This window comes from Tiliqua scincoides, chromosome 2 (genome assembly GCF_035046505.1).
Source record: "Tiliqua scincoides isolate rTilSci1 chromosome 2, rTilSci1.hap2, whole genome shotgun sequence".
Classification (NCBI taxonomy): Eukaryota; Metazoa; Chordata; class Lepidosauria; order Squamata; family Scincidae; genus Tiliqua; species Tiliqua scincoides.
The window spans coordinates 112325485-112431810 of NC_089822.1; the positions used below are offsets into that span (position 1 = coordinate 112325485).

A 106326-nucleotide genomic window follows, 5' to 3' on the forward strand; every position below is an offset into this window, starting at 1 on the left:
CTTACACTGAAGGTTCTCACAATCCATCAGCATAAGGCCAGTTCCACCATCACTACTGACAGCACAGAAACTGGCAAATCCCCTGCTGGCAATGGAGGGAAGCCAGATAACTTCCAGAGCAGGTAGGTCAACAGAAGGGGCAGTTCTGGGAAAGATCAGTGTGGGGATTGGCTGGGAGCAGTTCTTGGGGGGCAGTAGTCTGCAAAATCCTGTGTCCCCAGCCCAGGCCTGACATGCCCCCTTGGGCCTACTAGATTGATATCAGTACAGATCCAAGTAGGCCTGTTTGGACTCAGGGAGTGGAAGAGTCGGTAAGTAAAAAATGTCTTTACTTATGTCTCCCCTGCTGCCTGAGCCACAGTCACCCTGTAGGATGCAGCAGAGGCTGTTTCAGTGCCACTGCATTGCACAGGCTGGCCCTGGATAGAACTGGGCCATAATTTCCTTTTGGGCCACAACTTCCTTTTTAATAAAAAGGCCAACTGTTTGCCCATTGATGAGCCTCCCTTATGAACAGTGTGCTTCTTTCCACTTGAAAGATATCAGAGGCTGGCACATCTTCAGGTAAGAGGGGGGCAACATTTGGCAGCTAGATCTGGGCCTTTCGAGCACACTTTTTCCAAATTTCCTGATCAGGATTGCAGAACACTTCTTATACAAAGTTCTAAAAATCAGGTGATTAGAAACAAATACAAAATGAGCAGCATTTCCAAGAGCCGAATCCTAACTCACTCTCTGCACGGCCTCTGCTGTATCTCGCGGCTGAGTTTCGGCGTGTTTTGCCATGGTGGATCACGCCCTGGAAAGGTGCTAGGTTTCAGAGGGTAGCTCTGCAGCTGAACCCACTCACCTCCTTGTCTGATCCAGCAAGTCTCTTCTTATGGGATCTCCTGGCTTTCCTTGTCTTTTAATTAAAAGCAACCTGTATTGTTCCTGTCTTTCCCCCATCCCCAGCAAGGCTAGTAGAAACGTAACAGGTGACTTTAACTGACACCTTCCCCCAGTACCTCAGCTCCAAAAAACATTGGACCCATATGGATACATCCATCCCGTGACTGCTCTTAGGTTTGGGTTTCTTTGTCTATAGTCCAGAGTCGTACATTCCAGATACAAGACATGCTACCATGGTGTGAGGCACTGTAAGCATACATTGCACTCTACTGGTGCCTGCGTACCAGGAACAGTCCTGGTACCTATGTTCTGGGTAAATCATCATTGCCCTTGTTTTGTTCGTAGTCTGACTTTTTGGGGGATGCCTTTCTTTAAAATTATTACCGTGAGCAGTTAGAGTGTTCAGCCCGCTTCTACACTCACCTCCATTGGAATCTTTAAGTGAGAGTGGAGTGGGGCAGCTGTATCTAGTGTGCAAGGGCACAAAGGAGAGTGTACTGTACTGTGTGACTCATAGCCAGCCATCTTAGATGCTGTGACTGGGGACAGTCATTTCCAGCTCTTGGCACAATAGGTTATATTTACCATATCTGTTTCAGTGGAGTAACTGAGGTGGGGCTAGGGGGTATATTGCTCCCCCTGCAGTGGAGTTGTGGTTTTCTACCATCTCCATTGAGGGGGATGACTGAGCTTACCTTGCATGCATGCTAAATGTTGTGAAATCAGCCCTCCTAGCTGTACTTTGTCTTCCTATGACTCCAAATGGTGCCATTTCCAAGGTGAAGACCGCACATGCGCTGGGGACAGGGGGACAACACAGGCACATGGGGTGTTCCATAATGTTACCCAGCCCCAGGAGCCACCAGGTCTGGCAATGTAACTGATTTGTTAAAAAAAATTAGAACCTGTTTTCAGTTTTAAAAGCTTTCAGAGCAAAGCACAACAAAAACATCATAAACATGTACAGCATGTATCCAATAACTCAGTTATAGGACAGATTGTTTTTAGTTAAAGAAATGTAGAAAAACATTACAAATTCCCTGTTTGCTTCTGTAATTCATATAGCACTGGCTATAGCAAGTCAATTAACTGAGTGAGCAACAGGGCAGAAAACAGTCTTCAGTGATGTGTAATGGTGGAGAGGCCAAGTAGGCAGTGGTTCTTGATGTGAGAATGAGGAGGTGTTACAAGTACAGGAATAGGGTCTGTTTTCACTTGTGAAATGTTGGAGAGTACACAGAAGTTATCCAAGCAGGAACCAGCACAGTTGTATTTGCGGGTCTGCAGGCTTCTTTTGGACATATTTGAAAATCAACTTAAGGGGGAAAATTGCTTCACTTCAGTATAATGTGATAATCTTCTGGTCTGCCTCATAATTTACACTGGTTTTCAGACATAAATAACACATGTCAGCCCTGCTGGAAGCTACGTCCTGCTGTGGGACAGGGGAACAGGGAAGGGGGGAACTTTTGGGAAGACGTTGAATTATTTATGGTCAGTTCTTCCTCTCTTCAGAAATATCCCAGCGGCCCAGTAAAAGGCCATTGTGTTTAAAAAAAGAATAATCTTTTTCTTTATATGACGTCCCTGCAGCACAATGAGTCTATGTTAGTTTGTCCCCTGTGATATTTCAGGGCTCCACTGTGAGGCATTCAACAGTTTACACTGTCTCAGCTACAGTGGTAGCTGATTCGCTTGTTGGTTGTTTTTGCAAATGCAGTGTTGACAGCTCCAGAAACCCAAGTCTGGCTTACAGATTTGTGGGAGTCATGCAAACAGGAAAGGGATTCCAGCAGAAGACTCTCTGCAGCTGCCTTGAGGCCTGGTCGCCTGTGGTGCACAATGGGCTGAAAGCAGCGCATTGCTAGATGTGCAGGTCCAAGGCTGCAAGCAGGGGTAGGGAAGGCTCTTGGAAGCCACCTGCTGCATGGTTGTTCGCTACAACATGCCAATTTGGGCATCAATAAGCAGGGTAGTGGGTGAGAGGGATTGCACAGGGAGAACAACGTTCACAACCAAGGTTGGGCTTGCTCTTGGATCAATTCAAATCAAAAGCCTTTTTTATACCTCATAATAAATACTGAAAGGAGAGCAACACAGGTCAGTCACCCTGTTCGCTCTTAAATGGGGGGAATGTTGAATAAGAACAAATTTAGTGCAAAGGGATATTGGCAAGAAATATGGATGGTCTTGAAGAATATTCACATGGTGCCCAAAATATGCGGGTGGGAAATCTGCCCCAATATTTGGCTATTGGATTTAAGTATTAAAGGTACCACATGGGATAAGCATGGGGATAGTGCTTTCTGTGCAACCTATTTCACATGCATTCTTGCAACAGTATTTCTAGCAACAGACTTGTAATTTAGTATTATGATCTTGCTATTGCAAACTGGGGACAGGGGCTGAGAGAGAATAGCTTATATAAAATTACGGAGGCAAGCTTTGGATGGAGCATCTTGGCTCACAGCTCAGTTGGAGCCCAATTCTATCCAATTTTCCAGGGCCAGTGCAACTATATCTATGGGGCTTGCGCTGCATCCTGCGGTGGGGGGGACAGTCACATAGGCCTCCTCAAGCTATGGGAGCATTTGTTCCCTTACCTCGGGGCTGCATTGCGGCTGCACCGGAGTTGGAAAGCTGGATAGGATTGGGCCCTTACTTAGCTACAGTAGCTCTTGGGCTGGCAGCTCCCGTTTGGAGGGCTTCAGTGCTGTGATTGCAGATAGGCTCTGTGCCTTTAACTTTTAATTAAAGTGTCTTTTAGTAGATGAAGCTTTTCCTGGGAAAGAGATGAAGTGATGAGGAAAAGCCTTACTACATGTATACAATCAGTTAAAGGCACAGGAAGAAGCCAGGAAAAAAAATGTGGGTGCAGTGCCCGTTAACACAGGAGCCAAAAAGACATACAGGCCTAGAGGGAGTAATCTCAGTAATCAATGGCAACCACTGGCAGCAACAGAGCCCAGAATAGTTGCAATGTTCGGTGCTAGGCACCATGAGTGTATGTGAATGGGCACACACACGTACACTTCTTGAACTTGTCCATATATGGTCATCTGCAAGTGGAAGTTTTGTCTGAGAAAGCCCTTTTGCTCAGGGAAAGCACAAGCATTCAAATAATTAGAGGCTTGGGGACAAAAGAAGTACTCCTTATGTTAGGTGGTTAAACAGAAGTGCTTAATAGCTGGTGAACATGTATAAGCAGGTTCAGATGATGCAACTTTTTTGTTATGAATGTGGGTGCTTTCTGTGGGGCTCTTCAGGGCAAGGGACAGCTTTATAGTTTCCAAGCATCTCTGAGTAATCAGTGGTCCTAAGTACGTGGGCAATAAAACCAAATGAAAGAAAACCCAAATGCTCAGTGCTTTATAGCCAGTTGTCTGATCAGGGGCTTTCAGAAGTCTACCTGTTATAGGTACAAAGGCAGGATACTTCTGAATTTTAGGTACTGTAGACAACAGACAGGGGGCAGCTCTCGACTTCATGCCCTTCTTGTGGGCTTCCCAGAGGCACATAGCTGCCAGCTGCTGAGTACTAGGCTTTGGTCAGATCCAGTAGGGCAGGGCTCGTGTGCTGTGATCATCTCACAAAAATCCTCCTCTGCTTAGAAGTGAAGGCATACAAGGTGTGAGCACAATCGCTTTGTAATCCTCACCCTTTCCTTGTAAATTTCATCTTGGCTGCAGTACAGTTTCTTAGTGTCCGCACCCATATTAATTTACTAGTTGGTTGGGCATTAACAGACAACTGGTCTGCACCACACTGAAAGGCAGGTGCACATCATTCATGCACTGATGCTCCCTAACTGTGCACTGATGCTCAATTGAGCTAGAGCCATATTGGAATTCACATTCAAAACCAGAAAAGGGACTCTGCATATGCAAGGGCTTCCCTTGGCAGAACCCAAGATTGGCTGAAGTCTGAGGATATCCATAGGCATGTGTCTTGAGGCTGTTATCAGAGCTAGAACTGTCTTCCTAGGTTAGCTCAGGTTGAATTGCATGACTTGTTGTCATCCACAGCAGTGAAGCAGTGACCAAAATACATGTTACATACAAAATGTGTGAAAAACAAACATCAAATGACCTTCAGGGAAAGCATCTCTGGAAGGGGGTGATTTGAAGTGGGAATGCGATAGGGAGGGATGGTACTTAATCCTTCCTCTAGTCACCACTTTACCACTGCACCACTCCCTTCAAACTTCTTTCATGCACACACACCCCCCCCCCCAAGAAAAGGATGCAAGGAAAAATCATGCATTTGAAACTCTGTGAGTGGGAAAGCAATTTGAGGTGTGGCACTGTAGCAGAAAATCAGCAGCCAGGGAAAGGATTGAGCATTCCTTTGCAACTTTGAAACTGCTTTGCCAAGAAGGAACCATGTTAGTGTGTAACAGGTAGCTTTGCCCTAAAACGGCAGTTTCTGAACACCCATTAGAGTCATCAGAATGGGAGGATAGTCAGATCAGATCCATGGGATGCAATCCACCAGATTTCTTAGTACAGCTCCTGCTCATTTCAGTGGAGTTTGCTCAAGATAACTTCCAGGCAGACTCCTGTCAATGACCATGTTCAGTAGCTTGTTGGAGGAGTGGCTATCAAGGCTGGGCATACAAAGTGGGGGGGGGGGAGAACACTGGGAAAGGATTGTGTAGGCTGGGTTTTGTAACCCTTTCTGGACTCTGAGCCCCATTTCTTGAGCTCAAATGCCGCAGGGTTTCTGATTCAGGTTGGCTCAAAGTAAGCAAGTGTTGTATCCCTTAGGAAGAGCCTGTAGCCTCCTTCGTCAGCCACACCTGGATTCCCCCACTCCAACCCAACCATGGTCATCTGCCTACTGTTTAATCCCCACTCCTTTACTACTCCAGGTCAGCCCCTCTGCCAGACTGACAGATGGTCCTCAGTCCTGCTGCCCCCCAAATTGAGGCAGTGTGGTGGAGCCAGAAGGCCGCTTTCCATCCCAGGTGTGCCCAGACCTGGCTTGAGGCTACAGGAGAACAATTTGTACAGAATGAATTAGCAGCAGCAGCAGCAGCAGCAGGCCTGGAGGGAAGAGTGAAGCTGGTGAATGTGCTGAGCCTTGTGGGCCCCACCCAGCTGGGAAGCGAGTTTCCGGAGCTGCCACATAATCTTGGTGCTTTTGAATGCTCTATTTTTAGGGCTGCTTTTAACTGATTCAGGAACAGGCTGCTTGCCCTTGGCCTGCTGTCCTGGTAGACAGGAGGGGTGGGCAAAGTGTGGCAGGCCCACCTCCCCAATGCTTCCAGTGCGAAGTTCTCAAGTCCCACAGTGTCTGATGCAAATTTCGGCCTGGCAAATGGGGCTGATCGCTCTCTCTCTCTCTCTTTTTCCCTGTTTTTCTACAGAAAGACTCCAGAGCTAGCAGGCTACCACAAACTCCTGGACTTGTCTGCTTCTGGTGAGTTGTTTCATTTCTTTGTCTCTTTTGGCTATAATCTTCAACACACCTATTAGAAAGCAAGTGCCACTGAATTCACCAGCTCTAACATTAAGTAATAATACTAGAGAGGAGAGAAAGAGAGGCAGAGCTTCTTTGGTCATTCAAAATTTAATGGACATTACTTTTGCCATCCTTACAACAATGATTTCCAAATTGTGTGCTGGGACATACTAGCATTCCACAAAATGTGCATTCCATAAATTAAGCTGCTGTACTGCCCATCATTTTATGCCCATTAGAGCTGGGAGGTCTCATGGAGCACAGATACACCCCCACCAACACATGGACAATGACATCATCTGGAGTGAGAGAAAGAATGACCCAGGATTCCCTGAGGCAGCTCCTGCTACAGCTCACAGACCCAAGAGAAGCCCAGAAGGAATCCCATGGTCCAGAGAGCAACTTTCCATCCCTGACTGACTAGGGAAAGGGAGGGGAGGAGCCAATATCATCAGTTGGGCTAACTGTCTCACAGCAGCAAGGAAGATGCCTAACCATTGTTACTAGGGGTGATTGAGAAAGTACAGGTGTAACAGGGTATCAAAGGTTTGGAAACATTTTCATTGCATAACCCTCCATGGTCAGTAATTATAATCATGCCCATATTGTAGAGGGGCAGCTAAGTGAGTTCCTGGTAGTGGTGAGATTTAAACAAGGGACCTCTTGGTTCAAATCTGCTGTCCCATATCAAGCTTTCTTTTTTCATTGCTAGGCAAGCAATGAGGTCCTGGTTGCACAGAACAGTCCTTGTATGAATGTGTCTCCTCCATACTCTTGGTCCATCTAGCCTCAGAATGGTCCGTGCTAAATAGCATTTTCTAGGCAGGGATCTTTCCTGGAGATGCTAGGGATTAAAACTGGGGACTTCAGCATTCAAAGTACATGCTCAACCACTGAACTACTGTGCTCCATTGACATTTCAGCCAATGGGAATGGAATCCATAGAGGTCAATATCTGTCCCTGCCATCAAAGCAGCTTTGTCTGAGCACTAAGCTAGTAAGGTGGCTCCAGCTGTATCTCCAAGGATCAGTTCACACATGCATGTACCTCTCTCAGTATTTGCTTACTCAACACCAGATGACTCCCTGCTGAATGTGTGAACTATCTCCATTGAAATGTTTTTGGAGTTGACATCAGGGAATTCAAAAGCTGTCTGTGCTGCTTCATTCCCAGTGCAAGTCAATGGCTGATGGTTCAAGTCAACAAATGAACATGGCTGTAAGAACCAGTCCTAACATCACAGAAGGATTTCAGCTTCACTTGGGAGGAAGCAGTTTGGATGAAAGTGGAAGTTGGCCCTAGAAATGTTGGGTTTTTTATTGACCAGAGGAAATGGGGATTATCCATCAATTTTTCATTGCAAGCAGAATGTCCTACTAGTATTTGGCCCAGTTTGCACCAAGTTCTACCCACAGGGAGAGAACCTGCTGCCTCCACAACACTCCCTTTGCCCCTGCCCTGTTGCCCAATCTGCTCTCGGTTTCAGCCCAGCAAGCTCAAAACCGCTTCTTCAGCCCTGTCTCAACGACTTTGAGGCAGATCAGACAATACTGTATTTATCCACTTGCATGCACAAGTGAGCATCACTTCCAAGGAGGGCTTGTTTTACATTCAGGGTACCTTCCAGATATTTCAGACATTTGGTTTTTCAGGAGTTTACCGAAACATGTTTAAATGGACACCTAAAAGTGTCAGCTGTGACAAATATGCATTTGCAAAGATGGGTATCATACAGTCACTGGCAAACGTGGGCTTGATCATGTGCAATTTGTGAAATGACCCAATTTGCCAATGTGTCAGCTTGGTTGTTCCCCATGGACTAACACATTCCACCAAGTCAGAGAGAGGTGGGGCAGGCAAATTCTCCATTTGGAACAGATTTTTAAAAACCAGTTTTTATAGTTGAGCATTTCTCTGCTTCTGTCCCCTTCTTTCTGTGCAAGTCTTGGGGATGAGATGTACAAGAAGCAAACTTTCACCCTGCTGATGTTGGCCCAACAGACATTTGTCACATGTTCCTGCCTTAACATTGCTTTCTTTTTTTTTCTAGCCAGTCACCAAAAGGATTTCTCTAAATAATTCTCCTCTCTGCTGCTGCTGCCAGCTGGGGTTCCTGGTGATGTGATTTTATCTTGATGCTCAGAATCACATTGCCAGGGATTTCCAACAGTCAGTGAGCTGCCACACCTGGATGGAGGCCTTATGAGCTGTCAAGTGGCTCAGGAGCTTACCTGTGGTGGAAAGCCCGTCCAGAGGATGGCAAGGAGACACTAGTGAAGGACACAATTGCTGCACTGGGGGGGGGAGGGGTTCAAGCAGCCATGGGAAGCTGGGAAGAGACCTGATTCAGATGACAAGAGTTAGGGCTTAGCTCACCTGTGAACAGTGTTTGGTCCAGCCATGTTCACAGTGGCTAAGTTCCGCCTCTTGGAGTCCATTCCCCCCTCCCCTACAACTCTTGTCCTCGCACAAAGGGGAATTGCAAGAGAAGAGCAAGAAAAGAGGTGGTCCCCAGGACCTAGAAGGAAGGCACAGAGGTCTTGTTTGTACTACGGTGGAGAGAGAAGGTGTGGGCCACTCTCCCAGCATCTTCTTCAGAGGCTGTGGGGCCAAACAATGCTGTTTCCGGGCTTCGCCTCCCGTGCCTACTGAGCTGATACTCAGTTGCTTTGGATAAACTGGCTCAGTTCAGCAGGAACAGGAGTCCTGCCCAGGCCTCCCAGAGGCTCAGCTGTTGACAAGCATCCCTGAGGACACAGGTATTGGACACCGACAAATGTTATTTCCCCCACCATGGTGGGGCACTGGCCAGGCTACATGTGTGCAGCTGAAAACACTGTGACTGACAGGGCCCCTCCACAATGAAACAGCTACTTGGACAATGGGGGTTTTGCCAAGTCCCAACCATTCCCTGCCAGACTCTTCCTGTTGCACTACTCACTGGGATGCCTTTTGGGGGCTTTTGCGCTGTCTACTTGGGATGCCTTTTGGGTAGTACTTCTTGAAGGGAGTAACAATGTACCTCATCCAAGACATGAATAAAGGATGCTTAGATGTTTATCCTTAAACAGTGTCAGCTCCTGGTTTTGATTTGCATCTGAGGGATGAAAGAGGTGGATCAAAAGTGGGGTGTCCAGGAGGCAGGATTCCTGGCTTCCGATTGGTAGGGCTTGGTACATTAGGTTTGTGACTGTGCCACAGGAGCAGAGTCAGAGATTCTCACCTCTAGTAGCGGAACTGAGTGAGCTTCCTTAGAATCTCACTGGGGGGGGCACATTTTTAGTCCTGATGATTGCAGAAAGAAACCTACATGCGCAGAGTGCATTGGGAGGGAGATGGATACAACTCCCAGTAGTCCAGACAGGGTCCTTGAAAGAGAAACTGGAAATCTTGGGACGATTATTCTAATGGGGTGCTACCTACTTATTAAAGTCACTGGAGTAAAGTAAGAAAAAAAAAGTAGGCCGCTCCATCAGGGGTACAACTGCCAACTTTTCAGTTAACACCTGTGCCTTGTCCGCAGTCTGATTCACAGACATTAGCTGGGGGTGGTGATGATGCTCTGTCTACTATAAAAAGCAACTCTAATGAGTACCTGTAATTCTGGTAAAGAGTAGCAGAGCCCTTAGCTGCTTGCAGAAAGATGAGGGGTGTTTAGCGCCACCCCACCCTATGACATTATGAGTTAAGACAAGGTTCCAATGAATACACCTTCACCCTGTGATCACCTGAAGTGAACCTCCCTTTTCATCTCCCCAGGCAGGGCACAACATGAATCCTACATGCATATCGCCCCATGCACTTTGTCAGCAAGTCCAGGTTTCATGAGCAATTAAAGGATTAAGAGCAAGGAGTGGTGCCAATGATCCCACCCGCTCTGAGTCATGCAAAAGCCAGCACTCACCTGAAAGGCCCACACTCCTCCCTGTAGGTATACAGGTAGAGATAGTAGAGCAGGAATGTTAAGGCATGAAGTTATAAATATTCAAGGGAGGGAGGGGACACACACACACACACAGAAGGGCAAGCTGCTGAAGGGTGGGCCCTTATAGGGTAGAATGCAGGGCGTTGAATTTCATAGTGGTTGCTTCACAAAGGGGGAAGAAATGTCCCTTCCACTGGGATAAAAACATTAGTACCAAGTTTCAGCCCTGTAGGGGACTCTAAGTCATCAGTTGCCCAGCTCCTGCCAGCCCCACTGTTTCATATGAAGAGTTATCTATTGGGGAATGAGTAATAAGCTGCCATACAGAGGCCAGCAGACAATCAAGCACATAGTCTTGGGCTATGGCAAAGGTTCCCAATCTATGCACTACAACGTCCTGGGACACCATGAGGCACCTCCCCGGAGGCTTCACAGGAAACCTGCTGTCGGGCGATGAGATTGCAGCAAGAGCCTTGGCATGAGGCTCGTGCCATGGGCTTGGCGTAGTGGGCAGAGCTGTTGCTCATGAAAACCATGTGCCTGAAAAGCCCTCCCACCTGTCGTTGCCTTCTTACCACTATTTTTAGGCTCCATTCGGACTTGCAACCCAGAAGTAAGTGGCTGGTGCCATAATTATGTGATATGTTTAGTGTCTCTACCAATTACTTCTGGGTTCCAGCACTGGGGTGTTGCTTGGCCAGGTGAGTTTGGGCAGTGCTGGGCTATGGAATAAAAACTCAAGGCCCAGAGAGCTGGGAAAGGAGTTGCCCTAGGCTGCACAAAGGAAACTTCCAAGGCTCCCATCTCCACCGCTAGTTCATTCATTCCCTTTCCTCCCACAGGTGGTATTCAAATCCAAGGCTGCATGTTCTGGGTCACATAAGATGGATAAATTTGCTGCTCATGCTCTTCAACCACCTTCATAATACTCATCCAGGATGGATAAAGTAAGAGATTTCCACCTGCCCCTATAATACTTTCAGTATAAAGTAGTTTTATTGCAAATAAGCTCCATTCTCAAAACAAGGGAGTCTCTGGATTTTTGCTGCAGTTCTTCAAATAGGGCTGCAATCCTTTACACATGTATCTGGAAGTACATCTGTACTCATTACAGCTTATCTCTAAGTAGGTATTTATAAGATTGCACTACCCAAGATCTTCAATCTAAGGCCCGACATTTTGACACCCAACGTGGAAGATCCAAATGAAAGTATTCCCTTCTGCACAATAATCAAGGTGGGGTGCAATTCCTTAGGAAGTCCAGGTCCTGTTCATTTCAATGGGACACAGATAGGAAAATTTTGTGGTGGAACATGCCCCTCTGGTCAGATCAGGCCATCTCTCACAGCTTCCCTTGATGGTGTTCAAAATTTACCAGCAGAGGGAGCCACCTCATTTTGGGGCTGTCTTGTTCACCCAGCTATCCACTTTCATCCCAATTTACGTAAATAACTCATACAGTGAAACTTTGATTTAATAAACTAAGAGGGAGCAGGGGTGTCTGTTAATGCAGAAAGTCCATTAAATCCAAATGTCTTTATCAACAGACACATGACTAGTTCTTAATGAAGCAGAAAACATCCAAAGCCTGTTAAATCAAGGTCTGTTAAATCCAGGGTTCACTGTACAGCCATTCCAATCCTAATGTTCATATAAGGCTGAAAACAAATGATGCCTTTGTTTTCAGAGAAGTATCCAGTATTGCCTGGATGTGCTTGTTATTATAGTATTGCCACATCCAGTACTGCTTGAATGTGCTTGCTCATGTCACTTTCATCTCTGGCCAAATAGATTCTGCAGGTTTTTGGACTACCCAAAAACCTGCAAAAACTGTTTATCCAGAGGCACAAGTTGGATGAGCGGGCACACCCAGGACAACAATGCTTCTGTCACACTACCTTCAACTCTGGGGTGGGGGTGGGGGAATCTGCCAATTGTCAATCTCCAGAAATATAGAAATTTACTGAAAATCCCTGTGATCCTAACAGACAAGTGCTGCTGCAGTGGAAGGCCCAGCACCGTCTGGCCCAGCAGGGCCTGGAAGGCAGTCATAACAGTATCGGGGTGGGGGAAGGGGAGGGTGACGTGAGGGCGCCTAGCAGCTGATACAACCCCCGCCAGGAAGTTCTCGTCTATCCAGGGCCTTTTGATGTACACTCAGCTATAAATAGGGCAGGAGGAAATGGAGCTATCCTGGAAACAGAGCCTCCTCCTCCTCTCCCCACTCAGAGCTTAGCCACCCTTATTGCAGCCTGAGCAAACAAAAGGGAAATGTCTGAAAGAAGGGGGAAAGCGGCCCTTTCAAGAGGAGGGCCTGGTGATCAGAGCATGGCCATTTGTGATCTGAGATGTGTGGGAGGATGGAAAATCTCATAGCTAACGGCTGTCAAGAGAGGGGTGCAGAATGTTGAACTGCCTCAAAGTCGCATGCCAAACTCCAGAATGCGTGAGGGCCAATTTTTGCCACTGAGGTGAAACAAAACTAGATGCTCCTGATCGCATTCTTTGCATAGATAAAACAGAACCAAGCTGAGCCCTAGAACTGAAAACAAGCTGCAAGATTAAGCTGTGATGGACTCTGATGCAAAATAAGTCCCCCACCCCATCCCATGTATACAACTCAACAATTCTCCTGCCCTAATTTGAGCAACTCAAGTACACAGGAATAGACACACACTGAATTATACAGCACTCCAGTGTTGTTATGATGGCTGGTTATGTACGTATGAGGCCTTAGGCAGAGCCACATGGCAGAGCACATTTTACTGAGAACCAGCTGACAGAACTGGTAGAGAACAAAAAAGACCTGAAGAGTCTTTCAATGCTTCAGGGAAGGCTTGACCACCTACACACTGTGCCTGGAACATGTCATCATTTCCAGTTATTGACTGCAATGATATCCTAGTGCCATCAAATACCATCCTCTGGTCCTGCCCACCATGTGTTTAAAAATGAGGGTGTGCATGTTCCTTCCCTGCTCCACCTGGTACGCTGTTCTGCTTTCCAAACTTGGGGACAGCATATCCCAATGGGGACAACATATCCCTATTATATCCCATTAATATGTACATAGAATACGATACTGCATGGATAAAGAGAACAGGTGCACCTTTATTTTTTATTGCATGATCGGCAAGGCCAGCAGACAGCATTTTTCACACTGATTCAGAGTCTTCCTTCACGGACCTCTCAGGATGGCACATGTATGGCTCTCACTTGACCCTAACCATAGCCCTACATTGATTTACTCAGAGAGAAGCTGACTTGTCCAAAGCCGCAAAGTGAGCTCCATGGCGAATCCAGGTCTCTCCCCAACTACATCCATCATCTTATTCTAATGTACCACAGTAGCTCTAAAAGGTTCATTTTCTGTTGGTAAATTTACACTGACTAAAGGCAAACTACACATTTCACTACCGCAGAATGTTAGGTGAGCCTCACAGTCCTGTTGACCCAACAGCCCCTTTCTCAGTTGCGAAGCATCCTTTAGCAGTAGGCACTCTGAAGCAGAGAAAGGAGGGAGGGTGCTTAACCTATCAGCAGAATCAACCCAACATCTCTTAGTGCATAAGGGTGCATGCCAAATGTTACCCCCCCACCTGGTGATGTGCCAGCCTCTGCTCCTCCCACTCCTTGTATTGGGGGGAAAAAAGAGGACAGTGTGGTAGAGAGAAGGAAAGGAGAATGGTGGACTACAGAGTCTCTAACGTACCACTCTCCTCTCCTCCATATTTCCTGTCCTACCCCCTCTTTTCCAATCCAGGGAGTGGGAGGAGCAGAATGGAGGCAAGATATGATCACCCCCTGCTGATCTGCTCCCTGTGGTGACTGCCTCAGCTGGCCTCATGGATGGGCTGGCCCTGCCTGTCAGCCATTTTCTGCAAGAACTCCTCCCAGTTTCCTTCAAATCCAAGTCCGGATTTGCAAGGGGAAGTGGCTCGGAAGGTGAAAAACACTTCTGCTTTATCTGTTGCAAAGGGCCCCCAGCTAAATGTGGCATCTAAGCATTCCCTGTGTCTTCTGCCACAGCTCCGGAAATTAAAAAAAAAAGGATCTTTCCACCTGCCACCAATACACTTGCAGGAGCCATGAGAAACAAAGCACTCTCTTTTCAATTATGCGGGGCACTGCGTTGTGAGCCACTACCCTGCAAAGAAACGTTCTTGCTTCCTAAGCGCAGCCGTGTGGCAAGTCTTGATCAGGCAGGAAATCTGTGCCACAGCCATGAAATCTACTATTTGAAGCCGCCTGAAGCCAAAGTACTGTATCTGCTACTGCCCGTGGACTGGCCCCTACTCAGACCTAACTCCACTCCAGGTTCCCATGACCTGAGAAGGGCTTTTCTGCCCGGCAGATCCACAGTTGAAGACTAAGCACTGACTAGAGGACCCCGAGCCCAAGCCTATGCACGTCTACTCAGAAGCAAGCCCCATTAGAGTCAATGAGGCTTACTCCCAGGTAAGTGTGGAGAGGATCGCAGCCCCAGGCGTTCTGCTCTCCCCCCCCCCCACTCCTGCCATCCACAACAACCCGAGGACTCCTCCATCTCTCTCGACGCAGCCGAAGCGCTGCAGCAGCCAGAACGACAAGCACCACCCTTGCGTGCAACGCCGGCTCCCCCGCCCCAGCGGCGGATGAGACGAGCACAAGCGTGGGTTGCGGAAGGCTGGCGAGCAAAGCGGCTGCTCGGGAACAGCCCCGGGCAAGAGCAGCGCCAGGCGCACGTAGCGCACGGGCTGGGAATGCGTGGGGGCGCGGCGCCCTCTAGCGAGCAGCCCGCCACACCGCAGGCCAGCCTTGCCCGCAGAACAGCGAGCGGCGCGGTCCTTACCTGGCGGGAAGAGAGCCGGCCAACTGCAGCTGCAGAAGCGGAGGGCGGGAAAAGCTGCGCAGGGGCTTGCGCAGAAGGCGCCCCAAGAGCGTCTGTATCTCGCGCACGGGGCAAGCAAGGCGCACAGCAGCGCCTCCTCACAACCTCGCCTTGTCCCCACCTGCAGGCAAAAGCCGCACTGGCCAGAGTGCCCATTTGCATGACAAACGCCCCTGGTCCTCTTTCGCACACTTTCGTGGCTGAGAACGCCTGCGCTCCAAGGCTGTGGGCCAAACCCTGTCCCATGCCAAGGAGGCATGCACTGCATCCTGCAGTAGGGGAACAGTCAGGCAGGCCTCCTCCAGGTCAGGGAACATTTGTTCCCTTTCCTCAGGGCTGCACCGCTGTGGCAGTAGCTCTGGAAAGTTGGATAGGATTGGACTCCATGTTGGCTTCGAGCTTTTGTGGTGGGGAACAGAGAGAGGCAGAGGAGGAAGGAAAGGTGCCTCCAGAGCCATCCATTCTCTGCGGGACCAGTTACCATGTACGACACTAAAAAGCCTCTCTCTTTGTTTGACATGTGAACGTGGAGACTGAGGGCACAATCCTACCTAAACCCTTATCCTTATCCTAAATCCTAAACCCTTATCCTTATCCTGACTCCTTATCCTAACCCCTTTATCCTGACCCCTTATCCTTATCCCCTTATCCTTATCCTAACCCCTTTATCCTGACCCCTTATCCTTATCCTAACCCCTTATCCTTATCCTTATCCCCTTATCCTAACCCCTTATCATCCTTATCCCCTTATCCTTATCCTAACCCCTTTATCCTGACCCCTTATCATTATCCTAACCCCTTATCCTGACCCCTTATCCTTATCCCCTTATCCTTATCCCCTTACCCTTATACTAACCCTTATCCCCTTACCCTTATCCCCTTATCCTTATCCCCTTATCCTTATCCCCTTCCCCTTATCTCAGTGCTTTCCAGCACTGACATAAGGGCAATGCAGCACTGAAGTAAGGGAATAAATATTCCCTTACTTTGAGGAGGTCTCCTGAGGATGCATCACATGTTGCATTGGCACCGCTATGCCAATGCTGGAAAGCACTGACGTAAGGGGTTAGGATTGCGCCCTGAGTGTGTTGCAGTACATGAACAAAGAAATCAGTGGAGCAGTAAACATGCAAATACACACCACCGGATGGCAGAGCCTGGCAATTTCCCGGTTTTGCCCGTAGCTCCCCTCCGTCCCTGTTCAAAGCACTATTAGATTTGCTAATGAATTTCAGGTTCTTTTGAAGCACTTCTGTTTAGATACTGGCCTGGTCTACAAAGAACATGAGTTGGCAAATTCCTGAGGTGGCAACAGACTGTACCCACTAAAGGTGGGAAGGAGAAAGGATCCACATTTTTTTAATTCTTCCCCATGTAAGAAAATCCTTTGTGGGTAAAAACAACAAGCAAGGAGCTCACCCATGTAAGCCCAGACTGTGTCCTGCTTGGCTAGATTTCTGTTTGCAAGAGTTTTTTTTTTGTTAAACACATTCAAGAACATGTGACCCTCCACCTAGAGTCTGATGTGGCACCACCATCCATTCCACCAAGTCAGGTCTACAATTCTAGGCTTTGCCTACAGATGAACCAGATTGGAGTGAGAAAGTTCTGACTGAGAAGATAGGATGAACCAGGGTTGGCATCATCAGGAATCAGGTCAGGTACTTGCAAAAGGCCCAAATTCATTAAAGGGCCCACTTGGCTAGGCTAGGCCCAAACCCCGGTACCAGTGACAATGGTAGCAGCCAATGAGGGCTGCCAGGCAGTCCTCAAAAGAGCTGTGCTGCTTCAGGTGGTAATAACTTCCAGAGGGGTAGCTGTGTTTGTTTGTACCAGAAAAGCAAAAAAGATGCATCTGCTGACATGGGCTGTGGTCCACAAAAGCCTGTGCTGAAAGAAATGTGAGTCTTTAAGATGCCACAAGACCACAATGTTGCACAGTTTTTACTTCAGGTAGGACATTATGGTTTTGATTGCTCCCCTGAGTGAAGAAGAAGAAGGAAGGAAGGAGGGAGGAAGGAAGGAAGAAGGACCCTCCAAGAAGGAAACTAACACAACAGGAATGAACTGAACTAGAACTGTTCTCCCAGATGTACTAATGTGTGTGTTTTGGGTTTTTCCCCCCAACCACCTCAACTCAAACTGTTGCATGGTAGAGCAGGCCTTCAAGGTCAGAAATGTCCAAAGACGTTGGTATTTTGCATGTTCCCATTTTAAACCTCCTAATCATGTACTGCCCAGTCCTATACAGATTCTGTGCTAGCAACACAGCAACAGTGGTGGAATGACTGCTGTATCCGAAGCCTATCCAGAACAATGGGGGAAGAAGCACACCAGAGCACAGGCAACACCACAGTAATGCTGCCAGATTCCATGCTAACTCCAACACTCCATCCCTGGAGTGGCAGAAACACATCAGCAAGGAGCCAATCACATTTAACTGGCCCCAATTCCGATGGCCAAAGAAGCACTGGTCACCACTGGAATGACACCCTGCCAGTGGCCCCTGAGTATGAGTAGCACAGCAACAGTCACCCCTGCTGCTTCCTCAGGGGAAATGCTTCAATAACACACCAGACACCTACATAAAACACAAGAATAGCACCTCACCATCCAGCCTGAACAGAAGCCTTACCCAACAAGGCACTCACCTTTTTTCTGTCTCTGGCCAGAAGCACTCACAGCAGGGACAAAAGATAAGGTGGAGGCAGCTTTAAAACCCACACTAGCCATCCACAAAGGTGCTTTTAAACCCCTCAGACACACCAGGAGACAGGCAAAGAGCACCCCATGGAACATTTAGCATCCTGCATCATTGCAAACAGGTACACCGGGCTGGGGGGCACATGAACTTACATGGGCCAGTCACTGGGCTTGCATGTAATAGCGGGTGCCTGTTGCAGTGGCCTGCCCATCATGCCACACCCACACTCACATCTTTGTTGGCACCTGCTGGTAATTTTGTTAGTATGCTGCCCTCCCTGCCTTATACAGTGTGGCAGCAGAGAACTCATGACCACTGAGGAGCATCCCCCCAACCACTGGAGTCCAAGAACTCAAAGACTGAGAATGCTGCAGACCTCAGAGTCCTTGAGAGAAGAGAAGTCCCTACTCTGCCACCCTGAGGCCAGCTGAAGTAAGCAAGGCCAGACTCAGGAGCTGTGGGGCCCAGTTAAAAAAAAATATTGCAGTGCAAATCAGATTTGCTCCAACCACCAGCTGTTACCAGGATGCAGTTGGTGTGCCTGTATGTTCAGGCAGCTATGGTTCACAGTGTGAGGACGGAGAAAGATATTTTTCTCTTTTTCTTTTTAACCAATGAAAGCAGATACATTTAGATGCTAAGGTTAGAAGTTTTAAATAAAAATAATGAGGAAAAACAGAATTATGATGAATGAAAAAAAATCTCCCCTTTTATTCTTCTTTCTTTTTGCAACAAAATTAAGAAAAAATTTGAGCTAAAAAATCTTTTACTTTTTTTTTTTAACACTGACCCTGCTTTACATATGGCAGAGTTGTTCAACAGGAATAAATTAGCACTTACCTTTTTTTTCTTTTTAATTTTTTTTCTCTTTGGTAAGAACAAACAACTGCTAATACTAATAAAGTAAATAAAACTTATGTTAAAAATTCATTTTTCTGATGAACAAAGTGAGGGAGAGAAGGATATACTAGAAAGCGGTCCTTTAGTGCTGCTGCTAAGGCAGCAGTTGGAATGGAACTGTGGGGTTGAGCATTCTTCCCAGTAGGGATGGGAACTCAAGTCAGATGACTCGAGTGTGAGTCGAGAAAATCAGGATTTTTCGCTGACTCGTGGAGACCTGAGTCACCTGCACCAATAACTCGGGCATTGACTTGAGTCTGAGACCACTTGGTTCAGCACTGATTCCTCATGCATGCACACTGGAGCCTCAGACAGAGTCTGGGTGTGCTTGCTTACTTTTTTCATTGTGTGAAAGACCTCTTGGACCTGTCATTCAGACCGGGAGAGCAGCAGGAAAGTTCCAGCCAGAAGGCAGGGAAAGATTCATGTTTTGCTTTTGCATTGGGCAGGAGCGGGCTCTCTTGCCTGTCTCTAAAGGTCACTGGATGAAGGATGGGCAGTCTGGTGCTTTTCTTTGGATGAGGCTGAACTTAGGATTGGCTGGAGAAGCCCAGGGAGGGGGAGGAGGCAGGGAAGCTGGGGAGGAGGCAGTTTGTAGTGATCAAGCTTTTGAACACATGGCTTCTCATTGTTACTTGGGAGGAGAAAGCCTCATTGAATGACCGGTGCAAATGGGACTACTGAGTAGAACTGCAAAGGACTGGGTCATTCTGGTAAGTCTTGCAGCTGCTGTGCATGACCCTCCTCCCTCTTGCTGCTTCTGTCCCGCTCTCACACAGTCCATCCTGCCTTGTTTACAAACGGGATGGGAACAGCAGCATTTAAAGAGAACTCCGACACACATAGCAGCCTCATTTTTTTCCAGCAACAGCCCCATTTTTTTCCATGGCGGGCTTTTTAAAGGAAACAACTCAAGTCTTCGAGTTGCGAAAATGCTTCAGGCAACTCAGAAAATGCCCCAACTTGTTTTCGAGTTGAGTTGCAGGGGGTGGAGACTCATGACTCGACTTGAGTCAAGCCATACCTGACTTGCCCATCCCTGTTTCCCATCCTCAAGGCACATGGCACATATGGGGATTTCCATGTGCAGAACTCCACAATGTGTGACTGCACAGAGAACATGAAGAACACCTATCCTTCCAGGTGGTGGTACCATTGAATCTAATAGGTGCACACCAGGCCATGCCTCTTGCACTGTTGCAAAGGTTCCAGGGGCAGAATTCCCAGGTTGCTTCTCTGGCCACTCCTCTGGCCTCTTCCTTCCAATCAGTGTTCAGGCCTGATGTACCTGGTCTAACCCCAGGATTGCCAACTCTGAGGGCATTTGTGGACATGTTTTTTTTTTTTTCTTTCGACATGATGTAACATCATTAAAGCAGGGAGACTGTGTTAAAATTTCCAGGACTGCTTTTGTAGACACAATTCTGTTGATTCCTGGAGACTCCAAGAGGGCAATTCTGGAGGTTTGGCAACTCTATCTGAGCCACACCACCAAGCGCATTAATCCCTGCCTTTTTCACTGTGGGCATCATCTGTTGTAGTGACTCACCAAGCCCAAGTTTTGTGTGGGCTTTTTCTTTAATGGGAAAGGCCTGCAGGGATATTGCCTTCCTCCTCTCCTAACAGAGAACCACAGCTGTTCCTGCTCATGATCTGTTCCTACCTGGACAATCTTCTCTCCCACCTAGCCCTTATCATCCTCCCTTTGCTTCTTCCTCCCAAGTTAGCTGAATCTTGCCATGTGTGTCACTCAGTGCAACTGCCCCAGGGAAAGAAACTATGATGTAAAATGGAACTGTTGTGCCCAAGTTGGCCAATTTGAATATATGAGCCGTGTCAAGTACACTGGTGAATGTTCACTCACTCAGCACCTGGGTCATCTGGCTCACCCCATGCACTGCTTGAGGGACTATAAACATGAAATATCTATTTCAAACCATAAGCACACATGCCATCCAACTATTATGGCTACTGTACAGTGAAAAGCTGTACCTTCAGCCATATTCTTGCCCCTGTTCCTAACAGGTCTCCTGCAAATGTGCCTTTCTTCTACCCCATCCCTTATTTTTCCAACCCCAAATGTTATGTCAACCTAATCACCATTGTAACTCCAGTTTGGCAGCATTTAATGTGTGAATGTGTGTCACTCGATGATCTCTGCTCTTCTATGCAATTGTCAAGAAATAACTTTGCACTTAATTTGTCTCAGCATCCAGCAAAGGTATCTTGCATAAAAGTTGAAATAATTTCACTTATCAGAGTCCCTCAATTCTTTTCCGAACATAAGGAATCAGTTCACAGTTATTCTTCACATTCTTCTACTCTGTCACCAGAGCCCACAATTGCCATACTTGACACCAGGGATAGCCAACTGGCAGTCTTCACTCTGCAATTGATTATTGACTGGTGTTCTCAGGTCACTGTGAAGGTGAAGAAACTGCATCCCCATATTAGAAATGCCCACTGCTTCTGCACTGGCTGAAACCCTACACTAACTGAGAGCATGCAAGCGGGCTCTGGGACATGCTGCAACTTCACATAGGGGACAGCCTGACAGTGGCATCATAGCCAGGCATCCTCCAGCCTTCAAAGAGCTCGGCATACCACTTTCCTAAACTTGGATAATTGACTATCTGGGTTCTGTGCCCTATAGCCAGGTTGCTCAAAGAGGAGGCATTGCTCTGGAAGCATGATAAGCAGCTAGGGAAGGCAAAAGCTCCCCAGCTTTATGAACACGATTCAGGGCCCAATCCTATCCAACTTTCCAGCTCCGGTACAGCCGCAATGCAGCTCTGAGGTAAGGGAACAAATGTTCCCATGTCTTGAGGAGGCCTATGTGACTATCCCCCCACTGCAGGATGCTGCACACACCCCATTGGTATTGCTGCACCGGCCCTAGAAAATTGGATAGGATTGGGCTCTCAGTAAATTATCTTTTTCCTTCCCAATCAGGATGCTGTGCGCTCGCTCTCTCTCGCTCTCTCTCTCTCTCTCTGTGTGAGTGAGTGAGAGTGAGAGTTTCCTAGCTATCTGTGTATTATACATTTGTCTTTTGGCCCAGAGATCATCCCATCATCAGCTGAGACAGGAAGTAGGCCTTTCTTCTTTCTTTCTTCTTGAAATTCTCCACAATTTGGAACATGGTTAACATTTCTCTAGGAGATCAGCCTTCATATACGAAGAGGAAGGCACCCCAAAAATAAAAAAAGGAAGTGTACACATGGACAGACACATCCATTGTATTGCAGCAATGTAAAATGAAAACAGAAAGCAACACAACAACAAGAAAGAAAGAAAGAAAGAAAGAAAGAAAGAAAGAAAGAAAGAAAGAAAGAAAGAAAGAAAGAAAGAAAGAAAGAAAGAAAGAAAGAAAGAAAGAAAGAAAGAAAGCGCAATCCTAACCAACTTTCCAACACTGGCATAGCTGTGCCAGTGGGCCATGTGCTGCATCCTGCAGTTGGGGGGCAGTCATGGAGACCTTCTCAAGGTTAGGCAATGTTTGTTCCTTTACCTTGGAGTTGCATTGCCCTTATATTGTTGCTGGAAAGTGAGTTAGGATTGTGCCCTAAGTAAGTTACAACCTGACAGAACTAGTCATTAGCATAACTTTGCTTAGGAAATTGACTAAGCAAATATGAGAGACAGACAGTCATGACAGAAGTCTGAAAATGGCTTGAGAGAGCCATTGCTTCTCATGGCAGACACGTACATTTCCTTTATCCCATTGTCATATCAAGTCAAACTGGTTTAAAAAACAATGCAAAACCTGTCCATGGGATGAGTGACAGACCAGGAGCAGTGCCATTCCTCTTTCAAGCCCTCTGAAGCAAAGAACTATTGTTTGTCTCCATGCTAAACAGTCAGGCTCTGGATACTTTAAAAAGACAGCCTGGACATACAAATTAAGGACTTGTAGCCTTTGTCAGACAGATGGCTGCTTTAGCCTTTTGGAGCAAACACAATGAAGTGTTTTGTGATACATTAAAGGTGGCACAAATTTAGTGTGGCAGAAAAGTCCATGGAACCCACTTCATTAAGAATTATTGATGTATTAATAAATAAACTGTCTTTTCAGCCAAGATAGTTTCCCAACATGGCTTACTATTTAAACAATAATAAAAGTGCCATTTCTTGGGTGGAGGTATATATGAGAGTCAAGCTACAGAAGACTGGTGGGCTTGCCTGAAAGATGTCAGCCCACAAGAGCCAACCTTCTGTTGCTCTGCATGTCTAAATGTCTTTAAAAAAATTATACTCTTTTTCACCCTCAAAGAGGTACCCAAAGCAGCTTACAACAGATTTATAAATAATTTCAATAAAATGAAAACCTATCAAAACCATCATATAATGCAGCAATCCAGCAATTCCAGCAAAAACTGGAATATCACAAATATTCAGATGAGGTCTCCTGGAATTTGCATGTCTTCAGTTATTGCTGAAAGACTAACAAGGCAGTGGCTAATTCCACCTCCAGTTGGAGGGAGTTCCACTGGGTGATACCATGCCAGAGAAAGCCCTCTTGTGTGTCACTGTCAAATAACCCATAGGCAACAAAATACATAAGTGGGCCTACCTGGAGGATTGTCAGGGGGGACGGGGACAGGTTCATATGGGAAGACCTACATGCTCTTAAATAGACCCATGAATTGTTGTCCTATCAAATTGTGTTGTTCTTTCTGTTTTCCATTTTATGAATCTGAAGAAATGATGCTAGTGCAGTGGTTCTCAAACTTTTAGCACCAGGACCCACTTTTTAGAATGAGAATCTGTCAGGACCCACCAGAAGTGACATCATCAAGCAGGACAATTTTTAACAATCCTAGGCTGCAATCCTACCCACACTTACCCAGGAGTAAGTCCCATTTACTATCATTGTTAAAAGCATATACATAGTAACCTGTTAAAAGTGCAGGTGTGTCACATTTCCCCAAATGCAGTCACATACCATGGTAGCAGCAAGTCTACTATATTAAAATATTGAAATGAGTGGGGACCTACCTGAAATTGGCTTGCGACCCTCCTAATGGGTCCCAACCCACAGGTTGAGAAACACTGCCCTAGTGAATTTAAAAAAATCAGTGGATACCAAATCAGTGTTAAAATAGCTTAAAAGACCCACTTCCAGGTTTGTGGATCTGCTTACCATGAATTAGTGTATAGGAGCTCAGGGACACAACTGCAAAACTACCGCTGCTGCAGAAGTACATTTTGGTATGCACAGGACATTTTCCATTCTAGTGTGAGCCTAAATACAATGATACTAACTTTCTGCATGATTTTCTATATTTTAAAGATTTTAGAGAGACTTAGGGCACAGGTCTACTCAGAAGTAAGTCCTATTTTGTTCAATGGGTGTTAGGAAACTGTGGTTAGGATTGCAACCTGTGGCTCTGTGCTGTAGTCTTTCATTGTATGTCAGTGTTGATACAACCTGTACCAGCCAATATCCCACAGCCGGTGTGCAATACCATTTAGTCTATGTACAGCACAGTAGTGCTATACATAGTACAGCACAGTACTACTTTTTAGTAGTAGCACAGTACTACTTTTTGGACCATGGGTTCATTTAGCAATTAGGAAACACAACAAAAAACCCTCAGAAACATTTCAGATGGTGAGACCAGCTTTCAAAACAACCTTCCTGCACCCAAGAAACCTGCCACCATACATTCTCCTGCAAGACTTTCTTTCTCGGCTGCTCAGCACCAAATTGAGGCCTGGGGAACTGCCATTATCCACCTAATAATTAAACCTGATGCCAGTCCTTACTTGCTACAGAATTGTGACTCAGGACTTCGTAACCAAGAAGTAAATGCCCAAACTAGCATTGTTGGGTTTTGCTCAGGGCTTTTTTTCTAATGGAAGGGGGGGGGGAGGAGACGGAGTTCCGGCACCTTTTTGCAGGAGCCGTGCCAATCTGCAGCATGAGCCTAGGTGTGTCTACTCAGAAGTAAGTCTCATTGTGCTCAGTGGGGCTTGTTGCTGGGAAAGGGTGCATAGCCTTGCAGCCTGAGAGCCCAAGCCTAGGCATGTCTACTCAGAAGTAAGTTCCATTGTGTTCAATGGGGCTTACTCCCAGGAAAGTGTCATAGCCTTGCAGCCTGAGTAGACAGGCAGAGGAAGGGCTCTGAGGCTGCAGTCCTCTCCACACTTTCCTGGGAGGAAGCCCCATTGACTGTAATGGGACTGACTTCTGAGGAGACAGCCATAGGCTTTGGCTATGGGGCTGCAGTCCTCTCCACACCTTCCTGGGAGGAAGCCCCATTGACTCTAATGGGACTGACTTCTGAGTAGACAGCCACAGGATTGGGCCCTGAGGCTGCCATCCTATCCACAGTAAGCCCCATTCACTAAAGTGGACTTCTGAGTAGACATGCATAGGATTGGGCTCTTAGGCTGCAATCCTAGGCACTTTCCTGGGAGTAAGCTCCACTGACTAGAATGAGACTTACTTCAGAGTAGACATAGCTAGGATTGGGCTCTTAATCCTGGCAGAGATATATATCTGCACCTGTTTGCACATGCTAAAGGCAGGTGAAAAGGGATTCTACGTGTGTACAACGTGCTGTCCAGCCTTGCCAGAGATCCTCCTCATCCTTCCCCCACAAGCATGCCCTCCGCCAGCCAGCCAGCGTTTGCAGCTCCTCTCCAGCAATGCACAGCAGCTGCTCAGGGCAGCAGAGAACATACAATTGCATGCCAAGCACCTTCCCAAAGACACAGAGTATTCTGATACCTGAATTAAACCATATTTAATGGCTTGTTTGCAAACACAGCTGTTTCTATGTGCACCTAAGGACCCCTCTCGTGTAAGAATTCCTTTTTTGTTCTTACTCCCACAGTTGCTTAGAGTAATTTTACTACATGGAACTCATGTAAGCCATTTTCCGGAATCCATCCACTGCTTCCTCTCCACGAAGTAGTGCCACACTACATACTACACGCTACAAGTGCACCTGTACAGTATTTTTCCCCATGTGTAGAAAAAGTAGCTAGGGGGAAGGGGATGTGGAGATTGACAGCCCAATCCTATGCATGTCTACTCAGAAGTAAATTCATCTTTAGGGAGGAAGCACATAAAAAATATTTTATTTCTCCAATAAAAAATGCTTTATTAATTAATTAATTAAATAAAAGATTAACAAGTTATGAGTTCCTGCACCTTTTTATTTACAAAAAAAGCACTGGATGGGGTAAATGCCATCTACTTACTTGCTAAGAGATTTCCCAGTTTTCCAGGTTCCCCTCTTGCCATCAGTCCGGGACAAAGCGTTAAGATAGTCAATTGCTAGGGATGCTAGAGACATCAAGGCAGAAACATAAATAGGAGGCACAATATTCCATTTTTTCTCCCACTCCCTGCCCCAAGGGGAGGGGATGTGGAGATTAACAGCTCAATCCTATGCATGTCTACTCAGAAGTAAGTTCATCTTTAGGGGGAAGCACATAAAAAAATATTTTATTTCTCCAATAAAAAATGGTTTATAAATAAATAAATAAAAGATTAACAAGTTGTGAGTTCCTGCACCTTTTCTTTTTACAAAAAAAGCACTGGTTTTGCTCAAGATTTCTATTATAGCCATAGAGTTCTCGGTGCCACAACAGCCCGGGAGAGGTGCTGGAGACCTTATCCCAACCCTGGTTCATACATAAGCGCTTTGTAGCTGAATGGCTACTTAATAGCTGCAGGCTGATGGCAGGGGCCATCGGTTTAATCTAAGGGTCCAATCCCAATAAGCCACGATACTGTCACACCTTGTATTCCAGTGGCTCAGTGGCCTTTCTGTTGCTGCAAAACATGACGTGCTGTTGGGTGTAACTGGGCCACTGCTGGAAATGGTGGCAGCCACACAGCAGTGGTGATCCTGGGTCCTCCAGCACCAGGAAGTTGGTGTGAGGAGTGGGTAGAATGGGATGGGTAGGAGGAAGAGTAGGGTGGGGGAACCAGGGCAGAGAGGGTGTGTGTCAAAGATAGGAAGGGGGTGGTTATTGGCTCTGCCAATATCCTATCTCCCTTCCTGGACTTGATCCACCTTCTCCAGCTCACTCAGACTGCGCCAGCCAAAGAGCTGGCACAGTTCTAAGTTGGGGAACAACTATAGCTTAAGGAGGCCTCCAGGACTGCCTCCCCCTCTGCAGGATACAGCACATGCTCTGTTGGCATGGCTGCATTGGCAGGAAGGGGGTTTTAGTTAGGATTGGATGGTCTGTCTTTTAAGGAGAGGCTTGTAATTTTGCCCTCCCTGGGCAACCATTTGATGGCTGGAGATTGATATTGGGAACATAGCAAACTCTCTTTTACTGAGACAGACCACTAAGTTACAATCCAATATACACACTTCCCTGGGAGTAACTCTCCATGAATTTAACGGGGTTTACTCCTGAGTAGTCATGCCTAGGCTTGTGCTGTTAATTCAGTATTGTTGCTGCTGTCAGCAGCCCTTCAGAGGTTCAGGCAGGGGGTTTTCCCAGAGCTCCCTGGATATGTCAAGAAGTGAAACTGGGTCCTGCAGATGCAGGTGCTCTGTCATGGAGCTGCAGCTCCTCCCCTGCCGTCAATGGCAATGCCCTCAATTTACATGTAAGCCTCCTCCCAGCAGGGGTAGGGAACAGGTCCATACACAGACAGAAGTGCCTGTAGTAAAAATGTAGAGATCAGTGGATCTGTGAGGAAAACCTCGACAAGAGGTTTGCCTGCACACTCTCTTTCCCAGCCACCTCCTCTTCTTTCCCTTCCCCCAAAGCAGCCAGAAGAGACCAGAGCAGCTGAGGGGACTGGAAGGCACAGTGCTCCTGGTTGTCCCGATCCAGCTGCAGGCAGCTGCTGAAGGAAGAGTCTCTCTTGTTTGCGAGTGAAGCAGCCACGAGAGGCAAGGAGGTGACCTGCCTGGGCTTGAGAGAAGAAGTGCTTCATTAGGGCTTTTGCCTGGCCTTGCAGGTTCTTCAGCTTGCAGGGACGTCCCTCTCTGCTTCCAGCTTTCAGTTCTGCCTTGCTGTTTTGCTATCTCATTCCTTCAGTTTTCCCATTTTTCTCCTGCATTGCCTGTTTCTCTTCTAATGCCCTATCCTGCACCCTACTCTCACCCTTTTGATCCTTTTAGGGCCCAATCCTATGGTGACCACCACTGGCACTGCAACCCCAGCACCAGTGATGGGTGTCACAAAAGTGCTGTAAGGCACTTCACCAGTGGCAGGACGCATGTAGCACCGTCTGGCCTGTAACATTTGGCACTCAGCTATACCAACAGAACTTAGGAGTACTGGCCAGTAAGTGTCCCTGTCAGGCAGTGGGAAAGTCTTTCAGGGTGGGGGGCAGGGGAGCTAAAACTGGGCGGAGGGGGATGGGCTGGAGGGCAGATTGGGCCTGGAAGGGGGTGGGGACAGTGGTGAATCCTATCCCTCCCTAGTTGTTGAGCCCAACATGGGTTTCCTTGGTTCCGTACCAGCTCCCAAGCTGGCACAGATCCAAGAAGACCCATTGGAGCCAGCAGCATTCTACATGGGGTAAGGAAACCAACATTTCCTTACTTCCAACAGCTGCTCTGGTCCCACAGGATACAGCGGTGACCATTTCAGCGCCACTGTACTGCCTGGCACCAGGGCAGCATAGGATTGGGCTGCCAGTCTCCCACCCAACCTGCAGTCTCTTTTTGTCCGAGGGACTTCTGCTACCACTCATTCATCCAAATAAGAACATAAGAACAGCCCCACTGGATCAGGCCATAGGCCCATCTAGTCCAGCTTCCTGTATCTCACAGCGGCCCACCAAATGCCCCAGGGAGCACACCAGATAACAAGAGACCTCATCCTGGTGCCCTCCCCTACATCTGGCATTCTGACATAACCCATTTCTAAAATCAGGAGGTTGCGCAGACCGACCACACGCTGAGTAAAGAAATATTCTGAGTAAAGAAACCCGTCCAACACTCAATTTTAGTGGATGTCCCCTGGTTCTGGTGTTATGTGAGAGTGTAAAGAGCATCTCCCTATCCACTCTGTCCATCCCCTGCATAATTTTGTATGTCTCAATCATGTCCCCCCTCAGGCGTCTCTTTTCTAGGCTGAAGAGGACCAAATGCCCTAGCCTTTCCTCATAAGGAAAGTGCCCCAGCCCCGTAATCATCTTAGTCGCTCTTTTGCACCTTTTGCATTTCCACTATGTCTTTTTTGAGATGCGGCGACCAGAACTGGACACAATACTCCAGGTGTGGCCTTACCATAGATTTGTACAACAGCATTATAATATTAGCCATTTTGTTCTCAATACCCTTCCTAATGATCCCAAGCATAGAATTGGCCTTCTTCACTGCCGCCGCACATTGGGTCGACACTTTCATCGACCTGTCCACCACCACCCCAAGATCTCTCTCCTGATCTGTCACAGACAGCTCAGAACCCATCAGCCTATATGTGAAGTTTTGATTTTTTGCCCCAATGTGCATGACTTTACACTTACTGACATTGAAGCGCATCTGCCATTTTGCTGCCCATTCTGCCAGTCTGGAGAGATCCTTCTGGAGCTCCTCACAATCACTTCTGGTCTTCACCACTCGGAAAAGTTTGGTGTCGTCTGCAAACTTTGCAACCTCACTGCTCACCCCTGTCTCCAGGTCATTTATGAAGAGGTTGAAAAGCACTGAAGAGCTTTTCAGCACCTCTGAAAAGAGGTTGAAAAGAGGACAGGTCCTTGGAGCACAACACTTTTCACTTCTCTCCACTGTGAAAATTGCCCATTGACACCCATTCTCTGTTTCCTGGCCTTCAACCAGTTCTCAATCCATGAGAGGACCTGTCCTCTAATTCCCTGACTGTGGAGCTTTTTCAGTCAAAGATATGAAGGAAAAGCCACTGAGGCCCTGGCAGCCTCCAAACACATTTCAAAATTGCTAAGTGTGTCACTCATTTGATACCATTTTGCAAGGGGTCCTGAGCAATTCATTGGCCAGGGGAGATGAAGAGAAGGCAAAGTTCCTCATTAGGAGGCACTGTGTATTTATTAAAAGAAAAAGTGAAATATACTTTATAGTCACTCGAGAAGGAACTGGATGGCTCAGGACATGAAATTTTTCTGTAACAGTTGCAAGTAGGCACTTTTCGAAGTGGTGTCCTCTTATATTTAGCAAGGGAGAATCACTGTCCTTTTCTCCCCCGCATAGTGTCTTTTCCACAGCTGTTCCCAGTGTCACTTCCACATCTTTTTTTTTTTTTAGATTGTGAGTCCTTTGGGGCAGGGAACCATGTACTGATTTATTTTGCTAGGCACATTGCTTGTGAATTAGTTTATTGAAAAGTGGTATATAAAACAATTTTTAAAAAAAATGGAAGATAATTTTGGAATCTGGTACTATTTTTGTTCTTAGAATTTCTGGTGGCTAAGCTGTACATGGTGTTCATCTCTTCTGATCTGCCCCATAAACAAGGGAAGGTGGAGGAGCAGGTTGAAAGTAAAGACAGAATCAATACTGAACATATACTCTGTGTGTGTGTGTGTAGGTCTCCCCTGGGGGCTAGGGATAAGAATAGGCCCTCAGTTTGGCTGTACTTGTCATAAGAGGCGACTAAACAGCCACCGGGTAGATGGGACTCGTCAGCCTGGGAAGGCAGCTCATCTAAGAGAAGGAAAACTCTGATCCCAAACCTCCACTGCCTTGTGGTTAAATCCAGTGATGGAAAAGGCTTCAGGAGTCAACCTCGAGGCAAAATCCGGAGCCAGAGTCCCTGAGGCAGTTCATGACTGAACACAGTCACGTTCTGGCAACTCCTGCGACGCCGCTGGAACCAACCGTATTGGCCTCTGCCTTTCCATTGGACCATTTCAGCGACGTGGAGAGGGGGGATTTGCTGCATGGGTAACAGCCTATCCTCCATATGTACTTTACCCAGGCTTCACGCACTGGAGAGGACACTCTGTTCCAGAACCACCATTCAGAGCGTGACACCATAGTCTTCCGAGACTGAAGGATGCCAACAAGATGTATATAGGTGGAGAAGCAGGTTGAAAGTAAAGACAGAATCAATACTGAACATATACTCTGTGTGTGTGTGTGTATGTATCCTGTTCTCATGTGTTGTAAGCCACTTTGGGCAATCATTAAACACACACGTTCATGCACATACCAACATAACTGCATATAAAATAATCAATGAAATTTCATTGAATGAATGGACATAAGAAGAGCTCCACTGGATCAGGCCAAAGACCCATCTAGTCCAGATTCCTGTATCTCACAGCAGCCCACTAGATGCTTCAGGGAGCACACAACACGAGACCTGCATCCTTTTGCCACACCTAGCATTCTGAGGTGGCCTACTTCTAAAACCAAGAGGTTGCACTTATCCATCATGGCTTATAACCTGTGATGGACTTATTCTTCAGAACTTTGTCCAGTCCCCTTTTTAAAGGCATCTAGGCTAGATAGCAACACCACGTCCTGTGTCAAGGAGTTCCACAGACTAATAACACACTAGGTAAGGAAATGTTTTCTTTTGGCTGTTCTAACTCTCCCAACACTCAATTTTAGTGGATGCGCCCTGGTCCTGGTGTTGCATGAGCAAGAAAAGAACATCCCCCTATCCACCCCCAGCATAATTTAGTATATCTCAGTCATGTCCCCCATCAGGTGCCTTTTTCCTAGACTGAAGAATCCCAAATGAAGAATCCCAAATCCCCACCCAAATCCCAAATCCCAAATCCCCACCCCAATAATAATTTTGGTCACTCTCTTCTGCACCTTTTCCATTTCCCCTATATCTTGTTTGAGATGTGGCAATAGAACTCCAAGTGAGGCCTTACCATTGATTTGTACAATGGCATTATAGTATTGGCCATTTTATTCTCAATCCCTTTTTTTAATGATCCCAAGCATGGAGTTAGCCTTCTTCACTGCTGCTACATAGGGTCAACACTTTATCAAGCTGTCCTCCAGCACCCCAAGATCTCTCCCTTGTTTTGTCACAGACAACTTATAGGACAAGCTCTCACCCCCCCCCACTAGCGTCCATTACTAGGTCTGGTGATTTTGTCCTGTGTCTGTTGTGCAAGATGATGGTGCCCAACCATGCTCCTGGGGTTGTTTTCATAGTAGGTGAAATGATGGTGGAAGCAAAGAGAACAAGGCCAATAAGGCTTGGAGGCTGGGTTTTTCCACTCCATCATGAAACTATGAGATGGCTGCTTTCCTTGCTACCCGATGTGCATTTTTAGCACAAGCAGTTTAGATTAGAGTGTAAGCAGGCCTTTCACATTCCTTGAGGCTCACACCCCAAGAGCCAAATGATGTGAATGCAATTTGTTACTACTGTTAAAAATCAATTGCACAGGGCCAATTTAGATAGGGATGGCAGGCCAGCTGGAGACAGGCTTTAACCTTCCCTCCTTATTGATTTTTAACAAAAACACAAGCACTGAAGGGTCAAACTATGCATTCAATGTACCATGTAGTCAGGCCCTGGGAGGCAGGAGGTAGCACCTGACCCTGCTAGAGCTCATGGCGCTCAATAAAATAGGGCCTGGTGGGATAGAAGTGAAATCTAAGGCAGTGGTTCTCAAACTTCCTGGGAGCTTTACTCCCGGTTTTATTGCACTTGCAGCTTCCAGCAGTTAGAAGCCATGGAGAGCCCTGTAAGCGCTCCATGGGGCTCCCCACATCTCCAGGACCCTGAGAGCATGTATGTTTAGTTTTAAATAGCCTCCCTTCCCCCACAGGGGCACGATGCTGGGGATTGCTTCACTGCTTTCCCCCTGCCCCTACTCCTTATAGGGAACAGGATATCACTACACAAGTTGGTGGGTCACGACCCATCAGTTTGAGTACCTGTTCACTATGGCCAGTGCCTAAGAGTGAAACCCTATGTGCCACAATGTGGCAGCATCAAGCAGAAAACAGGTAACAGCCTGTTCCCTCAATCTTGAGACTGAACTCCTTCCTCAGAAAACCCTGAAAATGCCCCATCCTGACACTTCATTTCAAAGCTTGAGACCTGGCGATCTTCACTGTGAGCCCTTCTCCAACTTCCAATGCAAGCTGAAGGAATAGCATAAACCCAGAATTAGGGAACCTATCTAGATTAGGAGACACATTAAGCATTTTATATTTGTTTTAATTGACCTATCATTTAAACCCTCCTCTGTGTATCCCAACTGCCCTCTAGAAAGCCCTTTGCAACAAGTTGAGTTGAGGCAAACTTATAACCTAAGTCCTGCCATCTGAAGAACAGGCTCTTGCCTGACAAATGGCTCAGTCCACAGGACCTGTGCAAGCCTGCTAGCTATCTAGTAACATTTGGGTACATTCCTCCTTTTGGTAGCAACACGAAATATAGCTGCACTGGAGTATAGAAGGAGTACAGTTTTTCATTTTCACTCTTAAGCCACAAGGCAAGAAGGAGCAAGCAAACTGGGAGAGAGGACTGCATGACAGCAAGGTTTAAGAATGGCTATTGTAAAATATATCCTCGTTTATCCATTTCTTTCATGAAAGAGTTGCTTGGGCTAGTGCACTCAAATCGATTCTTTCAGGTCTTTGCAGGAAAAAAAAAACACAGAACTCACAAACACGTCCAAAAGAGAAACCAAAAAACATTGTGATTTTATGTTAAACCTTTTACAAAATAATACAATAAATGATTCAATAAATAGGAAAAAAAATTACAAAATTACAGGAATTTTCTTTAATACAGGAAAACAAAGAAATAAAACCAAAAAAACCTTTTAAACTGACTAGCTGGCTCCAAAGTGGAGCTGTGCAACACACCAACATCTCCACCAACACGAAGGGCCAAGAGGGGCTGAGCACAGGACACAGGCCCCTGTTGACCCCATGCGCACAAAAGGAGTCCCCTCTGGACCCTTTGCCTCTTCATATATATTAATTTTAAACAATATTTTGTCTTCACAATAATCTAATTAGTAGCATGAGCTTGTTGTGGTTTGTTCCTGAGTAGATTTTATCCAGCAGAAAAAAAGTGGAATTTTGGAGCAGGGTGTTTGTGGAACTATCACTGAGCACCCTACGAGTGGCCACAACTCCTTCCACCTAATTCCAGGGGAAACACCAGTCTCTCCTAGGAAGAGCTGGCCTGGCTGCACAAGCAGTCGCTTAGAGCAGCAATATCTGAGGGGTGCCACAGAAGCAGCATGCAATTCAAGAGCCACACCCCAAGATCCTCTGCAGCACACTTCTAGGGTTGCATGACATAGCCACCCTGGAGCTGCAAAAGGTCCCAGGCCAGGCCCTTCACCTAGAAGCACTGTCCTGGCCTGAATGAGGGAGGTTTGAGGTATGAGCTGTCAATCCATCAGCAGCTCCAGAATTCTATGCTGGAGGAGACAGAATGGGAATCCTTCAGTTGTAGGAGTCTGAGGGTGTTTAACTGGAAACTAAGTTAAAGAGGGGATAACTACAGAATAGGACACTGGCTCCCCTGGGTGCCCTTGGTTCCCAACCCCCATAAGCAGGGTCTGGAGTAAGTATGATCTGTGACCACAGCCAAGAGAAAGCTGAAATACTGACCAGTTTGGAGGGCTCTGGTAATGTGCATGCAGGGAGATATGCTTGGGAAAACAAAGGACTACAACATGGTCCCCAACTGCACGGCTGGAACAGAACAGGGGTGACTGAATGGGGAAACCATTTGCTTTTCCAGTTCTCTAGCAGAGAAAGGCTGCAGTTGGCATTATGTGGCTTAACATGGGGTGTAGGGGAAGGAAAGAGAAATGTGACCTGCGGATGAGCCCTCTCCAAGGCCAAAGATTGGGCAGGAAGCCCCTCTGAACTCTTCCAAAGGTAAAAGACTCTTGTGGGCTCTTGGCTCAGCAGATCCGGCTTGTCTACCCCCTTCACAGAATTGGCCAGACTGCCCCCAGCATGAATCCCATCTGCCACCTGTAGACTGATGTTAGCCCTACTGCCAATCACCCAGCAGAAAGTGGCTCCAGTTGTGTTTGAGAACATTTGTTCTGGCCAAGGCAGCCCTGGTAGTGAGGTGGGGGGTGTTTCTGCACCAGGTGCGTTCAACATCAAGGGACAGTAACTTGAATGCTATCAGCACAAAGAGACCATCAGAGCTTGTTGGGGCTCCATTCCTGTAACAACATCCCACTGTACCTCCAGTTAGGGAGACATCAGCACAGGTTTTATAGTCCAGAGGAATTTGGAATCACTGAAAAGAACAGGGGCAGAGGTGGCTTGTGTGAAAGAGGAGATGCAGCCAGGCATCCCACCCCAACTTGCAAAAATGAGGTCATATCTACCATCACTGGGTCCAAAATAGAAAATTGGAACAGCAGCTATGAAATTCCACAGAATAGGATCCCCACCATCAGTAAGACCCCCACCAGGGTTTAGGATCTCCAGTCAATGTGGGGAATTCCTCTTGTCATCCTGTGGCTTAATACTGAAATCGGCAACTCCTACAATCAGAGTACAGGCCCAGTGCTCCTTCCTATCCCGCTAAGCGGGGTGATGGAAGAGCTGGAGCTTCAACGTTTACCAAACAGTCTGTGCCCAGCCCAGTCCTGCAGAAACCCCCCCTCCCCACAACCAGAGGGCTCCAGCCTGACCTCCAACCAAAGTGCAGACCCTTCTGCTCAGTTCTACAGTCCTGGTGCATCTTCACTGAAGAGTAGGAGAGACCTTATTGTTCTCCCAACCCAGGCAAAGGGTTTCTGAATCCAGGCAGAAATCCAGATCTTGCCTGACCACATACCCAAAGCACTTGTGCCCCAAGGGAAACAGATCTTTCCAGCCAGCCCTCCAAGCCAGTGCTTCTGCTAAAGGGGGAGATATGTCCATCTGCCTGCCGCCTCCCACTAGCCAAAGCGCTCACGCACAAGCAACATCAATTTCTTCTTGCCCTTGTAGATCTGTTTGAGGTTGTCAAGGAATTGGCCAAAGCGCATGTGTCCTTCATGTGCCAACAGGAAGGTCTCACGGGCTTTCCCAAGGAACTCAATGAACTCGCCATAGTGCCGGGGACTGATGTGGGTGAGGCGTGAATGGGTGGTGCTAATGTAGGCAGCCATGGCTGCCTCCAGAAGCTGGCAGAGAGGGGCTTTGTCCACAGCAAAGAGCTTACCCCCAGCACCAGCACTGCCTGCCCCACGGCGCCCTGCACCTAGTGAAGTGAGGCCTGGAGGCGGTAGGCTCCAGCGGTGCAAGATGTCAGAGAGCATGGGGGCGCACTGCACACTCTTGATGATGAGTGGGACAATGGCAGCCAGCTCGCTCTTCCCCAGTGACTGGCTGAGAGAGCAGGCCCAGAGGACATCGTTGAGGGCGGGGTGGGTGTCCTGGTTGAAGGCGATGCTGAGGTGTGAAAAGGCCAGTGTAGCCAGCTTGTAGGCACGTGTAGGCAGCCCACGATGCTCCATGTACCGGGCAACAGTGAAGAGGTGTGAATGGCCCATGCCGGCAGAGGCTGCTGAGTCCAGCACAATCTGGTAGGCTGCCTCAAAGGCCGCATGATTCTTCTCACAGAGCGTCAGCGCAGGCAGCGCACAATTTTGTGGATCCTTCATGGCACACTGTAGTGCCAGTGTCCGGGCGCAGCTGCACAACTCATCCCGTTGCCCCGCACTCAGGCTCAGTCTCAGCAATGTGGCGTGTGTGGTGCCCGTCACGGCCACAATGGTTGTTGCTTCGATGGGTGTGAAGAGTGTGTACCAGTTCTGCATAATGTTCATTAGTGCCTGGACACCTGACAGAGGGGAGAAAGGGCAAGAGGGTCATTTGCAGGCCACAAAGCAGAATACCTCACTGGAATGGTGGAAGAATACAACCATCAGTAGGACTTATACATGAGAACTTCTGCTGGACTTTGCTCCTTGATGCTGTTCACCTTCAGCTGTTAGCACCTTTCATGAGGGTCAGAAATTTGCTGGCTGTACGCACGTGTACAAGGTCAGTTTTTAAGAAGGGCAATTCATTGCCAGGGAGTATGAGCATGAGAACATTGATTTAAAAACAGCCACGCAAAGGCACCTTGGACATTCATAAACAAGCCAACAAAAATACAAACCAGGAGCAGAAACAGGTTAATCTTGTTATAATGATCAGGGTGATTTTTCCCCCGTGCCAACATGTGCTGGGGTTCCTTCAAAACAGGAATGGCTTCAAAAAGTCTGAGAGCTAGTGGAGCTGCTCAAGTGCCAACAAATGCCTGCTTATACAACCACTGATTATGACCTCTAAAGCCCTACACCATTTAGGGCCGCAGTACCTCAACAGCAGACTCCTCCCGCACCACAAGTCTCTTCATCCTGCAAGCTCTCTTGGAGACACCCATACAGCTGATATGAGGGCTCTCTCTGTGGTGGCCCCCACTCACCATTCCACTGCCCGGTGAGGTGCAGCAGGTCCCCTTTGCTGCCAATCTTGCAACAGCTGATTAACACCTCTCTCTTTTAAAAGGTCTTTGTTGACCTGCTTGGATGCTACCCAGTGTCTGGTAAATGGCTGTTCGTTGCTACTTTGTGAGCAGGGAAGGCCGGCCACTGCCTGTTGTTTTTAGTATTTTGGTTTTCATGTTTTAATTGCTCTGTAAGCCATTCTAAATAAACACTTCTCATTAACCTGAAAGAACGGAAGTTAAACTGAGACTGCAATCTTATACACATACATGGAAGCAAGTCCCAATGAACTCCATGCTGTTTACTTCTGAGTTGACACGCACAGGACTGCACTGGATTTAGAGAAGTCTAAATCCAGGTGTGAATAATTCTCCACCACAGATAATACTTTTGAGTAGTTTGAAATAGTTTAATAATCCAGAAATATTTAGGTTTCACTGAAAATTATCTGCTTTGTTGTTCTTGGACTACCCCATCAAAAACAGCCCATCTATTTAAAAGGACAGAGAGAGGGGCAAAAGCAGTAACAATGCCCAGGACAGAACCCTGCCAAGCTCCGTGTGCTGGCGAAAAGCCCAGCAGCTTCAGCGAGCAGGTAAGAGACCTTCCATGTTGGCAGCAACACCTTCCCAGCATCCACAGCCACTCACCAATTTCAGTTGCACAGCTGACGAGCCAGCGAACCATTTCTCTGCGACGCCAGGTCATTGTGTTGAGCGTCATTCGCATGACCTATGGGAAGAGCAATGGGAAAAGTGAGCATTTCTTAAGAGACTTTGAATGCCCAAGGGAGCCACAATGTCACTCATCACATATTCCACTTCCCTCCTAGAGTGTGGCATGGATAGTGCACTGCTGCCGCCAGACACCTTGGAAATTAGTTGTGGCAGAAAGAATGGGGACATGGGCAACAAGGAACTTGGAATCCAATCCCTGGGTAGTCTTTGTGAAAATCATTCCCTCTTCATTCTCCAACTGTCAGATGGGACCACTGATTACTTATTCCAAAAAAAGCACTAAATGAGTAAACAGCAAAGTTCCTTGCACACTAAAAAGTGCTATAAATAGCTCCCTGGGAAAACAGTTGCATAAGGAACATAAAGCAGAAGCCCCTTTTACACAGCCTGCTGCTCTGAAGATAGGTTGGAGACCCAAACTTGGCCAGGAGCTTGGAACACCACAATTTGCCTTAAAGGCACCCAACACCTGCCTCATGGAAAGTGGGGCTGCTATGATATTAACTGCAGGCGTGTCTCAAGGGAAGACCAAACAGGGCACAGTCTCAAATATTAAGAATTCATATCATCCCCTTAAGCTTCAATTCCCACTAGAGGCAGCCCTGAGGCAGACAGCAGGTGCTCTTATGGATGGCAGAGTGCTAGATAGGCAGATTTAACACACACAGCACAAACTAAACAGGAGTTCACCTGCACATGATCTTGTTAATTTCAAAGGTGCTTGCACAAGAGAACTTCCTGGTGAATTGTGCCTCGTGCTAATTTGTAAAAGGTGCATAAGCATGCAACTGCCGTTTCAACTTTCTGCCTCACCAACTGCAGTTAAATTCCTATCTGAAATACGTAATTACAGTGAAATGCAAAGCACTAATGCTGGACATCTCTGCTATACAAACACTCTGATTATTAAAGAATTCTCTCAAATCCTTTTGTCCAAAACTTAGCAAGTACATAACCAGAAACCTCCAGCCAGCACCCAAGTTAAAAACGTTGACATTTGTCCAGCCTCCCAAAAGGCAGACAAATACAAAAATAGAATATAAAAATAGATAAGGTAGCAGCCAGACCTCTGCTAAGAAAGCATCAAATCTATCACATTCTGAAATCATTATGTGCAACAATCTGAACATAAACTCACACAAAACAATAGCATTCAGGAATACAGTACTCTCTCATTTATCCATGTAGGGCCTTGTTTACTGCATCTGGGGTACAAAATTAATGACTAGTGCAAAGAAAAAATATTCAGTCATGAGAAAGTCTTTTCTAAGTTCTCTGTGGTTGGCCAGTGAAGTAAACTGAGCACATTATGGGGATTCCATTGCTAAAGAAACCGGTCTCAAAGGTTTAACTGGAATGGGGTCTGCCCAAAGGCCATAGTCCAGGATCCTCAACTGGACAAAAACTGGACATGAAAATGCTTAAATCCCCAGAGGCTGGAATGACATCTACACACAGGCCTCACCTGCAGGCCAAGCTCTAGGGAGATGTTAAGCAAGGTGGTGTCTGGAGGAGTGTTGGCTGGAGTGGCCGTCTTGCAGGCATCTTGGGCCAGCTTGAAGAGCAAAGCTGGAGAATGAATGTTTTGCTGGATGGAGCCCAGGACCATGCGCAGCCAACTGGGGTCACCTAGAAGATGGCAAGAAACACACAACATCACACCTTTTTCAGACAGAATTCAAGCCTACACGTCACTGCTCTGACTTAGTTCCCTTCTTCGAGTGGGGAGACACATTGTCAAGACACATTGTTTCCCAAAGCTCTGACCCCTCTGCTCCACAGCTGGGCTACCTTTAGCAGCTGTAAGCATGGCTGATGCCAGCTCGCACTGCCGTGTTTCCAGGTGACCAAGGGTGAACCAGCGAGGGAAGCGATTGGCCATCATGGAGTCCAGAGGGTTCTGATGTAGGATGTCACTGGCAGGCAATACAGTCTCCAAAACAGGGAGCCTGCAGAAGTTAAGAAAGGGAATGGTTAGGTTGCTGCCACTTCAGAAAGAGATGTATCTCGCATGCCAGAGTTACTGGGGCCCAATGACTCCCAGGGTGCAGGACTGAGTTCAAGCAGATCTTTGGAAAAAACAAATTTTGTTTTTCAGTGTTTGAGGGAGGGGAAGTCAACATTACAAATGGGAGTCGATGATCTCCCTGAATGTCATGAACTACAGCATGTGGCAGCAAACAGAAGAGGGGATGGCCAGTGAAGAGAGGTGGGGGTATCAAAGAGTTAGGTATAGCAAAACGTTAGCTGGACTGGATGGTGGCCGTGAAGAACAACCGGAAAAGTTTTCATGCCAGAACTAGTGCAAAGAATAAGGCTGGTAAATTATTATTATTATTAGGAATGTTTATAATACCACTTTTCAATCAAGAGAAGTTTACAAAACAATTTAACAGTGGAGGTGATACATACCTCATGGCTCGCAGCGCCAAGCGATAGGCGAGCTCAGGATCATAGGGCAGCATGGCGGTGAAGAGATAACGGGCAAAAGTGTGCATGGGAACACTCTCACGGAACACAACCTCCCCAAATCCACTGAAAGGGCCCCCTGGAAGAAACAGGCAGGTGGCTGGTTAAGAGCATAATCACGCCCCTCTCCAAGCACTCTGATCTAGGAAGCTGCCATATACTCTCATCACATCGTTGTTCATCTAGCTCAGTGTCTGCAATTCCTGGCAGCAGCAGTTCTCCATGATCTTAGACAGGGCCCCTCTCAGCCCCATCTGGAGATCTAACCTGGGATCTTCTCATTTAAAGCAGGTGCTCTGCCACAAATCTGTACCTTTCCACTTTTACCCAAAATATTCTTCTCCCCCAAAGAACAGGGATAAAGGATGGTGAACCAAGGACCAACAACAAATCCCACCAGGCAGATGAACCAGGTAGGACTGGCCCCTGCCCATTTGTACAACCAAGCTTTATCCAAAATCCAAGGGTTAGGATGGGTCCAATATTCAACCCCACAGTAGCACCTATGGTGCTCGCCCTTTCACACAGGGCTCAGATCCCAGGGCATGCTGAATGCGGAACACTCAGTCCAGAGGTGTAATGCACTGCCCCAGTGCCCAGGGCAGTGATGTTCCAACATTATGTGACATCATGTCACATGATGTCATTTTCAAGTTGTTCCTGGAGCAGGGGCACTTGCTGCTGCAGCTTTGCACCCCCCCCTTCCTTCTCCTGTGGAGGCTCCCCTTGAAGGGAGGTGCAAAGTGGGTACAAAGCAGCTAGCATCTCCTCCATAAACAGGGCGGAGCCTGAGGGGCAATCATGAGACCCCCCCTTGGTGCAGCACCCTGGGCAGGTGCCCTTCAGCTTCTATCCTTCTTACAGCTCTGCCTCAATCAATTCCTCCTACTGCCAGCAACTCAGACCTGGGACTAGCAATGTCCCTTCTGCATTAAGATGTAGAATCATACTACATCTCTTTGCCTGCTTGCTATAACCAGCTTCACGCGGTCTCAGCCAAGTCCTTTACTAACCAAATCAGAGGCAACCTAATTGCAACAGTTGACATTGCACTTGGGTAGGTGAGACAACACTATCTTTGCCAGCCCTGCTGTCATTCTTCTCTGCTTCAGGTAATTCTGAAGCTTGCTTCTGGGGATTCAGTGAAGACAACTGGGAAAAAGCCCTCTTCAGTAAGAGTCCTCCTACACTGGGGCAGCCTTTTACATCCCCCTGCTCACGAGCATACCACATTCTCTCTCACCACCCATGCGGCTGGGTGCATCCCATCCTGGGTGCTTCTGGGTGCAGAAGCAGCCCATGCGGCTTCTCTCCAGGGCAAGGTGCTGAGTGCCTGACCTCCAGGGTAAACAAATCCCGACCCACTTACCATCCAGGAGGACAGCAGCTTGTTTTCGGAGCACGGGCACCAGGCGTTCATCCAGCTCCATCTCATCCAGGAGCCCAATCAGCTGTTCTTCACTGCGCACCACCTTGTCCTGAGCATAGAGCCCCTCTGGCATGGATCTCTGCTGCCCCAGTCCCAGCAGTGCCACCTCCAGGGCCAGCATGAAGTAGGACTCACCCGGACTCGAGGGCACCGGCACATGCTGGTACAGTGCCTTCTTGGGCTCTGCTGCCAAGTCTGGGGGAGGAGGAAAGGTTGGGCAGAGGGCAGAAATGGCACAAAGAATTCTCCCCTCCTCCACACACAAGCACACCGATCTTTAGAAAGAAACTAGGCCAGCACATCTGATGCCAATCTTGTAAGAAGTTCACCATCCCTATTTTACACAAATATAATAGAGACGGAATCTGCGCAGGACATTCGGTGCATCCAAACCTCACAAGCAACACAAATACATGGTTACAGTGGCCCTCTGACTATTGAATCTGCAGGTAGGAGCAACAGGGGGCAGAGAAGGGAAACAAGTCTATCACTTTAGCCCCAACAGCTAAAATGGAACCTCCACACACAGAGGAGAATAGTATATCTCAGAACACCAGATGATGGGACAAAGGACAGGAGAGGGACACCACCTTTATGCCTTCCTAAACTTTCAATTCATATGCTTCCAGATGGTCACCACTAGAAACAGAGTGACGTACTAGAGAGACCTTGGTCAGAGTCATAAAGACATTTCTTATGTTCTTTGGGCCTGCAACTGCCATGCCGTTTTACACCAAAGTGCAAGGTTCTGCAGCCACACTGTAGCCTTGCTGGGCAAGTGGAAAGTTCCTGCACAGACACAGCCACATGTTCAAAGTCCACTCCAGCATGGTCACACGAACCTAGTACCAGCAACTCTCCTCATTCTAGCATGGCCTGAGCTGTGTTCCCACAAGGGCAAATGGTCCCCAGATACCAAACTATGCTTGTCATCTACTAAATATTGGCTGGATAGACAGACTTTGCTGGAAGAGTAGTAAGGCAACTCTGAAGAAGGACTGGCAACCACAAACACTCCCCCCACCACCAATACCTGGGTACAGAGCCAGTCCTTCATCATCCATCCGGCAGGCCTCCAGAAAGGTGCGGCAGAGGCAACCAATGGGGTCCAGCGGGTGCCCCACCCAACCTTCCAAGTTGGTAATACTGGTTGTGCCTTTGTGCAGAAGCTCTGTGTGCAAGAGGGAAAGAGCAGTTAGAAACCAAGCCTTGTAACAAGGGGGATGCCCATGGATAGGGCAAGTATAAGTTGTAAGCAACCCCTGCAACAAACCAGGGAAGAAGGTGTGGCACCAAGACTGAACTCAGGAACCTACCAAGGAACCTCTGCTTCCCCTTCTGCTCTGTTCTTTAAACAGACAGGTCCAGAGCCACACTTGCCAGCTTGCAGCCAGTTAATCTGGCACAAGTCACCATGCTTCTCTGAAACATGACCTTGTGCAGAGCCTCAGATGTGCTTGAGAAGCACCAAGACATCATGTGCAAGGTCAGAGGGAGTCCTTGACCTTCTCCAGGCTCCAATGGCTCTTTTCCAGCCCTGCAATTCAAGATCCTTTTTCATGGAAGATGCCATGGATTGAACTTGGCAGGACTTGTGCATGGCTCAAGCAAGAAGGACCCCCTCCCCACCTGAACCCAGCTCCCTCCCACGCAGCTTTGCTGGGCACCCCTCACCTTTCTTCTGCTGCTTGTAGCTCTCGAGCTGATGACGGCGCTGCAAGCGCATGGCATTGACAACAGCCACAGCCAGGCGCAGAGCCTCCCGAGGATAGCCGTGGGAGCGCAAGGCATCCACGCGAGCACAGGCCATGGGGAAGGCATCACCCAGCCAAAGTGGGTGGCCCTGCGGGTCGAAGCCCAACTTGTCACTTCCACTCTTCAAGGAGACACCATAGCAGTCGCTGCTCAGAATCTTCTGCAGGTGGCAGTCTCCCCAGCGAAGCTCTGCAGCCTTGATGGCCCGGCCAAAGACTGTCTGCCTGACACCAGCTGCCAAGAAAGGAGACAGATCAGACCAGGACTTGTGAAAAGTGTGGAACTGCTTGGCTTTGAGAAATCAGGGTTATCATCATTCTCCTCTTCCTCCTCCAAGGAACACCCATTTGACTCTAGTAAGCCCTAAAGATCTCAACTGAACTTCACGTACACCTTACAAGAATCCTGTAAGACAGGCAGTGTTGTGTGCCCATAAGATAGGCAGTAGTAGACAGTAGCATGTGTGGTAAGGAAAGGGTATGCTTACCCAAGACCCACCAAGGGAGTTTGTGGCAGAGACAATTAAGTAGGTGCTCCTCCCTGGCTCACAGCTTAGTCTCAGACACCAAGCTGTACAGCTTCAAAAATCAGACACTTAAAATGAGGCTCAGACCCCTAACCTTGAGAGTGGTGCTCTTCTTGTAGTTAGTAAGGGAAGAGTAACTATCCCGCTTCATCCCAGCACAGTGCCTTTTCTAGTGACTGTTTGCTAGGGGTTTTATTTAGATGGTGAGCCCTTTTGGGACAGGGAACCATTTAGTTATTTGATTTTCTATGTAAGCTGCTTTGGAACTTTTGTTGGAAAGCGATATATGAATATATTTTAAAAAGAGAATTAAAGATCTCACACTATCAGATAAACTAAGTTTGCTCAGAGAGAAACAAAGACAAGACATGGGGGAGAAATGTTCTATTTCTAGAGCTGAGCTCTCCAGAAGGCAGCAAAAGTCTTCTTTTGCAAAAGTCTACCTGTGCCACGGTTTGGGTTAGATGGCAAGGTGCTGTTGATTCCAAGAGTGTCACAGGAGTAGTTGCCCTCCTCCAAGGGACAGATGTCCAGCTTGTTCCATTTCTTGAGGAGCTGCAGCCAGAGAGCCCGCTCTTCCAGCTTGCAGTGGGGGCTCAGGACCACACACACCCATAATGCCCCTATAAGCACAGACAAAATGAAAAGTAGGCATGTTAATATGGGAGGCATTGGTGCGGAGCAGAGAGGGTCTCCAACAAAGATATCTCAGTCATCACTGAGAGGCCAAAGCTACAATCTGGAGGCACATTTGCACAATACAGCAAATGAAGGTGAAGCTAAGCAGGTCTGCATTAATGAGAGGCTACCCAGGAACCTCCATATGCCACCTTGAGCACCAAGGTAGGTTGGGTACACAAAACAACATCATCCCCAGCCCACTCCACCTGGCAAATGGGGGTATGGGATGGTAAATGGTTTCACCAGGACTGAAAAGGATCACATTAGAACTGGAATATGGGAGGCAAGGAAGAGAGAAGTTTAAGTGCAGAGTATGAAAGTAATTCTTGGACAGAAGACTGATAAAGGAGCACAGGCATGAAACAAGCACACCTAAGAAACTACCCCTTGTTCCTCTAACACCATACACAATTGGGAAGGAAGGTGTGAAGCTTTATGGCACTGTGGCAGCAGAAGTAACTCCTTTTAAATTCGGCCATGTAATGTTGTGCCTGTCTCAATTTTTAACACCCAAGAAAGCAGCTGTTAATCATTTGTGGTGGGCAGCTGGTGTTCTCAGAGCACCCTGGTTTCAGCACTGTCTGCAGGCAGTACACATTTGTTTTTCAAATTTTTACACCACCCTTCCTCCAAGAAGTTCAGCATGGTACACATAGTTCTTCCCCTCCTAATGTCCTCACAACCATGCTGTGAGATAGGCAAGACTGAGAGATGGCGACTGGGCCAAGGTCATCCAGGAAGCTTCATGGCTGAGCAAGGATCTGAACTTAGACTCTTCCAGGTCTAAGTTCAGCTCCAGAACCACTCCACACTCTTGGCCCTTTGTCTCCAGTTTTCCATTTCAGCCAAGACACTCTCATATCAACCAAGCAGACATCAAGCACACTTACAGGGTGCACTGAGTGGCTTCCCCACAACTTTATAAATTTCTTCCCCCAGGGACCAACTGAATGGAGAGGGGCAATTTTCAGAGTTAAACTGATTGGGGGATTAGTGATTTTTGGTTGTTGCTTTTTCTTAATCTTGCTTTTTTAAATCTTGCTAACCACTCAGGGTCTTTGGAGGCTCAAGTGCGCTTTGCATAATTCATTTTTGCAGACTTAGAACATTCCACCTCTAGTATCTGGAATTTTCACCACACACTGAAAACACGTTTTCAAACTTCTCTCTGCAAATGTAAGAAAGTGTTTGTTTGTTTTAAAAGGAGACTGAAACCTGAAGTCTGTGGATATGTGGCACACAGCCCCTGGCCATGGGGTTCTTCTGAGCCCCTCCCTCCCTATATATTAGAGATACCCACCCAGTTCATCCCAGAGCTGTCGACACTTGTCAGTCATGCCAGCTCCTTGCTGCCTCCAGAGTGCCAGGCGTGGATCCTGCAAGAACTGCTCGGTCATCAGGATGAGCATTCGTGCCCCATTGGAATCTCTCATTCGCAGCATTTCCCGCACCTGGGGAAGGAGAGAAGAGAGTTGAGGACTCCAGACAATAACCCCCTCTCTTTATCTAGGAGTCATGGTGGGGTCCTTGCCACACTGCCAAGCCCACCCTCTAAGAGAGCCCAGCTTTAGCTTCTCTGGCCTTAGCTTAATTTCCCCTTCTGACTGCACTGAAGGCTAGATCCCTCAGCATCCAAGGGATGTGAACACTGCCGGCTGCTTTCACCCAGACTGATTCCAGTTCATCCTTCACCTCCCGACTGCCCTTAGACCTCCTTGGCTTCTGTGGTAGCATGTCAAATGCTGCATCCTATTTTAAATGCCAAGCAGTCTTGGGACAGCACTCACCCTTGACTGGTAATGTGTCAACCTCTGCTCCCACTCCCTGAGAAAGGGGGGGGGGGCAGAGCAGAGCAGGAAGTGTGAAGCAGAAGCTAGTAGTGAGTTAAAGCACTGGAGAAGCTCTCCTGCACACTGTCTCTTCTGCTCCACCTCTCTCTTCCTTTTCCAATACTGGGAGAAGGATGAAGTAGAGAAGCAGCAACGCAGACAGACAGTGCTCCCTGCCTATCCACTACTGGAGGCAATCACCTCCATTAACCTCAGGGAAGGGATGGGCCTAGGCTGCCTGCATCATCCTATCTCCCCAAATATCAGAAACCCAACATCTATTAACAAGAAGCAAAGGCATATTATCTACCTGAAGCAATGGTAGCTTTCCCCAATACACAGAATGGCCCCAATATAAAGAGAGACTACTGAGTTATTTCCACATTGACCAGGTTCTGCAAGAGCAACCTCTGGCTCCAGAGGAGGAGGGGAGAATTGTCAGGCAGGGGTGTGTGTGACAAGGTTTAGATCAGGGGTGTCCAAAGTTTTTGGCAGGAGGACCACATCATCTCTCTGACACTGTGTCAGGGGCCGGGAATAAAAAAAATTAATTTACATTAAAATTTGAATAAATTTACATACATTTACATAAATGAATATATTAAAGATGAACTTATATGAATGAATGAAGGTCTCGCAACAGCAAGGGCAGCCTTTTCTTCGCTGCCATTGCTGCATCACAGATGTGAAACAACAAGCAGTGGAGGGAGCCCTCATCTCACAGCTCACGCGAGAGGTCAAACAGTCATCCTCATGCTGAGAGCAGTTGCATCGGGCCAGTGCAACAAACCTCCTGAGGGCCAGAGACTGGGGGCTCTCTGAGGGCCACGTTGAGAGGCCTTGAGGGCTGCAAGTGGCCCCAGGGTCAGGGTTTGGGCACCTCTGGTTTAGATAATGCTCATAATCAAGAGCACATAGAGGAGCAGGGCTGCGTAAGACCAACACTAGCCTTTACCTTGTTGAACATGGACTGAAGCTGCTTGCTTGCCCCATAGTAACCTCCATTTGACAGTAGCTGCTTCACTTGCTCCTGGATCTGCTCCTCATCCAGGTGCCAACAGTTTGCATCCTCAATGCCAGCACCAGCTGTGGGGTCAGGAGCACCTGGGAGGAGAGAACCAAATGATCAGTTGCTGAATACATTGTAATGTTACCCAGCTGTGGATTGTACCTCAGAGTACATTGCAAAGTTGAACAGAAATTAACTAGGCTCAAACTCCCATCCAGTAAGTGCAGGGAAATAAGACTTGGCAAAATCAGATTCTTTGGTACAAAGGAGAAAAAGGGGGCAGATGAAAGCGTATGACTGTGATACCTTTAACTTCATTATTGAGAGGGGACACTTGCAATCCCTTCAAACGCTGGTATGTGAATTTATGAGAATATACATTTTTTAGAAGATCATTAATTCACTGAAGCTGAAACAGGTCAACAGTCCACTAACCTATACAGGTGAGTCAAGTTCAGAATCAGAACTGCAATTGTAAAAGCAACCATGACAAATAAACTATTTGTATTCATTTATTATGAATGGACACATTAACTTTTAAGACCATTTAGTACTTGGATGGGAGACCGCCTGGGAATACCGGGTGCTATAGTCTTATACCATAGTCTTTCGAGACTGAAGATTGCCAACCAACCATCAGGCTGAAGACTGGACGATTAGGAACTTTGATTGCTATTTGTGTCAGACTAGCATTAACAATATTTTACTATGATAGTATTACACTGAGGTATTTTAAAGTATTATCCTGTTGAACTATATAATTAATTTTTTAAAAATTTTCCCTTGAGACTGGTCACAATATACTTGTAAGCTTGCATTGTAATGTTATGGCTATGTTTGTAAATTTGTATTGTTACTTCTATGCTGGTCTGAGACCAGCATAAATAAACTACATTAAATAAACTACTACCACTACACTGATGTAGATTTAATTGTTGTACAATGACTTTACAATACTTTTTTAATATAAACAAGTTGTGTCCATTTAGTGCTTCTATAAACAGTGGTGAACAAGATTCTTGGCTTTAGCTCAACCACCAATGAAGAAATCAGGCAGTAAATTCTAGATTCCTTAGCAGCCAAAATAAAGACAATTTCCTCTTTCTTTAAACTTCACCCCATCACTATCATAATCCCTCTGATGACAATGAAGAAAAGAGCAAGCAGTGAACGTTGGCTACCAGAGCCCTGAAACCATATCTGCAGCCATTCTCTACCCTCCTGCAATCTCTTCTCCCAGGGATCCTACCGTGCACACGATTAATCTCGGAGCCAAGCAACAGAATCTCATCAGCAAGCCTCTGCGCAGTTGGAAGCACCTCAGTGTGGTGAGCACTGATCAGGTATTGCACAAATTTCTGTAGCTGGTCCCGGTTCATTTGAGACAACGTCTCAGAAATGGGCAGGCGCAGCTCCACTTGGCGGGCATGACGGATGCGGTGCAGGGACAAAGCCACCACATGGGCACAGTAGAAGATGTCTCTGTTGTCACACGCACAGCTCACTGATGTGATCTTGCAGCGGTCAAAGCTGATGGAGACGTGGTAACTGTGTTCAGGCTCGCTGGGGCCAGGTGGCTCAGTCACAATACCACTCAGGTGGAAACCTGTATGTTGGAAGAACACCACCAGCCAGTGAGCATGTGACGCAACTGTCCCAATCAAAGGGCCAGAAAGCCCAGAACCTCAAATGCTTAAAAGATCAAAATGAGGGTAGGTAACTCCATTTCACCAATGGAAGACACTAAGCATGTCCCTCTTGAGTTTTAAGCAGGTTAGTCGTGGATGAGACAGCAAGCTGGACCTGAGAGGTGGGTATGTGTCAGGATGCTAAAGGAGCACCATACCTCTAGGATGAACAAGGGAATGTTACCATGCTGTTGATACGGGCATCTTCAGAGGCATTATTGTATTATAAACCTATATAAAGCCACTTTTCTACAAAATTGTACCCATGCTGGTATGTGACAAAACAAACACCAAAATCCCAGAGAAATTCACAAACTAAAGACAAATTAGAGCAGGTTGAAAAGCAGTATTCTTCCAGGCCATAGGATTGGTGATACCAGACTAGATGGTCTCGACAAGAGCCCTAAAAATAGAGTATGAAGGGGCCAGGAAGCCTCAAGGAGAAGCAATAATGACCCATGGACATAAATCTTCACCCTAACCAAACCAAAATTAGGAGTTTTATTTATCAAAGAGACAAGCCAGAATCACTTGACCTCCAGTCCAGCAAGCAGCAGTGGATATTTAGACTAGAACTTACCAGTAATCTGATAAAAAGGAACTATCAGGATGTTGTGGAAGCTCAACCACAAAAAAATTCAAATTCAAAGTTGACTTCCACTTCTGACCAGAGGGACAAAGTTTACTGCAAACTCTAGCAAGCTGATATAGTTTTCACCTAGCTTCTACTGTCCAGGGAATAAGTTACTCAATCTTGATTAGAGGCATTAACACTTATTTCAAGCTGTTCCATTGATGAATGCCATATTATCATGGGTTATATTTAATTAAGTTTTAGTTATACTGTACAGTGTGTATTTAAATACTGGACACAGAAAATTAGCTTAACATATCAGAGACAAGCAACAAAAAGTAAAATTGTAGCCGCAGTTTTAATGCATGCAGTTGGACACAAAACACTTAGCATCATCTACCTTTGATTTTTGAACAAATTCAGTATACTAAAATATCTTATGACAAGTGCACAAATACTTTTGTTATGCTGCTCCTGCACCAAAACACTGGCAGCTGCAAAGTAATACTGGCAGCTCTCACATAATACCAGAACCAGGGGACATCCACTAAAATTGAGTGTTGGGCGGGTTAGGACAGACAAAAGAAAATATTTCTTTACTCAGCGCGTGGTCAGTCTGTGGAACTCCTTGCCACAGGATGTGGTGATGGCGTCTAGCCTAGACGCCTTTAAAAGGGGATTGGACGAGTTTCTGGAGGAAAAATCCATTATGGGGTACAAGCCATGATGTGTATGCGCAACCTCCTGATTTTAGGAATGGGTTAAGTCAGAATGCCAGATGTAGGGGAGAGCACCAGGACGAGGTCTCTTGTTATCTGGTGTGCTCCCTGGGGCATTTGGTGGGCCGCTGTGAGATACAGGAAGCTGGACTAGATGGGCCTATGGCCTGATCCAGTGGGGCTGTTCTTATGTTCTTATGTTCTTATAAAGTACTTGCTGGCACTTGTCAGCAAAGGAGAAGCTGCACAACTTCTGCCTGGCTCATGGCCAGTGGGGCTACTGTGGCACAGGAGTTAGAGCAGAGGCCACTGAGACAGGCTTGAGAAGCAGATGCCTGCTCAGTCCTGCTCTCAAGCTGCACTCTCAGCTCAGCCTCTCTGGCAAGGAAAGAAGTGCCTGCAGGCAGACAGCTGGCACACATCTGAGCGCAAGAGGTGGAGGAAGAGCCCTCAGCATGGGTCATGTGGGATGGGCTGCTCTGTTGCGTAGACCGAGGCAGGTGAGTTACACATGACGAAAGTGGGTATCCTGACAAAACCGGTCGGACTCAAGGCCACACCCACACCCCTACTGCGTCACAGCCTGGCACAAAGAAAGCATACTCTGCCGGTACTGCCAGACCCATGGATGACTCACTTCAACTGCCAGGTTCGCGACCCACACCCAGCAGCCTCCCTTCACCTCTCAAGCAGAGAAAGCTGCCGGCTACATATGCAGCAATTGCTATAAATAGAAAGAGGAACTTCTGGAGGAAAACACGTCAAAAGCAGCCAGGCATAATCCTCTCCCAAACCAGAAGGTTGGGTAAAGCAGCATTGGAGCCCGATTAAATCACCAGGACTTCATGCACAGAGTTGAACAATCAGGCACAGCGTTGAACATTCAAAGACTAGGAGAAGGGACACGCCAAATGCTTTTCGGTAGCTTTGGGGTCAATAAGGGCACCTTTAAGATCATCTGCTGACTTCATTTTAGTGTTCCCAATCCTGTCCTCAACCCTGACAGGACAGTATCATAAACCCGCAAGCGTCATGATACAAGTACAGTGGGCCCTCGGTATCTAAGGGGAATTCGTTCCAGGACCCCCAGTGGATACAAAAATCTGCAGATATTGGAGTCTTGGATAAAGGGGAGGGGGCAGGGCTTCAGTACCTTGTTTTGAGGTTGCACCGGGCAGGCAGCCATTGGCCTCCCAGCGCCTCAGAATGCCTCCAGTAAGCAAATTCTGGTTTGCACCCACAACGTCCCGTTGCACTCAGGAGGTGTTCTGAGGCCAAGCAGTCCGCGGCCCACTCCACTGGCCTACCCACAGCCCTCTCCATTGGCTGCTTCCTGGAGGCATGCTGGGACACAAGGAGGCATCCGCAGTGGTTCAAATCCATGGATGCCATGCCCACAGATAAGGAGAGCCCGCTGTTCAGAGATATGTGGTGTGTTGTATTTAGAATGCTATGTGAAGTTCTGGTTGCCACCTACCTCAAAAAAGTATAAAAATAGAGCTGAAAAAGGTGATCAGGAAAACTTAAATGAAATTATCAGGTGGTAGCAGCTTTCCCTAACAGAAAAGAGCACTGATGGCACTGTAGGTCAGAAGAAGAAAATCAGGCATACGACTCAAAGAACACATGATGGAGGAAATGCACCAAGATTTTTTCCCCCTCCATCTCATAAAGCTACAACTCAGCTTAATCCCGTAGAACTGCCTGGCAATAGGTTCAAGACAGATAAAAGTTAAGTACTGTACAGCACTTCTTCATATGAGGTATAACTAACTTCTACAACTTGCTGCCACAAGTTGCAATGAGAGCCACTAGATTAATATGGCTTTAGAAGAAGGAATAGACAAGTTTATGGAAAAAAAGAGGTGGTATTTCAACAGCTAACTGGCCATGATCTCTAAGTGAACCCTCTGTGCACAGAGACTGTACATCTCCACAAACCAGATGCCTAGAACAAACTGAATGAGACAGCCACCTCCACTATGCCCACATTTCAAACTTCCCAGAGGTGTCTGTCCAGCCACTGTGGTACAGAGTGCACCAGACTAGATGAGCATTAGTCTGAGATGCCAATTAAAAACAAACAAACAAACAAAAAAACAGTCTCCACCTTGGTCACTGCCTTACCATTGACAAGGTGAGGCTTGCTCTCGGCTGGCTTCTCACACAGAGTGCAGAAGTGCCTCAGGGAAAAGGGGCACCTAGGCCTCCTGGGCTCCCAATTGGACACTTGAGCACTTGGTTAAAAGCATGGGAGAAGGCTCCCAGTTGAGCTCCCTTAAGTCACCACAGTTTGCTAGTTTACCACTTTATATTTTATTGTTGTATTATTTTGCTAGCTGCCTTGAGGCCAGAACAAAAGGCAGGATATACAACTCTAACATGAAACAAATATACATACATACCTTGGGGCCAATTCTCCAAAGGCAATAGGTAACCTATCCACTGACCAGACTCACTGCTGAAAAGGAAGCCTGGCTGTTGATCTTTTATTAATTTGAGACCCATAACAAAACTTACTGCAAAACACCACAGAACTCAATCCAGCACATTTGCACCCTATCCTTCCTTCTGCGCAATATGCAAGACTTTCCCATTTTAGCCTCACAACTCTGTGAGGTAGGTGAGGTCAAGTGACGATACAGTGAACTTTATGGAAGAGGGTGGGATTTAAATGCAGGTTTCTTCATACTAAGTCCAACACTTCAGCCATTGTACCACACTGGCTCAGCCCTGCATAGGACATAAATAGAATAGATAACTAGCAAAGATATGTACTGAAAACAATAATTAATTAGGGAATGGGGGAAGAGGAAAAATGTTATCAGATGAGTAGATAACAATGTACCCATATTTCAAAAGGGTAGTACGAATGTCACAGCTAACTTCAGAACTATTTAATTCAACTTCAATGACAGACGAGGATGAGACACATAAAGGAAAGGACAATTAAAATATAAAAGGTGTAGAAGAAAATATGAAATCAGATGTAAGCATGGATGCTCAGTGCAGTATCTTTGCTTCCCCTATATCCCCACCCCCCCGATAGTTGGTTTTCTTGACTACGGAAATGCAGTATACCTCATCTATTCAGATTTTAGCAAAACATGTAGTAACTTATTTAAAGAGGGAAGTGTTAATGGACAAGATGAGACTCAAAACTACAAAGGACTTCCATGAAAGCTATCTGAACATACTGAGTTGGTTCTGAAATGCAAGAATAGGCAAACATTTTAGAACACAAAAAACACTTTTACACTAAGAAGGCTTTGAATGCAGAACGCTGTATTGCATATACTGGTTTTCACCTAGAAAAGCTACTTGCTATTGTGTACATCACTGCCTTCTTCAGTGGACAGAAACATCTACAATTAGAGGGGTAAGGAGAAGCTTAAAGGGAAACAAATGGTTGTGCTGGAATGAAAGCGTCTGAGCTAGAGAAATGTAACCAGCCCCTCCGGAGTCAGTCTTGGAGCCTATTTTAATCAATGTTTCTATTCAGTAGGAGTGCATTGACAGGAAATATGCGGATGACAGGAAATTAGGAGTCACTATAAAAACAGAAAAGCATCAGGAAGAGAAACTGAATGACTTCATGGAGCAGAGCAACATAAATGGAATGAAATTCTATAGCACAAAATGTTATGGGAACTACAACTTTTCATAATTGCAGCCAAGGATTCATCTGCTGAAAATAACCAATGAGGAAAGAATTGGGCAGATCTTGCTCAGTCACACAATTACTATGAGGCCTGCAATGCAGTTGCAAATCAGGCAAATGCAATTCCTGGCCTTATGAGGTGGAGCACTGTCAGTAGGTATCGGGAAGCATCAACATGTCAGTACAAGGCACTGGGCAAGATCTCCACTAAAGTGCAGTTTTGGTCATACATGTCAAGGAGATAGCACTCCAGCTAGTACAAGTGCAAAGAGCAGCCCAGCAGCCTAATTACAGGAAGGAGAAAATGGACAAATACAGATTTTTTTTAAAAGAGCTGAAATGAGATTGGCTACAATTCTAAAACCTGTCATCAATAACTTCAATTGGAAACTTAGATATGGGATGGCAGCTGCTTTGTCAGAGGGAAGTGAAACCTTCTACAGGAACATTTCTTTGGTCCCGCTTGCCCAAGTCACCTAAAGTTAGTTGTGGTGATTGTGAAACATATCTGACATTCATACCATGATGAAGCAATAAAAGGGTCATCCTGGTATGCACTGGTGGGAGGGGGGAGAGTTTCAGTGACTTCTTGGTCCTTCCCAGGCTAGGACTGTAGGGAAACATTCAAATCTAATAGATGTGAACTAGAGAGTCCTAAACTATGGGCTATAGTCCTGATCTTGCCAGGTCCCCCAGACTAACACCCCAAGGTTTGCAGTAGAGAGTATGGGAGTGGGAAAAGGAAATAACCTGGAAACAGGAAGGGGACAGAGCCTAGTGGGGTAAAGGGAACATTTAGTGGGCAGCAGAAGGCAAGAGGATGACAACTGACTGGTCAGGGGAAGAGCCTGGCTGTGCAAAATAGCTTCCAAGACTTAACATGATCAACATGGTGATGGAGACTGTAGTAAAAGCCAAGCAAAAAATAGCCCCATCCCCCAATTTTGGCTCCTCAGCCTGGATATCCCTATGAAGGCAGTTAAAACCCACTTCAAGTCAAACCCTTGAGACCTGGAAACTGGGCATAGGAATGAAGTGAGGATTGAGGCAGGTTGGCCTGGTTTGTTAGTTGCATCAGCCACCACAGCTGAGCTTCTCAAAGGGTCAAAGCTTCTACAGCCAAGGCACAAGGGAGGTAGAGCCAAACCAGTGGCAATGCTGCCACCCACCAGTTCAACTGCTCATGTCTCAGCAGGAGGACCCACCCTTATGGTGTACTTGCTCACTCTTCTGGCTGTGGGGTACAAAATCTGACCTAGTCTGTGTGGAGTATTGCAGGACAGAAAATTCTTCTATACTGTATTATAAAAGGAGAGGAAAGTGACTGCTGAAAATGGTACTCAGTGTACTTTAACCTTAGGTCTACCAGGCCCAGACAATGAATGTGAGCTCTCAGACCTGGTTATCTTGCCTTGAATAGATATTGCATTCATTGCATTCTGCTATTAGGCTAGACACCCACCTAGAAAAGGTCAACTCTAGTCTCTCATGGTGGATATTCTTTCGTTTCTGCCTGTATATGACTAAAGGATTTCCTGCTGATGCATGGACCTGCCCTGGTAAGGCCCTTCCCTGGTTGACCTGGGCAGGTGGTGGAACCTGGAAAACAGGCCTCCTCTGTGGTAACTTCCCATTTATGAGGTGCCCTCGCTTGTTCAGCACACCTGGCACCTCTACATGTGGCCTTCTAGCACCAGGTAAAAGTGCTTTCATTCACCCAGGCATTTTAATTCAGTATGTGTGGGGTTTTTTTTGCTTTTTTTAAACTATTTGTTAAAAGTCAAATAAAAAGGATACTATTTTTGATTCGCAACATAGGTAGTAGATTTAAGACCATAAAAAGTATAGTCTGCCCATAGAGTAGTGTTGCAATAAATGGTCACTAATAAATGGTTTTTAAAAGATGATTAGCCCTCAATACAAGAGCAGTAGCAAGTCTAGCAGTAGTAGTCTAGCAGTAGCAAAAAGCTGTAACAGCTAAAGAGCTGCTGCAGTAGCCGCTCGCAGTACTCCCTCTCACTTACTGGGGATTAATACAGAAGAGGTACCAAAAGAATCTTTGACAGCACTGTCTGACTACCATATCTGCAGCAAAACAGTATTTGCTAAAAACTGGCTAGGTACCATTAGGAGGCGGTTTCACCATTCCTCTCGATGTGTACTTTGACTCTGTTGTTCAAGTGATCCAGAACTTCTTTCTTTCATAGAATATTCTCAGATGATGGTATAGTACCATCTGGGTTGTCTGTGCTTAAGGCTAGTGAGAAGATGATCTTGCCTTGAGCATCAGGAAGGGCTAAGCAGAAGGGAACATATGCCAAGTGCCACAAAGCTAGAATGTGGAATTAGGCAGGCCACCAGACTCACTTGGCATGTCCTGGCCTCAAATTGCCAGTTCAACTAGCATGAGTTAGGTGCTATGGCTATGACAGTCATCATTGCCAACCCTCTCTTCCACACTGTACAGCGTTGCCCAACCCAACAGAAAATCCAACTGCCCTGTCCTTTGGCATGCACAGCTGTAAACAACAGATATACCAGCACTAGCAAATTTCATAACTTTATCAAATCATGGAACGTAGGTGCTTATTTACATTACATGCATATCCTGACTTCTATCAACCAATTTGGTTACAGGGGATCTGAAGTTCTATTTCTATTTGGGGGGGTAGGGGTGATATACCAGCCCCTGGCCATCATAATGGCTCTTTCCTGTACTCTCACACCAATATCCTTTTTGAGATTTTGTCCCATTTACCTTAACAGGGCCATACTCAGCTTGAAACTTTTTTGCTGGATCCAGTGGTAAGGCAGCGGCTCTTGTGCTAGAGACTCTTTGTGGGCCATTGCCAAGGAAGCAGACCAAACATTACCATACAGTTACTTCATCTTCCTTCCTTTCATACAACCAAGAGCTCCACTGCCATGGTTTGGAAGAAGCCAGCAAAAGGAAGGAAAGAAGGTCTAAAGCCCTTCCCAGCTTCAGGACTTAATATAGGAACCAGAGCTAAGTTCTAGAATGTATTTCCATGGTTTAGCCTTGGAAGCACATCTCACATCTGAATGCACGATGGGCTTTTCAGGTTCAAGATTATGAGCATATGTGAATCTATTTTAAGAACACAAAACAAAACATAACCCCTAATTAATTCTTATGCAATTGTCATACACCAATACAATACTCCAGGCAAGACATAGCACATTTAGAACACATTCAAGTATGCAGAGTGCTACATATACATTACCCAATAATCCTGCAAGGTAGACCATCTTCATCAAATTGCAGGAGAGCTGGGAGTAAAGGGCTTGCTTAAGACCACATGGCAAATGCATAGCTGAGGTAGAAGTTGAACTGGGGGTGTCCTGGCACATGGCTCCCACTCTGAGCCTCTTCCAGCAGCTCCACACCAAAGTGCTGATTGTCTAACAGTTTTGTAACATTTGCAGCAGTTGTGAGAAATGGCTCCAGAGGCTTAATAGCACATGGCAATTTGTTGGGCTCATGCAGCTTCCAACATCCCCTGAACAGATTGCAGGGAGTTGCAAGGAGGAACTAACAGCGTTGGCCTTTTTTTAGCACCAGCAGCCTTACTGCTAGCACCAGAAAAAGGAATGTAGAATTTGGAACCAGCACCTGAAATGAGACGCACAGGTTTCTTTTCAGACAGAGCCTGTTAGCAGCTAATCTGGAGCACTCTCGTTCCCATTTTGTACTGCCTGTAAATACTTATCTAAAATAGTCCATGCCCACTGAAAGCTAGGTTATGGCTGACAATGAGGGCATTTTCAGCATGAGGGGAGGGAGAAGAGAACCTGTTTAAGGCAACACCTCAATCTTTGACCTTCAGGTCTCAACAACTGAACAACTGTTAAGGCCTCAACAACTGAAATAAAAGTACCAAGTGCTAACGTAAAAAATCTGTGAAGGTATCTTAAGCTCAGTGGCTCAATTCAGTAAGACAATTTGCCAAACCATGGTTTGGTGGTACAGGGTCATGTTGTGGGCTCAGACACTCCCTTTCCCCCCTCTTGGGATTTCCTAACAAACCCATAGTTTGTTGCGACCAGATTGAATGACTATGGTTAGTTTTACTAAAACTACAAGCCAGTTTGCTCAGTCTGCCACAGGAGAGGGGATGAGGACATGCACAAACCCGCAGCATGTTCCCAGTCCTCCAAGCCATGATTTGGAGGACAGGAATGCAATATGTAAGCAGGCTGAACAGCTCAGCTAGTGTATCATACTAAAATCTGCAGGTCTAGCCATCTATAGTACATTTAATAATCCACCTGTTTTTTCATATAGCTAAAAAGGTAGCAAGTTACCTGCTTAAACTATAAAAGGATAACTGCAGGCTAAAGTTAGGCACTGAAAGTGTGGAAGTGTGTACTGTATACTTTTTTTTTTTTTAAACACATCATTGCCAAAGAACTCACCCTGAATACAGCTGCTGTTAATGAAATATAGATACAATTAATATTAATTCTGTTTATACTCAAAGATATTGGAAGCAACACTCAGGGGTCATTCATCTAGCACAGGGGAGGGCAAACATTTTGGCAGGAGGGCCACATCATCTCTCTGATACTGTAGGGGTCCGGGGGGGGGGGAAAGAATTAAGTTTCAAATTTAAATAAATTTACATGAATGAAAACATTAGAGATGGAACTTATATGAATGAATGAATTTTACTGAGCTTATTTATAATACACATGAGAACTATAATACAGGCATGTAGAACCATGTGAGAACTACGAACTGCTTGCCATACACCTCTTAAAGAGTGGAAACATACAGAACTTGTCAGAAACACATGGAGACACAAGTTGTTCAGAGGCAATGGGGGTGTGTGTAAAATAATACCCAGGGTAAAGCAGAAAATACATAGAGAACAGGCCTTGCTGTGACTTTGCTCGCATTTCACATCTGGCAGTCGCGACCAGCAGGTGTGGGCCAGCACGGGCTCCAACAGGCTCCTAGGGGTCAGAGGCTCATTGGAGACTGGGGGCTCCACACAGGCTGGATTGGGAAACCCCGAGGGCCTCAAATGGCTCCTGGGCCGGGGTTTGCCCACCCCCTGACCTAGAACATGAGTATTAAAATGTACACAACTGTTCTCAAAAGAGTTGTGAGCATACCACCCACTATTTGACACAAACATTCTCTCATTTTTTTTTCTATTGGAACATCAAAGTCAAGCATATGCAGGAGTCCATTACCGGCCTCTAATTACCCTTCTCATAAAACAGCAGCTTTTTGTATCAGAGTAACTTGCCCCACAATTTTGCTCAGAGGGTCTCTTCCAACCAACGCCTGTGATGCCACATGGAAGCATTTCAAACGCACACACACCTCACTGATAATGAGCAAACATGTAGGATAAGCCTGAAAAGGAGAATTCCAGAGCCTAGATTCAGACATACTGCAGACCAGACCCCATAAGGCAAGAGGTCACGGAGTCAATCCAGAAGGAGCTACAAATTGACAACAGCAACCAATGCACACAAAGAGATTTGTTCCATATTCCCAACTGACAATATGGACAAAATAGGCAGACACCAATCCAGATCACAAACATGATCCATTCAAATAAACTCCATAAGAGTAAGAGATCTTTTGGCTTCTTGTGTGCTACTTAGAGATCCCTTCATGCTTCCAGATGCAAGGGAAGGGGCCTCTGCCACATATTCTCCATCTTCACCTTCCATCATACTTGGCTATGTGCAAGTACATGATCTGCCATATTCTGACTTCTGAACAGTCTGGCTACAGAGAAGCAGTTGGAACAGCAGGCTGCCAAGAATAGTGTGTGCACTGACCACAGCAATAATCCTCACTAGACTCTAGGACAGCCATTTTCAACCACTGTGCTGTGGCATATTGGTGTGCCACAAGTGGTCCACAGGAATTTGGGGGGGGAAGGTCATTTATTAATAGGGCCAATGGGAGATGCAAGCCCCACTGGCAGCATGGTGTGCCTTGTCAATTGTCAACAACCTGGTGGTGTGACTTGACCATTTTAGTGCCTTGTCTGTGCCGTGAGATGAAAAAGGTTGAAAATTACTGTTCTAGGAGGATGTCAGGGTGCTCCATGAGCTGGTCAAAAGTTTTATTAATGGATCTGTGCACAGATAACTTTATTAAGAATAAGATTAGTTCCTAGCCCAAGGAGCTCACAATCACAAGGGAGACAGGAAGAAGAGGCAGGGTAAACTGAGGAAGAATCCACTCGTTTCATTTACACACACTTATGCTTAGCTACAATAGTTACATGTCCACAAGATGCTTTACAAACACAATGATGGTGTATGTTTTAAGTTGGAACCATTTTTAAATTCAGCTATGTAACATATTTGAGAAAATAGAAAAATAATACCATTAAAATTTACATTGTTCAAGCTTAATAGCTTGAATCATTGAATAGTCTCAATGATTTGGGAGTGCTTTGGAGTCCAATAATTTTCAGATGGGAATCTTAATTTAGGAGTGCTCCACTACAAAAGAAAAACAGCTGACTGAACGGTTAACAGGTTGCCAATGCAGATACATGCACAGATGCAGTTGATTTTAAAAACAAATATGCAAATGAAACCTGAAGTTTTTTTGTTGGGTATGATAGATGAATGTGGAAAAAAGATTTGAAACTTTATTTTTATATATGATAAGTGCGGCTAGAATACTTTATGCACAATATTGGAAAACTACAGACAGTACCAATGGAAGAATGGTGGATGAAGATTATGAACTTTGCAGAAATGGATAAACTGATGACTTTACTTAAAGAGAAATCAACAGAAAATTTTATGAAGAATTGGAAACCAATTTTTGACTTTCTGCATGAAAGAGAGAACAATGAGTTAACGAGTTGCTTGAAGATTAGATTTTAAGGGATAAATAAATTATTCCAGAATAACAATTTGAAGTCGAGTCTTTATCTCTTTAAAGATAAAGAGGTTTTCTTTATCTGTACTTTTAAACTACTTTTAATGTTGTTTTTCTTTACATTTTATTGTGTGTTTTCTTTTTTCTTTTATTATAATAAAGTTAGAAATTTAAAAAGTTGCCAAATGCACTTTCTTTAAAAATGGCAACAGGCAAGTCAGCAGTTTCTACTGCAACAAGGAGAGACAGGAAGCAGAAGTCTCAGGAGACAAAGCTGAGTAGGGATTCCTTCTTCCTTAATACAAGACGGCTCCATCTTGGCCATTTATATAAATATAGTCATACAGTATGGGTATGCAGTTCACTAGGAGCATCAGGAGAATTGTATAAATTTATATGTACACTAATGTAGACTTCTGCAGAGAGGGAGTCCTTTGCTGTTAAGGGAGCACCACTAATAAGTCAACTGATGACATTTTTGTAGAATGAGGTTTTTTTGGGAGGGGGGGCTGCCAGAAGTATCACAGTTCCAAGAGATTATCTGGCTCAGCTAATTGACACATGCCTTTCTTTAACCTAATTTCACAGGCAGTTCATTAGATCTACAACAACTGGTTGGGAATACCCAGTACCTACCAAGAGACTAGAGAATATTCTCTGAGCAGAATGATCAGCAGAATGTGCATATAGGTTTGACAGAGGAGATGCTCACTGCTCACACACAGAATCAGAGACATTTGGCAGCCTGAGAAACTGTTCTTTAAGAAGGAGGATTCCATCCTTCAGAGTTGTGCAAAAACATTGTGGCTGGTAAAAAAGTGAGGGGAGCAATCAGAGAAAAGGGGCAAAGCTTTTAGTTGATAGGAAGGAGCATTATGCAGGAGACAAGAAATTTTCCATGGGCTGCTATTTAAGCCTCCCCTCCCCCACACTGGAGCCGTCTCCTACCCTATGCCCCATCACAGTCTTAAAACACCTCTTCCACGCAAGGAGAGCCCACAGAAAAGTTTTCTACAGCTGCCTTGCAGCTTTGGGGCATCCCACCTCTGGAGTCTCATAGTTAAGGCAGAGGCAGTTTAAAGAACTTCCACAAGATCTTGTTTGGACAGGCATTGGGTGGATTGAGAATGGAGCAATTTGTAAAATATGTGGTACAGGCGGGCCCCATATCCACGGATCTGATATCCATGCCCATTCCGTTACCTTAGTTTTTCTGTTTTAGCTATGGAGTGCTGGTGTTTCTTCTTTAAACCAGCTATTCTTGCTGAACTCAAGAGTGACATGCAGGCAACCAGCCTGCATTCCAGAGGGAGCCAAACTGAATGTTAACAGAAAGCGCTTCCTGTTAACATTCAGTTATTCTCCTGTTTGTAACGTGCAGGCTGGTTGCCAGTGGTAGCACACAAAAACTGAGGTAATGGAATGGGCGCAGGGGCTACTAACAGTATTTGCATAGCGCTCCCATATCTGCAATTTCTGTATCCATGGGGGGGGGGGAAGGGACTGAACTCTTGCAGATACCGGGAACCTAATGTATTTTTAGATAGTTGTTAGCCCTACCATCCAGGCTTTGCAGTTTAGGACATTACAAATCACAAGAGACATTTCATGCCCCACTGACTACGTAACAATAGCCAGGACCCTTCCTCCTCTCCATTCTGTATGTCCTTTCAACAGTACATAAGCACAGTTTGTCACCAGTTTATCTCCGCCATAAATGAGTCCAAGATAACCGTTAATGCCGTTACCCCTAATACACGGGGCAAGATTCATTCAAAACAAATGCTTCTAATCTAGTTAAGTCACTTACCTACTTGCAGGACCCGGTCAACGGCACCCGACTGCAATAAATTCAGGCCACGATTAAAGGGGACGCGCGAGTCTCGCTCGCCTTCAGGGGGGTGGTAACCTAGGGATGAATACATGCATATCTCCCGCTCACTCCGTGGGAAGGACCAAAACACAATACGCTTCTGCACAGGTTCAGGGACACGGGAGAAGCGTTCTTCCACCTGTTAAGAGAGGAGGAAGACAAAGATTGTGGTTAGAGTTTTAGGCATTCTGGGTGAGGCTAGTAGGAGCAAGGAACCTCCGTCTGACCTGGAAGTGGGTCTATAAGCCCTAAAAATAGCCTGTGGAGTCCTTGAAATGGCACGGGTTTGGGGTGAAATGGTAGCATCCCTGATTTTCATGCACTTTTTTTTGTTTCAAAGGAATTTAAACATGGATCCCACTATCTGCTGGCATTTGCAGTTAAGTCAAATCTGCAGATGCCTGACCTGCAGATACCACAGTCCACTGTATAAAGAGTCAATAAGCAACAAAATCCCAACACAAAGTCAGTATGCCTATCAAGACAGACAAGGTACAGATCCCAAATCCATCTTGGAACTTATTTTTAAAAAATTCAAACATGGACCACTTTTGAAGACATTTATTTTGCACTGCTCTACCATTACAAACTTGGATGTAATGTCAGTTTCATTCTTCTCACCAGTTAGGGAATTCTGGTCCCCAAAATGTCTGCTTTGTATCAACTGCTACTCTCAGGTGCTAAAAGTTTAAAAGCCTAGGAAAATAAAAATGATTTCATTATATCTCTGGTTCCTTTTGCTGCTATTTAAATGCTATCATTTTTGGATGTTATTATCTTGGATGTTATCATTCTTAATAGAATCATTGCAAGCCACATCACTACAATACAGAAAGACAAGATAAACCAGCATAAATGAAAATTTCTCCCAAGCCCTGGTCTTCTCTAGACAGGCCAGCTGGGGTCCTGCACCAAAAATACACAGACTCCATTTTCCAAGCCTCGACAGTAGCCACACAATACCGAGACACCCAGTAGTGAGATGAGAAAAGACTTCCTATGTACTGTCACATTTTTACATGTCAGAGTACAACTAAACAAACATTTCGCATTCCTAAGCACCAGCATCAAGTCAAGTTTGTGGGTGACTAGGTGCTTGGAATTTCACCCACCCACCCCCACAGCTTTCTGTACTGCAACAAGGCCCCAAGTCATGTACTAGAATTCTTGAGCCCTGCCTCCAGTTGGGAGGGAGAGGAAGAGAAAGAGAAAGAGCCTGAATAGAACAAGAATATGCGAAGCCACAAGACTGTGGCAGGCTGAGAAAAGAATGCAAATAGCTATCCCAGCCTTATGGCTTCCAAGTACCATCCAGTGTAAACTGGAGGGCCTAGAGTCAACATCATGGCTAATTAGCAGTCTGTAGCTCAGAAAGAGGAAAGGACTTTTCAGCAAAAGCTGATCTGGATTCCTCATTGTCCTGCCAGCCTCCTTCAGTAGCAGCAACATCCACACCTCAAGAGACAGGCAAGTTGCTCCCACACAGAGAGGGAGAGACAGAGAGTTGAGCTTGGCACTCCTACCCACTTTGGAGAGAGAGCCTGCCTAGAGAGTTTCCTTCCTTCATGCAGATTTGTTTAGTAGTTTACTGTATTTTTTTTAAATTTATCCCACCTTTCCCATGCCAAAGCAAATGCCCAGGGCAGTTAGTTTGTGTGAAATGTATCTGTTCCCTAACCCAGGCCTCATTTGCATTAAGGAAAATGCATATCAGAGATCTCCCCCTTATCTCACAGTACCATGGGAGACTCTCACAGTACCATGAGAACAGCCAAGGACCACCCAAGTCCACCAAAAGTAGGGTAGGGAGGAGAGGATGTTTGTGCCGCTACTTCTATATTGCTCCTCTTCTCCCTGGATTCAGAAGTGCTTGAAACATTTGGCATCAGGTTTGCCAGTAAGCCTGCACAGTCATGAGCGCACGTGCCAGCAAAAGCTTGGTGTGTAAGAAGGGTATGGGGAGGGAGGGAATAAAGCTTTAAAAAAAGACTGGAGGAAAGACCCAAAAGGTAGGCTGAAAAAGGAGAAGAGTAAGAGATGCAGCATGATTCAGATGGATTCAGATACCTGTGGGGAACAGAGTCGTGTGATACAAGGAAGGAAAAGATGGGACAGCTGGGGGAACAAGATGCAGAGAATGAAGAATGCCATAGTGTGCCAAGAGAGAGGACGTAACTAAAAAGTGGAGCTGCAAGCAAGTAAATGGGTGAGAGGGTACACAGAGAGAGAAGAGCATGTACTGCAACAGGCAGAAAATAAGCTGTAAAAGATAGTAAGAATAAAGTTATAAAAAGATGCAGCTCTGCAAATTGAGATATTTTCCGTATATTTCCCTTTCCATAGTCGACCTTGCCTACATGACAACTCATACCCAAGAGCCACAGGGCGGATTTTAGTCCCAGCGGAACTGATCTCTCACTTCCCAGTGGTAGAGTCTGCAGATATTCTACACACCCTTCATTCTCCTAATACACAGAAGGCAAGTACACAAATTCCAGGGTACCATACAATCAGCTCAGCCAACAGGTGCCAGAAATTTCACCACTCGCTGTATTCAAGAGAGCCGAGTGCATCATGATAACAATACTGTACATTTAACTTCTCAGTCTGGACACCAAACAAATTGGTCTGTCCCTACTATACCGGATAGCTGGCTGCAGCCCAAAAGCAAGAGGATTTCTCTCCTTCAGCAGGAATGGTAGCAACCCAGCCTTGACACACAGGGGATCAAGGAGGCTCCTACTGTTACAGAGGCTTCCTTCCCATCAAGAGGAATCAATACCGCTTCTGATACACAGCTCCATTGCTTAACAGGGTCATGGTCATGTATTGCGCCTTGCTTATTTCTGTCCCTTCCTTTTCTACAACTAATGTTAATAAGCAGCAGACACACTGGAGGAGGAGTTTCCATCCACATCCAGTAGTAGATTGTTTGGAACTCTTTCATCTTTCTTCTTCCCACTGCCCCCACCAAAAAACTGAAAATGAATACAGATTAATCTCTCTCTCTCTCTCTCATCCTACTCAACAGTTACCTCCCACATCATAAACCCAGTGTCAGTCATCAAGAGGCAATTGTGTTTCAGGTGCAATCAAATGGTCTGATTCTGCAATACTGCAAGTGTTGTTGCTTCCTACATTACATTCATAAGGATGATTTAATCACAACCTGAGCAAGACTGGGATTCCCTTGGCTCTCAAGGCACACTCCATCTCCATGTGTTCAGTCATCTTGACCACTGTACTTACACATTCTTTAGCCATCACACCCCTCCCCCACTGCTCTTCCAGGACTCCAGTTTTCAGATCTTAATTCAAAACTCTCCCCCACAAGCAAGCTCTCCCCCATCAACACCTCATTTTCTCAGTCCCATCACAATTCTCTTTCACATCCTTCCTGTGTCAAGAACAGCCTCTCTGGGTAGCATGCTTTCTTCCAATCCCTTTCAAAGCCCTTCTTTCACAGAACCTTCCTACAGCCTACAGACATTCACTTAGGATTTCTATCAGTCATGAACTTCAGTCTCTTCTGTGCTAGCGACTGCTAGGCAGAACCCCTCCCCCCCATTCCAGCTATTATTTAATCAATCTCTGATCTTTTGTGTTGCATAGTCTAAGACTGCAATTCTATGTACACTTTCCTGGGAGTAAGCCTTATTGAATATAGTGAAATTTACTTCTGAGTAAACATGTATAAGATGGTCTTCTAAGCCTAGAAAAAGGAAGCACAGTGCCTCAGTATTCTGCAGTGCCACCCAACTGCTGACACAGAGTTCTTAAATACAGTAATAGCAAAAGCAGAAAAAGAAAGAGAAGGCACATAAAACTTTAACTGTACTTTAGGACAAGACCAATACTTCTGGGCATCTCAGGCAAAACAAATCCCAAAGGAGGAGGGGTTGTGTTCCACTCATATGGCGGTCCAAACCACTGGGGGGAAAGCGCAACTCTAATTCATTTCAGTTAGGCTTCCAGGGAATGCCTTCCAGTGGATTGTGCCATGGGGACAAGACCCGTCACTCACACTTTCCTGAGGCCTGGACTGCACTCAGAACTCCCTACCTAATACAAGCTGCTTCACTTTACCTTACAGTAAGATAGTGGCAGCTAGTGCATGGTTCTGTTTGCATTTCCATCAACAAGGCTACCAACAGAAGCAGGCTCAGGGAGAAGGGCTTTTAGCAGCCTTAGAAGAACACCACATCATACAGCCCAAGTAGGGCAGAAATATATTAAGGCAAAAGTGATAACACATTATTCCTCTCTCAGTCCAGAACGTAGGGGATGCAGGATAGAGATGGAAGAGGTAACCAAACAGTGCTGAAAACAGAGCCATGAAACTACAAGAGAGAGGACCAGATAACTCTGCCTCCATTCCTGGCATGTGAGTACTGCAGATATTCAACTTGGCTGCAACCCTGAACACAGACACACTGCTTAAATCCAGAGTGGGATTTATGCAGTTTAACTGTGCATGAGGCTGCAGACCTGAGCACCAAGGTCTCACTGAGGTGATAAACCCATATCTGGGCTGTGCCATTTCAGACTCCAAGTGCAGACTCACATGACAATGTTCTTTCATACAAAAACATTACACACACACACACACACAAAGAGAGAGAGAGAGAGATGTCAGGGAGAAGACTGAGCCAGGGGTCTTCTTTCCAACATGTTCTGCATACGAATAAGTTTTTATACTCAGTAGTGCAAGCCCTCATCTGCACTTTCAACTGGTACAAATTTACCACCTCAGTGACAATGTGGACTAAACATACACCAGACAAGACACAGGCACATTTGTGGGCCACAGTCACAAGCCTGCCAGTCTCCAGCAAAAGCCACTGTGCTGACAATGCCAACTCATTTAGCCGAACTGGGATGTGGTACTAGGTTAAAACCCAATTTTTCTACAGGGCTAGTTCCTCAAACTGCTACTGAGCTTTAAGAGTTGCCTCTGACTCAGTATGAATCTACACTGTTGCAAAATAAGCATTTTTCTGCCAAATGAGAAGTTATGGCAGCAGCCACAGGCCATATCCCATTTTTTTCTTTTCACTTTTTTTAATAGACCCATTCAGTTTAGCACAGCGAAGCTCTCATACCTCAAGGTCCAAAGTGTAGTGCAGGATATAAATGGAGCCCATCTATACCCACCCTGAGTTCAGGTGTTGCAGCAGGTGTACTTTTATACAAGACATTCTCATCTATGTGGTTTGGACCATCAGAGGAGCAAGATTCAAGGCTACCAAGAGAAACTTTAAAAGCAGATCATTACACTTACAACCCTAAAGCAGAAAACTTCACATCCTTGCAAGATAAGTAAAAAGATGCTCTTTTCCAGTCTTGAGTTCTTTTGCAGTCTCCCCCATTTCAGGCAGGCAGGCGCTTGGACTTGAAAGTTTCACTCACTGAGTCGTTTGACAAGTTTCCCAGCCCAACACCAAAATTAAGCCCTGTTGTCTCCCTGCATGCAAGTGCATTTGCTTACAAGGAATTCTCACTCTGTGGGAAGCAGTCCAGTTTTGATCTCCAAGAATCAGAGGCGAGCAAGACTCCAACTTCATGGGAGGGAAGATGTATAGAAGAGCATATCTAGCAAGCTTGACCTCCTCCTCCCCATCATAATTCAGTATCACTCCCCCACCTTCTTCTGGGCTTTGCCCAGACTAGCCCTAGCTCTCTCTGCTCCTTCAGGTGTACCCAGTTTTCTATCTAGCCATTGGACTAGAACAGCTTAGTACAGAAAGAAACGACTAGGAAAATTTGCAAGGGGAGGGGGAAAAAGAGCCACAAGAAAAGCAGCACGATGGAGTGTGCTGTATAATGAAGCACAAATGGAGAAGTAAATTCACATCCCCCCCCCCCACTGGATCCTGGAAAGAGTGACTAGGAACCCAGACAGGATCAAACCAAAAGTCAAGGGGGGGCAACATTTTTTAAAGAAGAACGTATCCATCAATCATCTGACAATCAGCAAGCCAGTAGGCAGGGTGCAGGGTCTTGAGAGGATCCAGAAAATAGCAGACAGTCTGGGAAGAACTGGAGAAGACCAGGAAGAGTCCAAGAAGAGAGGCTAGGCAAGAACCACCATCTCCAGACTGCCATCCCCATCCCCACAGGACTCACACTCCACCACAGCCAAACCAGTTTAGAGGAAATCCCCTAATAAAAGACTAAAAGCCTGAACAGGCCAGAGCGGAGGAGAGGATGCTCTATGACTCAAGTGCATGCAAGGTTAAGCATGAAAGGCAAGCTGATATCCGGGGGGCGGGGGGGAGAGAGAAAAAAATCTGACCCCACAAGGCAGGAAGAATGGGGTTAGCCACAAAAGACGATTACCAGGAGGAGAGAACAGGTAGAGGAGGGAGCAGGGCATAGAAAGACAGGCTGGGCCAGCAGGCTTTGTCTGAGCCAGGCTAACAAGCAGCATTGCCAACCGATGGGGGGGCGCCTTCCCTGGCCCCTTGAACAGCAGCTGGATGTCCAGGACTGAGCAGGAGAAGCTGTTCCACACCGCCAAGGCCAGCATCAAAAGGGGCACCCCATCAGCAGGGCTCCTCCACGGACCTGCCAGGCCTTAAGCGTCGCGTCCCAACCCACTTCCCCAGGAGGAAACTCAGTCTCTGGGAAATGACGATTGCGCTTCTGAGCATACGCAGAGTGCCTTCCTCTTCTCTCAGCGGAGGGGGGGAGAGAGAGAGAGGAATTAGAAGGCACCCGCGAGAACTGCATCGAGGAGAAAGGAGGGGGTTTGGAGCCCAAGCGCGTCTACTCAGAAGTAAGCCCATTAGAGTCAATGGGGCTTACTCCCAGGTAAGTGTGACAGGACTGCAGCCTCAGAGCCCAGTTCTACGCACGTCTACTCAGAAGCTAGTCCCATTGTAGTCAATGGGGCTTACTCCCAGGTGACAGGGCTACCTACTCAGAAGGCATGGCTACTCAGGAGTAAGTCCACTGGAGCCAATGGGCTTACTCCCCAGAAGGAGCGGACAGGCTCGCTGCCTTCCTTCCCCCGCCGGCCTCCCAGCTTCAGCACCGGCGGCGCGGAGAGGGTGGAGGGAGCGCGTTTCAAGAGCTAGGCGCTGAGTGACGGGCTGCCCGACTTCCTCTCCGGGACCGGCCCGGCGCTTCGCTCACCTGCTCAAAGGCCCAGGTCTCGGCCACCCGCCGGGCGCTCAGGTCCAGCAGCGTCTCGACGGCGGTGGAGGCGGCAGGAGGGGAGGCAGCGGAGGCGGCGGCGGCGGCGCCCGGTCCCGGTCCCGGCTCGGGCTGCTCCCCGGAGGCGCCGCACCTGCGCTTGGCGGGCGGGGGCTCCATAGGCCCGGCCGATCCCCGGCCTTTCCCGAGCGCGTACTCCCCGCAAAGCCACCGGCGGCGGACCCGGCCCGCCCGCCAGCCAGCCAGCCACCCTAGTCGTTCCTCTCCGTCGGTGGCGGAGGCGGCCCCTTTAAGGAGCTCCCACAACAATGAGCTCGACGGCCTCTGCCTCAACGGTCCGGCCTCTTCGCCTCACCGGCTTCCCATTGGCTCGCCGGCGTCCGGGAGGCGCACGGCGATTGGCCGGCCTCGGCTGCCACTCACGCGGGAACAATGCACGCCCCCATGTTGTGGGGCTTTAAAAAAAACAGGACGACTGTCTGGGGAGAGAAGGTGTCAATCAAAGGTTGGAGGGCCCCCAGCCAATCAGGCAAGGCGCGAGGCGAAAGCCCTACCGCCGGGGTTCTATGTAGGCGTGGCCTGAGCCGCGATCCTTCCATTCACAACATTCTGGAGCCGGCTGGGAATGGCAACAATGTAGCAAGCCTGTGGCGGAGGCGCATTCCTCTCGCGCCCCAGCCCCCCTCGCGCGTCTGCTGCTTCCTCGTGACTGACAGCCTCAGCGAGTCTACTCAGAAGTAAGTCCCATTATGTTCAATGGGGCTTGCTCCCAGGAAAGTGTGCAGAGGATGGGAGCCTAACTTCGCGGTTTGTAGAGTCACCCTGCTTCACCCAGAGAGGCAACTGACCAAGGACGTCGGGGAGCTTCCTGCATCTCTGATTACATCACTCAGCTGTTGTGTGTCTTCATAGACAGAGACTGGAGCCGAGTGGCCGCTGCTTGCCACCACTGCTTCTGAGACTGATCGGCACCATTATGACTGGTTTGCTTGTATGATCCCCCCATCCCCAAGAGTCTTAGAAGTCAGCCAACCGGGTTGGTGTGGGCTGCATTATCTCAGGCACACTTGCGCACCCTCTCCTGGGAGTAGGCCCTACTGAACACAATGGGACTTCTGAGTAGACCTGCTGCACAGGATTGGGCTGTCAGAAGGTTGAGGAGTAAGGCTGCCACCCTGCACATACTCACCTAGGAGGAGTAAGGCTGCCACCCTGCACATACTCACCTAGGAATAAGTCTCACTGAACTCAGCAGGACTTCCTTCTGGGTGGATAAGTATAGGATACTAGGGAACAGCACAGAGTCTTTTTTGAGCTGGCACATACGCCACAGGGCAGTTACTCTGTTCTTTTCATTAGCTTTCCTTAAAAGGCAGCTGAATAGATTTTTTTATTCTGCCAGGCTTTGGGGAATTACAGATGTTGCTGAAGGGTGTTCTTTTGCACTTTCTTTAATTTTAGTTGTTAATTTTCCACATGCTTTCTTTAGTTTTATTTTATTTTGTAAATGGCAGTTAATTTTTTGTTGATAAATGGCATAGAATACTCTTAAATAAATACAATTATTATAACTGGAGAACCAACATGCTACAGTGGTTAGAATGTCAGGTTAGGACTAGGACCTGCATTCAAATCCTATTCCTGAGCCATGACGTTCAGTGAGTGACCCTTGGCCAGCCACCACCTCAGTTCAATGTATCCCACAGAGTTGTTGTGAGAATAAAATGCATACTTCCCAAAGCTCCTAAAAAGAAAGGTGGGATAAATATTAAATTATTAGTTTTTTTATTGGTTGTTAGTCTACAAAGTACTTCAGTAACCCGGTAGCTATGACAAATGTACAGTCATTAAAGGGAGAGTACAAGGCAGTACATTTTACTCCTTTAGATAACACAAATGCCTGGAATTAGAACACTTAAAAAACATCAGTTTCAAATTACATGGGAGAAGAATTTGGGCTATGCAATAGAGTTTGATACATCCAAGGAAACAGAGTCAGCCCCAGACACTGTGTACTTCATAATATCCAAATGACATCTACTCTTCTACTAGTTAGCATGGGGCACAAATTTCTACCAGAAAGTTCTTCAGAGCAAGTCTTATAGGTGAACAAGAGCTTCACAAGCACCCCTGTCTGTTTTTGTGGGTTTGCACAGGAGAACGTCCAGGCAGATTGTTTCCCTTGGGTCAGATCTACCTTTCTGCACAGTACCAACAATACCCTGTTTAAGGCTGCTACCTACTGTTGGCTCTTGGTTGGGGTCTATGTAATAAAAAACTAATTGAAAAACAAAAAACCCACACACACACACACACCAAACTCACTGTGCAGAAACCCAACATGATTAAGGCTGTGCCATTTCAGCACATGGGAATTTCAAGCAGTGACTTTCAGGAAAATTCCTACCAGTCATGAGATTACATTCCAGCATAAAAACCTGATTGGCCCCTGTGTTAGAATGCAGCCTAACAATGACATCAGGATTGCATGTGTGCATTTCCCAATGTTGACATTTCAGATGGACATCTTTTCGATTGTTTAAAATAAATCACTACTTTCCTATTTTGTTGTAGAAATGGTGTGGATGCAGAGATGGTGGGGAAAGGGCATGGTTATATGCCAATCTATACACTTTGCAGAATTTGGAGTGGAATTCTAAGATGATCACATTATCGGCTGTACCACATTGAGCTTATTATATTCGTGAAGTGTGTCATGTTATGTTTGGAGCTTGTCATCCTCTGCCTGGGATTTCAGCATCCGGAATCTTTAGCTACTCACTACCTTCAACAGGAAAAGGCCATCAGTCCCTCAGGCAACTGTCTGTCCAGTTATTTGGGATTCTTTTCAATGTATATGGCCTAAGGATGTGGACAGGATTCTAGAGTGTGAGACCTGCTGCTTATCCTCTTGATCTTTGCGCAGCATGATTATTACAATCTGCTGGGGGGTGGGGTTGACTGAATGGGTGGGAAGGAGGATAGTTAATCTCTCCAGGAGGGGTACTGCCAAAATTCTTTAAGTTGGCAGCAGTTTGCCCTTTCCTGAAGAAACACTCCCTAGACCAAATGGTCTTATATCATTTCCAACTATCATCTAACCTCCTGTTTTTGGGCAAGGTGATCAAGAGGGTGGTGGCATCTCAGCTCCAGGGAATTCTGGACAAAGTCAATTATTTGGACCCCATTCAGTCTGGCTTCAGGCCAGGCTACAGGATGGAGACAGCCTTGGTAACCTTGGGGGAGTGGATTCTGGACCTCTCAGTGACATTTGACACCATAGACCATGGCATTGTTCTGAATTGGCTGACCAATTTGGGGCTTGGGGGCACTGTTTTGCTGTGGTTCTGCTCTTTCCTGGCAGATTGGACACAGATGGTGAAGCAGGGGGATACCTGTTCAGCATCATGGTCTTTGACTTGTGGGGTGCCACAGGGATCTATTCTGTTCCCCTATGTTGTTTAACATCTACATCAGCAGACTGCTGTGCGCCTGGAATGTGGCATCCAAGCATTCCACCTGGGGGCTGCATAAAGTCCTCCTCGTTCAGAAGATAGGGACACTCTGGGGAGTAGCTTTGTTTGTCCAGCACCCCAGAAAACCATACGACAAGATGTTCAGGCAGATGCAACTGCCCAGAGTATCCCTGTCACCTGATCAAGGGGGACTTCGTGCAGCGCCTGGGCAGAACCAAAAGGTCTGCTCTCCAGGCAGATGGATCCGCCAAACGCCAGATCCAGCCCCCGGGCCAGGGTTCATACAGCTCTGATCTACATGAAATCACAGGGGCAGGTCATCAGGGGATTTGGAGTTGGGTGTCACCAATATGTGTGCGACACCCAAGTCTATCTTTTTCCACCAGCCTCCAAGGGGGCTGTCAAAATGCTGGGGTGCTACTTGGAGGTGGTTGGGGCCTGGATGAAGGCTAATGGACAGAAATTAAACCTGAACAAGACAGAGGTCCTCCTGGTCTGGAAGACTGCAATGCAGGTATTAGATCTGCAATTTGCTCTAAATGGGTAGCATTCCCTCTGAAGGACAGTTCCACAGCCTGGGAATCCTTCTGGATCCACAGCTGTTTATAGATGGCCAGGTATCATCTGTGACCCAGAGGGCTTTCACCAGCTTCAGCTGGAATAGTGGCTGAGACTGTATCTGAGTCAATTGGCTCTGGCTACAGTGGTCCATGCCCTGCTGACATCTCATTTACACTACTGTAATGCACTCTACAGGGGGTTATCATTGAAGATGGTTCAGAAAATGTAGTTAGTGCAGAATGCAGTGGCTTAGCTGGACTCAGTGGGTCAATTCTGCATGCTGTTGCTCTGGTGGCTTACACTGGCTGCCCATTCAATTCCAAGCGCAATTCAAGGTGTTACTTATGACCTACACACCATAAGACTGGAATATCTGAAGGACTGCCTTCACCCCATAGAATCCGGAATGTTCTTTAAGATTGACAGACAAGGCTTAGGGGACAGTGGCAAGATGCAAACCTTTACTGTTGCGATACTATGTCTTTGGAATCAACTTCCAGAAAATCTGAGGACAGGCTATATGGTTTTTGATGGAGTTTAAAAACACTTTTATTTTGAGAGGTCTTTTGAGGAGGGAGAAGCCTTAGGGATCCCTTTAAAAAAAAAAATCTAACACCTATAGGTCATTGGTTGTCGTTTTTTACACTATTTGTATTACACATTATTGCTGTTCTTACATTTTTAATTGCTCCATTGTCATGTTAATTGTTTTAATTTATTTTTAGTTAATGTTTTATTGCATTTTTATTGTACATCTCTTTGAATGCTGGAAAAGTGGTACAGAAATCAATTGCTTACCAACTAGCACTTCATGAAGTAGGAGATACCTCAGGCCTACATGAACCAGATACTTTTTTTCTAGCAGTTTCCCAAAACAGAAGGAAGACTGCCTAAGTAGGCAATCACCAGCAGCCTCCTTGCCAATGTCTTTTGGACAATTAATACACCTAAACTGCTAAGTATGCTGAATAATGGAGACATTTCCCAATTGGGGCCAAACTAGGCAAGATCAAACTAGGCAACCTTACCTTATTAACTTCTGATATATATGCACCCCAAAACAGCACAGAGATCTTAATTCCTCTTCCTCCTCACCCTTGCCTACAACTGATTGAACCCTGTATTCTGACTCCAACAGTGACCTCTCCTGGTCATTAGAAAGGAAAGTGTCTCCCAATTTCCAGCCATCAGATGTTCAGAGTAATAGTTCCAAAACTGTGCACCAAGGAACACTAGCATACTGCAAGGGCGCACCATGGGAAATTATCAAGGAAAGCACTCCCAGGAAAGGTAGACTGATCTGGGGGAGTAGCGCCTAGTGGTTAGTAAGCACACATTCCTTAATGCTCTCTGTTTTCCATTTACTGGACCATCAGCTGAAGAAATAAATTTTGATTGTTTTTATCCACTGCCACCAGTACAGGCTACAGAGACAAGGTAGAGGGGGTCATCTGAGAGAACCCTCCTTTTAACTGAACTCCAGGGGTTCTTATCAAAAATTAAACCCATAATAAAGTCTGCAGAATTCACTGAACATGAACATGAACCAGGCAGACAAAGTGTCAAAATGTTACTAGTTTTAAAAATCTAAACAAAAAGGGAATTAAACAATAAGGAGAAATAGTAGAAGTACAAGTGAGCTGATGGAAAATACCTAAGCTTGGCTGGAAAGTATAAAGAAAAGTTTTCACCAAATGGATGCAGTGATCATTAATGCCCAGCAAACTCAACCCACAACTCACTCATCCCCTTCCCTGCTCTAAACCAGGGAAGTTTGTACACAGGCTGGAGTCACTTAGCAGGCAAAGCAACAAAGCTCACAATCTAGCTGGATGGTCTGTAGCTTAAACCACTTACATTACTCCAGGAATCCCCAGTTATTGCACTCACAGGGAGCAAATGGGTGCTCCTCTCTGGACTCCCAACAAATGGATCACTAAGGCAGCTGGAAGAGAACAACCCTCACTTTCTCTGGGCTGGGAATTATATAACTTTGCTTTGATTAGATTGTTACCTGATTGGAGGAGTGGAACCCACCTGGTCATCCTCCCTTGACCTAGATGGACAGGTTTGGCTGCCCAATCACTACACAAATGCCAATCTCAGTTCTTCAGACATGGAGGAATTTCCTCAATCCACAAATGCATGTGGGGCTAGGTACTGGAGTTTCAAAGTTGCCCCTGCAGTTTTTTAGGATGTTGAATTTGCACAGGAGCTTCTGAGGAGTTAAAAGTATGTAAAACACAGGAAAATAGGCAAAACGGGGGGGGGGGGTTAACAATATTTATCACAGAAATAATTAATGAAAAATTAAATATTCCTTTGGATCTAAGTACCCATCTGCAGAGGAGGCTGCCTACAGAAACTCTGTGAGAGTCACTTCTCTGGCCTTTCCAATCAGGCCTCTCTCTGAATAGAAAATTCTCTGTATATAGAGATGGGATTGTAACTGAAGATTCATAGTCCAATCCTATGCATGTCTACTCAGAAGTAAGTAGCCATTTGAGTCAATGGGGCTTACTCCCAGGAAAGTGTGGGTAGGATTGGGCTGTGAATCACTCCAAAGTGGACAAAGTGGGCAGGAGGTCTGGCTCAGTTGGTAGAGCTGCCGCCTTGTATGCCTGAAGATCTGAGGCTGCCAGTTTGAAACAACCGGAAGTACCCGAGAACTGACGACATGCTGATATACTGATGAGCTGACACTAGGTGGCAGAGAGGAGTTGCCGTCCAGTGGAGCGTGGGAGGCGAAGGGCCAGAGAGAGGCCAGACCCGGAAGGAATCCAGCTGGAACGAGGAGTTCTATGAATGAATGAATGAATAAACCTTTATTAGGCATAGATAGAGAAATCATAAAAGCAAACATAATTAGTCCTAATCCCGTTTATCAAAAACGGAGTTAAGATACTAAATTACTAATAAAACATAAAATTCAACATAAAAACCTAGTTCAACATAAAATATCAACATTTTTGACAAATTACATTAAGAAGGCTTGGAAATCACCAAAAGTAAAAATTTAGAAATTTCCTCTAGCACATCTGGTGAGCAGTCATTTAGGAGACACTTCAGTTTTGCCTCATCCGAAAGCCCATTCATTTTGCCGAGAAGTGGAGTCATGTAAGTGTGGCGGGATCTAGTGTGCCGAGGACAATAAAAAAGAATGTGTATGATTGATTCAACATTTCCCAAATTACAAGGGCAGAGGCGTTCTTTATATGGTATTTGCCTATATCTGCCTTCTGTGACCTTGGATGGAAACACATTGAATCTTGCCAAAGAGATTGCACGACGTTCAGAAGGGTTGATCAAAATACTCAGATAAGGAGCCATTTGCCCATACTTTAGCGGGATAGAGAAATTTAGAGGGGAGCAAATTCTAGAAGCAAGTTCAAAGAGGTTTTGTGCCTAAATGTCTAGCATTCTTTGCTTTACCCTTTGATAAACTTCAGGGAATGGATAGAAACTTAAAAAATCCAATGAAAAACCAATTGATTTGATTTTTGATTTAATTTGGCTATACCATTTAGAAGAACCAGACTCAGATAGCATTCTGGATAGGAGACTGCCTGGTTTCACGTTATAATGTAATTGGAGCCAATAGCGTATGGTTAAAAGCCATGCTCTTGATACTAAGAGCGATTGTCCGGTCTCCAAACATAATGCAGAGTATGGTACAGATTTAGATAAACCCAGGATAGCCCTCAAAAATTTAGCTTGGATATTCTCAAGGGTGTGATTTATAGAGCTAATCCAGATGGGGCACCCGTACAGGAGCTGTGCCGATACCTTGGCATTAAATACTTGCCTAGAGGGTGAAAGTGGCTTAGCATCTTTTACTTTAAATCCTTCAGCAACCACCCCATGGCCTCCTGTATCCACTGAAGAAATTATAGAGCTAGTCTCACAAAGTAAACAAGGGAAAGCTCCTGGGCCAGATTTGGTATTGTCAGAGATCCTGAAAGTGGACCCCGAATGGTGGGCCCCTATTCTATCCTCATTATTCACAGTGGTGGACCAAACAGGTATAATACCAGCTGAATGGACAAATGCTACTATAGTGCCTATTTACAAAAAAGGCGACCATCGTGATCCCTCCAATTTTAGACCTATAAGCCTTTTATCAGTGGGGGGAAAACTTTATGCAAAACATCTTTTAAACAAGCTGCTATCCTGGATGGAAGATCTGGGCCTTCCAGGGTGGGATCAGATAGGATTTCGAAAAGGATCTTCACCAATTGATCACTGTGCTGTTTTAGCTCATCTGATTGACAAGTACACAAGGCTAAAAAATCAAAAATTATATGTTGCTTTTCTGGATCTTAAAAGAGCCTTTGACTCCGTTAATAGATCACTGCTATGGGACAAACTAGTTAAACTCAATATAGACCCTAGACTTCTAACTCTTATTCAGAAACTTTATACAGGCACCACCTGCCAAATTAAATTTACATCTTCGGGGAAATTGACCCCCAAAATTCAGGTCGAAAGGGGAGTGAAACAGGGGTGCATTTTAGCACCCACTCTTTTAAATCTTTTTCTACACGATTTTACCCCCTTTTTGCTTCAGATAGATGAACATTTTTCCAAACTAGGTTCAATGCATATTCCAGCATTGCTTTATGCAGATGATGCAGTGCTAGTATCCTGTACACCTATTGGACTTAAGCGACTTTTAAATAGAACTTCTGACTATCTGAAATGTAACAAACTTGATCTGAACTCTCAGAAAACCAAAGTTATGGTCTTTTCAAAATCATGGAGCCCAGGTACTTGGTCTATTGGAGGGGAGAAACTGGAACAGGTCAAAAGCTTTAAATACCTTGGAATTCACTTCCACTACAATCTTTGCTGGGGTACTCATCAAAAATTGGTTACCAACTTGGCCCATGTCACTTTGCAGAGCACCAATCAATTCTTTTTTAGTCAGGGCAATCATTATATACCAGCTGCTCTCAAGGAGTTCTATGAAAGACTAGAACTATTCAATTGTAAAAATCCCTTGTAAAGGGGGTTTAGAACAGACTGCCTATGTAAACCGCCTTGGATTAAAGTCTAAGGAGAAATCTGACGACCAAAGAAAGTCGGTATATAAATACCTGTATAAATAAATAAATAAATAAATATCACTTGCTCTTGCAGCAGGCTGCATTTCTGCATGAGTCTGTTCCTTGCTTACATCTTTCCAATTAGGAAGCTCACTCAGAACAGTTGTGAGATGTAGAGGAGCTTCTTCAAGGAAAGGTCATTATTACCATACAAACCAAAATGTCAACTCATTGGATGTAAAAATGGCCCATACTTCTTTTTAATTTAGAGACACGTGCTCCAGCTATGCCATGTTTGGGGGAAATTGCCCCATGATATTGGATAGTTTTCATCCACAAATTCCTCACCTGGGATTTTGAACATCTGAGGCTGCCTTATTTGAAGTCAACACATACTCAGTCCTGAGCTACATACTAGCTCAGATGCTGTCTACACTAGCAGCAGTTCCACAGGGCTTTAGGCAGGGGGTCTTTACCAGGCCTACCAGGAGATGCTAGGCAGGGCTGGCCTTAAGAGCTGCAGGGCCCTGCGCAAAACATTTGTGCAGACCCTCCCACCTCCATGGGGCTCCCCTACTGACCAGGATGAGTGATAATGGCAAGGCACCCAGCAGCGGCATCACTGCCAACTGCTTCCAGGGGGACAATTTCAAGCCAATTTAATCAATGGATAGGCAGAGGGAAGGGCCATCCAGCAGCTATACTCTGCTTGTCATGCTCTCCTTGTAAGATCTTAGCATGGAAGATTCCATGCCGGAGCATCAGCCAAAGATGCTCTGCTCGCTGCCACACTGCAGGGCCCCAACAGGCACAGAGCCCAATTATCCAAATTGGTCAAATTCCCCCAAGGCTGACTCTGATGCCAGGGATCGAGTCTGTGACATAAGTATTCATTATATATACTCATATAAGCCACTGAGTCATACTCAGGGTGATCAGATACAATGGAGGACAGAGTGCCTATATCTTTGACTATTGTATATTAGAGGGAGTTTTGGTAGGTGCTGCTTTTTAAACTCTTTCATGTTGAGTTGCACGTGCCAAAATTCCCTCTTCTCTACAATGGTTAAAAGTATAGGCACTCTGTCCTCCATTGTATCTGGTCACCTTGGCAAAGAACAGCAAATCTTTTGCATTTCAAATTCTTTTTGCCATTTTAGGACAGCACGTATATCCCAGATGAAAAGGGTAAACTGAATTTCTCCCAGAAATGCATTGCCATCAGCAGATCAATCCCCCTTCTCTGTGACAGGTCCTTGAAACATTCTGATGAATGCACAACAGTCGATTTGCCCTTGATGGCACCTTTCCTTCCTCTGACTCAGCTCATGCAGCCTGTGCTTTTTTGCACATGCATAAACACATATCCAGGAGGACTCAGAGGGAATTCAAAGTTTTATTGACAATGGTGCCATCCAAACCAGATTCCTGCAGCTCCTCTTTTGAGACTAGCATTTGATCTCCTTTTCCCCTTACTGCTATATTCACTGCCATCTTTTCTCCTAAGTCTCTGTCCACTCACCCGGCCTTCCCCAAAACTGGCCTCCATAGGCCCCTGAAACAGGATTATCCCTCCATCTCAGGGAAAACAAAAAGCATATAGCCCTGAGACTTCCTCCCTCCTTGATAGGATTTGATCAGGTCAGGACCTCCCAGGAGGTGGGGCAATTCTGGTGCGAGCTCTGTTTGTGAAGCTTCCCACGCTCTTGGTTCAAGCACCTTAATCAAAAGCAGGGGCAAAAACACCCATGTACCCCGTTACACTAAATTTGTCTTTCTACATATTGTGTGGACTCCACCTTGCTATGGATTCTTCCGGTTTGCCAGAAACACAACCAAGATACCAGCACAGAGTCAGGATGGATGCTGTATAGTTTGAGGAACTGTACAGTATTGTAATATGTGCAGTTATGACCAAACCCCCCCCATCAAAGAAATATGCTACCTAGTCACTGAGAGCCAAACTACACATTGCATTAAATGCATCATTGGCCCCAACATGCTTACTTACTTATTAAGGAGCACCTGAAGAGGGCCCAATCCAGATTGGGACTGTGGCACAAGGTCAGCTCTTAGCTCTTTGCCCCACCCTGCTCTGCAGTAGTTGTATACCGAGAAGTCATTCACAATGTCTTCTGCTTGCCCATTCAATGAAACCTGGAGTTAGGGTGAACTTGACTAGCTGGCCTGTCTGTCTGACATCTTAGTAAGGACTGAGCCACCATAGGCACACTTTGTGTCTGTCTGCCTGCTTATTTAGCCAGGCCTGAGAACTGTGGACTCACAGCTGCTGTTTAGGGCTTAGCCTAGTTAGCTCACCACATACCTTAGATGAGGCAAGGCCCAGACGTGGGGGGGCAGCAGCAGGGGGGTGCAGACCTGTTCATATGGGAAAGGAGATGCTTCAAGGCAGTCTGCATTAGAGGCCGGCCTTTAGCAGCTCCTCTGAGAGTGCCTATACAACCCCAGAAATGCCAGCTCCCCTTTGGATTTCACAATGAACTGCGCAGGCATACCCCACAATTTGCCCCACTGGAGTCAGTGCACTGCTGTCCAGAATTCCCAGCAAGCTGAAGGGACGTTGCTGTAAGCTTTTGTTTGCCCAATGCCTGTTCCATGCATATGCTTTGTCTTACCTAGAGCATTTTCAGTATATAAGCTCTCTCTCACTTCTGTATTTCAACAAATTTTATTCTTTCTCTAGCATATTGTGCTTCGGTTCTCCTTGGCTACCCTCCGAACCTGGGAAAAGCAGGGTCTGGCTGTACCACCCTCTGGATGTTTAGTTCCAAACTAAGTTTGGCCCTGTTGATGCCAACAGCAGCTGCAGGGGCATGAATCCAGATTGGGCCTCCCTGCTATATTGCAGTCCTAACCAGCTCCAGCTCCACACAGTTGCTCTCACAGTTGCTCTTTAGCAAATATAACTTAATCACATCAGAGCCGATGGCACATTTAACGTAATGTATAATTTAACTCCGACAGTCAAGCAGTTGCTGTCAGCAGCAGAACCCTCTCCACTTTGGCTTCTGTTTTTCTTGCTCTCTTCTCCTACATCCACCACTTTTTTTTGTTTTTATTGCTGCTGTGGAACACAGAATGTAGCTTTCTGGAAATCTCAGCTGTCTTTTTGTTGTCATTAAAAAGGCAAGTTTCTAGTTCTTGTTACAAAGAGATGCCTGAAATTTAGGGCCCAATCCTAAGCTTCATGTGCCAGTGCTCACCGTTGCAAACATGCCATAAGGCACATTTGTGGGCTCTAGCACTGGTACTCCACTGGAGCTAGCCCAGTGCTGGCCAGTGCTGTGCTAGCGCCAGTGGAGCATCGGAGCTCTGCCGCTCAGTGGTTGCGCAGACCGCCAAGCAGCGGAGAGGTAGGTGGGGAGGTGGCGTTCTGGGGGCAGGGGGAGGTGGAGGGAGGGTGGGGAGAGGGCGTTCCGGGGGGAGGGAGCGGGGTGGGAGGGAGACGGGACCAGTGGAAGTTTTGCTCCACCAGATCCAGAACCTCCATGTTGGGCTGGCTGCCGAACACGAAGGCTCTTCATTCTATGCTGACCTTCGGGTTGATGTAGAATTGAGTAGGCCCATTGCAGGGCTACTCACTTTACCTGGGGGGAAGGGAACAAAAGTCCCCTTCTCCCAAAGAGGAGGCGGTGGCTGCCTGGAGCATGTTGGATGTGGCGGCAGCCGTTTTCTGTGCCGCTGCAGCCCCGTGTGCCAGGCAGCTCATGTTTGGGCTGTAAGTTGGCAATGCATGCTAAAATATCCAAAGCCTGAGAAGAGACCAAATCTGATTCCCAATAGCTGGGAGCAAAGCTTCAGTATCATGCATAGCCCTTGGTCCATCCTCATGACTGGGAAAACCAGAATAAATTGTGACAATACTGCAGGACAAAGTATGGAAAAGAAGATAAAATATGTACACTAGCTCAGGCTGCAAAATATGTACACTGCAGTATTCATCCTTTCCTGGCGCAGAATTTGGAGTGCCTAGGCAGTTTTGACTCCCTACATGCAGATTTTTTTTAAAATTGTAAACATAGCTCTGTTAATATTTCTAATACATATTTTATATTTTCAGTGTGTTGAGCAGAATGTCACATAACTTAGCAGTGTGTTGAGTTGTGTGTTGAGTAGAATGTCACATAATAAGCTGACAAAGAAAGGGGAATAAAACCCACATGGGCACAATTCAGCTGAATATGCACTTTCAAGAACTGTGATTTCCATGGAAGGCATTTAACCCGGTTCTTAATCAATAGGGCTTTCAAGACATCCTTAACATTGACCAGATCATACTGACTGTGTTTGTGAATTATTCACCATCAGGATATTCTCAAACACTTCAAGTACTGTAAATCTTTCCTTGCTTTAACGTGTCATTAAAACTATACAGCTGTGGTTTTCAAACTGTGACTCGTGACCCAATTTTTGGTGGGTTGCAAAACTGACAAGCTGATAGATGACAAGGAAAACGTATTGAGCCCTATGGAAAGCTAAACTGAGACACACATGTACATTTACTCACAATTAAGCAAACATGCCTCGGTTCTTATCAAAGGCCAGGCAAATGGAAATGCAAGGCCACCATAATGGTTCCAATCTGATGAACATGGAGCTCAACAAATGCATCAGAAGATGTCCCGCTTATCCCCCCCCCCCCACCCGCCATAGTAAAAAGGATAAAAACGGAGCCTGGTAAAATGAAACTTTTTAAAAAAATAAAGCTAGGTGGTCCTGCTAGAATGTCATTTTGAAAAGTGGGCACTGGTGCTAAAATGTTTGGGAATCACTAGTATAAAGGATAAAATTTCTGAAATAAATTAGAGTGCTATAAATACACCTCCTATATAATAAATGTGTTAGATTGGTGTAAATAAACTAACATTTGCGATGGTTATAGGAACAGGAATTTCACTTTAAAATATAGCTCTAAGCTTGGAATGCCTATTCAGAAAACAGACTCAATTTGTGGCTATCTCCCAGGGGACCTGACCGTGGGATAAGATGTACAGAAGAATGACCTGTTTTTATGAGACAGTAAGGATCTTCTGCTTCCATGGGCAACAGGACAGATTATTTTCTTACGCTTTGCAAGAGGCACAAGGATTAAGGAAGCAGCCCAAACCTGTAGGTGCTTGACACCTAACATCAGGAAGCAGTGGGATCCTTTACTCAAGAGGATTCAAAACACAAATGTGAATAAACCAAGCTGGTTTTAAGGAGGGGTTAGATTCAGAAGTCAGGCCGCAACCTCACCACTTGGATTCAGGTTGAATGTTCCTTATGCAGGCATTCAAAGCCTGCACTAAGCAAATTACTGGGAACCAGCCACCCTGCCCATCCTTGCCAGATAATAGTTTAATTTTGTGTTAGACATGAACAGGACCTATGTGTGGCTCTACACATGCAGGGCTCTCTGCAAGCATAGAGTCCAAAGCCTGAGCATCAGGCAGGAGGAAGGGGCAGGATGGCACAATCTTGTTCCCCCCCCCCACACACACACACAATGTGAGGCATGAGCTTCTCAGCTTCTAACTCGGCTCCTTTCACTTGGTGCATTTGCTTAGTGTTGCTGAAACACCAAGAAGCAGCAGCTCCGCTACAAGAGAAATGCTACAATAAGCTACAATAAGAAAAGTCCAATTAAGAAAACTTCTAGGACTCGAACAAAGCACCACATCAAGCAGAACTGAAAAAAATAAGCTCTTCTCTTTATTCAGAGGTGCAACTACCAGGGCTCAAGCAGCCCTTGTGGTTTCCTTGTTGTAAAAGAAACTTTTTGTGTACACCAAATGAAATGCTACTGTATTTAACTCTCTAAAGACGAATCCAAGTATACAAAAGGGCTTCCTGGGGAAAGTCATCCAGGAGTCGACAGCAGCCCTTCTGCAGCAATTCTGGGGCACAAATTGCAGCTAGGACTTGCTGGAGTGACCTGGCTCCTTCTTGGTTTTTGCTTTAGGGGCCTTCAGCACATTCAGTTTCTTTGGTAGGTTAGCATTGGCCTTCATCACCACCTCATGCTCAATTTTCTTACGGATGTTGATCTCCAGGTTCTGTTGGGAGGGAAAAATAGAGGCCGATTACCAAGAATGCGATTATTCAAAGTCTGCAGAATTTTCTCTTCTAAGGGCAGTATCTGCTGGCAGGTGCCGCAAATAGCTTAATAGTGGAGGCTTAGCTTAGAAGTGGAGCACCTGCTTTGCCAGATTCAATTTGTGGCATCACCAGGTAGGGGAAGGACCATCTGGTCTAGAAAGGTCTAGGGAAGGTCTAGGGGTAGGAGGTCTGGTCTAGAGGGTAGAGCCTCTATTTGCCTGAAGATAACATCCACAAGGTCGCCAGTTCGAGGCCACCGGCACCATGCGACCTTGAAGCAGCTGACAAGCTGAGCCAAGTTATTCCATCTGCTCTCAGCGTGGGAGGATGGAGGCCAGAATGTGAAACCAGATCAGAAAGAAACATCTGAATGCTGTGCTTCTTGAAAGATAGAATCTTCTTTCAATTGTAAAAATCCTTACGGGGATTTAAATAGCCTGCCTATGTAAACCGCCTTAAATAAAGTCTTGAATAAAGACCAAGAAAGGCAGTATATAAAATACCTGTATCATCATCATCATCATCATCAGTCTGAAACACTGGTAAGCCACTGCCAATCACGGTAGACAACACTAACCTAGATGGACTGATTCACTAGAAGGCAGCTTCAAATATTCAGAGAGCATCAATGACTTTTTAAAAAAACTAGGTTTCTAGACTTTATTGAGTGCAAATATATGGTTGAAAATGTGTGAAATAGTAATCTCAGAAGCCAGATGGGCTAGGAATGATCTGGGTGTTCAGGGAAAGTGGTTGGGCAGCCCAATCCTGAGCTTCCCAGCGTCCACTGTATCCAGTTGGTGCTGGGAATCAGCCAGAGATCTCCTTGGGGGCTTATGCATTGGCAGCGCAGACTTGAGACACTCTGTGTCAGCCTTCTGGCCTGACACAGAGTTCAGGACATGGTGGAGCAGAGCTGATTCCATCCCCCCTTGATTCTCCCCCCAACCTTGTTCTGCCCAGGTTAGGACTGGGCCCTCAATCTCTTTGCTCCTCCCAAATCAATTTATTCCCGGTTTCAGTCAGTACCTACCTATTCAAAATAGCTTTGTTTAAAGGTTTAGCTCAGTAGTGGCTCACCTTTTGGCATGTATGCCAAAGTAGAAGTGTGAGACAGTGCTACTATTTTGTGCATTACAGTGAATCGGCACCACAACCCCATGCTCTACGCCTCAGTGTTGTTGCAGTTCAGGCCTACCGAGCCAGTGAACGACAGGAGAACAACACCTTACTGTCCCAGAGCTAAGTACACAGACCCTCATGCTCCAGTCCTGAATGCCACATACTCCTGCTGCATGTGCCAACTATATCTCTGGTTAGTCATCCATGATAGAGTTCTTGGAACAGGAAAGACAAGTAGTCAACACAAATATGCACAAAATTGCTTGACTGGCACATTTTATTCCAGCATTATTTTAATCCCGATTATGTCTGAATGCATGAGGGAGCAAACAAGAGCACACCAGCTTGAAGGTGGGAGAACACACAAGTCCACAGCTCATAGAGGCTCATTCACAGAGCAGAAAATCATGGGTTTCCCATAATGCCTGAGCAGAACATTGGCTCCAACATTGGTCACTCATCACCAAAGACATCATAACCATTCTGATACCAGCAACACAACAGCAAGCACAACAGCAAGAAATGTTTGGAGTATAGAAATATTAGTTTCCCCAGGTACACAAAACCCAGGAAATAAAAAGCATCTGCTGGAGGAAAATAGTGCTCAACAACAAAGAAACTGCGGAAAACTCTGTATCATCTTTCTTTGTCAAGGTAAAGGTAGAGGGGGCTAGGAGATTCTGTATCCACAACAGCCAAATGTCCAATAAGTTAATGCTGCATTGAATATACTCAATTTGTACATCATGTAAAATCTGTTATGTGTCTTCTGAAGACAAAAGGACCTAAAGGGATGGGAAAGACCTCTACCTGGGGGGCCAGTCAGGGTAGATCATATTGGTTAGAAGGACCTATAGCCTGACTCAGCATAAGGCCGCCACTTGTGTTGAAAAAAGAAGTTCTTTGTCAAGGGATCCTGTTTGTGATGAGAGCCTCGTTATTTTTTTATGCAGGAGAGGGCACCAGGATGCAGGTTGTGTCTGTTGTCTTTGTGTGTTGTCTTTGTGTGTTGTCTTGTGTGCTCCCTCTGGCATTTGGCAGGCCACTGTGAGATACAGGAAGCTGGACTAGATGGGCCTTTGGCCTGATCCAGCAGAGCTCTTTTTATATTCTTATGTTCTTAAGTTGGATTGGTAAGGAAAAAATAAGCAGCAAGAGGAACCAAGGTTCCAAGAATGTAATGAAGAATCCTACTAACAGTCTTTTTTGTTTTTAGGCAACATGGGCTTTGAGATTTATAGCTTTAACTAGAGTATTCTGCCAGGGGCATTGGGTCCCATGCTAGTGTCCCTCTCCATGACAAGAAAACTGAGGACCCAATCCTATCCAACTTTCCAGGGCTGATGCAGCATGTCAACAAAGCAAACACTGCATCCTGTGGTGAGACAGCAGTCAAAGAGGCTCCCTCAAAGTAAAGGAATGTTTGTTCCCTTTCCTCAGGGTTGTGCTGCAGATGCATCAGCACTGGAAAGTTGGATGGGATTGGGTCCCAAGTCAGGAAGTTACTGTGTATCAGATGATCCTGAGTGTTTGAGGTTTTAAATCAGAGGCAAAGGAGATGGCAGACTAGCACGTGATCCTCCCAGTTTTCACAGGTACCACTGAGGCTTGCAGGGGGAGAGAAAGAGGAGAGGACTGGCATATGGGCCAGACAACATACATATACAGTCGCAAAACACAAGCTTCAGCTACTCTATACAGTGAGACTGTGGAGTAGCTGCCTCTAGGGTGGAAGTTTGGCATGGGGAAGGAGGAACACCTCACCTTTTTCAGTTTCTGCTGCTGGATCACACGAGTCTTCTTGGGAGCAATTACTCGGCCTGTGGGAGGAACCAAACACAAAAGAGTAAATCTTGCTCCCCATACTACTAAATCTTCCAGGAAGAAACCAAGTGAAATATAGAAGTATCCAAAATAGAATTCACCTACCTGTTCATAATACGATAGACAGGTGTTACCAAGACACTTGCAAAAACTTGGAAATGGAGCTCTCCTGTACCCACAACCTGTTTCAAGGGGGCCCACAAAGATCAAGCAGACCAAGGTGTCAGATGGACCTGGATAACCCATTTCTGCCCACCCACACATTTGATCCCTGTTGCGTATATGCAAACGTTGGGCAGAAATGACTGTAGGTTCAATCCTATCCAACTTTCCAGCACGGGTGCAGCTGCAATGCAGCCCCAAGGCAAGGGAACACATGTTTCCTTACCTTGTGGAGGCCTCCATCACTACCCTCCCAGCACAGGATGCTGTGCACACCCCATTGGCATTGCTACACCAGGGCTGGAAAGTTGGATCGGTTTTGACTGTTAAGTTCTGGTTCAGCCATCAATTCACTGCTGTGGCTATGGGTAAGCTCCCCCCCCCACCTCCCTGTCTCGCGCTCTCTCAGGGCACAATCCTAACCAGGTCCACTCAGAAGTAACTCCTATTTTGTTCAATGGGGCTTACTATCAGGAAAGTGTGGTTAGGATTGCAGCCTCTAATTTCCTTGAAGTCAAATGGGAACATAACAACTTCCAGCCCAATCCTATCCACACTTTTCTGGGAGTAAGCCCCATTGACACTAATGGGACTTACTTCTGAGTAGACATGCACAGGATTGGGCTGGAAGTGATCAGGATACCACTGGCGCTGTAGACTCTGCACACTCCCAACCAGAAATCGGAGCAAGGAAGGCGAGGCCCGAGAACATCAATTCCTCTTTGTCGTGCTCTGACTTAGGGAGGCGTATCGGCGCACCGGAGCATCTCTGAGCATGTACAGAGTCCGCTCTCCTTCGAACCAAGTGAGAGGCAAGGAAGAGCGACCCGATGAAGCCCCAGCGCCCTGCCCCACCGTACCTCCCTTGCGAAGGCCCGCTGCTGCCGCCGACGCCTTCTTCCCAGCGGGGCCCGGCTTGCGCGCCTTGAACTTCTGCTTGCCCTGAGCCATCGGCGCTTCTCCCGGCTCCCGGCTGACTTCAGCACGAACAGTGGACACGCACGCTCACTCGGCTCTTCCGCCTGTGGCGCACCGAAGGGGATGTGGCCATTGCGCACATGCGCTCAGCCAGGCGCATAGGGAAGCGGAGAGGAGGACCTCGCGCGTTTGCATGCGGGGGGGGGGGGGCGCTGCTTGAACGAGAAGCGATCGAGCCCCCCCAATGGCAAGAGGGAGCGCTGGAGGCGGCTGTTTGGGGAAGGGACCGGGCGTCCTCTTTTTCCAGGACGTGTCCTCTTTTGCAGCGTGTCCTGGGAAAGAACTTGAGTGTCCTCCTTGTCCCTGTGAGAGGGCCCCTGCAGGCAGTGCAGAGCCTTCTTGGAATTAATAAATCATATGGAATAAATTATCGTTTAAATTTAATAGTAAGTAAAATAGTGTTGAAGTTAACCACATGAAATCCATATACGAGTGTTTTTAGCTCATCGTGTCCTACATTTTTCTTGGTTGTCTTGCATTTTGGGGAGCCTTGTCCCTTTTTCGGTTATGGCATCTGGTCACCCTGCCCAAGCTGTCTTCTCTGTGTACTTGGTTGGGCAGTAGGCTGATGCAGTCGGGGCTGGAAGAGCAACAGTTGTAGGGGGCGGCACTTCTTAAACACATGTGCCAACACATGTGTTAAACACATAGCTGGAAAATGCATCCTGCATCTGTGAGATCCAGTTAAATGATTTGGAGCTCCACAAAAACATTGGCATACGCCCCCAAAACTCCCTAGCAGTGTTTCTCAAACTGTGGGTCAGGACCCACTAGGTGGGTCATGAGTCAATTGCAGATGGGTCCCCATTCATTTCAATATTTAATTTTTAATATATTAGACTTGATGCTCCCATGGGATGTGACTGCATTTGGGGAAATGTTACAGACCTGTACTTTTAACAAGCTACTTTGTATATTCTTTTAACAATGATAATAAATGGGACTTACTCCTGGGTAAATGTGGGTAGGATTTTTAAAAATTTTCCTGCTTGAGGATGTCACTTCTGCTCATGACATCTCGTCCTGTGGGTCCTGACATAATCTCATTCTAAAAAGTGGGTCCCGGTGCTAAATGTGTGAGAACCACTGCAAGAATAGTGCAGCCTCCTTCACTTTCCCACCTAGAAATGTGTCTGCTTGGCAGGAGCAAAACTTCAGAGTTCTTATTAAGCCTGTTTCCCCATGTTTTGAAGCTGCTCTCCAAAATCTGTTACAACACAGGCTTCATAAGAACTCTGAAATTTTGTTGCTACCAGGTTGGAAAGTTTTACCAACTGCAACAATAAAAAACTCAGATCTACTGAAAAATACTAGCTGACTTTGCACTTCAAGACATTGCATATGGACAGGAGGAGGAAGGTTCATGACATGTCTGCATAGGCATTCCTCTCCCCCACCAGCTGCAAAACTGGGTCTGGACCAGCATGAAACAAGGCTTGTAACATTTGTTCTCCAAAAACAAAAACACCATGCACAGACAAAAGAGTAAGCTACACTGAATTCAGTGGTACTGATAATTACATGTACATAGGGGTAAGCAGGAAGTGTGCAGCTGCATAAAGAGGGCATATGCAACCCAGAAGAATTGTGACTCTGTTCTCATGAACTCCAGATTCTGTACCAGGAGAAAGTTGAGACCTATACAAATGATGCAAATTGTAGAATAAATTATGTACACTTGCTTATTCTTGACTATGCTGCACAGTATATAATATTGTGGTTTTTACTAGTCTTGGAGTGGGGAGGAGCTATCTGGGACACTGAAATTCCACCACCCAACAACTGGCCAGTTTATGTGGTCACCCCTCTGGCTTCTGAAACTTCAGCAGACACTGCCCACAAACTCATAAGTGTATTTTCATAGCTATAAGGGATGCAAATCTTGCATTTTAAACACAAATGTTTCTCAGGAAGCTGACCTCCATTCCAAATCTATTTTAAGCATCTACAGATCACAGCATCCACAGAGCCCTGGGATGGGCTTTGAGCAATAAGAGCTTCTGCATTAAGCACAGGCCCTTGAAGCCTGTTTTGTTTATCTTGCTTAGGAGCAACATATACAGTTCCTTGTCTGACCCATATTATCCCCACAGCAACCCTAAGAGCTACATCACAGTGGCTCTAATGGGTCTTCTTAATTTTTCAGGAATGTCAAGCCTCCTCTTCTTAGTATATAACATTAAATACTGTAAAACAACACCCAAAAAAAAGAAAAAACTCATGCAACAGAACTGAGCAGTGTTAGGCAAAGAAGTTTCTCAAATGTAAAACAACAGCAACAGCTCCTTGTTATCTGAAGTCAAGCCCCTATTCAATTTTTCTGTGAGTGCATGCACTCATCATTACACTGCGGACAGACTGGCAGTCCATAAGACATGGAATGAGGGCTGGACCACAAACCCAGATGCTCATTCCTGGTACAGCCATGCAGACTTGTGCTTTACCCAACAGCAAAATAAAATCAGGTTGCAAAACATAGGTTTAGTAGTTATGGGTTGTCAAGATGGTCTAGCAACAAGTCCTGGAAATGGGATGGATGATAAAAGATCTTGGATTTCTCCGCTTTCCTTGCAGGCCCGAGTTGGTGGCCTGTGTTTGTAGCTAATGCTCAACATGTGCAACTGTCAGATTCTAAGCAGAACACAGCAGGCAGGGCTAAGGGAAGAGCTGAGTTACTTTTATATGTTTATTTTACTGGGCAAAATCAAGAAGGGGCATCACGGAAAGAGGTGTGAACCTCCAAGGAAAGACAGTAAAGTGCAACTCCCAAAGGTGCATGCACACGCTTGTTCACTCAATTCTGTTTTGGCATTCAACTGGTTGGTGCAGCTACTGCAGGTTGTCTAGTTCTTGTTGGTTCAGAAAATAATACACTGCACCAGCTCAAGCCATGTTCTTTATCAAGAGTCACAAGGCACTGTTCATAGTTCAGCTTCAGTGTCAGAGGCAGAGTCTGAATAATCTGCAACCAGAGAGGCAGTGCAACTGGATCGGAGGTTTCCTTCAGTCACTTGGGAGCCCACATCAGGCCCCACGGGAGAATCAAGGGACACTCCTTTTGCTTCACTGTCCTGGTCCTGCCTGTTAATTTGTGCAGTGGAGTCCAAAGCCTCACTGTCATCTTCAGTGGAAGCTCCTTCCCTCTCTCTGGATTTCCGACGCACAACACCCAGGTTGCTCAAGTCTACAGGTGATTTTCCAGCTGGTGACTTGCCAGAGAGCCCCAGCTTTTTCAGGGTGTCATTGGCTTTGGTGCGTGAGGCCTGGGCAGGTGAGAACCACGGGCGGTCGGCAATCGCATTGCGCTTTTGCTTCTGTTTATCTTCATAGGCTGGAAAGAAAGAGAGGAGCTAATTTTAGGAGAGGGGGCACTGTGACTAAGAACCAAGATGTGTTGAAAGCAACTCCTGTGTCTCTAAAAGGGGTCCTGGGGTACTTGGGGCAGCTACAGGGTTATGAAACAAGGCCTGGCTGAAAAGTCTAGTACTGCCACTGCACAAGCAGCACTATTTGTGTGCAACTGCTCTCAGCTCAATGGTTTTCCAGATAGGACTTAGTGACTGCCTTGAGAGGGAAGGGTCAAAAAGGGAGGGGAAAGGAGACAAAGGTCTGGAGCACATGTAAAAATATATAATTTGGATATGTGAATGCACGGCATTAGCTACCTGCAAGTAGAATATTGTATTTCAGAACATATTGTACTAAATTAGGTTTACATCCTCACAAGTTAGTTTGAGGTAGATGTTTGTCTATCTTCTGCATATACTCTTTCGGCCAGGCGAGTCAGGAAGGACAAGAGAAGGATGGCAACTAAAGGAGTCTTTGAGGCCCATCTACTGTGCCCCCAGTAAGCATGCACACCACCCTCTTGCCTGGAGAAACACTACCCTTGGCACCCACATCCTCTTGCCCCCAGCTACCGAGTCTTCACATACAGCCAAGGCTCTGGTACTTGAGCAGTGCTGCCAGATGCCGGTCTTCCTCAGACTCCTGCACCAGTGGGATGCTCAGACTTGCTTTCGTCTGCAAGGCGAGATCTTTCTTCTCCTCCTCTTGCAGGACTTTCTTCTCTTCCTAGGAAGCAACATTCACACCAGTGCCTCCATTGAGTGAGGGGAGACTGAGCAGGGACAGAACAAGAAACAGGCCGGGGGCAAACAAGAGCTGAACATTACAAAGCTGCAGGCAGGACTGTGTCTTTTTAAATAATCTATGCAGGACCTGACTGTCTTCTTGCAGGAGTTTAATAAAAATTAACAGAACTGTGTAGCTTTGAACTGGTGGGGCTGCAAGTCCAGAGCAAGCTTGTTTACGTTTTAAGGCTAGTCTTGGTTCTTGTGTGGTAACCATAACAGAAAATTAAAAAAGAAAAGGTTACCAAAAACTAATAGCTTTTTCATTACTTAATATCTGAGAAAGAAACACATGGCTGCAATCCTATGCATGGTTAGGCAGACAAAAGCATTATTGAACTCCCAAGTAAGCACATATAGGATTGTACCATAAACTGAGGGTTAACTCATTTTTATTTAAATTTAATCAGTTACGTAGATCAAAAGCAGATGGATAACAAAAAAAAAAAAATTAACTGGTTAGGCAATCTAACTATTCTTTTATTATTTAGAAATGCAGTTGCATTTTCATCCTGTCCGTATTTGTCCAAGCCCCTTTTATGCTAGGCCTGTGGAGTAAAGAGGAATCCTTCACAGCACTACCCCACTGCTCACCCTGAATTTCTGCCGAAGGAGACTGTTGAGTGCGAAGTCATCCTTCCAGGCACTCTGGGCCTCCTGGATGTTTTGCAGGGTGGGAAGGGCTCGCTGCAGCTTGCTCTGATCCTTTGCCCCATGCTCCAGCTGATACATGGCGTCCATCTCCAGCTTCTGCTTCTCCTCGTGGGCTGAGAGGCAAAAAGTGCATGAGTTGGGCTAGGCTTGGTTGGATGAACCTGCAAGGGCTCCATGGCGGGATGGGCACTGCTCCTTAGGCTCACCTGTGGCTACTACCTGCTCATTAGCTTCTGGGTCCCATCGCTCTTCCTTACGCCGGGCACCACTGACAATGACATAGTCACAATTGGCAGGGTCTGTCTGCATCTCAATGTGGTTAGGGCAAAGGTGGCACTTCATACGGAACCTATGCAGCAAAGTGCAATACAGCAAAGGTGGGGGAGGGGAGGAAGAGAGAGAGAGATCAGCTGTAGTGATTATTAATGGAGCACATTCAGAGAAAGGAGTCTTTACTTTTAGACTCCTACTCTACCCCAAAAAACTGTACTGAGCCTCTGCTTCTTTCCATACAAAGTCCTAGCTGTTATGTGGCACAACTTATGTTCTTTGGGATGGTCTCTCCTCAGTTTGAGGTAAGAACATCTCCGGTAAGGAGCAAGGCTTTGGCTGTAGTGGCTGCATAATGACTTTCCCAATGAGGTTCATAACTGCTCTCCCAAAAGGCCTACAGGGATTCTGGCTGGCATTATTGCTGCTGAGCGATATCCTGACTAGCATTTGGGTCCCATTGGGAGCTCCATTCACAAACAGAAGTTTCTTCTGTGAATGGAAGGAGCATACCGCTAGCAGAAGGGGTCCTTCTGTGAACAGAACTTTCATTTGCAGTGGGAGCTCCTAACAACACCAGGAAGAATTCCATGGCCCAGGCTGCATGCAATTCACACAGGATGACTGCCAACTGCATTGAATTTGACATCTGATGCAGAACTCAGCAGTCTGAGAACTGCATCTATTAAAAGCTGTGCTTCTAGCCCTTATCACTGCAAGGACAGCTTGAAAGCACATATGAGCAGTGCCTAGTAAAACTGTAGAAACCAGCAAGACACCGAGCAGGACATTCAGCAGCAGTCAAGGATCAGGACCTCAGCGCTACCTTTCTTGTCCCATGGATGGGAATTGCACAATTACACTCCACAAGAACGCATATCCAAACAGACATAATTTAGCCAGGTCACAGGACTTCACTTTTTGTGATAATAGTACTGGGTGTGCAAAATGTGGGCACAGTCTGACCAGCTTTACTCTCCTCTTGCCAGACTTGATCTCCTCTGATGATATCCATCCTACCCAGGTGGTCACCACAAAACAGCAGCACAGAAACAGCAGACCCCTCTGCCTTTTTTCCATGGGAGCACCCACCTATAGATGGGGGTTGTGTAGTAGTTGCCAACCTTCTTCTTCTCAGCATTGTAGCGGACTCCTGTAGCAAACAGAGTGAAGGAAGAGAGTCTGGTATGGATATAGCCTTTCAGTGGATTCCCTGATTAGGACCTCAAGGAAACCCCCAGTTGTCAGCAGATCACAACTGCCAAAGGAGTACAACAGCAAAGAGAAAGGCAAAGATGTCCAGATGCTCCAGCTTCCCCCTGCCCTGATTCACTAATCATCCTCTCCACTTTCCCAGAACTAGAAACAGGACTCGGAAACATAAAATTTCATTCCTTTACTTCCAACTAGCTAGATGCGATTGTTACACCTGTTGCCCCCTCTTGATGTCAACCCTTCTTTCTTGGATTTCTTCTGGACCCACACCTTAAGGTGCCAAATAAGCACTAGCAAGGAGTCACATATGTATTTGGACAGCATTTGAGCATTCTTTCAATCCTGGCAACTTTAAACCTTTCCCATAGCTTGCAAAGCAGGCAATCTGTGCATCTGAAGGGTGGGTCCCACAGCCACACTCTGTACTTACCCATGCCAATGTGGTTCTGGCAGCCGTCACACCAGATGTTATAGGGCATTTCAAACCTAGTAAAGAGCAATCATGAAAGTAGTCATTACAGGCAGTAGGAGGCACTGAAAAGATCTGACCAGCTAAACTAACACAGGGCAGGCCCTTCCCTAATGTAACAGGCCTCTCGGTGTGGAAACCATCTCCAAATTTCCCTTGTCAATAACCCTGTGTAGCTACAACTTATTTGCTCTAACCATGAAATCAGGATTCCAAGCTCACTGGCTCCAAGTATCAGGCATGCAAAAGGCTGAACCCAAGTGCCCTTACCTGATGATGAGGATACCCTGGGAGAGTTTACGGGCTCTTTCCCGCAGTGGATGGCTGTTGCGGTACTTATTAAGGGAGACATGCTGCCAGAGAAGAGAGAGGAGAAAGTACTCAGCTTCCTGAATGGAGATCAATCACACTTATGACCCCTTCTGCCTTCATCTGATGACCCTTCATGAACCCTCATGGGAAAACAAGGATTTCTTGCCTGACTTTCAGAAAAAAAAACTTAGCACATGCCAGGAAGATGCAGTACCATGCATTTTACTGTTCCTTCTGGAAATTTTCTGCCAACATGAACCCAACAATTTGGACTCACTACAATAGTTACATTAGTAAGGAAATGTACATACACCTGATAATGCTCTCTTACCAGGCAGCCTAGTATTTTTGTCTCTCTTGCACCTCAGTGGACTTGGCTGGGTTTACAGCTCACTGAAGGAAACTGTTCAAAAACTTAACACTACAACCTCCTTAAGACTCTCAAGCCTGAATTCCTGGAATAACCCCAGGTGCTCTACACAGCTGGGTACAAGTGTTTGCAAGTGGACTCCATGTACAGACCTTGCATGGGCAAGATCAGATTGCACCAGCCAGTTCAGACTCTTTGTCCTGTTTTTAAGTGCACTTAAACAGCTGTGTCTGCCTAGAGCAGAATTAACAACGAACAGATATCATATAATTAGGATTCCTTCATGAGCTTCATTCACGGTGCAGACAAACTCTTTCCCCTTGGCACAAATACGTTTTCATCAAAGAAAAGGGATGATACAAGCACGAAATCCCAACCAAGCAGACTTTCTGTTAGCAAAAGCCCAAGCTCATTCACGCCCACCTCATTTTTGAACCTAAAGGAATTTGATACTGCTTGGATGCAAGACTAAAGTTGTCCTAGAGAGGAAGAACTCTCTGTCTCAGATCTCCACCCACTCACTGACTAGGGGACTTGCCTAAAGCCACTGAGTAATAGCCCAATCCTATCCCCAGCAGCTCTAATGGGTACTGAGACGCCAAAATGGCTACCACTGCATCCAGCAGCACTGCCAGGGCTGCCAAAGGAACATAAGAACAGCTCCACTGGATCAGGCCATAGGCCCGTCTAGTCCAGCTTCCTGTATCTCACAGCGGCCCACCAAATGCCCCAGGGAGCACACCAGATAACAAGAGACCGCATCCTGGTGCCCTCCCTTGCATCTGGCATTCTGACATAACCCATTTCTAAAATTAGGAGGTTGCGCATACACATCATAGCTTGTACCCCATAATGGATTTTTCCTCCAGAAACTTGTCCAATTCCCTTTTAAAGGCGTCTAGGCTAGACGCCAGTACCACATCCTGTGGCAAGGAGTTCCACAGACCAACCACACGCTGAGTAAAGAAATATTTTCTTTTGTCTGTCCTAACCCGCCCAACACTCAATTTTAGTGGATGTCCCCTGGTTCTGGTATTATGTGAGAGTGTAAAGAGTATCTCCCTATCCACTCTGTCCATCCCCTGCAGAATTTTGTATGTCTCAATCATGTCCCCCCTCAGGCGTCTCTTTTCTAGGCTGAAGAGGCCCAAACGCTGTAGCCTTTCCTCATAAGGAAGGTGCCCCAGCCCCGTAATCATCTTAGTCGCTCTCTTTTGCACCTTTTCCATTTCCACGATGTCTTTTTTGAGATGCGGCGACCAGAACTGGACACAATACTCCAGGTGTAGCCTTACCATAGATTTGTGCAACGGCATTATAATATTAGCTGTTTTGTTCTCAATACCTTTTCTCATGATCCCAAGCATAGAATTGGCCTTCTTCACTGCCACTGCACATTGGGTCGACACTTTCATCGACCTGTCCACCACCACCCCAAGATCTCTCTCCTGATCTGTCACAGACAGCTCAGAACCCATCAGCCTATATCTAAAGTTTTGATTTTTTTGCCCCAATGTGCATGACTTTACACTTACTGACATTGAAGCGCATCTGCCATTTTGCTGCCCATTCTGCCAGTCTGGAGAGATCCTTCTGGAGCTCCTCACAATCACTTCTGGTCTTCACCACTCGGAAAAGTTTGGTGTCGTCTGCAAACTTAGCCACTTCACTGCTCAACCCTGTCTCCAGGTCATTTATGAAGAGGTTGAAAAGCACCGGTCCCAGGACAGATCCTTGGGGCACACCGCTTTTCACCTCTCTCCATTCCCTCAAGGAAAGCCCCAAGCCCTGAAATGGGGCTTCTCAAGTCTGCACCAACTATTTTGCCAGCGCAGACACGAGATCTTCAGTGTTTGGCTTTTCAGCCCGATAAAGAAGATATGATCCGGCGGAGCAGGGCTCCACAGGTCCCACCACCCCCACCCCAGAATGCCTCCCCCCACCCCAAGGCCCTCACTGCTGCCCAGAGTTCTTACTGTGCTCTGAGCAGCGTCTGTCCAGTGCTGGGCTCAGTGCCAACCAGCATTGGGTCGGTGCTAGGGCTCACTCCTCGTTGGGTGTCGCAGATGTGCCTTACAGCACATTTGTGACACCAAGTGCCAGCAAAGGTGCTCAGCGCCTACACTGGCCCATGTTAGGATTGGGCCCTAAATCAGCAAGAGGGAGGCTGTTCACACAATCAGCTATGCTGGAACAAAACAAAAATCCTGAAGAGACTTCAGCCTGGGATTTGTTAAGAGTTAGATGGCAAAAACTTGGACTTATTAAGCATAAGAAAGTCATCTGTCCTGCACAAGAGCCTCATCATCCTCTCAACTCCTGTATGACTACATAAATGAGAGTAGGGCTTTTATTTCCAAAAGCGGATGAAGTTCACAGTTCCATGGAGAAACTCAGTGATCTCTGAATGACACAGGTGTTTGTCTTGGCACCACAGGCACAATTCTTATAGTATGTTGTAAACCAACCTAGAGAAAAAGACAGCATCCAGATAATTTGGCTCCTAAACCTAAAACTGTCCCACACAAATGAATTGTCTCACTGAAATAATTGAATACATCCCAATAGTGGCCTATAGGTACTATTTCCCACAATTGCTTCCTTACCTTAGCTGGGTCAAAATCAGGTGGGTAATACTTATTGACTCCTTTTCTTTCCCCCTGTAAGTAATCGAAGAAAGCATTAGGGCTCAGTTGTTTGATAACATCTCAAACTATTCAAAATGCTTGAATTCTGCATTCCTAATTGTTCCCCATAATTACTTTTATATTATACAATGTGTGGTGAAAAAAAATAATCCAAAGAACAAAGGTGTGTTGCAGAGCACCTCACACACTCACCATGGTGACAGAGGTCTAGCCAAGTTATTGGAACAGACGTGTCTAAGAAAGAAATGAGAGAAAATTATTTTGAGAATTGCCTGTGGGGGGGGATCTTTTTTGGGATACCCAAATTTCAATTCAGAATCTGTTTCTGATGGCAGTATGTTGACTCAAATTACAGGAAGTGACACAGCACCTCTGTGTATGTGCAAAGCATCTCTCTCTCACACACTGCTGCATAACCACATTCAATGAACCCTCTTTTGGAAGTTACACATTGGCCCAGGTATTTGACTATAAAACCCACCTTCTGGGGGATTTGACAGAGGGGTGGCAGGAACATAAGGATCTTACTGGATCAGACCAAGAATCTTGCTCACTATTGTTTTTCTAGCTGTTTGCTTCTTGAAAACTCACAAACCAGGTGTGAAGACAACAGCCCACCCCTATTGATGATCTCTACTGTATCGTGTTGAGAGGCTATTCACATTTAGTGATCATGCCTAACAGATGGGTTGTGTGGTACCTTCTCTCTCCCTTCCATCCAAACTTACCTCTTTCATAGTCTTTGGGCTGATTCAGATTATACTTTTGTCATCTGACTGGCCCCACACAATTATTGTCACATGTATTCTCAATGGACATATATCCTGTCCCCTCTCTTTGCTTGTCAGCTCCATAATTGGTGGAAGCTTTTAGTAGCTGGAGCCCTTAACAACTGAAAAAGCTTCCTGGAAAATGAAGGCCAAGATTATTATGCATCACAAGCACACAGCAGTAATCAAGTGGACCAGTAGAACAATGCAAGTATTGTCTGAACCAGCCCCTTGTCTTAGCTCCTCACCTCCTACAGAAATTAACGACAACAAAAGGAAATACATTTGTGCATATCCTTCCACTGCAATCCTTATCCTTGTCTATCTTCCCTTCCCTTCTCTCAGGCTGCAATCCTAAACACACTTTCCTGAGAGTAAGCCCCACTGAATAAAATAGGACTTACTTCAGAGTAGACCTGGTTAGGATTGTGCCCTCAGTTGTTTCCCCTTCTATTAATATTTACATTGTATGATCCTAAAAACAGAGACTTGTCTTCCAAAGCCCTCTACACTAATGATACTATAGAAACCTTAAATAATAACTTGAATTTGTTCAATCCTTTTGAAAGCCACCATCGCATCTTGGAGCAATGAATTTTGTGTTAACTGTGCGCTGTGGAAAGAATAACTTTCTTTTGTCTGTCCTGAATGTATTGCTACAACATATGTATTGCTATTCAACATGTCAGCCTAAATTTTAGTATTAAAAGAAAGTTAGAAATGTCCTCATACTGCTCAAAAACTATAGAACTTTATCATGTCCTTCCCCAACCCCTTTAGGGCCCAATCCTATCCAACTTTCCGGCTACGGTGCAATCACAATACAGCCGTGAGGTAAGGGAAAAAGAGTTCCCATACATTGAGGAGGCCTCTGTGACTGTCTCCCCATCATAGGATGCAGTGCACACCCCATAGGCACAGCTGCACCAGCACTGGAGAGTTGGATAAGACTGGGCCCTTAATTACCTCTATTTCTAACCCTAGTTCTCTAGCTTTTCTTGGTAGGGAAGGTGCTCCAACTTCCTGATCACTTTTGCTTCTCTTCTTCCATTACCTTTAACAGCTTTGGGATATCAGAATGGTACACAGGATTCCAAATCATAATCACATCAGGGATGTACATGACAGCATGATGACATTAGCCATGTTATTAGGAAAGAAGTTAGAAATAATTCCTAACATGCACTTAGCTTTTTTCCATGCTACCGCCATCAGTAGTTTATTAATCTTTTGTCAGTTAGTGCTTATCATTAGAGGGAGACCAATTAGTAAGATTCGTACCCCTCCTTTTGGACCTAGTTCCAGAGGGGTGCAGCAATCTTCAGAATGCTAATGCTGTGTAGTCATTCAGATTGCAAACTGTGAGCCAACAAGTCTTGCGTTCGGATCTTGCCTCTGTCAAGGTCTCACCTGGTGGCCTGAGGCAAGGCCACTTGTTCTTCAGCGCCGCACCTGCAATATAGGAATAATGATGCTGACCCACCTTTAGGATTGCAGTAATGTGCATGACACGCAGCTGCAACCGTCGTGTGGTGTCATGATCATGACATGGAGCGCAGGGACACGCGGTGGGTGGGGAGGCAAGGAAGGCAGTGCGCGTGGGTTGTGAGTGCTTGCACACCTCACAGGGCGGCGGTGGCGCTTTTCAAAGGGCTCTGCCTCATCTGCCTCCCCACCCATCGCACGCCCCTGATGGAGTGCCATGACCAGAGCTGTCACCCCCACAGCGGTCACCATCCTCCTGCAGGTGCCATGTCCCCACACTGGACCCCATGCCAGCATCAAGGAGCCCAGGGGCACACTGGGCTCATGTCCTTCCTCCCTGCCCAAGAGGCGGGCTGGAACTGATGCCAGGGCAGGGTTGGGGGGCAACCCAGGGCAGGTCTGCAGGGGAGTGGAGGGGACCCCACTGAACTCACCCCACTTCGCTTCCCTCCGCCGCCTCCGGACTGCATCATCAGCCAGCGCCAGAGGGGCGGGAACCCGGAGTCAGCCTCATTCCCACGTGACGCGGCTGTGGCTGAGTTGTGGCCAACGGGAGAGCATGCACGAGAGGGGCGGACACGCGTCTTCTTCCGGGAGCCTGCTGCGTTCTGAGCCCCACCACTGAGCCGCCTAGTCTTGCCTGCACCCACTGGCTGTGGTCCTCAGTGGAGGTGCCAGGGGTTGCGCATGGGACCTCATGCGTGCAAAGATGCTCAGCCCCACTCTCTCCCCGCTTCTGGCACACCCCAGGTTCACAGCCCCCCTCCTGCCAAGCCTGCTGAGTTACAGCCCAAGCTTATGCAGGTCTACTCAGAAGTAAGTCCCATTACAGTCAATGGGGCTTACTCCCAGGAAAGTGTGGACAGGACTGGGCTGTCAGTCTGCAATATGCACAGCTTAGCCTAAGACTGCTGACAGTCTGTGCACGATTATAGTGCGATCCTATACTCAGAAGTAAGTCCCATTGTAATCAGTGGGGCTTACTCTCAGGTAAGTGCATACCTGATTGTAGCCTGTACCAAACTGAGGCTTTGGACTTCTACCAAAGTCCCAGTGGATGCACTGTAAATGCACTGCATAGGACTGGTCAATATCAGGGACATGTGGTGGGTGGGGAGGCAGGTGAGGCAGAGCCTCCCCACCGGAGTCCTTTGAAAAGTGCCACCGCCGTGTGTGAGGTGCCCAAGCACCTACAACCCACGCGCTCTATGTGGGGAGGCAGGTGAGACCAAGCCTCCCCAATGGGGTCCTTTGAAAAGTGCTGCTGCCCTGTGAGGCACCCAAGCACCCACAACCCATGTGCTCTGTGTGGGGAGGCAGGTGAGGCAGAGCCTCCCCACCAGAGTCCTTCGAAAAGCACTGCCACTGTGTGAAGCGCCCAAGTACCCACAACCCACACGCAGAGCACATTCCTCTCTCTCTCTCTCTCTCTCTCTCTCTCTCTCACAGACACACATCTCCTCCATGGGTAGAACACACACTGTGTGTGGGTTGTGGGTGCTTGGATGCCTCACATGGTGGCGGTGATTTTCAAAGGGTCCCAGTAGGGAAGCTCAGCCTCATCTGCCTCCACACCCCCACACAACCCTGGTCAATATGAAGCTATTAGAAGGATAAATAAGTGAACTTTGTTATTGGGTATCGTGTTGGGGAGTTTAACTGGTCCCTTTTATGTTGCCTCCATTCAGCTTTAAAATGAATGTATAAAACCTCTCCTGATAACCTCTGCATAAATCAGAAGGAAATATAGAGCCAGCAAAAATGATACTGTTATTACCTGTTATCACATGTGTTTTTGGTTGTCCAATTGCAATTCTGCACAGATATTTTCATTTGTGGTATGTTTTTCCACACAAGTGACAGGATTTCCTTCATGCCCCAGCCCATGTGTTCTCCACCTGATTTGAGTAACTTGACGTGTGCACTCACAAGTAGACTTGATTACCTCCACAAAATGACTCATGCAGACAGAGGTGGGTCCTGAAAGATTTCCCACTCTAGTCTCTGAAAGTTGGGTGCATGTTATTAATGTAGAAATAGTGGGTTGGGTGGGTAGAAGGAATCTGAGATTGCAATGTTCAAGGAGGGAAACTGACTCTCCCCCTTCCTGCTGTTTTCCTGTCAAAAATCACTCCCCATTCCAAACCTACTTTTGGTTGCAATGTAAGTTGGAAAATCATGAACACTGTAACAACTGGATTTCAGTTTTAGTTGTTACTTCCACAAAATCTATGTCCAGATAGGTTGCATTTGTGTGTCCTCACTTTCAACTTTTTGATTAGTTTGAAATTTCACTCCCATTTTTGATGAGAAATCAAGTTCTGTTTTCAGAAAACAGATACAAAACAACATGCGAACAATTGTGTACTTAACTGAGGCTTATTTCTAGTTAGGGCCAGACTTTTCCTTGCATTACCTATTTTGTGACCCAACAAGACCTAACCATGATTAGTTTTGAGGTTAATGGTTTACATCCACTTTTCTGCATTCAGCTGTATCCAGCTTACCAAACCATACCCCTCCTGAATTACCATGTACTTCATAATTTGATTCTGAATTAAAACAAGTAGATATATAGTGAACAAGATTAATTAATAAACAAGAATTGGCTTCCAATGTGTTTTAAAAAGTGGATTTGGCATTAATAGAATGGTAGCATGCTGATTTTTCAAGTAGCAGTAAGTGGAATTTACATTAACTTTTCAAGCAGAAAAGGGTGCCTGTGGAGCAAGTAAACTAGAATCACAGCTGGCAATTGTACACATATTAAAAAGGGCTTTTAAGAAGGAGATCTACAAGTAGGCTTAATTACTATTGCACATCTGGGCCATCAACAATAATACCCAACCAATAATTAAGGGGCCAAAGCATACAGCAACAAAATGGATCACAAAACTGTGCCAGCCTATGTGGACACAGTTCTATTTTTTTTTTTTAATAGTACAGCAAGTTCTCACTTAAAGTCATTTAGTTATAAGTCATTTTGTTTTAAAGTTGTTGAGGAAAAAAAATCAATTTCCAGCCTGGGCCACTGTCTTTTTGGAGTTTTCTCTGGCCCAGAAAGCTCACATTTAATTCAGTGTTTAATAGTAGAAGGGTTTTGAGTATTTAGAAGTTCGGTGCTGTTTTGGAGAACAGAAATAGCTCTAGGAGCTTAACTCTTGTTTACATATATCAATTAGCCTACAGTAAAATTGGTTTCATTATAAGTCATTTTGCTTAAAGTTGGAGTTACCAAGAATCTATTGACAACTTTAAGTGAGCACTTGCTATATTTTGTGTGAAACCTTAGGTAGGGGATTTTCCAGTTATAGATGCTGACCGCTTTTGTGATGGGTCCTACTATCTGCTGCGTGGCTGTAAAGACAATTAAATGGCTGTGTTACAAATGCAGTGTTCTGCATCAGCTACAGCAGGTTCACTTTTACAATGGACTGTCTGCAGTAAAACAAGGTTCACTATACAAGTGGACTCATGATTGCTGCCAGCAGGACCTCATGGATAATAGATAAGCCAACCAACCATGTGAATGCAATCATTTGTTAGCATCTCAGCCAATAGCATCGTGGTTGTGTGTTTGGAGGGAAGCACAGTATAGCAGATGTGAATAAGAACATAAGAACAGCCCCACTGGATCAGGCCATAGGCCCATCTAGTCCAGCTTCCTGTATCTCACAGCGGCCCACCAAATGCCCCAGGGAGCACACCAGATAACAAGAGACCTCATCCTGGTGCCCTCCCTTGCATCTGGCATTCTGACATAGCCCATTTCTAAAATCAGGAGGTTGCACATACACATCATGGCTTGTACCCCGTAATGGATTTTTCCTCCAGAAACTTGTCCAATCCCCTTTTAAAGGCATCCAGGCCAGTCGCCATCACTACATCCTGTGGCAAGGAGTTCCACAGACCAACCACACACTGAGTAAAGAAATATTTTCTTTTGTCTGTCCTAACCCGCCCAACACTCAATTTTAGTGGATGTCCCCTGGTTCTGGTGTTATGTGAGAGTGTAAAGAGCATCTCCCTATCCACTCTGTCCATCCCCTGCAGAATTTTGTATGTCTCAATCATGTCCCCCCTCAGGCGTCTCTTTTCTAGGCTGAAGAGGCCCAAACGCCGTAGCCTTTCCTCATATGGCCCCAGCCCCGTAATCATCTTAGTCGCTCTTTTGCACCTTTTCCATTTCCACTATGTCTTTTTTGAGATGCGGTGACCAGAACTGGACACAATACTCCAGGTGTGGCTTTACCATAGATTTATACAACAGCATTATAATATTAGCCATTTGATCTAGCAGCTGTGAATACAAGCCATCTAAGTATCATCTCAGCTGGTAGCAGAGTTTTTAACATCATGGCTGTGTGTACTGAGGGAAAGATAGAGCCTTGTACTTTTTGTTTTATAACATTTTGTAAACAGATAACTTTGGCCTCTAAAAAGCACAGTAGGCACATTTTAAATCCCCTTTAGAGACAGAAATAGCTTAGTTCTATGGTAGAAACCTCAACTTCTATGGTCTTAGAATAAATTACCAAAAAAATATCCTATTAGGTTCACATTACCCCTAGTAACATAAAAGGCAATTGCTGGGAATCTTTCGGGCCATGTTCATGTATTACTGGCAAATGAGAGA

The 106326-nt window shown here is 46.2% G+C and overlaps 3 protein-coding genes across 4 annotated transcripts; all 3 read right to left on the bottom strand.

The window, feature by feature from the left end:
* Nucleotides 1-33346: 33346 nt before the first annotated feature.
* On the bottom strand, nucleotides 33347-70384 carry ZSWIM4 (zinc finger SWIM-type containing 4). The gene is made up of 14 exons (XM_066616427.1): nucleotides 70074-70384; nucleotides 62874-63075; nucleotides 48788-49144; nucleotides 47485-47633; nucleotides 46001-46151; nucleotides 44463-44642; nucleotides 43413-43727; nucleotides 42772-42909; nucleotides 41679-41933; nucleotides 40253-40388; nucleotides 39632-39789; nucleotides 39306-39469; nucleotides 37754-37835; nucleotides 33347-36451 (listed from the first exon to the last, which is right to left on the bottom strand). The coding sequence occupies exons 1-14, from the start codon at nucleotides 70251-70253 to the stop codon at nucleotides 35565-35567; spliced, it is 3354 nt and encodes a 1117-aa protein (XP_066472524.1). The 5' UTR covers nucleotides 70254-70384; the 3' UTR covers nucleotides 33347-35564.
* Nucleotides 70385-84869: 14485 nt separating this feature from the next.
* Nucleotides 84870-89443, bottom strand: C2H19orf53 (chromosome 2 C19orf53 homolog). The gene is made up of 3 exons (XM_066617678.1): nucleotides 89247-89443; nucleotides 88165-88220; nucleotides 84870-85235 (listed from the first exon to the last, which is right to left on the bottom strand). The coding sequence occupies exons 1-3, from the start codon at nucleotides 89335-89337 to the stop codon at nucleotides 85095-85097; spliced, it is 288 nt and encodes a 95-aa protein (XP_066473775.1). The 5' UTR covers nucleotides 89338-89443; the 3' UTR covers nucleotides 84870-85094.
* A 2034-nt stretch (nucleotides 89444-91477) lies between these two features.
* Nucleotides 91478-102161, bottom strand: YJU2B (YJU2 splicing factor homolog B). Of its 2 annotated transcripts, none has more exons than XM_066616658.1 (11): nucleotides 102125-102161; nucleotides 101487-101657; nucleotides 99628-99669; nucleotides 99394-99447; nucleotides 96376-96458; nucleotides 96067-96122; nucleotides 95514-95574; nucleotides 94358-94500; nucleotides 94092-94264; nucleotides 93300-93438; nucleotides 91478-92695 (listed from the first exon to the last, which is right to left on the bottom strand). In XM_066616658.1, the coding sequence occupies exons 3-11, from the start codon at nucleotides 99628-99630 to the stop codon at nucleotides 92286-92288; spliced, it is 1122 nt and encodes a 373-aa protein (XP_066472755.1). In that variant the 5' UTR covers nucleotides 99631-99669; nucleotides 101487-101657; nucleotides 102125-102161; the 3' UTR covers nucleotides 91478-92285. The 2 variants fall into 2 exon arrangements, with proteins under 2 accessions (XP_066472755.1, XP_066472756.1); XM_066616659.1 differs by having other exon boundaries at nucleotides 101616-101657; nucleotides 102125-102159.
* Between the last annotated feature and the right edge of the window lie 4165 nt (nucleotides 102162-106326).

What these genes read in the sequence shown, in the direction of transcription:
- C2H19orf53 (XM_066617678.1), bottom strand. Translation starts at nt 89,337, where the DNA reads ATGGCTCAGGGCAAGCAGAAGTTCAAGGCGCGCAAGCCGGGCCCCGCT. An exon ending in AGCGGGCCTTCGCAAGGGAG is followed by an intron (nt 88,221 to 89,246) that starts GTACGGTGGGGC and finishes TTCCTCCCACAG; the next exon opens with GCCGAGTAATTGCTCCCAAG. An exon ending in AGCAGCAGAAACTGAAAAAG is followed by an intron (nt 85,236 to 88,164) that starts GTGAGGTGTTCC and finishes CCCTCCCAACAG; the next exon opens with AACCTGGAGATCAACATCCG.
- ZSWIM4 (XM_066616427.1), bottom strand. Translation starts at nt 70,253, where the DNA reads ATGGAGCCCCCGCCCGCCAAGCGCAGGTGCGGCGCCTCCGGGGAGCAG. An exon ending in ACAGCTCTGGGATGAACTGG is followed by an intron (nt 44,643 to 46,000) that starts GTGGGTATCTCT and finishes CTGTGCTTATAG; the next exon opens with GGGCATTATGGGTGTGTGTG. An exon ending in CCCTAGAGCTTGGCCTGCAG is followed by an intron (nt 37,836 to 39,305) that starts GTGAGGCCTGTG and finishes CTCTTCCCATAG; the next exon opens with GTCATGCGAATGACGCTCAA.
- YJU2B (XM_066616658.1), bottom strand. An exon ending in CAGGGTATCCTCATCATCAG is followed by an intron (nt 96,123 to 96,375) that starts GTAAGGGCACTT and finishes GCTCTTTACTAG; the next exon opens with GTTTGAAATGCCCTATAACA. An exon ending in TCCTTCGGCAGAAATTCAGG is followed by an intron (nt 93,439 to 94,091) that starts GTGAGCAGTGGG and finishes GTTGCTTCCTAG; the next exon opens with GAAGAGAAGAAAGTCCTGCA.